Source organism: Eucalyptus grandis, chromosome 8 (genome assembly GCF_016545825.1).
Source record: "Eucalyptus grandis isolate ANBG69807.140 chromosome 8, ASM1654582v1, whole genome shotgun sequence".
Classification (NCBI taxonomy): Eukaryota; Viridiplantae; Streptophyta; class Magnoliopsida; order Myrtales; family Myrtaceae; genus Eucalyptus; species Eucalyptus grandis.
In genome coordinates, this window is record NC_052619.1 from 52,958,387 (window position 1) to 53,100,826 (window position 142,440).

The 142,440-nt window shown below is 39.6% G+C and overlaps 10 protein-coding genes, 1 long non-coding RNA gene and 1 pseudogene across 26 annotated transcripts; 3 read left to right on the forward strand and 9 right to left on the reverse strand.

The window, feature by feature from the left end:
- Positions 1-46,434: 46,434 nt before the first annotated feature.
- Positions 46,435-49,286, reverse strand: LOC104414965 (disease resistance protein RUN1-like). The gene is made up of 3 exons (XM_039299110.1): positions 48,309-49,286; positions 46,850-47,935; positions 46,435-46,688 (listed from the first exon to the last, which is right to left on the reverse strand). The coding sequence occupies exons 1-3, from the start codon at positions 48,333-48,335 to the stop codon at positions 46,644-46,646; spliced, it is 1,158 nt and encodes a 385-aa protein (XP_039155044.1). The 5' UTR covers positions 48,336-49,286; the 3' UTR covers positions 46,435-46,643.
- On the reverse strand, positions 48,340-48,952 carry LOC120287341 (toll/interleukin-1 receptor-like protein). Its single transcript, XM_039300118.1, has 2 exons — positions 48,458-48,952; positions 48,340-48,351 (listed from the first exon to the last, which is right to left on the reverse strand). Exons 1-2 carry the CDS (start codon positions 48,950-48,952, stop codon positions 48,340-48,342), a joined length of 507 nt encoding a protein of 168 aa, XP_039156052.1.
- A 15,683-nt stretch (positions 49,287-64,969) lies between the features above and the next one.
- On the reverse strand, positions 64,970-103,110 carry LOC104415031 (acyl carrier protein 1, chloroplastic). 2 transcript variants are annotated; one of them, XM_039300866.1, is made up of 4 exons: positions 102,831-103,110; positions 65,825-65,926; positions 65,382-65,504; positions 64,970-65,198 (listed from the first exon to the last, which is right to left on the reverse strand). In XM_039300866.1, the coding sequence occupies exons 1-4, from the start codon at positions 102,885-102,887 to the stop codon at positions 65,076-65,078; spliced, it is 405 nt and encodes a 134-aa protein (XP_039156800.1). In that variant the 5' UTR covers positions 102,888-103,110; the 3' UTR covers positions 64,970-65,075. The 2 variants fall into 2 exon arrangements, with proteins under 2 accessions (XP_039156800.1, XP_010024550.2); XM_010026248.3 differs by lacking the exons at positions 64,970-65,198; positions 65,382-65,504; positions 65,825-65,926 and adding exons at positions 100,114-100,399; positions 100,583-100,705; positions 101,026-101,127 and having other exon boundaries at positions 102,831-103,086.
- LOC104436229 lies at positions 66,284-69,380 on the forward strand (annotated as a pseudogene). Its single transcript, XR_005545920.1, has 3 exons — positions 66,284-66,463; positions 66,816-67,992; positions 68,562-69,380. The product of XR_005545920.1 is annotated as a DEAD-box ATP-dependent RNA helicase 35-like (transcript).
- LOC120287679 (cilia- and flagella-associated protein 251-like) lies at positions 70,482-74,656 on the reverse strand. Its single transcript, XM_039300865.1, has 3 exons — positions 73,720-74,656; positions 71,728-72,646; positions 70,482-71,641 (listed from the first exon to the last, which is right to left on the reverse strand). The coding sequence occupies exons 1-2, from the start codon at positions 74,362-74,364 to the stop codon at positions 72,629-72,631; spliced, it is 663 nt and encodes a 220-aa protein (XP_039156799.1). The 5' UTR covers positions 74,365-74,656; the 3' UTR covers positions 70,482-71,641; positions 71,728-72,628.
- On the forward strand, positions 75,964-80,862 carry LOC120287680. Of its 5 annotated transcripts, none has more exons than XR_005545919.1 (10): positions 75,965-76,157; positions 76,844-76,994; positions 77,087-77,146; positions 78,111-78,181; positions 78,274-78,388; positions 78,616-78,750; positions 79,058-79,144; positions 79,533-79,592; positions 80,010-80,114; positions 80,272-80,861. XR_005545919.1 is itself a non-coding variant. In XM_039300868.1 (8 exons), the coding sequence occupies exons 5-8, from the start codon at positions 79,103-79,105 to the stop codon at positions 80,365-80,367; spliced, it is 303 nt and encodes a 100-aa protein (XP_039156802.1). In that variant the 5' UTR covers positions 75,974-76,157; positions 78,111-78,181; positions 78,274-78,388; positions 78,616-78,750; positions 79,058-79,102; the 3' UTR covers positions 80,368-80,855. The 5 variants fall into 5 exon arrangements, 2 of the variants coding, with proteins under 2 accessions (XP_039156802.1, XP_039156801.1); XR_005545918.1 differs by having other exon boundaries at positions 76,844-76,999; positions 80,272-80,860; XR_005545917.1 differs by having other exon boundaries at positions 75,964-76,157; positions 76,844-77,146; positions 80,272-80,862.
- Positions 81,057-84,667, reverse strand: LOC120287681. 2 transcript variants are annotated; one of them, XR_005545922.1, is made up of 4 exons: positions 84,335-84,667; positions 83,788-84,260; positions 81,719-83,281; positions 81,057-81,424 (listed from the first exon to the last, which is right to left on the reverse strand). It is a non-coding gene; the product is annotated as an uncharacterized LOC120287681 (long non-coding RNA). The 2 variants fall into 2 exon arrangements; XR_005545921.1 differs by having other exon boundaries at positions 83,788-84,666.
- Positions 85,504-88,329, reverse strand: LOC120287729 (disease resistance protein RPV1-like). The gene is made up of 3 exons (XM_039301035.1): positions 87,644-88,329; positions 86,486-87,261; positions 85,504-85,511 (listed from the first exon to the last, which is right to left on the reverse strand). The coding sequence occupies exons 1-3, from the start codon at positions 88,327-88,329 to the stop codon at positions 85,504-85,506; spliced, it is 1,470 nt and encodes a 489-aa protein (XP_039156969.1).
- A 674-nt stretch (positions 103,111-103,784) lies between the features above and the next one.
- LOC104415032 (vesicle-associated protein 2-2) lies at positions 103,785-108,750 on the reverse strand. 2 transcript variants are annotated; one of them, XM_039298977.1, is made up of 9 exons: positions 108,436-108,750; positions 107,857-107,921; positions 107,281-107,351; positions 107,007-107,088; positions 106,573-106,688; positions 106,317-106,505; positions 105,925-106,005; positions 104,287-104,364; positions 103,785-104,141 (listed from the first exon to the last, which is right to left on the reverse strand). In XM_039298977.1, exons 2-9 carry the CDS (start codon positions 107,903-107,905, stop codon positions 104,031-104,033), a joined length of 777 nt encoding a protein of 258 aa, XP_039154911.1. In that variant the 5' UTR covers positions 107,906-107,921; positions 108,436-108,750; the 3' UTR covers positions 103,785-104,030. The 2 variants fall into 2 exon arrangements, with proteins under 2 accessions (XP_039154911.1, XP_039154912.1); XM_039298978.1 differs by having other exon boundaries at positions 106,317-106,499; positions 108,436-108,746.
- Positions 108,751-110,252: 1,502 nt separating this feature from the next.
- LOC104415033 (sodium/hydrogen exchanger 2) lies at positions 110,253-115,067 on the reverse strand. Of its 5 annotated transcripts, XM_010026254.3 has the most exons (17): positions 114,877-115,067; positions 114,655-114,734; positions 114,501-114,544; positions 113,837-114,182; positions 113,607-113,725; positions 113,196-113,293; positions 112,854-112,913; positions 112,693-112,739; positions 112,392-112,586; positions 112,249-112,295; positions 112,074-112,140; positions 111,856-111,956; positions 111,668-111,769; positions 111,407-111,545; positions 111,240-111,302; positions 111,045-111,125; positions 110,619-110,939 (listed from the first exon to the last, which is right to left on the reverse strand). In XM_010026254.3, the coding sequence occupies exons 4-17, from the start codon at positions 114,005-114,007 to the stop codon at positions 110,619-110,621; spliced, it is 1,611 nt and encodes a 536-aa protein (XP_010024556.2). In that variant the 5' UTR covers positions 114,008-114,182; positions 114,501-114,544; positions 114,655-114,734; positions 114,877-115,067. The 5 variants fall into 5 exon arrangements, with proteins under 5 accessions (XP_010024554.2, XP_010024556.2, XP_010024555.2 ...); XM_010026253.3 differs by lacking the exon at positions 114,655-114,734 and having other exon boundaries at positions 114,501-114,634; XM_018861899.2 differs by lacking the exon at positions 114,655-114,734 and having other exon boundaries at positions 114,501-114,634; positions 114,762-115,067.
- Positions 115,068-127,781: 12,714 nt separating this feature from the next.
- LOC104415035 (tubby-like F-box protein 3) lies at positions 127,782-131,802 on the forward strand. 2 transcript variants are annotated; one of them, XM_010026257.3, is made up of 6 exons: positions 127,782-128,409; positions 129,441-129,528; positions 129,755-129,884; positions 129,986-130,165; positions 130,518-130,981; positions 131,468-131,802. In XM_010026257.3, exons 1-6 carry the CDS (start codon positions 128,071-128,073, stop codon positions 131,476-131,478), a joined length of 1,212 nt encoding a protein of 403 aa, XP_010024559.2. In that variant the 5' UTR covers positions 127,782-128,070; the 3' UTR covers positions 131,479-131,802. The 2 variants fall into 2 exon arrangements, with proteins under 2 accessions (XP_010024559.2, XP_010024560.2); XM_010026258.3 differs by having other exon boundaries at positions 127,783-128,409; positions 130,518-131,000.
- Positions 131,803-133,016: 1,214 nt separating this feature from the next.
- Positions 133,017-136,354, reverse strand: LOC104415036 (inactive beta-amylase 9). 3 transcript variants are annotated; one of them, XM_010026261.3, is made up of 3 exons: positions 135,847-136,354; positions 134,177-134,656; positions 133,017-134,090 (listed from the first exon to the last, which is right to left on the reverse strand). In XM_010026261.3, exons 1-3 carry the CDS (start codon positions 136,072-136,074, stop codon positions 133,203-133,205), a joined length of 1,596 nt encoding a protein of 531 aa, XP_010024563.2. In that variant the 5' UTR covers positions 136,075-136,354; the 3' UTR covers positions 133,017-133,202. The 3 variants fall into 3 exon arrangements, with proteins under 3 accessions (XP_010024563.2, XP_010024561.2, XP_039154744.1); XM_010026259.3 differs by having other exon boundaries at positions 134,177-134,659; XM_039298810.1 differs by having other exon boundaries at positions 134,177-134,665.
- Between the last annotated feature and the right edge of the window lie 6,086 nt (positions 136,355-142,440).

Genomic DNA, 142,440 nt, shown 5'->3' on the forward strand with positions numbered 1-142,440 from the left:
CAAACACGTAGCTGTCAAAAATTGTTCCCCTAATGTAAACACTTTTTTTATTTCGTTCCCTGGAACAATTTTTAAATGTAAACTTTACCAAACGCGCCTTACTTTTCACTTAATGACAAAACAAAAGAAGAAGGTAGTCTCCAATCTCAAGGAGCGAACGTGCGAGTGTTCGGGTTTGACACTTCATAATGCACGATGCACACTTTGTTTTTTCCCCAGAATGCCGTTATTTGATAGTGATAACATTCAGTTGCTACCTTATAAAAGCATCTAAAATAAGGCTCTCCAAGATTTCACTTTTATTTGTTTTTTCTTTGAAGAGTGGTAGCTAATTCAACTTTTTGTCATATGATTGTATTTCAATGCAACCCAAAACCACATGTATACGGCACTTTCGTACTTTCCATTTAGTTCAATTGGACGGCATCCACTTTTCTATTGATTGATGATATGATTGGCTAGACTATTTACATAACGAAGTATTTCTGAACATGTGGTGTTTGTTTGCAAGTATTTTTTTTATTTTTTAAATCAATTTTGTGGTAATTAAACATTCCATGTTTTACAATAGAACACAACCTCACTAGATCCAGAGGTGTAAAAATGTTCCATTTTGAAATTCATAAGTTCTTAAGTCTTTTCAAGCATAAATCCAAGTGTGACAAAAAAAAATGAAGTTATTACTTATGTTGACTCGATGAGTAAAAAAGAAAAAATCTTGGGAAGTACAAATGGAAGATCAAATTTGTTCTCTAATTATATTCCACCAAACTTTTGTTTAGTAATCAAAAGTCCAAAAGTCTCGTCACAAATTTTCAAATCAAACTCCTTCCATTTGAATCGAAATTGAGCTTCCTCCATTAGCTCAAAAGCTCAGTGAAAAGGAGAATATAGGTAGGATCCCACTGCCTAACTCCTACTCTTTTGAATAGAATAGAAAGACTTTTCATATAGATGCAGGCCTTAACTATCTAGACCTTTGTTCCTTCCCACATAAAAATTAAGGAACTAAAAAGGAAGGTCATTGAACTTAGAAGCAAGGGGGATTGGATGAATATGTAGAGAGAGACGTGGGCCAATTTGCTACAAAATTTGGTCAATAAGGATGGTTCCTCGAAGCATCACTCCGCCATATCAAAGTTGACAAATTATTACATTTCTTAACTCCACCGTATCAAAGTTGATAAATTATTACATTTCTTAACACAAAAAATCAAGGGAATGTGGTGCAGAAATTTTGGGATTAGAATCAACTTTTGTCTCCAAATCAGTGGGCAGATTCATTCAAAGTCAAGTTAACAAAAGCAAACAAACTTCCAAACAAGTTCATTTCCCTTCATCCTAATTTAGGTGAACTCCAAATGGTCTAATTTATTGGGCCGATCGGGCCCAAGCCCAAATTAACTCCGAAGCATAAAGCCTAGTGGAATTATGGAGCTTGATCTTTGTCAAAGGACTCCCCTAGGGATCAATTGAATCAAGAAAATATTACATTTTATTTCAAGGGTGAACCATTCTTCAAATTTAACCTAATGTTAGTGTCAATAAATTGCTCGTCACAAAGCATTGTAGTTGGACATTAAATCCATGCATTGTGCTGATTAATATACAAAACACTGCTAAAATAGAGTATACGAAATCAATGTGTAAGAATAGTCTTGTGTCATATTAAAACTTTTAGCCACTAACAAGTGTGTTAAATAAGCTCACAAACATGATGTGGCCTATTAGATCCCATTTGGATTTTAACTCCATTAGCATTTTCAAATTCCCAATCGAACTTGGAAGCCTCTCCAAAAATTGACAAAATTTCAATGAAACCTTTCCAATGACTATAATGAATAGAAAATGTATATTGACTCCCCCCAATCTCAAGTATGAAATTTTCCTATTTCATGTAATGTTTTTCGGAGGTGTGGCTCTTCATTCTCTCAATTAATACTTGTGGATTATCTAATACAAAAGAAAAAGAAAGAGATGAAAATATAAGAACTTGCAAACAACGTGAGATTATTCCATTTTGAATTTTGAGAATTGGAAAAAAAAAATTTGCCATGCTTCTATTCATTTGAAATTAAACGATTTGGATCATTGTTTCAAATTTATCTCAACATTGGATAATGTCAAACAAAGTCCATTTGCAATTGGAAACATTTTTTAATATAATTAAGAATAGTTATGCCTCCTTTTCAACATCTGTGAATCCAACTTAAGAGCCATGCTTTACCCAAAAACAAATTGAACATGCGTTTATCGATGTAGAGTATCCATCTTCTTCATGTTGCAATTTTGTGTTGGTTATTGTCATAGAGGTGATGCCATTAGTGCTGAGATACCTTCATATACATTGTAACAGCTACTTTGACGTGTACAGTATGATGAACTTAACGTTCTCTATGTGAAGGATGGCATCGACTAATTTCAAAGACAGTAAGACAAAGCAGCAATTTATAAGGTATCTCAGATAATTCACCACATAATAAATTGACAAAATAATGCTCTTGGAATTTATATGAATTGACTTGACCTCACTAGGTAAGTTAATTAGCAATTCAAAGCCGCTGAAACGTCTAAACCAAAACAAAACAAAGAAGATCTGAACAAGGGTACTGGCAGAACTATATCACTAGTCAACATGCAAAGTTCACATGAGAAAAAGATTTACATAAACCTCTTTGTAATTGATATGTATAACAGAGTAGGAAGCACTTCTTATCAGGAAAAAAAACACTCAAGAGAGTAGGTGTCCATTCTTTTTTCTCGTGCAGAAATTTGCCAAGTTTGATAAAACACCTCCATGACGTGCTGAGTTTCCAAATCTCCCGTGGTGAATGCCTACCCGATCTGACCGAATTGAGGTCATACAGCAATCCTTTTTCAAGGCAGGAAGTCCATGTGAGACTTTCCCTTCCATCTTGGTAGCTTGTAGACGTATTCTCCTTTAAGATGGAGATTCTTGATATTTGTCCGTTAAGACCAGCATGCGAATCGAACAAAAGTCAACCCCAAAATCATGCACCGCTTACCATCTAGTCAGGGGTTCACACCAATAACTCTTACAATACTTTCTCTTCATGTGAAGTCCTCGGAGATGTACTGACCGAGATATACTCCTGTCATCGCTTATTCAAATCATTTCACTGTTCCCGCTACTTCATGGTTTATTGCAGCGTCATTATTTGGACTGCCCTTTCCAGTGATCTATCTTGTGCTTGTTAGACTCCTCTGGAAGAAATCTTTGAATGGAACAGCAGAAACAACGATGGCAGCAACTAGGGGTGTAAACGGGTCGGGTCAGGTCTTCATGTTACCCAACCCGACCTGAAACACATTAAACTTGCATAGGAAATTCGGGTCGGGTCAGGTTTCCGGGTCTTCCTTTTTTTTTCTTCTTTTTTCTTTTTTCTTTTGGGTGAGAGTCGAACGGGCATCGGGCCACAAATGAATGTATCTTCTACAAATGAGCACAAGCATATGCATGTGGGGAAAAGAAAGAAGTTAAAATGGGGTCGGAGAGAAGTAAATGTTTAAGAAATACATTCATACAATTGAAAAAGAAGATGCTAGAGAATTGGAAATAAGAAAAGCTGCACTTCTTGCCAATGCCCAAGAATTCATAAGGTATGGTGAGCTCGGTAAATATGCTGAAAAGGGTTTTACACATGGAGAATGGAGCTGTCTAATTTTGTAGTAACTTCTTGTGCAGCAAGAATCTCATGCTATTGCCAAAACTTCTCTGGACAAAAATGAAATCATGCATCATGCAAGATTGACCATTATCTGTCCTATAATTGATCTGACACACACCAAAGATACACAAAAATTAACAAAAACCGCATTCTCCTCCCAATGCAGTCTTTCACGCGAGAATTTTAAGAAGGCAAACAAAATTCACTGCTTGCAAGACCAGAATCTGAACAACACCAAAGAACTCAATGTGTGTGGAGAGTGGGGCTTTTGATGTTCTCTCTATTTGGTTGTCCCTGCATTTTACCATTTGACTGGCCTCACAAGGTTTGACTTGATGTCCTCGAGACTTCCCTGCAGAAAAGGAAAAAGAAATAGAGATGGTGATATGAGAAGCTAAAGGCAAAATCATACTTTTAGTACAATCATCTTTAGTGTATGCAGAAATCTTCAGTTCAAAATAAATAACAGGTCTCTTATCATCACCTCAAAAGTTTTCTATGGTCACATAATTTGTCTAAAAGAAGCAAATTATTTGAACAAATTCACAAATCTAATACATCACAAGGAAACCCAAATCCACGAACTAGCTTAGCAAAGATATACCGCATGTTTTGACTTGCATTCATTGGCTTTAAATAGTTATTGCCAAAATCCGATACATAAAACATGAAGCAGTGAATTGAAAAGCTAAGTGAGCACTTGTATATTTGTAAGCTGATATAACTAAAAGGATGCTGATCTTGTCGTTTTATCCCCGCATTGTGTAAGTTTGACCAGCATGAGGGCATCATCTCCCGCCCGTGAATAATGAACCTGGAAATCAAGCCATTCCATGAAACTATATCATGTGCAGGCATAATGTTAAAGACTTTTTTTAGCAAGATCCATATTCCAACACTTTGAGTACATACTGATCAATGCGTTTGCTACCTCTAAATCTGAAAATAATCCAAATTTAAGAACATGGCAAAGAATCTGCCACCCATCCTATCGACCCTAAAGTTCCACAAACTCCAAGTATTGAAATTGATGCAATTTCATCAAGAATGATGCTCCCTTCTACTTTACAACGGCAAAATAGTGATATTGCCTCATCCGGCAGCCCATTTTGTGCATACCCACATATCATAGAAGTACAAATAATAGAGCTATCCCACTCAAAAGGCCATCGCTTGAACATTTTTCCTGCAGCCACCATCCTCCCACAATGAGTGCACATATCAAGCAAAGCTGCTTCCACACAAGCATTGGCCAGAGACCAAACTTGATAATAAACCCTTGCAACTGCTCACTAAGTTTCCTTCCCCGAGCAACCCACAGCCTTAGCAACAGTAGTTAGTTAAGGTGTAATCGCCTAACTGCTTGGGATTTTTCGAGTTTAACAAACATAGCCAAAAAATGATCTTTCGTAGTCAATTGCTTAGGATTTTTGGACAAAGCAGAACAAGTATGACAAACAAATTCGGGAGAAAAAAAAATCGAATGGCACCTTCCGCATGGAGCCGGACCAAGGAAGACTTCAACCTCCGAACCCATCATGTCCCGTGGATGATCCTCACTTCAGCATGGTTTCACGGAGATGCGAGCAAGCTTCGCGAGATATGCCGACACGGAACCCGCTAACTTAAGTGTCACGATCGCTCAAAACTGTACGCGCAGCTCACTCAGAATTGAAGCAAACACAAGTCCGCACACAACGAGAAAGAACAATCACCTCGCAGCTCGAAAAGAAAAGGAACAATATCCGGTGTCTTAGCTCAAGCCTCAAGCAAATATACATCTAAACTTGGAAACGAGGCGAGAAGCGAGCGCCATGATCGCCGAGCGAACCTGGGCCCCCAAGCCGTCGACGATGGTCGGCCGCACGCGGCGGCAAGGGTTTCGGCGTCGGCGAGGGGTGGCGACGGCGACGGCAAGGCGGAGGCGCATCGATCGGAGGGCGGCAGCGGACTCCACGAGAAGGCGCACTCGTCGGAGAAGAAGGCGGAGCCAACGGGGTATGTGCTTCAGCCTTCAGTGCTTGAGATGAGTTGTGTTCGACTGTTCGTGTTTGCGGCTAAAGCCTAAAGCGTTTGTGTTTTTGGGTTTTGGCGTGTTTGGACTTTAGAAAACTTGTTTCGGGTTGAACAACGTTCGAACCCTAACCCAACCCGAAACACATTTTTTTTTGCTTGTTTTATATTTGATACTAACATGACCCGAATACGAACCATGTATTATACATGTTTTGTGTTCGGGTCGTGTTCGGGTCGGGTCGGGTTTTTTTGACACCCCTAATAGCAACTGTGACCACACGTAGGGCAAGTTGTAGCATCGACACACGATACGACACGAATGTCCGATACGACATTACATGATACGACACATCGACACATCATTTCTAAAAATAGAGAATTCCGACACGTTACGACACGTTGTATATGAAATGAATATTTTTATTTTTAATTAATTTGATTCAAATTCATAAATAATTAATTAATTAAAAAAAGAGCCTATAATAAATTTATACTAATAATATTAACAAATCAATTCATTTGAAATTCAAAAGATATATTCATAGTTAATGCGAAATATTTTTTTAATTTTAACAAAAGTTATCGATAAAATTAAAAATTAATAAGAAATTAAAATCAATTTATTTAAATAAATCCATAATTTTCTATCATAACCAAAATTTATCATTATTCAAAATTTAATATTTTTATTTTTCGAAATCATTTTTTAATTTTATTTATTTATTTTTCCTGTTAAAAAATAAATCCCCAAAATCCAACCCTTCTTTCGTTCGTTCTTTTCCCCCGCCCTACGTTTATTTTAATTTTTCCCTCCCCACACTTGACAGTGACAGGTGAGCTGTCACTTCCCTCCCGAGTTGCCGAGCCCTCCTTTTCCTATCCTCTTTGCCGCGCCGCACGACCCCCTTCCCTCCTCTCCTCTTCCTCTCGTCGCCGATCCATCGCAACAGTGGCGACCCTCACCTCTCTCTGGCCGTCTCTCGCCGTCGCGGTGGTCCGTTCGTGGCTTTGTCTCGTCGGCGGGAGTTTGCCTTCTCTCTTCTTTCTCTCTCGTTCGGCTCTTTCTCTAGCTGTCTCTCGCCGGCGCTCGTGGCCTCTCGCTCTCCGTCTCACCGGCGCTCGTGATCTCTACTCCCTCGTCCTCCCTCGCCTCCACCCTCCATCAGTCTTCCGGACACGCGTCGACACGCATGTCGATAAAAGTTGACCGCGTGTCGACGTGTCCGACACGCTCCGACACATGTTGGACATGACACGGAAGCATGGACAACGTGTCCGTGCAACCTCAAGTGCGTCAATCGTTTTGCGCTAGCACAAGTGATCCACCTCGGTAGAAACAATAGTCATCAAGCCGCTGCTGCTCCCCCTCCTCCTCGGAGGCATCGGATGACGCCTGCTGGTTCGAGGGCTTGGCCATGGCAGTGCTAAGAACCTATTTCGGCGGAGATCGACCGATCGGGGTCATCGCTGCTCGTTCTAGACAGAGAGAGAGGCCGAATCGGAATCCGAAGTGACGATCTGAAATAAAAATGGGAGGAGAAGAGAGTCGGAGGGGGATGGTGGGATATTCGGAGTAGTATCAGAGTCGGTGTTGGAAACTGGTGGAAGCAGAGGAGGGTTCTCTGCGTCTTTTCGTATTTTTGTTTTATTTAGTTTCTCGCTTTTCCTTTTTATCTTTTGGGGTTTGGGTTTTTCCTTTCGGTTGTTCTTTTCATTTTCCGCAACACGCGAGTGGCGTGAAGATTTCCCGCCAGCGAGAGAGGGGGCCAAAATTGTATTTTCGTTTCCCCTGCCGCAGAATTGAGGGCAGCAGCGTCAGCTCCCGCGCGAGATGAGACTTGCGGCTCGAGGAATAGAGGTGGTCTGAACGACCTGCCCTTGCTGCGTGACGCAACTAAGTCTCGATGGTCTGGGATTTTTTCCTCCGTATATTAAGGGTGTGCATAGAAACGTTTCTAAGAAACGTTTCCGGAACACTTCTGTACGGATTTTGTTCTCAGGAACAAAAAAAGAATAGAAACACGTTTGGTTGCGTTTCTGTTCTTTTTTTGTTCTTTTGTTTCGAACAAAATAAGAACAGAAAAGAAACAACAATTTGTTGTTTCTTGTTCCAAAACAAAAATGAAGAAACATTTTCGGCGAGCTTCTTCTCTCTCTTCTTCTTCTCTTCTTCTTCTTTTTTTCTTTTTTTCTTTCGCTGCCGCCGGCTCGGCCATGGCCGGGCGACCGGCCGTTGAGGCTCGGCCTCGCGAGGGCCGCGAGCCTCGCCGTGGCCGGGTGAGGCCCGGCTCCGTCGGCCGGTCACCGGAGGCCGGGGGACCGCCGAAAAAAAGAAAATATAAAAAAGAAAGGAAAAATGAAAATAAAATAAAAAAAGTTTAAAAAATTAAAAGAAACAAATAAAGAATAAAATTTACCAAATGTGTTTCTGTTCATTTTTTATTCCCTGGACCAAACGTTACTAAACGCGTTCTTTTGTTCAAAAATTGTTCCCGGGAACAAAAAAACAAAAAAAGAACAGAAACGTTACCATTCGCACCCTAAGAGGGTAGAGAGGGAAAATAAAACGTAATTTCCCCCTCTGACGTTTTCTCTGTGGAAGATTAAGTTTAAACCAAAACTACTCAATTTACACGTACGTATACAGGCCTGTCATTGCTGCCTTACCGCGTGCTAGAAGCTAGGAAATATCCCCCTATGAGGTAGCAATATATGCAAGATACAAGCTCGCCACGGATTCACTCACAATGTGGTTCGAATTTGTCAACTCAGAAAAAATAGTATGACCAGCCTATCGTTAAGTCATCGTGTTTGAGAGTGGGCTACAATTTTTTCACGTTCATTCTTCTTTCTTTTTCAACTCATTTCAAGTGAATGAGTCGTGTATGAATTTGATAAAAGCATGAGAGGTGTATAAATCTGTTTCGTGCTTATTAGCACCTAAGTTTGATGAGTGATTGATTTATCAACGCTAGCTATAAATGAAGGGATTTGGGGATTGTTCTTTACAAAAAGTTATTGTTACACCCTTCACGCTCTTGAATCACTCCTTGTTCTTCACTTCCGCTTGTTGTTTTGTGTACTAATTTCTTTGTACTTTTTGAATAACACAAATTTTTAGATTAAGCTTGAATATGAAAATATTTGACTCGTGAAGCTTGCCATCGTAATGGAGTACTCAATTGCAATTTCATATGCCTCCACTAATATAAATAAACAAATGGATTATATACATTTTAATTTTAGTGCATAGTAACTAAGTAATTGAACCGTAGAACACCCATTTGTCCAAAAGAATATCTCATTCTCTTGGGCTAAAATACAATAGAAGGCATCCCTATGCGGTCTTTTTGAACGTTTCAATTTTAGCAAAGCTTACTTTAGTGCCCTCACGCACACGACATAAATCACCAAATGTGACGTTAAAAATGCCGCTGACAAAATAAGATCCCGGGGGTAAATCAAGAAAGATCGTGAAGAATATGGAGTGGAACAAATCTCATTTGAGGTTGATGGTTGTTCTGACATGCTTGATTGCCACAAAGTGAGGCAATACTCAATTATGAGTTCTGATAGTTTCAAGTTTGATAGGTCAATCAATGTATGTGTTGATTGGCAATGTCTGATTCATAACGGCGATGAACTTGAGGGAAGCGTTAGGAGGCACCGCAGACATTCATTAGAGAGTTTAAGTCTTTTGAGATGAGAAAGCTGTGCAATATATGGTGATGTGGTGTTGGTCCAGCCTAAGGACCTTAAAGAAAGGCCCAAGTTATTGGGGCCCCCGTTTCGGGTCACGAAAAAGGTAGGGTAAACCGCCGGGGGTTTTCCAAGGTGTTTAACCACACAACCCCCAGGCCTGACAGGGCTCTACTTTCCCACCATTGGGTGGGCGCGCATCCCTGGATGAAGGGACCGTTGTCGAAGAGGACAACTATAAAGACACCGGTTTGTTTAACCTATTGATCCACCGGGCAATAGCATCTTCCACAAGCTTAGACAGGTCTGAGGAGACTTTTGGCATCCCAAAGACAAATCTCTTAGGCTTTTCAAGTTCGAAAGATTGGAAATGGCATCATCAGCTCGGTATGAATATATAGACGGAGAAGAATTTCTAGGAGTCTTGGTACTTGGGGTATTTCAGCACATATTAGTTTTTAAATCTTCCAAGATGAATATCTCCAGATATCATCGGAATTTTTTATTAGCAAAGTTTCACTAAGCTCTGCATCTATTTTTCTAGCTTTTCCTGCTTCCATTTTGCACTAGTTATCGTGCTTATGACAAAGAGCCTCATCTTCAATACTTTCAAATTCTTTTTAGCCTGCTCATATATTGAGTTGGTCATTCACAAGTTTAAAACCTATGTATGGGTTTCGCTCCAAGTAGCTACAAAATTGGCAAGACCAATTCAAGCATTCCCCCATGAAAAAAACAATGATAGGCTTGAATCTGGTATAAGCAAACTCCTGCTCATCCCCTTTCCCCAGAAGCAGCATGTTTCGAGTGACACAATTATAATCACACAGCAAGATCGTTCGACCCAGGACAAACTGACTTCAGATATATGTAAGTTACTTGCAGTCACTTTGCTATGCTTGCTGTTATAGTTGACATGACATGGTGGACCACTTACCGCACATGAAACCTGGAAACGGTGTGCTTTGAGAGATGGGAAACTTCTGCCACCGACAAGGAGGGAGACGCACCTGACATTCGATATCTTGCAGATAGGTACCTGTTAAAAATGTCAAGAACTAGTTTTCAGAGATGCGGTCTCATTCAAAGTGCAGAACCTCAACCGGGTTAGCCAAGCTCTCTGCCTAAATTGCACAGAACATTTGGTAAAATTACATTTTGCACCCAAGTTTTCGGGATAGTGGCAAATTATCCCTGTCGTTTCGATATTTGCAATTTGTTAACTGACTTTTCGAAATTTGGAGGCCATGTGCCCTCAAACGTTGACTTGGGCAAATATTTTTTTTCACATATCTGACAACGTGACTTGCTATGGAAGATTAATTGGACATTTATCATTTATGTATGTGAAAAAAAAAATTATAGGGACTACCTAAAGATATATTTGAGAACTATATACCGATATGCAATTGGTGTTGATTCCGGTCAAATTATTGCCGGAGCTTTGGTCACATGCTCTCACATGTAATATGTTTTTGAATTTAATATTCTACTTTTTCATATCTGTTTACTTGTATGATGAATTTTCCTTTGGTAATCAATCCCGTGCTATCGCGTGGTCGCAGCTCCAAGCAAAATTTCACTAGAGTCAAACACAAGGGGGCACATTGATACGGACTTCTACCTTTCGGGGGCTAGATTGCAAAAATTGAAACGCCATTTGGCAATATGCAACAAACTCAAAAGTTAGAAAATACGTAGTTTGCCCCCAGAGAATTTACTGAGTTTTCGGACCACTAGATCAGTAGCAGGAAGCCAAAACCGAGTATTGCCGGCCTGAACTCATTATTAATCTCACGCAGTTCGTTCTAAGCATCTGAAAAGCTCATTTGGCAGTGCTGTATCTTTTCGATGCCGTTTCGAATGCATGAAAAACTCAGCATTTACCACAACTCAATGGACATAAAAGCCTCCAGCACCAAATCAAAAACAGATTCATCCTAGTCCGGGAATAGTTAACGTCAAGCTGATAATGTGCCTTGAAAATATAAAACTGGAGGAAAACAAAGAGTATGGCACTCGCATCCAATATCGATCATAAAACTATGTCCAGCAGCCACGGTGATCGAGCATCAAAACCCGTCATAAAGAAAACACGAGTCAAGCAATCTTGAACCGACTGATACCCATTTTCGTACTTGTGCTGGCTTCAAAGTGAATGAGGCGCGAGCTGGTGTTGCAGTGAAGGTGGCCATTCCGAGCTGCGATTCAACAGAAAGTGAAGGAAATGAATATGAGAGAGAGAGAGAGAGAGATCACAGAAGGAGAACGCGAGAAGTTTGTGAGAGAGAGGCGATGTATATATAGGGGAGAGGGAGGGAGCGGAAGCTTGTAGGACGGTGTTCGTTTCAAGTTATCTGAAAAGCAGACATTTTAAATGAGCACTTTGCCAACGTTACAAAAAAGAAATTCAAAGCGGAGCAAAAGAACATGAGAGAAATTGGCAATTTGCCACTTTAAGGACGTTTAAGGAATTTAGGTAAGTGCACTTTTAATGGAAAGGCCTAGTCAACTTCTTCCTCAAATTTCACCATTTTATCCTGGTTTTTTCTTTTGCCAATTTTTCATTTTTCTCTCTCTTTAAAGCTAAATTGTATTACAGTATTAACTTAACACGTAGATGAGTGCCAAAATGAGAAATTTAAAAAGCGAGATAAATGGTGGTTTGGCTTTTACATATATAGATAGAAAAGCCGTTTTTTTTTTTTTATCTATAATAATCAAAACTAGAAGAATATTGTACTTCATAATGCCGTGGCTCCACTGTGATGTGTTGAAATACATATGTATGTGTTTGGCAATGCATCTTTTGAAGTTGCCGTGCTATAGACAGCTACGATGATTAATATGTTTGATCGATTAGAATGAGGAAAAGACCTTTTAATATTGTCACAAAGTTTTTACCAACGTTTTTTTTTTTTTTTTTTTTCTGGTAAAGAAGTTTTTACCAACGTTTATATTTGTGTTATTAGAACTTTTGCAGCATTCCATTTTCACCGTATGATGATGATGATGATGATAGTCGAATCCGTAATAGAGATTTTGAGAGGGCTTCATTTCCAACTGAAATACCAAAGCAATCCATGTTTGTACATGAAATTGCAGGAAGAAAATATAAGGCAATGCAATGCTGGACCATAGAAATGCCCAATCTACTACATCCCAATGAGGCGGCAACAATATGTATCCAATTGCAAGGGGCAACGAGAGCGACCATACAAACACCCAGGAAAGGAAATCCTACTCGGAGTTGCTCTCCCCACTTGTCTTCCTCAACATCGTCTCCTGTTGAACACAGTAGCAATCCGTTCCTGGGAGTTTAATTGTTCAGATGTTGAAAGGATGTATTCTGTGCCATGTCTTGGAGATAGAGCAAGATTGGCATGATGCCTGGTGATGAGGGTAAAGATAAAAAGTTCATATTACTCAACATGCAGGTGATGGGGGTAAAGATAAGCGCATATTGTGCAAACTTCTCTCCTTTATTAATTTACTACTGATGACGAAGTTCTGATAAAGTTTTTGCCCTTATCTTTGAAAAATCAAAAAGAAAAAAGCGGGTTGGGGGGGTTGAAGGAAGAACAGCTTGAAGAGAATCGGAAAAGCGCAGACTTGCAACAGAAGGCACGGAAAGCTGTTTGCTTTAAGATGCATGACAACCATGCAGATGGCCAATGTGGCCTTCCCCACCCAAAAAACAATTTTTTCTCATGGCCCGTAATGGAATTTTATATGATTCGCGTCCAAATAGAATAATAATATCTTCCTTTAAGATCCTATAATGCCTGCAAATAGTGAGCATGGTCCGGCTGGTCCGGGTTACCCCTAACCCTAGACCAACCCGTGATGCTGTCGGTCCTCACTTTTTAGGACCGAGACCGACCCTATTGAGCATGGGACCAAGGACCGGACCGACCCAATGGGTTCGGTCCGATTCAAGGGTCAACCCGGGACCGATTGATAGTTTTTTTCTTCTTATTTTTTATACTCCCTAGAAAAGCAAACCTACAAATTCAAATTACATATCCATCGACAATGTAGCATTGCGCAACTAAACTATAAATATCAATACATATTTAGCAAATTTAAGATGACACAATAATAAAAATTTCATACCTGCTAACTGCTCATCAAGATATGGGACAAGATGGAAAGTTCTTGTAATAATCTATCTTTAATATTCATAACACCATATGCAAAAGCGTTTTCCTGCATTTGATCATGTAGAGTCCACTCAACCAAAAAATGAGCTTCACACCACTTGACTAGCAAATCACCATAATAACTACAGTACTACTCTACTTTTCAAAACCTTCTACCATTTGACACAAATTGAAAAGCAAAATGCAGCTGAAATTCATTAGTAAAATACAATTAAACCATTAATACTAAAATACTTAATATAAACCATGAATATATAATTTCACATCTTGTTAATTCACTTGAACTTCTAAACACCTGAAAGCAAAACAAACGACACTTAATTAATACTCAACAAAAGTTTTAAATTGAAATTACTATTAGTGCTAATGATAGAACATCTCAATAAAATATAATATAACAGATAATTTACTTAGGTTTGAATATATAAAAGAATTATAAATAATATAATATAATATAATATACAGGGTTGGTCTAGGGTTGAACCGACTCAAAACTCTTAGGATCGAGGACCAACCCGCACAGTGTTGGTCTTGGAATTTTAGGACTAAGGACCGACCCAGTCCCCTTGGGAACCGGACCAGGACTGGCAGGGTTGGGCCGGTCCAGGGTCGGTCCAAGGTTGACCCTAGACCGCTGCTCACCCCTACCTACAAAGTTGCTGTTATCTTCGTTGAATGAAGAAGGGGGAGAGGTAGAAAGAAAAACAACAAACGAAGAGGAACGGAAAGCGCAAATCTCCATAGAAGGCACAGGAAAGCAGTTTGCTTTAAGATGCATGATAAACTACTAACAAACGATTTCACGTGGTCTCTAATAAAATGTTATAAGATTCTACATCAATGATAATCGTACTTTGTGCTCCATTACTGCCTGCAAAGTTGCTACTATCTTCTTTGAAAACTCAAAAGAAGGGGCAACGTAGAAAGAAAAACCTCACCGAAGAGAAACGAACATTACCAACTCTCAATGGAGGGCACAACAAAGCTGCTTGCTTAAAGATGCATGGTGAACTACTAATGAGCAATCATTTCACGTGGTCTCCGATGAAATTTTATAAGATTTACATTCAAAAACAGGATCGATATCATACTTTATGCTCCACTACTGCCTGCAAAGTTGCTGTTATCTTCTTTGAAAACTCCAAAGAAGGGGGGAGAGGCAGAAAGAAAAACAACATTGAAGAGAAACGAACATCACCAACCCTCAAAGGCACAAGAAAGCTGCTTGCTTTGAGATGCATGATAAACTACTAATAAACAACACTTGGTCTTTGATGAAATTTTATAAGATTTACATCCAAATACAGGATCAATATCGTACTTTACGCCCCACTACTCCCTTCAAAGTTGCTATTATCTTCTTTAAACGCTCAAAAGAATGGGAGAGGCAGAAAGGAAAACAACATCGAAGTGAAACGAACATCAGAAACTCTCAACAGAAGGCATGGATAAGCTGTTTGCTTTAAGATGCATGACATGTTGGAAATTTCTTATAATATGGGCTTACATTAATTAATTGATTTTCTATTTTAAATAATCGGATTAACGGATGATCCAATATTTGTTAAACCCTTAAGTGATCTTATTAAATTGGGTTTTGACATATATTAATAATGGAGCTTAGTTGAGTAATAAAGTATAGGCAATTGTGTTTAACTGAAGCCCGTAATGGGAGGGGCCCAGTTGACAAACTATTGAATAGAGTTTGCTAAGTCTCTTCTCTAGTATATAAAATAGTAGGTTATGCCTATCAGTTGCTTAATCCCATTAAAAGCTGTTATACTGAAATAAGTCATAGAGAGGAAGATTTGACATTTCAATAGATTTTTGATTAAAAACAGACTGATCTATTTTTATTCAAGTGAAGCAATGGCTCAAACAGGTATGTTTTAGTTCTGCTGTGCATATCATTTTTGGTGTTTTACAGTCATATATGGATCTGATTATTCTTGATTAATTAGTTGTTTATGTGGATAATTTTCTATATGTGGTATTGGAGCAAGTCATATATGATTGTAGACCCAAAATTATTTTCTTTTTATGAACAAATTCAAAATTTTTCCTCTTAAACTAAATATTGCCGTTATTTTTTTTATGTGGATTTTTGATTAATTGATCCTAAAACCTTAGGGTTTTTGTTCAGCATGTCAAGATCTTTCCAATCATATATAATTTGTATAATTTCATTGAGAATTGAGTGAGAATTTTGAATTTGAAATTCTAGTGTTTATACCTTGAAAAAGTTCTAGAATTTTAAATTACATGCAATTCATTGATGTTTGCTGTAAATTGTTGCATGTGTATTGTTTATATATGTTTTAGCATCTTTTGGTTGCATTAAGGTAAGTTTTTTGAGCTTACACAAGAGAAAACCGAATTTCGGCCATAGGGGTGTTAGATCTGAAATTTCTTGAAGCTTGAATATGGTTGATTTCTTTGTTTGTTCTTCGATTTATTTCATTCTAATAGATTATATTGATGTTAGAAGCAAGACCCGTGGATAGATTTCATCAAAAATCAATAATTATGTGTTTTTTTGAGGTTCGGGTCGAAAACTGGTCGTGTGACTTGGTTTGTAGGTTTCAGACTCGGCTGGAGGTTGAAGAAGACCTCCTCCAGCCAGGTCAAGCTATATTATGGGCGTAAGCCCATTGTTTCTTTTATTTTTTATTTTTTCCTTTTTGTTGTTGATTCCGGCTCACCCCTAATCCTTCTATTGGGCCTAAAGGTCGCGTGGGCCTGTAGCCCAAGCGGGGTGAAATAGTCTAGTACATCTTGGGTCCCATAGCCTGGTCGTTTCCAAGTAACGAAAAGAACAGCGTGGGTTGGGCGAAGGCTTGGGCCTTGCGAGAGGATCTAGTTTGGGCTGCTCTCATGGGCCCCGCGGGAGGGTTCGATTCGGGCTGCTCGCATGGGCTTCACGGGAGGGTCCGAAACATTTTAAAAAATAAAATAAATAAAATTGTTGTTTGATAAATGCAATATGATCTCCGGAAGCACATGTTGTAAAGTGCTTTATATTGTTAGATGAATTTTGTGCATTAATTAAATGGAACATTATTTATAGATTTTTTGGAGTTCCTTATTGATAAAAATTAGTATATACAATAACTCGCCCAAAGGGAGTTATTGTGTATATTAATTTGGAAAATTGCATGAAGATTAATTCCCAGCTTTAAAAGAGGGGATGTATAATTGAAAAATATTCATCTGCCTAAAAGGGATAAATTTTTTAAAAATTATATGTAACTCGCCTCTATATTGATATAATATAGAGGATTGATGGGGATGTATGACTCAAAAGTTCTATCTTCCTGAAGGGGATAAATTTTAGAGTTATATGTAATTCCCCTCTATATTGTGATAATGGAGATGTATAATTTAGATGTCTTGTTTGCACAAAATGAATAAGCGCTTGATGATTATATGTAATTCTCCTTATCGTCTTTATATATTGATATTATAGAGATGTATAATTTAAATGATTTGTCTACCCAAATGGTATGGATCATTGACAGTTATATGTAATTTTCCTTGTTGTCACTTTATAAACTTCATGCTGTGGAAAATAATAGTGCATTATACACTCTACCCAAATGGGAGTTTATAATGTACTAATTATTTTTGTTGAATTGCTTAATGCCTATAATTGATCTTATTACATTATGTGTGACAAACAGTTACCTTTGCTATAAATAACAATAATGCCATGGTTGAAATGTTAACTGGATCAAACTTCAAGAGATGGAAACAAGATAACTATGGGTATAGACTTGGCTATACGTGAGAATGAACCTTCCAAGCCCAATGATCAAAGTACTGTAGATCAAAAGGCCCATTATGCTAGATGGGAAAAATCTAACCGATTAAGCCTCATTGCTATGAAGATGTCCATTGCTGAGAATCTCATTAGTGATTTGCTGGAAGATATGAATGCGAAACAGTTCCTTGAAGCAGTGGGAGATAGATATAGAGTCTTAGATAAGGCTAAAGCTAGGAATTTGCTAAGTGAGTTAACGAACATGAGGTATGATGCTGCTATGGGTGTTGGAGGATTTATATTGAAGATGGTCCGCATTCAGTCCAAACTTAAGGCTTATGAAATTGTCATTTCTGGAAATTATATTGTGCATCACACCTTAAATGTTCTGTCGGCTTAATTGCCAATGCTAAGTTGAGTTCATCTAGAGGAAAATAGAAGCCTAAAGTGTCAAATGCTCATGGTCCAAAGAAAGACAAAGACTTCAAGAAAAATGGGAATCATGGGAGAAATGGAGATAATGATTTCAAGTATTTTCACTGCAAGAAGTAGGGTCATAAAAGAGCTAATTGCTACAAGTTCCAAGCTTGGCTAAAAGCAAGAAAAGAAAGTCACCAAGGTGAGTTGGTTTATTTTGAATCAAATCTGATTGATGCTCCTTTGGATTCTTGGTGGCTTGATTTTGGTGCTATTGTTCATATGACTACTATCTTATAGGGTTTTACAAATCTAAGGAATCCAAGTTTGAGGGAGTCAAAGCTTAAAGTTGGAAACGATATTGAAATTGATATGGAGCACATAGGGACGGTTGTTTTGAATTTAGATTTTGGTTTTCAGCTTATTTTGAATAATGTCTTTTATGTTCCTAGTATTAGGAGAAACTTGACATCTCTTTCTTTGCTTGACAAAGTTGGATATTGTCTTTATTTTGTGAATAAAAGAGTGGATTTGAGTTATGATTCCAGAATTATTGGGAATTGTATTTTGTCTAATGGATTATATCGATTATCCTCATTTCCTGATAAACCATATTGTTTTTTCAATGTCGAGAATAATGTTGCTAAGAGATCCTTAGTCAAAGAAAAGTCTTCATTGCTATGGCATAAGTGATTAGGGCATATCTCCAAAGAAAGGGTAAAATGACTTATCAAGGATGATATTCTTTCTTCTCTTGACTCAAATGATACTGAGACTTGTATTGATTATGTGAGGGGAAAATTAACTAAAACCAAGAAGAAAGGTGCTACTCGCAGTCTAACTCTATTAAAGATAATTCACACGGATGTTAGTGGGCCATACTCAACCACCTTATGTGGAAATAAGTACTTCATAACATTCATTGATGATTTCTCCTGTTATTGTTATGTTTATCTAATTAAGGAGAAAACTGATGCTCTTGAAATGTTCAAAGTGTTTTGCACTAAATTTTGAAACAATTGGGAAAAATTATGAAGATTGTCAAATCTAATCGTGATGTTGAATATTATGGACGATATACCGAGACTAGACAACAAATAAGACCGTTTGCTAAATATGTGTTGGACTGTGGTATTATTGCTCAATATATAATGCTTGGGAGTCTTGAACAGAATGGTGTAGCTAAACGGCGCAATCGCACACTTATGGAGATGAAATGAAGTATGATGGGTAGTTCTAATTTGCCTGAATACTTATGGGGTGAAGTAATTAAAACAACAACATATATATTGAACCATGTGCCTAGTAAATCAGTGCCGAAAACTCCTTTTGAATTGTTGACGGGGAGGAAACCAAGCTTGAATCACTTTCGAGTTTGGGGGTGTCCTGTAGAGGTGAAAATTTATGATCCTTCTCAAAAGAAGACCGAACCTAGGACTACTAGATGTTACTTTGTTGGATATCTTGACCATTCCAAAGGGTATAGATTTTATTGTCCTACTTGTGGCACTAGAATCATTAGACCCAAACTACCAAATTCTTGGAGTTAGATATTGCTGAAGAGAGTTCTTCTCAATCTTTTGAAAGGGAAGAACCAAACAAAATGGTCTCTATTCCATTGCCCATTTTGAATGAAGATTCTATGTGAGAGCCTTGCAAAGTAAAAATTCATACAAACTTCTTTTACTTCGAATAGAGCCGGAGAAAAAGTCCAATGACTTTTGTTCTCAAAGATTATGGACCTTTTTTCTTGTTTAAATATTTTACACGTAAAGTATAGTATTCAATCTCAATGATTATACAACTCATATATCAATCAAGCAATTATGAGATGACAATGGTGTCATTTTATAAGATAGTGATTAGTCCGATCATATTTGCACTAAATATTTTGTAAATTATAAAATAAAATGACCTAGCTCCAACTATTGCTTATACGTTCATCTAAAAATAAAAACTATCAAATCCACTTCGATATAAATATCAAAGAGTTGAATCAATCTGTCATGGTAAGCTGTGTTCTCAAACTCTCTCTCAAACCGAGAGAAGTGGGCTCCACAATCCAAAATTAAGCTCAACTCACTTGTCTCGCATGTTTAATGACATTCTTTTCAAGTTCAAATATTATCAACAAAGAAAAAAGTTTGAATAATTCGAGTTATTAGATTGGTTCGACCTTGGAATTGAAAATATTTAACTCAAGAAGCTTGTGATCATAATATAGTAATCTGCATTTTTTATATACCTCCATGAATATCAATATATAGATAAGTAATATTAACTCTAATTTTCATGTATTTTTTGACAAATTGTTTTTGAAAGTGATATTTGTAAACAACTTTCGAAGGTCTTTGTTTTATTCTTTATTTGAATCTTGGAAAATCATTTTGAAGACCATTTGAAATTTTGCAACCAAGACCAGACTTGTCATAATAAGGTATTTGAATTGAGAGAATATGTTCTAAGTTTTTCGAACCAATGAAAAATCTTTTTGTAAAATCAGAAACTTCCTTTTTCAAATTCTCATTTTCCTTTAGAACAAGGTCTTGACTCTCTTGAGATTTGGGAAGATTTTTCTCAGGAGTTTCAAACCTTTCTTTAAAAAAAAAAAGATCCTATTGCTTCAATTTCGAATTTTCCTTTTTCAATTTCGGAAATCTTACGGAGTGTAGCTTTGTAATCAGAGCATAACTCATTTGTGTAATTTGAGACTTACCTCGATTTCATCTTTAGATTTTGACTTTGCCATCGTATAGATGTTGGCATATTCTTCACCGCTTTCTTCACATTCTGTATCACTCAAAGTCTCAGCCTTTAGTGCTTTCTTGCATTTTTTTCAAACTTATTTTTCTTTTTTTTTCAAAACGGACAATTCAGTTTGATGTGTCATCTCTTCTTGCAATCAAAGCAAATCACATCTTTGCTATATTCTCTTTCACTGAAGTTCTGAAGGTTATTTTCCCTTTAAATTTTCTTCCTTTTCTTGCCATCTTACAAAATCTCTTCACCATGAGGGCCATCTCTTTTTCATCTTCATCCTCATCATCAGAGTCTATATCATTAGAATCATAGTTAGATTTCAACACGATCATTTTCTTATCTATGGATTCTCCTTCTTCATTAAGATATTCCACTTCATACGATTGAAGAGCTTCCATGAGTTCATTTGAGGAAAGTGGTGAGATCCTTTGAGCTTCCCGAATGGATGTTTTGATGTTGTTCCATTCCTTGGATAACTCCCGAAGGATTTTATTCACTTTCCTAGCGTCAAGTACCGGTTGTCCTTGTTGTGCCAGGTTGTGGACGATGTTGGTAAATCTACTGAACATATCAATCACTGATTCATCCATCTTCATTTTGAAGGATTCATATTGCTTGAGCAAAATGTTTATCTTGGTCTTGATTACTCGATCAGTTCCTTTGCACTTCACTTGCAACCCGTCTCAAATTTCTTTAGTAGATTCACATGAGAATATGCAATTATATTCAATGGGAGATAAAACACAATATAAAAAGTAAAATGCTTTAGCATCTAAAGCTTCTCCCTTGAATAATTATGCATTAGACATGGCTTTGACTTAAGGTTTTTTGTTGTCCATGTCCTTTTTGGAGGAAGAGGCTCCTGGCCTAACACCTTTTAGCTACATCCCGCTCCAAGTTATACTTGGATATGATAAATGCCTTCATCTTGTTCTTCTAGATGTTATAGTCCTTTCCATCGAAGTATGGAGGCCTTGTGTTGCTCTGTCCTTCCATAAGTCTTGGTACAATAATACTAGCCATCAAAATATCGTTAACTCAGAAGTAATAAAGCACTTCGATAAAAAGTAACCGTGCTTTGATACCAATTGTTAAGGTTAGAAGGATCACCTAAAAGGGGTGAATAGGTGATAGTGGGGAATAAAGTAAATTTATAATGATATTGCAACTAAACATTGTCTGACCATAACTCGAATAATTGTCACATCTTACCGGTGTGCAATTAACTCTAACTACTAATAAAATAAATAGAGCAAAGGAAAGAGAATCGCACACAAATTATTATAGTGATTCGGCTTTGGCAAGTCTATGTTCACTCTTTTGTACTAACAACCAATTGGCTAGATTCTACTAGATGAATCTGTCAGAGGTTACAATATATGAGTAATGAATACTCAAGCTCGTATGAATAATTTCTCACACACTCTCAACTTCTAAAAGATTACACAATATAGCTTACAAAAAGGAATGTATATGATTGAAAATCACGAAGGACTTAGGAATTGTAAACTTCAGAATTCGATTTCTTGTTTCCTTTCAGCATCTTGACCTCATTTTATAATCCTCATTATTTGTCACGCCCTGATCCACGAGTGCACACACATCCCTCTGCGGTTGATACAATATGTGACTTCCCAGGACGCATCGTCGACCCATTCATTTTAGTACGCATGCGGAAGCGAACAATTAATACCCCTGATGACAAACGGCATGGAATAGAAAGCAGGACAACAAATTTACAACCAAAACCCTTTTATAAAATAACGGAGTTTACAAACAGAGGTCTATAGCCAAAAGTCTATAAAAGACCGACTCTAAAAAAGGAACTGTCCTACGACCGATTCCTTATGGCTGGTGGACGAGTCGACCGGCGGCTCATTCCGGCAGGCAGTGGGGTCTAGGAGGACAGTTTGGATGTGCTAAGCATGGTGGTGGGTGGCACGGAAGCTGATTCGCACAAGAAGTCAACTTTTAACTCGGATCTTTGGAGAAAGGCCAGCTAGAGTAGAAACAAGTAGAAGAGAAAATAGAGAGGGAAACAACGGGCTCGGCTGGTTCGGCGGGTGTGCAATGGTGGAGGGGCTGCTCAGCATGGTTTTCCTGGTTCTCTTGAGCTCTCCAAGGATCACAACAATGGAGAAAGGAAGGATTCATGGAAGAAGAAGGCTGCTAAAGAGAGGGGGACCCTAAAGGCTTCTAAACCTTCAACACTTATCCAACACACACCTCCCAAGCCCCCACCAGCCATCAGTCTTCATCCTCAGCCATTTTCTCTCCTCAATCTTCCTTAAGAAGTCTCCCAACATGGCTGAAATGTTCTACCCCTCCAAGGCTATGGATTTTGTACCTTTGCCTCTTCAATTCATTCAATTCCTACTCAATTCTCTTTCAATTCAATCCAATTGATGCCCCAAAAATTCATCCGTGGTGTCCTCACTTAAATCAACGTTTTTCCTTGTCCATTGAACTAGTATCCTAAAATTTGATCAAAAGCGGGCCTACAAATTTCCCGATCCAAAATAACCATACTTTGATTTTTCGCCAAAATCTCGGTTTGCAGAAAAATCTTTTGAAAATGAGTTAATGTTCCTAAAATAACTTGTGACATGACAGAACTTTCAATATCTGAAATCAGGTTCAATTTCATGATTAATTTCAATCTAACGCGATTTTAGCACATAATAATTTATGGGGTAGCTTTTAGGAATTTTTGGCGTAGTTGACTATGGTTGATTATTTTCAAGCCACATGTACATCTTTGATACATTAGTGACTCTCGGTTGTTGTGAAAATCTTGAGATTTTAAATATGGACATAAGGTACAGAAACGACAGAAAAATCAGCCTAGAGCCATTCTACAAGAATTTTGTGATTAGGTGAAATCACCCACACACTAATCACATACCTCTGTCGAATCGACCTATCTCCGGTCTCTAGTTGATTTTTACATTGCCATAATGACCCTTACAGATTAGTACGATCGAGCAGTCGATTTTTGGTCGAATTCTCAAGTCAATTGCGTTTATATTCTTTAACGGCTTTACTTGATAAACTAGTTAACTCGTGAATGCCCAACTAAAAAAAAAAGGCCATAGGCGCATCGATGAAAAGCCCGACTCATTCAATTGAAAACAGAATTGGAAAATCAGGATGTCACAATTTTTCTCCTCTTATAAAAATTTCGTCCTCGAAATTTAAACCATTACAATATTTAAGCAAAAAGGTGGTGGTACAATCATCTCATCGATTCTTCACTTTCCTCGGATGCTCCTTTAGTATCGTGGTGTTTACAGACCACTTTGACCAACGGGATGGTCTTGGTGCGTAGAACCGGTTCCTTGCGATCCACAATTTGAATTGGGCTCTCAACGTACGACACTCTGTCGTCCACATCTAATTCTTCAAGATTTAGCATAGGCTCGGGTCAGGCTTATATGTCCTCAATATCGACACGTGAAAGATATCATGCACTTGCACCAACCTTGGCGGTAATGCAAGACGATACGCTAGGATCCTTATTCTTTCTAGAATCTAAAAGGGACCTACGTACCTCGGACTCAGCTTTCCATTCTTGCCAAAGCGCGAAATACCCCTCATTGGTGACACCTTCAGAAAAACGTGATCACCAACTTGGAATTCCAAAGGCCTTCGACACTTATCTGCGTAAATTTTCTGATGGCTTTGAGCGGTCTTTAATCTGTCCCTGCTAAATACAATTGTATCCACTGACTGCTGAACCAACTTTGGGCCTATGATTTTCCGTTCTCCGACCTCATCCAAACAACCGGCGTTCTGCATGATTTGCCATACCACGCCTCAAACAGTGCCATTCGAATACTCTGCTAATAACTGCTATAGTGTGTTTTTGACAAGATCTCTTCCTTAGCTCAGCATCGATGGGTACACATAGTTGTCCACAAAATTTTAGTGTTTCGTCCTCGATAGTTTGAAAATCAGTCTTTCTCTTTTCTGTATCTTCCTGCAGAATCTTCTGAATCTTTGGATCCGTCATCCGAAGCATCTTGATTTTGATATGCACTTCCGTTCAATTCTGAAGGTGGCCATAAGATTTAAAAGGTGATCTACCTCAAATTTGAAAATCGAATCTTGAACTCTATCGAGTAGAATCCATTCCTTAAGTACCATCTGTGAAATTGAAGACTTTCAACTTAGCACATCTGAGACCTTGTTTGCCTTTTCAGGGTGATACAAGATGTCGCAATCATAGTCCTTAAGAAGTTCCATCTAGTGACGCTGTCTCATATTCAACTCTTTATGAGAGAATAGATACTTGAGACTTTGATGGTTAGTAAAGATCTGGAATCTTTCTCCGCACGTATAATGTCTCTAAATCTTCCGAGCGAAAATAATTGCTGCAAGTTCTAAGTCATGCGTCGAGTAATTCAGCTCATAAGATCTCAACTGATGGGACGCGTATGCAACAACCTTGCCATGCTGCATTAGCATGCAACCTAGTCCTCTAAACGACGCATCATTATAGATCTCATATCCTCCAAGACCAGATGGTATGGTTAGCACAGGTGCGGTAGTTAGCTTCTGCTTAAGCTCTTGGAAACTACACTCGCATTTGTCTATCCAGACATTCTCTTCCTTCTTCAGTAGTCGAGTCAACGGTAAAGCTAATGCTGAAAATCCTTCCACAAATTATCTGTAATACCCTACTAAACTCAGAAAACTTCTAATCTCTATCACTGTAATCGGTCTTGGCCAGTTGATCACCGCTTCAATCTTGGCGGGGTCTACGGAGATTCCTTCTCCTGAAATTACATGACCTAACAAAGCCACACGAGTTAGCCAAAACTTGCACTTGCTGAACTTAGCATACAGCTCGTGATTCCTCAAAGTCTGGAGCACTATCCTTAATTGCCTTTCTTGCTCCTCAGGGCTACTAGAGTACACCGGGATGTCATCAATGAAAACAATCACAAACTGATCCAGGTACTCCTTGAACACACGATTCATCAAATCCATAAAAGTAGCTGGGGCGTTCATCAATCCAAACGGCATTACAGTGAACTCATAATGATCGTATCGAGTACGGAATGCTGACTTCGACATGTCCTCCTTGACTTTCGATAAATTCGAAATTTTCATCCGTCAACGGGTCAAACTGTATCACATTGCGACAACATTTCATTACAACAAAAAGCTCATCGAGCCATAACCTTTTCATATATGATATCAAAGTTATACATATGCAAAATCATCAAGTACAACTCTAGTCAACGATTCTCATTTCTATGACTTCATTACAACAACTGAGGTTCTATAAACTTAACCAAAATTCTGATGCGCCACTCTAATAAAATTGTTTTGGGAGCACTGCCCTTCCTATCTGGTGCACAACTTGGTTCATCCCTGAGCTAGCGGCCTGTTCAAACCACCCTGCGGTGCATTTTGCGGCGCGAATCCTCAGTTTTGACCCATCGGTGGCGGTGGCGGCAACTGTTGTAGCGGTCCCATCGGTCTTTGGGGACAATTCCTAACTATGTGACCTTGCTAGCCACATTCATAACATGTACCTATCTTAAAATGACACGGGGCGGATCCGTGTTGTTTTCCGCAGTAGTGACACACGCCATTCTATCTTGGCACTGACTTTCCGATCCCACCCTTTCTGTTGGGCGGAATAGGATACCTTTCTCCGGTCATTGGTCTCTTCCCAAACCAATTTCCATCTCGATTTGAACTGAGCCTTGAACCAGACGCAGCAGTCTGTTCACTCAGGTCTCTCTCTATCAGCTAGGCCTAACCATAAACCTGATTATAATCCTTCAGGTCAAATGGCACAAGTGGACTCCTTAGCTCTGGTCAGAGGCCGTTCCTAAACCTCTGAGCTTTATCTTCTGGGTTTTCCACCAGTCTTGGCGCATACTGAGATAACTTAGCAAACTTAGCCTCATATTCGTCTACGATCATCACCCCTTGACAAAGGCACTAGATTTCCTCCATCTTCTGTTCTCGGGCGCTACTAGAATAATAATTGTCATTGAAGGCTCTAAGGAAAGCGTTCCACATTAGGACTACACCTTTTGGAAAAATTGCACCTCTGGTGGCCCTCCTCCAAGTATTAGCGTTATCCTGTAGCTGGTATACTGCTAGGACAACCTTTTCCCCTTCAGTGCATATCAGAAGTTCAAAGGCTTTCTCCAGATCTTGGATGTAGAGCGACGCAGCTTCAGGATCTCCTACGCCATTGAACCTCAGTGGGTTCAACTTCAGGAATTGTTCGACGAGCTTATGAATCGGTCTCTCTCTCGGTACCACCACATTCTCAGCTAGAACTTTGGTAGGTGTGGTAGCGAGTGCGGCCTCAGCAGCAATGGCAATAGTAGCAATAGTAGCGGCTGTAGCGACGGTGGCTTGATTATGGGCCTGCTGCCCTATCAGTGCTCCGATCGCTTCTAATGCCTACATGATCCTTCGATTCTAGGATCACTAGGGGCTGCTACCCCAGCACCGGTAGGAGGTGGTGCTACTCCACTAGCGTTGACCTTAGCCTGTGCTCTACTCCGAGCACCTCGGGTATCGACTCTTGTCGGCGTCCTATCCTAAGTCGCAGGTCCTATCGACCTCTTCCTAGGAGTCCTTTGCTTCTGGTCACTCATCTTGCAGATTCTTTATAGAAACCTGCTCTCCAATTCCACATAAAATTAGAAATTGAGTGAACACACAAACAAACTACTAATCAGTTATCACTCACATGCATCGGCATATTAAAATGGCATCTCCTATTAACTATCCCATAACCCATCGTACCTTATCACTAACACAGACCTGCTCTGATACCACTTAAACGGGGACGTCACGCCCCAATCCACGAGTGCGCACACATCCGTCTATGGTCAATACAGTATGCGACTTCTCAGGACGCGTCGCCAACCATTCATTTGAGTACGCATGCGGAAGTGAACAATTAATACCCTTGATGACAAACAGCATGTAATAGAAAGCAGGACAACAAATTTACAACCAAAACCCTTTGATAAAACAACTGAGTTTACAAACAGAGGTTTACAGCCAAAAGTCTATAAAAGACCGACTCTAAAAAAGGAACTGTCCTATACCTACTAGTCGGACACGTTCACCAATCCTTCGGACTTCACCTTAGCAACTCCTCAAGGCCAACCAAAATGAAATGGCTGCTATGTCCTTTAAGGACTTGAAAATTTAAGCCCACGACGGGATAAAACAATATCTCAGTAAGTTCACCCCCTAAACCCTTATTAGGAAGATAATACGCCATAGAGCGCTCTAGCCACACAGCCACACAATTAGAACAGAGGATTTACCTTGCCTAAGTTCATTCCTGCACGTCAACACAGTTCATATCATAACCATATGCATATAGCAAATTCACACATCAATTGGAATACCTAAATCAATCACTACTCACACAAGCAAGAATTACCGACACACATCGGTCCATCAATTCAATCAACATGCGTTCCAATTGATTATTACTACTCGCACAGGCAGTTTTACTCAATACACGCCGGGGATAGGTAACGTCTACCGACACACACTAGGGATAGGTAATATCCACCGGCACACATCGGGGATAGGTAATATTCACTGACACGCACTGGGGACAGGTAATATCGACCGACACACACCGAGGATAGGTAACGTCCACCGACACACACCGAGGTCGGCTAACATCCACCGACACACATCGGGGATGGGTTCTCTTAACCCGCACACGATCATTCAATTCCGGCCAGGGATATGTACTTTGCACTCACATGCCTCAATTAAGATAACGATCTTGGCCTATTTTCTTCTTAGTAAAAACATCCGGTGAAAATATCATGTGTGGATACACGGTCAAATCGAACCGAAAAAATTGATATCTTCCTTTTTCAAATCCCACTGTTTTATATAGTATATAAAATCATTTTCGGTGTTAAAACCCGATACCCTAGATTTTCTAATTAAATACCATACTTTTCACAATCATCACTTAATTTCACAATCTAGCATTCAATTGCATAATTTGAACACACCACAAGAGTCAAGACGAAAGTCTCACACCTATTATCCGGTCTAATTTTCTAAATAATAAATAATTAAATTTATTCCGAAAATTAAATTAAATAATATTATATTATATTAATAAAATAATATTTATAATTTCAAAATAATTAAATAATCTAAAATAATTAATTAAGGGCCTAATCAAGATTACACTAATCTAATCACCTAATTAGCCTTAATTATTTATCCACTAAACTAATCACATCCCTTAATCTAATTAATAATTAACTAAGCTAACCACCTAAGCATACTTAACTTAATCTAAACACCATCTAAGCATGATTAACCTCCTAAGCAAGGTTTAGTGAGTAAACTCATAGGATTAGTGTTCCGATGAGTCCACGATGACGGCAACACCAAGGCCGGCGACAATCCTCCTAGCAGCGACACCAACCAAGGCCGAGAAGGGCTCGGAAATGGGCCACGAAGTCCCAAAGCCTTGCTGGTTTTCTAGTTCTTCTCTTGGCTGCATCGAGAAAGAGAACCAGTGGTTGAACCGGAGAGGAAGGGCCGATTAGAGCTTTGGCGACCGGGTGGCTGGCAACCGGCAGCACCTGGGGGTGAAGCGAAACTTGCTGGTGGTTGGAATGGGCAGAGGAAGGGTCGGAATGGGAGAAAAAGCGCAGCAAAGGCGAAACAATGCAGGCGGGTGGGCTCCTAGGTGGTCTGGCGACCGATTCCTTCTGGCCAGCGGCTCGTTCCGGCGAGCGACGAGGTCTAGGAGGACGGTTTGGATGTCTGAGCACAATGGTGGGTGGCACGGAAGCTGATTTGCACGGGAAGTCAACTTTTAACTCGGATCTTTGGACAAAGGTCAGCTACGGCAAAAACAAAGCGAAGAGAAAACATGAGGAAACGGCGGGCTTGGCTAGTTCGGTGGGTGTGCGACGGTGGAGGGGCTGCTCAACTTTGTTTTCCTAGTTCTTTTGAGCTCTTTAAGGATCACAACAATGGAGAAAGGAGGAATTCATGGAAGAAGAAGGTTGCTGAAGAGAGGGGAACCCCAAAGGCTTCTAAACCTTCAACACTTGTCCAACACACACCTCATAAGCCCCCACCAGCCATCAGCCTTTATCCTCAGCCATTCTCTCTCCTCAATCTTCCTTAGGAAGTCTCTCAACATGGCTGAAATGTTTTACCCCTCAAAGGCTACGGATTTTGTATCTTTGCCTCTTCAATTCATTCAATTCCTACTCAATTCTCTTTCAATTCAATCCAATTGATGCCCCAAAAATTCATCCATGGTGTCCTCACTTAAATCAACATTTTTCCTTGTCCATTGAACTAACTCGTATCCCAAAAATGTGATCAAAAGTGGGCCTACGAATTTCCCGATCCACTTTGATTTTTCGCCGAAAATCTCGATTTGCAAAAATCTTTTGAGGATGAGTCGATGTTCCTAAAATGACTTGTGACATGACAGAACTTTCAATTTCTAAAATTAGATTCAATTTTACGATTAATTTCTGGCTCGATTTTAGCGCATCATAATCTATAGGGTAACTTTTAGGAATTTTTGGCGCAATTGACTTGTGGTTGATTCCACCTAATCACAAAATTCTTATCAAATGGCACTAGACCGATTTTGACAATGCCATAATGACCCTTGCAGATTAGTACGGTCGAGCAGTCGGTTTCTGATTGAATTCTCAAGTCAATTGCGTTTATATTCCTTAATGGCTTCAGCTGATAGACTAGTTAACTCGTGAGTGGCCAACTCAGAGAAAAAGGCTATAGGCGCGTTGATGAAAAGCCCGACTCATTCAATTGAAAACATAATTGGAAAATCAGGATGTCACATTATTCAAGCTGACGTTGGACATATCCTTAGAGGATCGCTCATTCAATCTTCCCATTGGACTTGAATATTGTTAGAAAATCTGATAGCTTCAAGGTTGCCGAGATTGAAGTCTCTCGTTGATTCTGCTGCCTATACAGTAGGTAGAGTTTCCATAAGAAGAGTGTCTCCTTTGGAAAAAATGCTTCGTCTCTTGTAGATTAATTTATCCAAGTCTTGCTAAATTCTATTTTGAGATATTGGATTGGATATACTTTCTTTCTTAGATAGATCTTTTAATTACAGTAAAGAATCTACCAAATTTCTTGCCATTTGACAAAGATTCTCTTCTTGATCAATATCCCCAAGTATCAAATATCAAATATATGGATTTCTTCAAGGCTTAGAGTATGATTCTTTAAGTCTAATGAGTAATGTCTTATATTGCTCATCAAAGTTTCCATCGAGAAAATCTTATCATCAGAATCAAAGAACGATTAAAGAAAGTAGTGTTAATCATCAAAACCAACAAGGGATTTTCGTCAACAACCTTAAGGAGGATAAACTCGAGGGAAGCCTCGGGAAGCGACATAGAGTAAGGTACCAGAGGTGAAGTGACTTGACATGAGGAGGGAGGGTAAGGTCTATTGGTGGCATGGAAACTTCCACAAGCCCATTAGACATCCCCTCATGATTAAGTGGGCCAAACCACAGATCCAATACCTTTAAATTAGTGAGATACGAGAGATTTGGAAAAATGTTCATGTCCATGTCCAAACAAGATAGTTTAAATTCGATAAGACTTTTAGGAAGCATCGGCAATGCATTTATTTCCACATTTACCAATTTCAAGATCCTCAAGGATTGATTCCTATATATGCAATCACTGATTTTCACATGGACTCTATGGTATATTGAAAATAGGAATTTTATTTCTTTGAGCTTCTCAATCATCTAGAGTACAATCATAACATCTCAATTCACAGGGTGGTGCATGTATTAATATACATGTCATGGATATTCCAAAGCACTTACAAGAGAAGACAACTCCTAGTAACTACTAGGTACAATGGAAATGAACATTCAAAGCCTAAGATTAATCTTGGGAAAAATGGAAAAGTGTGGAACAACAAACTTTGATTTACATACCATGAAGTAAGAACGACATAATAAATGAATTCAAGCATCATGTGATATTCTATTAGCACTGGTAGCTTCTACCACAACTTTAGTCTTGGAAAACTGCTTGTTAGGTGTCATGTCTTGATCCTTGAGCACGTGACAACCCTTATTCCTCTTTATTCATTTATATACAACATTCCAGGAGGCGTTGCCGACCTATTCATTTTATCTTTTTATTCAACGCAAGTGGAAGCATGTAATAATCACCTAGTCAATCATAACAGCAGTGATAATATAAATATAACAACAATAACACTTCCAAAAGTACTACTATTGTTTATATACTTGTTAGTCCTAGGAAGTTTAATATTTACAAGCTTTTACATGATAGCTTCCTATTAACCATCTCAAAAGCCAGCAGGGGTCAAGGTTAATCTAAACTTTTCTAATGTAAGGGCTAGCCAAAAAGTTATGCATCTCGTGCCCATCACTAACCGTGGCATTTGGGTGGAGTCTCAGGATCTAGGTTGGTCTCTAGATCCTTTACGGCACTATCAGGGGTGTCAAAGTCCATTGGATCCCACATCCACTCCCTAAGACCCCTGCCAGGTGCCATCTAAACCACATATCGGGCCAAAACGCTCCTCTCCACCTCGAATGAACCATGCTTTAAGCCTATGAACAACCTAATGGACTAATCTCTCATCTACCCAAACTATTGTAACAAAAAGTTCGTACATGCGATCGGTCGCCGGGATGGGGTATGGGGTTATGATTGTGTCTTGGTCCATAGGGACCCCAAACCGAACATGGCTGTCACATCTTGATTTTCAGGTTTTGATTTCAATTGAACAAGTTGGGCTTTTTATCGACGCACCTATAGTTCTTTTCTCTGAGGTGGCCACTCACAAGATAACTAGCCTATTAGGTGAAGCCATTAAGGAATATAAACGCAACAGACCTGAGAATTCGACCGACTGCTCGATCGTGCTAGTCTGCAAGGGTTATTACTGCACAATTAAAAATCGATTAGAGATCACAGATAGGTCAGTTCAACTGAGATATGTGATTAAGTATAGGTGATTCCACCTGATTGAAAAAATTTTGTCGATCGGCACTAGATTGATTTTTCTGTTGTTTTGGCGCCCGTATCCATATTTGAACTTGAGATTTTCACGGCAACCGAGACTCACCTATGTGTCGAAGATGTACATCATGGCTTGAAAATAATCGATCATAGATCAATTGTACTAAAAATTCCCAAAAGCTACCCGGTAGATTAGTTCGTGCTAAAATCGTGTCTGGTTTAAATTAACTGTGAATTTGAACTTGATTTCAGAAAATGAAAGTTCTGTCATGTCACGATTTATTTTAGGAAAGTCGACTCATCTTTTGAGGAAATTTCAGCGAGTTTGAGATTTTTACGAAAAATCAATTTGGGCGATTCGGAAATGAAAGGAAATTTGGAGGGGCCAAAGTAAGTGGATTTTTGGATTTCAAAAGGAACTAGTTGGTGAGGCCAAGTGTGGAAAGGGTGTAGGATTGGACATCGAATTGAAGAAATTAAAGTCCAATTGAGTGAAATTCGGAGGCTAGCGCGTGACTGCAACATTTGGCACCAAAATTGAGTTGTTTGTGGGATTTATGTGCAAGAAAGTATATTGAGGGATAAAGGGATGAACATGTGGGCTTGTGGGGATCAAGACATGATTAAAAATGGGATATTTACATTGACTTTGGCCCCCTTTTCTCTACTCTTCCCACACACGATTCAGCAGCCATTCCCGTGCCCCTCCCTCTTTCTCTTTGTCGCACATGCCCAGCAACTTCCTCCATTCAGCCATGTCCCTTTCACCTTTTCTCTCTCTCTCTCTCCCTTTCTCTCAAAGACTCACGCATGAAGTGGCCCCCCACTAGCTGACATCCCACTCTCCCTTATCTCTTTCCCCCCCTCTCTTAGCTGTCTTCTCTTTCATTTCTTTTCCCTTATGTTTTTGCTTTTTCTTTCAATGGTTCTGTCGAAGCTGTTTCTTCTCGATCGCCTGCGAAGTCCGCTCATCGCTGCTACACGTCCGTGAAGGACCCTCCACCAGTCAACTTTGCAATTTCCCCAACCAGTTTGTTGACTCCATCAATCAGCTTCCACTTCCTCCCCTCTGCCCTTGCCGTGTGCCAGTCCTTCACTCACGTCAATCCCACGATCGCCATCTCTCTCTCTCTCTCGGTGTTTGTTGTGACTGATCGCTCCATCTCTCTTCCACTGAAGCCGCTGGCTTCATTCGCTTGTGTCACACCCCGATCTTCCGAGCGCATGCCCATCCCTCTACGGTCGATTAATAGTGACGTCCCCAGATGCATCGCCGACCCATTCATTTTAATGCACATGTGGAAGCAATTAAATAATCCCAGACAACAACAATTTGTGATAGAAAAGTAGGGCCATAATTTTTTAAAACCAAACCACACTTATATATATATAAGTTCTACAGAACAGGGGTGGGGGTTTCATAAAACTACTGATCCTCGCCCTCCTCTCCATCATCCTCCACACTCCAACTAGAGCATTCAGCAGACTGCACCGGGGACTCTAGTACTTCAAATTCGGGTCCACTGCGTCTACGACCGAGCCTTGAGGAGGGGCTGCTATGCCCTTTCCAAAAGCGACCTCCAGAACATACGGAGGTATCTCAGGTTCCAGGATGGGACCCTCTCTCTGTCCATCTTGAGCCTAGCGGTACCATGGCCTGTATTGGTGGGGCACTTTGTGGGTGAGACTCGCATCAACCCAAATTATGAATCTTGCCAGCTCATAGGTATAGCCTCTAAGGCTCTCATGTAACAGAATGTAAGATGTCTATTCTGTAACCTTCTTAGGCCTTCCAAAAAACTCAAGAGGAGTTGCTATCTATGGATCTAAAATGTTTTCCCATAATGGGGTGAGATGACGTCTCAGCAAGTTCTACCCTCTAAGACCTGATTAGGAATAAAATATGCCCTAAGGGCTACCTAAGCACAAACATAGATCGGATGACTTACTTTTGCCTTAGTCCCATCCTGCAAGTCAGTCTATCTCATGGATACACAAATCACATCAACCAATCATTCAAATTCACCAAATCAAATTGAACCGTCGATCAATCGACTCAGTTGATTACATGTCATCACGACCTTCCCTTGGTCAGTCAAATCAACACTATCTAATAAGTCCGATCATATTAGGATTGCTCCCTCTAAGCTGATAATATATAGTATAGCTCGCGCTAAGCTAATAAATAGTATATTGCTCCCTTACTAAGCTAACATATTAGAGCTTATAGGTTGATATAGTATACTAATAATGCTTACTCTAAGCCGATAGTAATATTGCTCGCTCTTAGCTGATAAGGTATATTGCTCCCTTACTAAGCTAACATATCAGAGCCCGTAGGTTGATATGGTATACCACTTGACCATCTATTCAATTTACTATTTTTATCATACGCGATAAAAATACTCGTGTGTGGGTACACAGTCAGCCTTAGCCAAAATATAATATTTTCACTTTTGAACATCCTACCAATTTCAATAGTCCCAAAATAGATTTTTTGCGCTATAAACTGACGCCCAGTAATTTTCTAATATATTACCAAAATTATCAAATTCTGAGATAATTACCCACAATCACAAATCACACTCAATGTCCACAAAATAATAGTCAATTAAATAAGTAGACCACACCATTGTGATCAGCACGAAATTCCAAACCGACTATCCCAATCTAATTTTCGGAAAATAAATAATTAATCAAATATTTACGAAAAATAATAAATAAATGCCAATAAATAGCAAAAATGCAAACTTAGGCCCGTAAAGCCTAATTAAAAGCCAAGACGAGTCTAGAAAATTTCCGAACCACTCTAGATAAATACTAGAGCTTGTCTAGGCTCTAACTACATTACTCTAATCACCTAATATGCAACAACAATTAATTAAATTGATAATCTAATTTAACTATCCACCTAATCCATACTTACTTTAAAATAATCAACCCTTAAGTGCCATTAACCTACTAAATATGCATTAGTGAGTTAAACTCACTTGTTAAGACGCGAGCGGGGCGCGGGGAGGCGCGATGGCAGCGACGGCGACTTTGGCTTCGACGGGCGACGACGATGGTGAGGGGAGATTGCAACTCGATCTTCTCTGGTTTCTAGGCTTCGAATGGCAGCTGATATGAAGGAAATAGGGGAGTCGACGGCTTGAAGGAGGATCGGGGGACAAGATTGGGATGGTGGGACCAGTTTTTGTCTTCATTTATCCTCTCTTGTTCCCTTGATCGGCCCTTCCTTGCTTAGCTAGACTGCATAGTCCAAATTCAGACCAAAACACCCATTCTAGAAGCATTTTAGGTGGTCCAAGGGTTGGGTCCATGGGCACATGAATTTGTATACATTTTCCCTCAATTGGACTTCAATCTCTCCTTAAATCAACACCAATCGGCCCTAAAAATTTCAACCAACATAACAACAATCAAATTGGCATTTTTCCTCGCCAATAGAACCATCTTGCTTCCCGATTTCACGATAAAAATGGTTCTCTGAATTTTCGGGACAAAACGACCCTACCTCGACTTTTTCTAAAAGTCTCGATTTGCAGAAAAATTTTCAGAGACGAGTCGACATTCCTAAAATAACCTATGACATGACAAAACTTTCAAATTCTGAAATCAAATTCAAATTTGCAGTTAATTTCACTTTGGCGCGTTTTTAGCATGACCTAGGCTACTGAGTAGCTTTCAGAAATTTTTCATACAAATGACTTGTGATCGATTTTCTTTGAGCCACAATGAACCTCTTCGACACATTGACGACTTTCGGTTGTTGTGAAAATCTTGAGGACTCAAATACGGACACGGGGTACCAAAACGATAGAAAAATCAATTTAGTGCCTGGTCGATGAGAATTTTGCAATTTAGTGGAATCACCCACGTTTAGCCACACATCTCAGTCGAATTGACCTATCTCTGATTTTTAATTGGTCTTACTATACTGAAATGATCTCTACAGATGAGCATAGTCGAATCCTCAAGTCTATTGCATGAAAATCTCTTAATGACTTCCCCGGATAGTCTAGTTATCTCACAAGTGATCCGCTCTCGAGAATAGCACTATATGCACATTGATGAAATATCCAATTTAACCTAATTGAAAACAGCATTGAAAATTCGAGATGTCACAGGCTCGACCAAGCCGCACTTGCCGCAGCTCTGTTCGGCCTCAAAGTAGCGGAGCCAGCTCACTTGGATCGACCAGCAACCCCCTTCAAGACCAGCAGCAATTGTGAGCCTTGCGGGGCGCTTTTCCCCCGATCCAAGAGTCCCGATTAGTGTCGTCGATTTGGAGTTTGTCGACCGCCGTTGCGTCGCCATCACTATGGACTCATCAGATCTCAAAACCGGTGAGTTTACTCACTGAACTCTACTTAGGAGTTAATTATGCTTAGGGGTTGATTAGTTTAGGTTAAGCTTGGATTAGGTGGTTAGTTAGAACATATTAGCAATTTAATTGTTCGATATTGCATGTTAGGTGGTTAGAGTAGTGTAATTAGCAAGTAGATAGGTCGTATTATTTATTTAGATAGGTTCAGAATTTTTTCGGACCTGTTTCGGTATTTAATTAGGCTTTTCGGCCTAAGTTTGTATTTTTTTGGCATTTATTAGTATTTATTTAATTAATTTCTGTAATTATTTAATTATTTATTTTTTTACCAAAATTAGACTAGGATAGCTGGTGACCGGAATTTCGTGTTGATTGCAATGGTGTGATTGATTTATTTAATTAATTGCTATTTTGTGCTAATTGAGTGGAATTTATAATTTTGGGAATTTATCCCAAATTAAGTATTTTTAGTTTTTAATCGGGAAACACTGGGTATCGGTTTATAATGGCAAAAATATTTTGGTGGACCATATTAAATGGTGGGATTTTGAAAAGGAAAATATTATATTTTGGTTAAGGCCAACCTGTACCCACACACAATTATTTTTATCGGGAATGATTAAAAAAAGTGGCATTCTCAGTTAGTGAGAACAATATATTATATCAGCCTATGAGCTTTGATATATAATTTATTAGCTTAGTGTGAGCATCATCGGTATACTATATCAGCCTGAGGGCTTTGATATATCAACTAAGTGTGAGTAGTATACCTTAGCAGCTTCTGGTGAGCATTGTCAGTATATTATATCAGCTTACGGGCCTTGATATGTCAGCTTTTGGTGAGAAGTATACTCTGTTATCAGCTTTTGGCGAGTTATACTATCTATCTTCAGCTTCGGGTGAGCAGTCCTTGATGTGATTGGACTATATAGATAGTATTGAATGGGTTGACTAAGAGATGGTGTTAATGGTATGTAGTTGATTGGATCGATTGATCGATGACTCAATTTGATTTGATTTGAATTGAAGTGATTCATTGAATACATGAATCGTACTGACTTGCAGGAAGGATTTGAGATAAAGGTAGGTTCTCTAACTTGTGCTTGTGCTTAGGTAGCCCTTGGGGCGTTTTTCCTTCCTAGTCGGGGTTTAGGGGTTGGACTTGTTGAGACGTTGTCTCACCCCATCGTGGGCTAAAATTTTTAGGTCCCTAGGGTGAAAAACTCAGAGCTTGAGGCGGAAGGATCAAGAGCATGGGTAGCTCAAAAGTTCTTTTGGAGATAGACCTCCTGTACTTAGACCCTAGAGTTAGCCTCTGTTTGTAAACCAAATTGTGGTTTTTAATAATGTACTTGATTTGAAATTTATTGTCCTGCTTTTCTATCCCATCTTAGTGTTGTTTGGGGAATTATTATTCTCTTTCGCATGTGCACTAAAATGAATGGGTCGACAACGCATCTTGGAACGTTGCAATTTAAATCGACCACCGAGGGATGGGCAATCGCTCGAAGGATCGGGGTGTGACAATGGTGGTTCTCTATACCATGGGCTTGAAAACAATCAACAACGGGTGAGATAAAATTTCAGTAAGTTAACAATCTAAGCCTCGTTTAGGACACTAACAAGTTTCGGGTGCAACCTACACTTACATCATTATATCAATGGTAAATCAATAGCAAAGCAATCCCTACTTTGCCTTAACTATAATCGTGATCAAGCAATTCAACCCTAGGACAAATATTAAAGCCATCAGATAAACCTGCATACATTCTTACCTCACATTGGCACACCCCTACATATTATTGACTAACACATGCCCATAGCAATACATCAAGCATACATATAATCAGAAAACTTCTCATAATTTTCCATGCATGATGCTTTTGCATGTGTTCCAATTATTACGATCACTCAGGTAGTAGCCAACACACGAGCTGGCAATCTTTTGGCATGATCAGGCATCGTCCTGCCCTAACGGGCACGGCATCTTCTTGGACCCCTACCATAGATGACATTCTATAAGGAATATCGGTCCAACCTCAACCGCAACTCAGCATTCAAACCCCCGTCAGGCATCCGATAAAATCGGGCATCGTCCTCAAACTCTCATTGCGTGACAAGTTTCTTTACATCACCATGCAAGCATGCCATCTACTTGTACCAGTTTCATTTCTCATCAATTAGCTAATGTAGATATGGTTCATGCTCACATAGCAAACTACCACAACTTTCACCTGTAAAAATACAGTAAAATAATCCCACATGATCATGTACATATAATTAACTTGCCAAATTTTTTACATTTTCATTTGAAAGCATCCGTGCCCCATTTGACACATAAAGCATGACATCAAAACACAACTCGTCGTGAATTACCATTTATATGTCCATAAAACCCTTCTTTAAAATAGCAAATAAGATTTCTAAATTGAACAATTATTTTTCACAGCATCACAAGCTTCAAACAACACAAATCTTGTATAAATTCACCCCATAACTCAAGCATAAAACACATATAAATACTACTTATCACTCTATAGCGATAACTTATCAACATAATTTTGATAACTTATTGTCCAATTAGCAATAACTTATCACCTATTCTTCAATAGTTTATCACCCTTTTCGCGATAGCTTATCACCATTGTAATGATAGCTTATCACCTATTTTGTGATAGTTTATCATTTAATTGCTAATAACTTATCACCCATTTGGTGATAGTTTATCATCCTCTTCATAATAGGTTATCACTTTCACTTATCACTTTCCTTGATAACCTATTACCACTACTTATCACATGTGACATCCCGAATTTTCAATGCCGTTTTCAATTAAATTAAATCGGGCCTTTTATCAATGGGCCTATAGTGCTGTTCTCAGAGCTTATCACTCTTGAAATAACTAGATTATCTGGGGAACTCATTAAGGGATTTTAATGCAATAGATTTAAGGATTTGATCATGAATCGACTACTCGACCGTGCTTATCTGCTGAGGTCATTACGGCACAGTTATAAGTCGATTAGAGATCAGAGATAGGTCGGTTCGATTGAGATTTGAGGATTCGACCACAAATCGACTATTCAACCGTCGCTTGCCCACCGTCGCGCCCGTCACGCCTCACGTCAGGCTCGCTCGTGTCTCTGCCTTCCCTGGCTATTTTCCTACTTTAGCCGCGAGCCTAGGCCACCTCCAAAGCTGTTCGAGCTTGCCTCGCCGTCGCCGGAGCCGCTTGGAAGCTCGAAGCCGTCCGCCCAGACCCGGTTCAGCCTCCTCGATCTGTCTCAAATCGTTGTCGCCTCAACCAACTCTTGTTCAACCCTTTTTTGGCCCAGATTAGAGACCGAAGTTAGTGGTCTCTAGGCTACTGTTTGGCTTGTTTTGGAGGCCTCCCTGGCCCCATTTGGCAAGCCCGCTTTGGAGTTTCTTGCCCCTCACCGCATCCCCATCGTTTTGATCCCTACTTAGTAGGTTAATGATGCTTAAGGATTATTTAGGTTAAATTAAGTATGGACTGGGTGAATATTAGATTAGATTAGCAATTTAATTAATGGTTATTGCATGTTAGGTGGTTAAAGTAGTGTAGTTAGAGCCTAAACAAGATCTAGTATTTATCTAGAGTGATTCGGAAATTTTTTAGATCCGTCTCGGCTTTTAATTAGGCTTTATGGGCCTATGTTCTATTTATTTGCATTTAATAATTAATTTCTGTAATTATTTAATTATTTATTTATTTTCCAGAAATTAAACCGGGATAGTCAGTGACCGGAATTTTATGCTGATTGCAGTGGCGTGATATATTTATTTAATTGAACTTTCATTTGTGCAGATTTTGTGTGATTTGTATTTTAGGAATTTATTCCTAAATTTGTTAAATTCTATAATTAATTGGAAATCACCGGGCGTCGGTTTACAGCGCCAAAAATGGATTTGTTGACTGTTGAACTTAGTGGGATTTTCAAAGGTGAAAATATTGTATTTTTGGCTAAGGCCGACCGTGTACCCACACATAATTATTTTTATCGAAAAGGATAAAAAGGGCAATTCGAATAGTAGACTATATTGGTATTGAGGCAGTTTCTGGCAAGCATATTTAGTATACTATATCGGTATTTGAGGTAGCTTCTGGCAAGCATATTTAGTATACAATATTGGTATTTGAAGTAGCTTCTGGCAAGCTATATTATCTATTGCGGCAGTTTCTAGTAAGCATATATAGTATACTATATCAATATTGTGGCAGCTTCTAGTGAGCTATACTATCTACTTTTAGTTTAGAATGAGCAGTCCTGATTATGATCGGACTTTATAGATAGTATTGACTGAGATGACCGGGGAATGGTCTCGATGACATATAATCGACTGAGTCGATTGATCGATGATTTGATCTGTCTTGATGTGTTGAAATGATTGGTTGAAAATGTCAATTATACTGACTTGCAAGAAGGAATAGAGGCAAAGGTAAGACCTCCGACTCATGTTTGTGCTTAGGCAGCCTTAGAGCGTATTTTCTTCCTAGTTAGGTCTTAGGGGATATAACTCGCTAAGACATCATCTTACCTCGTTATGGGATAACATTTCAGATCAATAGATGGCAACTCATGAGTTTTTTGGATGGCTTAAAAAGGTTACAGAGCAGACATCTTATATTCCATTGCATGATAGCCCTAAGGGTTGGATCTATGAGCTGGTGAGGTCCATAGTCTAGGTCGATGCAGGTCTCACCCACAAGGTGCCCCACCAATACAGATCGTGGTACCATCAGGTTTAGGATGGCTAGAGAGAGGGTCCCATACCGGAGTTGAGATTCCTCTGTACATTTTGGAGGTCGCTTTTGGGAAGGGCACATCAGATCCTCCTCGAGGCTCGATCATAGACGCGGTAGACTCGGCTCTTGAAGTACCATAGTCCCCAGTGTAGTCTGCTGAAGGCTCCAGTTGGAGGGTGAAAGAAGGTGAAATCGAGGACGAGGACCCGTAGTTTTGTGAAACCCCCCCTGTTTTGTAGACGTTATAAATAAACCAACTTGTATTATATATGACATGGTTTGCTATGTATGTATGTGTGTGTGTGTGTGTGTGTGTGTGTGTGTGTGTGTGTGTGTGTGGTTGTGTTTTCAGTTTGAAAAATTTGTGGCCCTACTTTTCAATCCCATTATGTTATTGTCTGGATATTATTTATTTGCTTTCGTATGCGTATTAAAATGAATGAGTCGGCAATATGTCCTGGGACGTCGTTATTAATCGACCGGAGAGGGATGGGCATGCGCTCGGAGGATCAGGACATGACATCATGTATCGCGATAACCTATCAATTCTATTTATCACTTATCGAGATAACCTATCAACTAAACCTTCATTAATTAAGACTAACTACAATGAACCATAGTCTAAACTATCCCTAAATGCAATTAACACCCCCATCAAAGATTAGGAAGTTAACTCACCGTTTAATAGTGATGGCGAGCTAACGACGACGATAGTGCGATGGTGATGAGAACATGGTGCTCGCGCTTTGAACGGCAGCACCAATGGCAATGGCTCAACAAGGCTTGAAGGCTTGACTAAGCTTGAGTGGTGGCGGTGACTTGCATATGGTGCCTCCCGATGATGAGCGGCATGATAAACGGCGATGGTTGCATAGACGGACAACGATGGTGGCACAAATGGACGGCAGACAACGGTAGCAAGGGGCGGTGATGGTGGTGGTGCCGAGAAGGAGAAGAAGGAGAAGAAAATGAGACAGATGGCTGGGGAAGGAGGGTTGGCCGAACTAGATAAGAGGAAGGGGGGAGAGAGAGAGAGAGAGAGAGAGAGAGAGAGAGAGTGAGTGATTTGAGCAAGATTTTTCTCTCCAAATCTACTTCACTCAAGTGCAGATCACCAAACTCCCCCTAAAACCCTCTCCTCCAAGTATTTGCCCCTTTTGTCTTTATCTTCTTCAATGCCTGAGATCTTCGGAAAGAGCATTTTGGTCATTTCATCAATCCTTACATAAATTTCCAATTTTGCCCTTAGGTCCAATTGCTTGAAATGGGTTTGGATGGGCTTGGCTTGAACTTGGTGCTGTCATTGGCTCCTCTTGACCACACTTCCTAGGGTGAGGCCCATTGGGCCTTCGCTTGACCCGACTCATTTTTCCAACTTCCAATTCCCAACCTACTAATCCTTATCAAAAAATTTAAAGCTTTTGGTAGGTAAATGAGGCAGGTTGGTCTTGAAATCCTTGAAAGTTCGATACCTGAAATCAAATTAAAATTCATAGTTAAAATCGATTAAATGTAACTATAGTATGACCTAAACTATCAGGTGACTTTTAGGGTTTTTGCGCATTTGACCTGTGGTTGATAAATTTTCAATCCATGTTTGTGTCTCTTCAAATCATGAATAACCCTCGGTTGTCATGTAATCACAAAGAATCAATTACTCGCCTTTAGTACAAGATCAATAAAAAATCGGTTTATTGTCATTCACGGCAAGTATTGTAATTGTGTGAAATTACCCGCAAATCGACTACTTACTTCTGTTGAATCGATCTGCATCCGTTCGCTAATTAACTTGCGATATCATATATTGTCCTTGTCAATCCTTATGATCAAACGATCTATCTATGATTAAATTCTCTAGTCGTATGCATTTTCAATCTTTTATGGCCTCTCTCAATAAATTAATTAACTCATGAATAATCAGTTCAAAGTAAATTTAACTATTGATCTATTGATAAAATAACTATTTCACAAATTCAACTATCGGCAAAAGGGTGCTTCTTCTTTACTGGTACAACAACTGATGCACTCTCTCAGTTACTCCTGTAGGCGATGTTTGCTGCACAGAACGATTTTTATCAGTGCGCCCGTCAAAGATTGCCATGATGGAAGGCATCGTTGTTGAGATAAAATATTCTGGTGCTGCTGCTTTAGCCAGTGCTGCCACACTTTTAATCTTGGAATTGCGGTGGTTCCCTCATTGTGGTTAAATCCATGAAAGATAGTTCCCTCCTGAAAGTTAGCCTTAACTAAGAAGATGATTTATGTAACCTTGGAGAGGCTAGATGGTTTCTCCTGTCCTGTCACGAATGGAAGTTGTGCTGCACGAACTATTGACGCTGCTACTCAAGTGAAATTTGTCTTTCTTCATTTTGACTTCTCCATAACATTTGCAAATCGCAGTAATAAGCGTACCTTTCCTGAAAAATAAACTAAACTTAAGCATAGCAATAGAGAGGGTCTGTCTACTTCAAAGTTACAATAATGAATTAATTATGCTGTAAAGTTCCAGGATGAGAACCATAGTCGTATGACCTTCCAACACACATTCCATCTATTTACGGCATAGCGAAGTTATCTCCAATGCGAAGCGAGGTTATCAATTTCGAAATATTTGTGAAGCAGCAAATCGACAGGGATCTATAATAATTTGTTACATATCAAATAAAAACGATGCAATTGACACGCATACCTCTAGGAGAAACCATCCTAAGAAAATGTAGCTAAAAAAGCCAAACCAAACTAGGAAAAGAACACAAATACTTGTACATAATTAAGAGCTCTCTGGCTGTTCAAAGGTATCATAATTTCAATGCCTTCATCAGATTTTCAGACATGAACCCGCAAAAAGCTTATTAAAAAGTGCATGTGAAACTTCTCCATTCATATTTGTAAAAGAATTTGATTGCCAAAAAAGGAAAACATGTACTTACCTCAATTCGTTTAAGGTTTGAACACAAGGCAATAATTTGTGGTCGCGCATCAAAAAAGCTTCCAAGTACAACGTGCACTTATTCATCGTCTTCTCCCACAAATTTGATTGACTTCTCTGAGCAAAGCTGAGAAATTTCCTCAACCGCTAATTTCCCGCAACGTCTTATTGTAACCTTTCGCAATCCCTTCAAGCTCGACAGATCAGGCAACTTTTGTAAAGATTCACAGGATTCAATCTTCAATTCTTCCAAAGATTGCGGTAGTTTGCCTTGAATCTTAACTAGATTACCACAGTTTTTTACTTGAAGAAATGTTAGTTCATTTGAATTGCTTAGATCAGGTAGGATCTGCATCTGTTTAAAGCCCTGAAGCAGCAACGAGATGTCGATTCATGCGAGCATATTTAAGAACCTGGCCGCAGTTTGTTATTTCAACATCTGTCTTACCCATTAAGTTGAACAGATTGGGCAACTCTTGTGACAAAGGACAGGAAAAAATTCGAAGTGTATCCAAACACTGCGGTAGTTCACCTTGAATCTTAGCCAGGTTATCACAACTCCATACTTGAATACGCCTTAGTTTGTTTAACTTGCTTAGATCAGGTAGCATGGCCAGCTGTTCGAGGCACTTAAGGTTCAAATCTTGTAGTTTCTCCAAACAGCCAAGGCCTCGAATCTCTACAACTGCAGAGTTCCAAATCCAGAGAGACGATAGTTTCCTCAAATTTGATAGATCCATCGAGCAAAGTGAGTCGCAACCGACCACATCTAAGGAGGATAAACTTGAGGGAAGCCATGGGAAGCGACGCGGATGAGGAGGGAGGCTGAGGTCTGTCGATAAGGCGGTCCTCCTAACATAGAAGTCTGTCGACGACGGGATCCTCCTAACATAGAGGTCGGTCGATGAGGCGGTCCTCCTAACAAAGTGCAGAGACTCCAATTTGCTTAAGTTACCAATCCACCGTGGCATCGGTTCTTCCATAAGCCCATCAGATTTCCGACCATAATTGGGTGGGCCAATGATCAGATCCAATACCTTTAAGTCAGAGAGATTCGAGAGATCCGGAAACGTGTCCATGCTTAACTCCTGTAGTTTTAATTCGATAAGACTTTCAGGAAGCCTCGGTAGGGTGGATATTATCAGCCCTGCCAATTTCAAGATCCTTAGAGATTTATTCCCGTAGATGCAATTGCCAATTTTCATGGGCAAACCGCCAACAGCATAATTCCTGCCAATGATTTCTATTTTTTCAAGATTCTCTATCGTCCAAAAGTCATCTGGTATTTTGTATATGCAAATATACTGCATCTTCATTACTTTCAAATTCTTCAACTTTTTGACGGAATCTGGTAGTTCTTTGATGTCCGTATCACTTATGTCCAACTTAGTCAGTGATTCCAAATTCCCAATTGTCTCCGGAAGCCTCCACAAGCGCTTGCAACTTCTTAGAGATAAGTATTTGAGGCTTGCAAGATCTTCACCTAGCTCGTCCGGCAGCCTCTGAAAATTCCGACAATTGCTCACATCTAAGAAAACTAAGCATTTTAACTGACAAATTGATCCATCAATTTCAATTAATGATTCACACGCTGATAGGATCAAACGTTCTAAATTTGAATGAGCAGAGAAGTTGGGGGTTCTCTCCAAGTGTTGGCAATGGGCCAAATCCAGAACTTTCAAATTCTTAATCACCTATAAAAGAAAAATCATGCAAAATTTACTTTTGAATCTAATGAGACGGAAGAATAAGTGTTGTCTAACATAAAACATACCTCCATGTGGCTCCATCCCTTCCAATCATGTGTAATTTCACTGCAAGATAGATCAAGAATAATCACATTCTCCATGAAAAAATTTGTAATCTCAAATGTTGGGTGAATTTTACGCCAAGAAAGCCAGCGTAATTGTGGAAGGAGATTTGAATTCAAAACATCAGTTGGAAGAACATTTGATGGCCCTTTGTGCTGAAGAAGCATCTTTTCTACACAAAAAGTTTGCTCCGAGTCATCAACCTCAAGGAACCTTAGCCTTGGTAGGCTCTTAAAGTCCTTGCAGGTAAAACGGTGCTAATGGTCCAAGCGGAGGCGAAGAGCTTCAACTTTTTTCTTCGTCTGCCCAAAGGAAAATTTTTAAAAACAAGAGAGTTGAAGGGAAACACATTTAGCCAAATTCACTATTTTAAGGGACTGAGTTGAGTACTACCGTTCCATTAATCTTAAAAAAGCAAAAATGTCCATAAGTCACTTGGAAATTAATGCACAGGGGATTTTACCTTAGGGCTCTTCAGCAAATCCAATGCTTTCTCACGATCCCACACCCTAATTTGTTTATTTATATTCGTTTCTTGACAAACTATTTGTCTTCCGAGGTCTCTAAGTTGGTCATGCATCCACACTTTATTATCCTCTCTAATCTTTATCAAAGACATGTTCTCCAAAACATCCATGGCATATTCCGGATGGAATTCAGATTCCCAAAAATGAACTACAATGTCTTTATCATATCCAATTAAGAGACAAGCTATATCAAGGAATATTTGCTTTTCCTTTTCTTCTAATTCATCATAACTTATTTTCAATCTACTTCGGACATCCTTATGAGGATCACTTTCCCACTTACGTAATTTGGAATCCCACTTTTCCTCTTTAGTGTTAGATAAAAGTGAACCCATGATCTCAAGAGCTAACGGAAGACCTCCAGCAATTTTTATCGCCCTCTCGGATTGTTTGATATGCTCATTCAAAGGATGATCTCTTCTAAAAGCATGTTTGCTGAAGAGTTGAAGAGATTGATCGTGATTCATGCCCCAAAGCTCATAATAGCTTTTCACTCCAAGAACATCAAGAACTTCTTTGTTTCTAGTAGTAATAATAAGTTTGCTCCCTTTACCAAACCAATCACACTCACCTGCAAGTGCATCCATATGCTTCTTTTCATGCACATCATCGAGAAGGAGGAGGACTCTTTTATTAGACAATCTGTATTTGATGGTCTTAATCCCATCATCAATGTTCATTATATCTGTGCATTTGTTTTTGAGGATGTTGGAGATGAGCTGATTTTGCAAGAATTCAATGCCCTCACATTTTGACTTTTCACGGATGTCGGGCATAAAGCAACAGCAGTCAAATTTTTCTAAAAGCTGATTATAGATGATTTTGGCAATTGTCGTCTTCCCGATGCCACCCATCCCACAGATTCCTATAATCCGTGTTTCACTTGTATGAGGACCTATCAATTCCATGATTGCATCCACATGGTTGTCGACATTGACCAAGCAATTTGATACTTCCAAATAAGCCGTTTTCAACTCATTGAAAACCTTCGTGTGATTGTTTTTGCAAACTGACCTTCTTGCCTATTGTTTGTTGAAAGTCAAAAGGCAATGAGTTAGAAAATTGAGTTAAGCCAAACTATGCTCTGACAAGACCAAATTGAAAACTACAGACCTATTCTAAATGCGTTCCTCAACGATTTATACCATTTTGATAAACTAGCACTGGAACTTAGGGTAAATGAATGACCTGAACTAACGAAAAATGTTGCTTGCTGGGAATGAAATGGGACAAAAATTGACATGGTGATATTATTTAGCCTGATTTTGCTGCATAATTTCAATTGCATACAATTCAATTTCAACAAGACTAACACAAATTTAGAAAAGAAACCAATTTAAATGCATCGAGTTTAACGATATAAGGCACATGAGATGGAATGCTAAAAGCAGTCACCTGTTGGGCATGCTTTGTAGGTCCCATCCATTTATATCCGCGACTGTAGTGAGAGCATCCTTCCACTCTGCAATAGTCTTTTCGTCATATCGCCTCTTTCTTTTGTGTGAAACAAAAGCATTTTTAAAACTCCCGGTTTGGCGTCGAACCTCCGAAGGTGTCACATCATAAAAAATGGGCATGATCTTTTGTCTTTCATTTTTCTGGCACTTGACCATCTGAACTAGCTCCTTGAGACACCATACGCTAGAGGCATAACCTTTTGAAAAGATAGGTATTGAGATCCTCGACTGATTGATTGCTTCAAGAAGTTCTGGGGCAAATTCTTCTCCAACGTGGAGGTCTTTGTCATCCTTAAATGTGCAGATTCCCGCATTTGTAAGGCTAGTGTAGAGGTAGTCGGTAAAACCTGATCGTGTGTCAGGCCCTCTGAAACTCAAGAATACTTCATAGTCATGTCCGGAAGATGTTGCCGTTTCCTCAACTTGTGGTGTAGTGCAAGTACGAGCAGCCCTCTCTACGGTACCATTCTGTGTAGCTGAATCATTATCTGCACTGCCCTCCACAGCGGTCTGACCTGCTCTTTTCTTCAGGAATTCTTTGAACAGGATGGCAGAGAGAGCTATGGCAGCAACTGTCACCATACAGGGCAACCGCAAGTGCTCAAGCATTTTGTGAGTTAGCAAAGAGAAGGTTTTTAGTTAGAAATACAGGGGAATGGTGGAACAGCAGAGATGAGAGGCGGCACTTAAAGATCAGGATGGAGTAACGAGGAACGGCGAGCCCGCGACGGCGAGAAACCGCCAGAGAAAGAGTAGAGACTGAGGCGAGGGCGGCCACTGATGCTGCGACGGATCGGCGACGAGGCGGAGGAGGAGAAGGATCGAGAGGAAGAGGAGAGGAAGGGGGTCGTGCGGCGAGGAGGCGGAGAAGTATCGAGAGGAAAAGGAGAGGAAGGGGGTCGTGCGGGTGCGGCGAGCGGCGAGAGGAGGAGGAGAAGGGCGCGCTAGCTTGGGTTTTGGAAACTCGAAAAGGATATAAAAAGAGGCTGATGAGGGTGAAGTGACAGCCTGTCACGTGGGTGGGGAGGGGAAAAAGAGTTGAATAAATTTGGGTTGGGGGGAAATGGTCTGACGTGAGGAGAGGAGGGAAAAAAATTGAAATAGGGGGAGGGGGAGGGGGAATGGTCTGACGTGGGGAAGAGTGGGAAAAAAAATTGAAATAAATTTGGGGGAGGGGGAGGGGGAATGGTCTGACGTGGGGAAGAGTGGGAAAAAAAAAATTGAAATAAATTTTGGGGGGGGGGATATACGAAAGAAAGAAAGGAGTGGGGGTTGGCGGTGGACCCCTCAAGGAGATTTTTTTAATAAAAAAAATGAGATTAAAAAATAATTCTAAAATATAAAAGTACTGAATTTTAAATGATAATAAATTTTTATCATTGTAAAAGATTATGGATTTATTTAAATAAGTTGATTCTAATTTATTAGGGAAAAAGCCACGAAAAACCTAAACTTTGCCCAAAGTGACACATTTACTCAAACTTTTTTTGTGACGTGAAAAATCTCAAACTTTGCCAACCATGACATTTTTTTTTTTTTTTGTAACGTGAAAAACCCTGAACTTTCGTTATGTGACATTTACCCCAAAATTAGAAGGCATTTTGGTCTTTTCATTTTTAAATTTTTTAAATTTTTTTAATTCCTTTTTTTCTCTCTACCCTCCACCGGGCCGGCCGGCTAAGGGAAGCCGGCGTCCGAAGAGGCTGCCCTCGCCGGCCTCGGGTTGCCCTCGCCGGCCTTGGGCTAGGCGGCCCTCGGCGGCGTCGAGCGAGGGCGGCCCTCCCGCTGCGTTGGGCGAGGCCGCCCTCGCTGCGTCGGGCGAGGTGCCCTCGCCGGATCGGACAAGGGCCGTCCTCGCCCGACGCCGGCGAGGCTGCGTCGGGCGAGGGTGTCCCTGCCCTCGCCCGTCGCCGGCGAGGGCCGCCCTCGCTGCATCGGGCGAGGTGTCCCCGCCCTCGCTAGATCGGCGAGGGCCATCCTCGCCGTCGCCGCGAGGCCGCCCTCGCCCGTGTCGGGCGAGGGTGTCCCTACCCTCGCCGAGATCCGGCGAGGCCGTCCTCGCCCGACGCCGGTGAGGTTGCCGAACGCCGGCTTCCCTCTGCCCGGCTCCGCCATGGCCGGCGGAGGGAAGAAGAAGAAAAATAATAATAAAAAAAAAAGGAAAAAGAAGAATAAAAAGACAAAAATGCCCTTGATGGGGTAAATGTGTCACGGTTTGGAAAGTTTGGGATTTTTCACGTCACAAAAGAAGTTTGGGGTAAATGTGTCACTTTGGATAAATTTCAGGGTTTTTCGTGGCTTTTTCCCAATTTATTATTAATTATCGATTTCATCAATAATTTTTGTTAAAATTAAAAACATATTTCCAAACATGGATAAATATCGATTTCCAATGAATTGATTCATTAATATTATTAGTGTAAATTCATTGTAGACTCTTTTTAATTAATTATTTATTTATGAATTTGAATCAAATTAGTTAAAAATAAAAATATTTATTTAATATATAACACGTCTTAACGTGTCGAAACTCTTTATTTTTGGGAAATAACATATCGACGTGTCGTGTCGCATGTTGGTACTACTGAGGGAGTAAGTGGCACTTTAAACTCTCAAGGAGCGAATGGGCAAGTGTTGGGATTCACACTCTACAGTGTATGGTGCACACTATTTTTCCCCCCTCTGAATGCCTTCTGAGGAGATAACATTCAACTGCAATTTCATAAAAGGTTCTGAAGGATTATTCTCTACACATCGGAAAAGGCCTCCATCTTTCATCTGGCATTTCCTAAACATTGTTCACACTGCGCTAGCTTTGAGGAAGAAAAAAAAGAATAGTAGCAACAACGTTTCACGTGCTATGATGCATAATAAGTTGGTCTCCAAGACCAACCAAGCACATCCACTTTGATGTAAGTTGTCTCTTCTCATATCTCGGGAACGAAAATTGTCCCTTTCTAAGGTTGATTCTAGAGATTTGGCCCTCCACTCTCCTTTTTGAGTTCATATTTGACCACATCCTTTTATTTGATGAGCAAAACTAAAATACGAATCCTACACTTCGGTGACTGTTTGAATTCTTGCCCAAGGCTTTCATATTACCAAAAAAAAAAAAAATCAATGTATTTAAAAAATACTTCAGCTGTGCTTGCAAACAAGTGTAAGCTGAAGTATTAAAGTGGTGGAATGTCATTGAAAGGTTAAATCAGCCAACAGACCATGGCTAGCGGAGTATCCTTCCAAATGTCACTTCTAGAAATATGGACATAGCACAAAACTTAAATAATTCCGAAGGGTCTTACATCTCAACAAACAACATGATTGCATTTACATTGGACACAGCACAGTGCAAAGTTTTTTTTTTTGGTTAGTGCAAAGTTTTTATTCCCCTTAAAATAAAATTAAAAAAAAAGACAAAAGACAAAAGTTCGAACCTTTTTGAATCTCTATAATATAAATAATTTCTTCCTAATGTCACTTCTAGAAATATGGACATTTAGCCTCTCTAGATCAAATCAAAACATTATCCAACGCAATTCATTTGATGGGATGGTTGTAGTTTGAAATCTTACAAAGTTCTAAAATTTAAAAAATCGAGCAAGTTAATTGAGTCGAGCCCCGATACCGCGGCCACATGCAACCACGGCCGTGCGAGACCAGCAACCTCCGTCTGTCGCGACTTCTATTGGACATAGGCTGTGAGTTCCATGCGGAAAAAAAAAGATACCAAAGGATAGCAAACAAGTCAAATCGGTGAGGAGTTAATGTCGCCGGTGGATTCACACATGAAGGTGAGGGCTTGTGATGGCAATGGGTGGGCGACACGTAAAAATCCTAAACTATATTAACTATGACACTAATTATTCTAACTTTTTTTCATCATAAAAAATCGAAACTTGTATCAGAAATCCAAAAGTACTCTCATCCAAGATGGTCATTAAAAATTTAATGTGCCTGTTCGCGTGGACAACAGTAGACAAATGAAGCAGACGTGACTCTGAAACTCAAGAACAATTCATATTCATATCCTGATGAATTAACCATTCCCCAACCTTCTTTCATAGTGTCAGTAAAAGAAGCGCTCTCTACTATTCCATCATTTTTATAGGTACGTTGTTTTTTTGCACTCCTCTCCATTGATTTCACTTGACGTGATCTTAAAGAGATACCAAACAGCATATCAGCAAAAGCAGGGGCAGCCAGAGATGGAAAATGTTTATAAGCCCCTAACTCACAAATAATGGATATCTTTGTAGGTCATTAAACTTAGTAGCCAGGATTAGTTAGCTAAATATGCAAAGAGTCGTGGGCCAGTATGCTACAATTGTTTAATAAGAATGATTCGTTGCAGCATCACTCCAGCCTGTCAAAGTTGACAATGCACGTGAACATTGGAGTGTTCAATCTCGAGGGAAGTTTAACACCTTAAGGAGTTATATATCTCCTGGGAAGAACGTTAGCATAGCATAGTGCAAAGTTTTCATTTAAAAAAAAAAAAAAAAAACACTTTCTCTTTTTGAATCTCAAGAACATAAATTATTCCCTAGGAGTTTTAAATCTCAATGAGAGAACGATAAATTATTTGTATTGATGGAGTGTTCCAATTTTTAATATAGTCGATCGTGACACACCGACTAGAAGCTCCGAGATGATCAAACACGCCACATGAGATTACACGGTAGTACTGTTTCGATATAATATTGCAACGTGATTGGGCATTGACAAAGTTAACAATATATAAGGTTTGGAACTTATATGATGTACAACCAAATAATAGTTAGGTTCGATGTTATTCAACATCTAACACATAATATAAGGGGCAATAGCAAATTCATGGATGCTTCCGATATAATTTGTTTGTTCAATGATTGAGTCGTGATTGTTGAGATTCTGCTCTATCTAGGGAAGAATGGACATAAGAGTATTAGCTTCCTCTATAATTACCCCATAAAATTAGGATAGGCACATGCCATCATTGTCAGCATTTCAAAATTAAAGATATCTACATTGAATGATTCTTGTATTAGCACTGGGCTCCAACTTCATAGACTACGATTATGAGGGGAAAAAATGATTCCTCTCAGATCTAATCTCGAAAAGCAGTTCTTTTTTATGTTGGTCAAAGAGATGTGCCCCTCCACTTTCCAATATACTAACGGTCTCGAACTTTTCTCCGCCAAGCAGGCATTGTGAGACCATTAGTCTATAGAAGAGATGAGACCTAACGCTCAAGATCTGGATGGAGTAAGTACGAGAAGCCAAGGGAGTCTCCGATCTCAAGGAGCGAACGTGCAGGCATTCGGGGCTCACACTTCACAGTGCACGATGCACACTTTGTTTTTTCCCCAGCTTGCCTTTATTTGATAACATTCAACGGCAACTTCATAAAAGCGTCCGAAAGAATACCCTCTCGAAATCATAAAAGGCCACCATCCTTCATCTGGCATTTCCTAAACAATGTTCACGTTGCACTAGCTTTGAGGAACAAAAAAGAAAATATATATGTCAGAACCACAAGAATTATCTTAGTTTGCTAGACATGGTGATCCGGTAGGGTGCGCAACTTATTTCCTCTGATACTATTTATAGGGTATGTAGAAGCGTTGTGATGGTAACACGAGAGAATTGTAATAGACAATTCAAACACTCTTATTATACTAAACTGCAGTACAAGTATGACATTCAAGATAATTTTTTCTCCCGTCACACTCAAACGGTGGAGGGTTAACCCCACGCACTCTCACAAGGATGATTCATAACCCTTTTATGGAGGGATTCCCCCATAGAAACTTTCCTTCTTGTTCACGTTCAGTCCTTTCTTTCAAAGGTGACAGCCACCGCCCAAGACCTATACAGTTGGCATTTCTTTGCAGGCTGTACACGTTCTTCATCTTTTGTAAAGCCACAATTGTTGACTTCCTCTTGCTTGTTATTTTCTTCTTTCTTCAGAAAATGCTTGAAGAACATCTTGGACTTTTCTCCTCTTTCTTAGCCGACTTCAATTCGTCGACAATTGTGGGTTGCATTAGGTGTTGACTCCAACAGATACTGTCGTTGTCTCAATGTGATATCACAACATACTTCGAATGTGACAAAGTCAAGAATGCAAAGTTGCTATTATCTTCTTTGAAAGCTCAAAAGAAGGGGAGAGGCAGAAAGAAAAACGACAGTGAAGAGAAACGAACATCACAAACTCTCCATGCATATGGTCATTGTTGATTTTCCTTCTAACAAACCAATTTTTGCTCTTAGCCTCTAATGAGATTTTATAATCATTACATCCAAATGGAGGAATAATATGGTACTTTATGCTTCAGTACTATGGTATATCTACATATCTGTTCAACACTACCTAAAGAACCATGTTTCTCACAAATAAATCTCTCCGAAAATAGGACAAGATTTTTGAGCGTCTGAATATAATTACGTTCTTCTAAATGTTATTATTCTTTAGCATGGAAACATTGTCACTCAACATGGGAGAATCGCAAATTCAATTATAAACCTATTGTACAAATTCAAATTCATGCCAAAATATTTTAATTAAATCAATATTGCTTTAAACCTTTGAGTGAAAATGCAATCAAATCCTCCCTGCTCAACTCCACAAGCCGTTGCCCTTTGCCTAGTCCCGCTCTCTCCCAAGTTGACCTCTAACAACGGTCACGGCTCATCTAGACCCGGCGCCTCCAAAAGTGGAGGCTTGACGGTCAGTTTCAGTGGCCATCGGGCTCCATGGCTTTCCATGGCCGCTCAGCTTGAAGCATGGCGTTCAGCTCAACCAAATTTGGCATACCTCCAAATCCGGAGTCGACGAGCTTCTCATGGCCATCGAGCTAGTCTAGGATGGACGGCCTGCCATTGGCATTGGTCCCTCCACACGGTCAAGAGCACCTCGCCTCATCTCCAAAACCCGTCTCTCTATTTTCTCTCTCCGCTAGTCCTCAATGAGCCTTGAGTTCGAGGCTGTCAAGATCTAGCCAAGCTCGACGGCCATGGAAGAGGAGTGGTCGAGCTCATCCATGGCCATTGAGCCTGTGGCCGTCCAAATCTCAGCGAACTTGACGGCCACTGGCCAAGCCTCCATGTCTAAAGGTTTGGTGGCTCGCTGGCAAGCCTAGATTTGGATGGCTGACGAGCCATCTCGCTTAGATCTAGCTTGTCTGTTTATCGAGGATGCTACGCGATGCCACAGCAAAGAATGCCATTAACTGTGGATGGTAAGGCTCGACCTTGGGGGCTATGGAAATGAAGGAAAGGAAAGAAAAAAACGAAAATCTAACGTAGCGGTCTAGTCATGCCATCGTCATTACACGTAAGACGGCCAACGATGACTGGACTGTCACATAAAAATTGTTAGACAAAGTTACCAAAAGGATTTTATTGCATTTTAACTCAAAAGTTTAGGACTACAACTGAAATATATAAAACTGAATTTGGATTCATACAATAAGTTTATGACTGAATTTGCGATTCTGCCAACTCAACACCTATGCTTGTCATAAGTTTTTTCTTTCTTTTAATAGTTCTTCCCCTATTCTGTCTCCTCTCCTCATCTGTGTAAAATGGCAATGAGGGGTGGCTTGTGTAGTGGAAGGAAACCATCTCCCAATGATCTTACTAGAGAAAGTTGACCTAAGTTCAAATCAATCAGGAAGAAAACTAACCTCTTTCAACTTTGAATCGCCATGCTGAGTGAAGATTTTAACTCCTTAAAATCTTCTGTCATGTCCAACCCCTTAGGATCTTGCCATTAAAAGACAATCCTTCCGGATAATAAGAGTGAGAGCATAAGTCATATGCTATGATTTCCAATCTTTCACAAGAGATAGAAACGGATTCACACATGGATAATATGAGAAAATGCTATCCAATACACTCCCATTTAGTTTACAAAAAGGTTGATCAATTTATAGGTGACATGCAGCAACTTGATTTCCATTCACATATAAATAACAAGTAGCCCAGCCAAGGCCGTGTCAACGCCACAGTGCATGTATTAGATGCTATGCCGTCTCAATCCATAAAGCAAATGAAGGGCTATATTAATGTTTTCTGATCATCACACCCTGGGAAAAGGCAATGCATTTTCGACTCCAACAGGTGAGACGTCCTTCGGATAGTAGTCTCGGAAGATGAATCTTGCTTCTAGTCTCCATAATCTGGCAACAATGATGGTGATTGCACTGGAATAGCGAGGACTACTTTCATCTTCCTCTCCTCTATGTAGTTACCACTTTCTTTATCTAATCGAAAATCTAAAAGAAAATTTCTCAAGTTATTTACCCTGAAAAATTAGGGAACATATAGCAGGAAAACCTACCGTGTCAGCAGTAATATCTCCTTCACCTGTATCAAAAACTTGTCTCTGCACTGTAGGACAGGTGGAGCTACCTGCTATGCTTGCATGGTAACTGCATCAAACAGAAGATAGGATGACAAGCCTGCTGCAATTCTTTGTAAGTATCAATACATAGCTTTTGAGGGGGCATGTCATGGTTTTTCTTTATCTCGATGTATATAGGTTACCATGGTAGGCATTCAAAACCATATGTAAAGATGATCCTTGCTGCAACTTGACTGTCTCTACCTTAAGCAGTACATATCCCAGTGGTAATATCTAGTTGACATGTCATGGCAAAGAAATTGCAGATGAATCATTCAGCTGATTCAAGTACTATAAACATAACATGCTAATCAGTCTTATCGCCTAGTGGAATCGAGCATGAGCTTGGTTCACTCAACTGCATAAACACAGAGAAGAGGCTTTAGACAAAAAAACTTAATGAGAAAGGGGGCACGTCATGAGAGCAGGATGTGATGAAATGTGCCACCATACATTTTCTTTGAAGATATCTCATCTTGTGGGTTGGTTTTCTCTACTAATCATTGTCTCAGTCATCTGGTTACAACAACCATTCACCTACTTTATGTCCAGAAAGAAATTCACTCACGAGGCATTTTAAGAGTTTGTGGTGCAAGGATAAGAGCTATGCAAAAAAGAAAAACCTGACCAAATATTCAAAAACAACACGGGGAAACGAATTTGAAAACAGGGTGACCGGTGACTGATTTACACTTGCCACTGAAGCTTACACCTCAAGATATTCCTTCTGCCATTATGTATGATGTTGAAAGGTAAATTTTTAAGAGAATTACTGGAGAACAAAAGGATATCATCCCCTTCACTTATTGCCTAAAAAAAAACAGGAGGCAAGCAACGTAAATTGAATGTAGCTCCAAAATGAAAATGAACCAAATGTGCAGCACTATATACTCACAGAAAAACATGAGATCATGAGGCCAGATTTGCAAGAGCTCTTCAGCCATGATGACGATCATATCACTGATCCACGCGAAACACCGGGTCACATAGCAGTGTAACAACAATCAAGCAAAATGCTTTGCATAAAGCTCAATTCCAGGTACCTCTTTCATATAATCCAGTCATGATGGTTTCAAGCACGTTGTTCATTTCAACAAAACACCAAAATCGCACATGATCACCAAACACTAGACAGGCAAAACTCAGATGGTTCACTCACATGAAGATAACTCAACGCACTAATCACTATTCACTACACAGCCTAAGAGCAGTTCAGGATTCACAGAAAAAAACAGAGCACTACATCCATCCGTTCCTAGACCCTGCATTGCAGACTCAAAAGGCACCCACCGTCATCATGATTATACTATACGCAAAACTCGAGACCAAGGATGATGATCCAATGCTCTGTTATGACAACTCTCTGAAGAGTTACGTTAAGTTGGGGAGTGGCGGTTCACCCGCTATTTATATATTACTCATTTTTCAAAACCTTGTTTTGTTGTATTACCCAAGAAAAGCTTTAAAAATAATAGTCAATTTATTATTGCCAACTTACACAAGCTTCTTGACCAGCCCTTGCGCAAATTGCCTTTTGTGTCATTTTCTGAAAATTTCGTGCTATATATATAAAACCAACTTATCAAGTTTGGTGTCTGCTGTCGATACATCCAATAAGCCCTAGCCATATAATATTCTCTTAATAAACGTGGGAGAGAAAGTTACCAATGGGAACTTGCAATTAACTACTCAATAATATAGAAACAAAAACACGCACGTAAGGCGTGTTTTGTTTTAGTTCAAATAGAAGGAGAACATAGGAAAAAGTACGCTATCAAATGTGAAAGATGAACTAAGTAATTACCGCCAATCCCTCGAAAATTTCGTCAAAATGACCCTGGTTCACAGGGTCAGTCTGGTTTTTTCTTTTCTTTTCGAATTTATTCACCATAACAGCCAATCCATACTTTGCATTTAAAATTCAGGGAGGAGACAATTTCCAGTTTACAGCTCTTCAAGTTGTGAGTCCATCACAGAGGATTCATCCTGGATTCCTGAAAGCTCTGATATATTCATCCGTGGGATTCTGCTTAGTCTGGATGTTCTGTATAAGGGCAGCAAGGATGGTAATGCCAGAGTTAAAGCATAAGCTAGAAGACCTGAAATCCATATCCTAGGTGCAATTTCTCCCTCTTTACCCAACCTCGATGGAGGATGGGGACCAGATACCTATGTGTGCGCAGAAGCTCCTTCTGATGCTCCTAGAGTTCAACCTGACTAAGATTTCTGAGATTCTACTTCCAAAGACGGTCGGCCACTGCTTCAGATTTTCTATGGAAATGTGAATGATGTCAAGCTGTGCGTGGCTCTGGCATCAGCTCCAGAAATGGATCCCAAGTTGCTTTCTCAAGTGAAAGTAGTACGGCGGATTGGAAACCTTTTGGAGTTTGTACATACGAAGGATATGGAAGATTTTCTCGAATCGACGCTTGGCTTGCGCAAAGCTTTCCTTTAATGATCACTAGGTTCCACATGCCCCCGCTTGAGCCGACACTATTTGATGAAAGTTCTTCTGAGGCAGCAAGTAGCGTAAGAGACTGTTGGATCTTTTGATGTCTAAGTGCTGCTGTTTTTTAGACTAAAACTTCTCTGTTCTGTTTTATATTGTTTTAGTTTATTTTCTTACTTAGTCAATTATGTTATGCAGTTGTTGTTGTGTTATTTAGGAAGTTAAGTACTTGTTCAGGTGCGGTTACAAGCTGAACGTGTGTGTGTGTGTGTGCAGTTATTTTTTTTTGGTTTAAGTCGTGTTCTGTACTTGACTTTTTTATCAGAACTGCAGAAGACAGTTTCCATGCTCTGTTTTCTCTGTTTCCTCTGTTTTTTCATCTTTCTTCCTCGATATCTATAGTTCTGGTTTTTCTGCTTCTTTGCTGCTTTAATCAGAATCAACAGTGGTATCAGAGCATCGAATGATCTTGAGGGACTGTGAAGTGAAGCAAGTATTGTATTGCAAAGAGGTTAGAGGGTGATGGAGACAAGTTCAAGTGGTTTTTCTGCGATGGCTTCTCCAGTATTTACTGGAGAGAATTATCAAGCATGGGCTGTTAAAATGAAAGCATTTCTGGAGGGTCATGATCTGTGGGAAGCTGTGGAGGATGATTATGAAGTTGCTCCACTTCCAAATAATCCGACCATGAATCAAATCAAGCTTCATAAAGAGAGAACCACAAGGAAAGCCAAGGCAAAATCTTGCCTGTATGCTGCTGTCTCGCCTACCATCTTCACCAGAATTATGAAGTGTGACTCTGCGAAGGTCATATGGGATTTCTTGAAGGAAGAATATGAAGGAGATGAGAAGATAAGAGGTATGAAAGTGCTGAATCTCTTGAGAGAATTTGAGAGACAGCAGATGAAGGAATCTGAGTCAGTGAAGGAATACTCGAGATAGGCTAGTGGGAATAGCCGATAAAATCGAGTTTTGGGAACCGACTTGAGGGATGATAGGCTTGTTCGGAAGATCCTAGTGTCTCTTCCAGAAAAATTTGAAGCTACTATAGCTTCTCTGGAAAACACAAGGGACTTGGCGATATAAAACTTGCGAGTTGCTGAATGCTTTGCGGGCACGGGAGCACGAAGACTAATGAGGAGAGAAGATTATGTTGAGGGGGCATTGCAAGCCAAAGTAAAGCAAAATGATGGAGGCAAAGGGAAGAAATGGATTCAGTTTAAGGGAAATGTTGCTGATTCGAAATTTTTACCAAAAAGAAGGAAATGCTGGTGGATCTAGCAAATGGAAAAATAATAAAAGGCCATGTCGGTATTGTGGTGGAACCAACCATCGAGTCCTTTAGATGCTGGAAAAGGCCGGATGCGAGGTGCGAGAAGATGCCACAAGTTGGGTCATATGGAAGCTATTTGCAAAGGAAAAGCCTATCGGCAAACGGGAGAAGCACAAGTGGCGGTGAGTGAAGTTGATGAAGAGCACTTATTTGTTGCTTCAGCTGGTGAATATTGATCGAAAATAGTACATGGCTGATAGATAGTGGTTGTACTAATCACATGACTGGCAACTTAGAGCTATTCAAGAGCATAAACAAAACAATAAAGTCCAAAGTCGAATTGGCAATGGACAGCATATTGAAGTTCAGGGTAAAGGTGTAGTTGCTGTTAAAGGAAACCAGGGGGTGAAGTTAATCAAGGATGTCCTCTTTGTGCCAAATATTGACCAGAATCTGTCAAGTGTTGGTCAGTTAGTGGAGAAGGGCTATATAGTGAAGTTCGAAGGAAGGGAATGTCTCATTAAAGATACTGACAGCAATGAAGTCTTGAGAGTTCAAATGAGAGATAAAAGTTTTGTGTTCAAGCCAAATGAGATGCAGCGGATGGCTTTGAAGTGTACAGAAGAGAATATAGAGCTGTGGCACAAAAGATTGGGGCATGTTCATAGGAGGAGTATGCTGGTTATGCAGAAAAATGGCCTGGTAGATGATTTACCAAGCTTGAAGGAAGAGCTTCCACAATGCAAAACCTGCCTTCTTGGCAAACAAACCAGATTTCCCTTCAAAGGAGGAGTCTCGAAGACATATCAAAAGCTGGAATTAGTTCACACCGATGTGTGTGGACCTATGTCGAACCTTCTTTAAATGGAAGCAGGTATTTTATTACTTTTACTGATGATCGACTAGAATGAGCTGGATCTATTTTCTGCAAGCTAAGACCGAAGTAGCTGATGTATTTATGAAGTTTAAAGCATTAGTTGAAAATCAAAGTGGGAAGAGAATCAAAGCTCTCGGAGTCGGACAATGGATCCGAGTATACAGCTAACAAATTCAAACTGATTTGTGAGCAAGCTGGAATTGTACAACAATTTACAGCCCCTTACTCACCTCAACGAGAATGGGGTTAGTGAGAGGAAAAATAGAAGCGTTATGGAGATGGCCGGATGTTTCATGCAAGAAAAGAATTTGCCTAAAAGTTTTTGGGCTGAGGCAGCCAACACTGCTGTATTTCTTTTAAATAGATTACCTACAAAAGCTTTAGAGAAACTAACACCTCTCGAGGGTGGCAAGACACTAAACCTTACATGAAAAATTTGAAGGTTTTGGAAGTTTGTGTTATACTCATATTCCCGATGTCAAAAGGGATAAGCTTGATAAAAAGGCTGAGATTGGAATTTTTGTTGGATATAGCTCTCAATCAAAGGCTTACGAATTTTCTATCCAAAGACAAGGAAGATTACGTGAGCGAGAGATGTTATGTTCTTAGAGGAAGATGAATGGAATTGGTTAAATGGAAGGAACATTGAACTGAAGCACTTTGAAAGACAACCTGAAACTGATGTGGAGACTAATGAAATTACGGGAAATGGAAGAAAGTATAGATGATGAACTCCGTAAGAGGCACAAGGACACTTGCTGAGATCTATGAAAGGAGTAATGTGGGCTGTGCTCGAACCATCAAATTTTGCTGAAGCCAAGGAAGATCGAAGTGGTTTGCAGCAATGCGGAGGAGATGAAAATGATTCAAAAAAATCAGACTTGGGAATTGGTAGACAGGCCATTAAATAAGAATGTAATTGGAGTTAAGTGGGTCTTTAGGAAAAACTCAATCCCGATGGCTCATTAACAAGTATAAAGCAAGGCTGGTTGTTAAAGGCTATGCTCGGTATGGGGAGTAGACTATTCTGAAACTTTTGCTCCGGTTGCAAGGCTGGACACGTAAGACTCTTATTAGGCACATTTGCAGCCGAGAAGGGTTGGACTATTTTTCAGCTTGATGTCAAGTCTGCATTTTTAAATGGTGAGCTTGAAGAGGAAATTTTGTTGAACAACCTGAAGGGTTCTGTGTTAAAGGGCAAGAAGAGAGTGTATACAAATTGCATAAAGCTTTATATGGATGAAGCAAGCTCCAAGAGCCTGGTATGGAAAAATTGATCGATATCTCTTGGATTTAGGTTTTAAAAGAGCTTGAGTGAGTTCACTCTTTATATTAAGAAAGTGAATCATAGTGTGGTAGTTCTATCTCTATATGTGGATGATCTTTTGGTAACGGAAATGATGTTCAGCTGATAGAAAATGTTAAGCAAGGCCTATTTGCTTGTTTTGAGATGACAGACTTAGGAAAAATGGCTTACTTCTTAGGTCTGGAAATCAAGCAAAGTCCTTATGAAATCTTCATTTGTCGGAGGAAGTACTTAAAGGAAATTTTGAAGAAATTTCAGATGGAAGAATGCCGAAGTGTCGGTACACCTATGGCAGCAAAGAGAAATTGCGAAGAATGATGGAACCGAAGGCGTGGATGTTTCGATGTACGAAGTCTAATAGGTTGTCTCATGTATCTCACAAAGAACCGGACCAGGACATTTTATTTGCTGTAAGTGTTACTGTCTAGATTTATGAGTGATCCAAGTCAGCTTCATTTGATTGCAGCTAAGAGGATTTTAAGGTATTTAAAAGGAACCATGCTTTTTGGAGTGAAGTTTCAAAGGAGTCTAGAATTCAATTTACAAGGTTATTCTGATAGTGATTGGGCTGGCTCGATGGATGATATGAAGAGTACATCCGGGTACTGTTTCGGTTTAGGATCAGCTTGTTTCACTTGGTGTTCTAAAAAACAAGAAATTGTAGCTCAATCTACTGAAGCAGAGTTTATAGCTGCTACCGCAGCAGCAAATCAAGCCTTATGGCTGAAGAAGATAATGAAAGATCTTTGGCTGAACTCCAATGAATGTATCAAGATCAATGTGGATAACCAAGCTGCAATTGCAATATCTCAAAACCCAGTTTTTCATGGCAAAACTAAGCATTTCAAGGTCAAGTTCTTCTTTCTACGTTAGGTGCAACAAAATGGTGAGGTCATGCTGGTTTATTGCAGATCTGAAGATCAACTTGCTGATATGTTCACTAAACCACTTCAAGCTGGAAGATTTGAAGCATTGAGAAAGAAAATTGGAGTATGCAGCAGCTACTAATCCAAGGAGGAGTTTGTTGGATCTTTTGATGTCTAAGTGCTGCTGTTTTTTAGACTAAAACTTCTCTGTTCTGTTTTATATTGTTTTAGTTTATTTTCTTACTTAGTCAATTATGTTATGCAGTTGTTGTTGTGTTATTTAGGAAGTTAAGTACTTGTTCAGGTGCGGTTACAAGCTGAACGTGTGTGTGTGTGTGTGCAGTTATTTTTTTTTGGTTTAAGTCGTGTTCTGTACTTGACTTTTTTATCAGAACTGCAGAAGACAGTTTCCATGCTCTGTTTTCTCTGTTTCCTCTGTTTTTTCATCTTTCTTCCTCGATATCTATAGTTCTGGTTTTTCTGCTTCTTTGCTGCTTTAATCAGAATCAACAGAGACATAACCGACTTTGGTAGCAGTGCCAGTGTTTTCCTGGAATTGAGTGGGTCTCATGACAGAAACAATTCCAATATTGCTTCTGAACGCATGGTTCTATTACTGATCTTTTGAAAGTGAGTGCAGTTCTCGAGTCTCTGCAAAAAGGCACCCCTCTACCGGTACAGCAAATGCTGCATTCTCTCTGCTATGCCTGCAGGTGATGTTTGCTGCACAGAATAATTTTCGTCAGTGTGCAAGTCAGAGTTTGCGAAGATTGAAGGCATCGATGCTGAGATAAAATACTCTGGTGCTGCTACTTTGCCAGTGCCGGCACACTGGTAATCTCGGAATTCCGGCAGCTCTCTCATTGTAGTTTAATCCATGAAAGTTGTAGGCCAACTGATTCCTGGCCTGAATCTCCTATACTTCCCCTCAGTGTGGAATCTAGGAAGGTTGCTCAGCTTTCTGGACGAGCATCAAAAGAAGCTGCACGTCTGGTCTGGCTAGCGCCAATTGACGAGATCCAGTCGAAAGTCTTTTTCTCTTTACCAAGACTTCCCTCGGATAATCTTTTTTCTTTACCAAGACTTACCTCGGACATGGGTTGCATATAGTCGTCAAAATGAAAGATGACAAACTTCATTTCCGACTGCTGCAGTTTATTGATTCATAGGTATTCAAATCTGACTATTCATTCCATGGCACCCATGATTATTAGGTGGCGGGTTCATGTGGATTTATGGCAAGCATCACGCAAGAAACTTCGAAACCCTCAACATTGTGATCAAGGCACTTCTGCAATAGCAAATTGCCAGCTCCAGAAGTGGACACGGCAATTTGCTCATTCTAAAAACTTAGAGAGAGAGAGAATGCGAGAACCCAAAGGAAATAGAACAATTGTAAGTTTCTGTCATTATTCTAATAATATAGGGCACAATGACTTTTGAAACAAGATGCAACTAGTACATCAGAAACTAAATTCGGAGTTCCACGACCAATGGGCATCGAGATATGCATAAATTAAGACAAGCTCACAAGGAACTACGTCTTCCTCAGTTCTTCTCAATTAGCTTTTTGATCATGTCCGCAGCTTCCTGGACAGTTGTGATACTTTGAGCACTTTCTTCCTCCACGCTGATCCCAAATTCTTCTTCAAGTCCCATCACAATCTCCACCTAAAATGCAAAAGAGCAGTGGTCTCATCACAATCCTATTTTACCTAATAAAGGAGTAAACTTTAACGTCGGAATCAGATAAGAAGAAAAAACAATTCCAGCTCCGCTTCAGAATGAACGGATAAAGTGAAACCTCGTTAAAGTCTGCAGAAAAGGAAAGAGACTTTTGCATGAACGGCTTACAGTGTCCAGAGAATCAGCTCCCAGGTTAGCGAATTTTGACTCTACAGTCACGCTAGCATCATCTGGTAAAGCCAGCTGCTTCCTTACTATTTGGCACACTTTATCCACTGTCTCCTTTTTAGCCTGCTTGTATCTCAAGTCGATTATTTGCAAGTTCTAAAACCAACTTACGGGCTTCACACTGAGTGGTTAGAAGATTGGCAAGGCCAATCCAAGCATTCCCCCAGAGCAAGCAAAATTGTTGGAACACAGTATCAATAATATTCTGGGCATCCACTTTCCCAGAAGGAGAATATTTCGAATGACTTGATTATAATCACACAGCAAGATCGTTCAACACGAGACAAAAATAATGGCCCAGACTTCAGATATATAATAACTTGTAGTCACTTTGCTACGCTCTAGTTTTGTTGTTATAGTTGGCATGACACAGTAATACATACCGCACATGAAACCTGGAAGCGGCATGCTTTAAGAGAAGGGAAACTTCTGCCACCGATGGGGAGGGAAACAGACCTGACATTAGATATCTTGCTGACAGGTACCTGTCAAAAATGTCAAAAGTGACATTAGATGTCTTGCTGACATGTACTTTAGACCTGACATGGTGCTATAAAAGTCAGGTCTAAAGTACAATGACAAATCTTTACTAATGTTCCAAAGATCCAATCTCAGTTCAAAGTGCAGAACCTCAACCAGGTCAGCCAAGTCATATCCCATTTTTCACAGAAAATTTGGGAGAATTAGGGTTTGTTTGTTTGCACTTCTTTTTCTGTTTTTAAACATTTTTTCTTTTTTTTTTTTTTTTTTTAAAAATAAAAAAAACAGAAATAAGGAAACAACAAATTTGTGTTTTTATTTCTGAAACATATTTGAGGAACAAAAAAGGAACAAAATCGTGTTCCTTTTCTATTTCTTTCTCAGCCCTTCGAACACCGCCTCTCCTCCTGCGACGAGCGTCTCCTCCTGCGAGCGTCTCCACCATCGTCTTCTCCGGCGCCGACAGCCGCCTCTGTCTCGAGACCATCCGGCTTCTCCACCGTCGTCCTCTCCGGCGCCGACAGCCGCTGCTCCTTCACCAGGTAAACCTGCTCACTGCTCCTCCTTCACCGATTGACAAGGCCCTCGCAGATCTAGGCGATGGTTGCTCGGAGCTCGAGCGTGAGGGCTCGCTCGAGCCAGTGCTTGCCCAGATCTGCGAGACGCTTGCTCGAGCGAGTCTCGCAGATCTGGGCGAGGCTCGAGATCTGGACGAGCACGATTGCCCAGATCTGACGAGCAGACGCTGCCCGAGATTTGGACCAGCGCGCTCGCCCAGATGAGCAGCTCGCTCGAGCGTTTGCTTGTAGCGAGCCCTGCTCTGCTCACGGTACGAATCTCCAGTCTCCTGTATCCAATCTCCCTTTCTCATTCTCTCCCCACTTGCTCCAGCAGAGCGTCGCCGCCTTCGCCGGTTCTCTCGCCGCCTTCGCCAGTTCTCTCGCCGCCACCGCCGCCGTTCCGCTCTCCTGCTCGGCCATCGAAGCAATTCGCCGCGCTCCGCCCATCACTCCAGGTACTATCTCCTCGAACCGTTTGATTCTTCAAGGGGCAAGTGCTCAACCGGTTCTATAGCTCCGGACATCGCTGCCCGAGTAACATCAGATTAGGGTTTCACACACTTCTGCGCGGAGAAATTCAACGGTACTTTTAAGCATGTCTGCCGCCGCGGGAGGTTCCACGGTCATGGAGGGGGAGGACGATTACGTCGAGTACGTCCCCGTCGCCAAGCGCAGGGCGATGGAAGCCCAGAAGATCCTCCAGTGCAAGGGCAACGCTTCTTCGCTCGAGGAAGACCACTAGAAGGCGAAGCTGGCTAAAGTCAAGCCTAGCCTCCTGGTGAAGGCGACGCAGCTGAAACGGGATCAACCCGAGATTACCCCCACCGAGCAGATGGTGTAGCATGAGAAGGAGATGCTCGAGAACTTATCCGATCGCAAGACCTTGATGTCGGTCCGCGAGTTGGCGAAGGGAATCATTTACACCGAGCTGCTGCTGACTGGGTGGAAGCCGCTGTTGCCGATTCGCAGGATATCGGGGAAGCAGTGCAATATGATTCGGAAGCAGTGGCATATTATTGTTGATGGAGAGGATATCCTGCCGCCAATAAAGAATTTTAAGGATATGAGGTTTGCAGACCCTATTTTGAAGAAGTTGAAAGCGAAGGGGATTGTGCAGCCGACGCCGATTCAGGTGCAGGGTCTTCCGGTGGTCTTGGCGGGTAGAGATATGATAGGGATTGCATTCACGGGGTCGGGGAAGACTTTGGTTTTCGTGTTGCTGATGATCATGATTGCTCTTCAGGAGGAGATGATGATGCCCATTGCTCACGGTGAAGGACCATTCGGATTGGTTGTCTGCCCTTCAAGAGAGCTCACGAGACAAACGTATGAAGTTGTGGAGCAGTTTTTGGTTCCATTGAGAGAGGCCGGATATCCAGAGTTGAGGGCTCTGCTATGTATTGGCGGAGTGGATATGCGGTCGCAGGTGGAGGTTGTGAGGAAGGGAGTGCACATTGTTGTTGCTACTCCTGGTAGATTGAAGGATATGCTGGCAAAGAAAAAGATGAACCTTGTAATTGCAGGTAAAATCCTTTAATTCATCCTTTTATACCTTTTGAACTTGTACACTGCTTTCCACAACATCTGGCTGTCTCTGAGTAATTCCATCTGTAACTGTTGGCGTATGATCATGCATTGGCAAGTTGATTGGTTTGCTATTGGTAGGAAGTTATTAGTGGACAGTAGACGTGAAACTGCCAAATACTAAATGTTATCCCTACTCTGAAGCAACTACATCGAATCTTCAATAAATCTACATTGAAAAAACTCAATAGTGCTTAAGTCGAGCATATTTGCGTTCTCAGTGCTCTATGTTTTTGCTTGAGTTCTATGTGCACCATTTGGATTCCAATGGTCAATGCTAGCTCAAAGGTTAAATAGCGTGGCATGGGACATTGATTGAGATTGCTTTTTGAGTTCTTATCTTTGCCTCTTTGTCCTGAGGATATGGGATTTCACCGAACCAAGATTCTTCATCTTGCACTCTTTCCTAAATTAGCCTCAATCTTGATTTTCTGTTAATGTACTGCTGTCTTAAATATTCGGACTTGTTATTTGCGGGGACAATTATACTAATCTGTTGCTTTCTGCAGGTTCCTTACTTTAGATGAGGCTGACAGATTGGTGGACTTGGGATTTGAAGATGATATAAGGGAGGTGTTCGACCACTTCAAAGCTCAACGTCAAACGCTCCTCTTTTCTGCCACTATGCCTACTAAAATTCAGAATTTTGCAAGAAGTGCTCTGGTGAAGCCTGTCACGGTCAATGTGGGAAGAGCAGGTGCTGCAAATCTTGATGTCATTCAGGAGGTCGAGTATGTCAAACAGGAGGCAAAAACTGTTTACCTTCTTGAGTGCCTTCAGAAAACTCCACCCCCTATCCTTATATTCTGTGAGAACAAGGCCGATGTGGATGACATTCACGAGTATCTACTTTTGAAAGGAGTTGAAGCAGTGGCTATTCATGGTGGCAAAGACCAGGAAGAGAGAGAATATGCTATTTCATCGTTTAAGGCAGGCATGAAAGATGTCTTGGTTGCCACAGATGTTGCTTCAAAGGGGTTGGACTTTCCTGACATTCAACATGTGATCAACTATGACATGCCTGCAGAAATTGAGAACTATCTTTGCCTCTTTGTCCTGAGGTTGCAGATGATACATATGATGCACCTGGAATAAACATGCTTAGGACAAGGATTGCAAATAAAATGGCGAGGGATCATAATATGCCTGAGATTTCATGATTTTGTGTTTCCGACTTTTGTAATTTTGTTTTTAAGTACTCACTTATCAAATTCAATGTGATGAAGTTGAACAATGAACTATATTACTTCATTATTGTGATGTTATGTATGAAAGGGTCTATGTAGAGATCTATAAGATATTCTTCTTTTAGCTAGCTCTTATTGTACAAATTTTACTTACGAAATTTTGTTCCAAGTATGCACATGACCATGTTCAGAATATTTGTCTTCACCCACTATGAACAAAATTAAATTGATGAGCATTTCATTAGAGTGATAATGCAATACTAAGTTTACACTTTATTGAAAAAAAAGGCACGTGAGAAAAATTTGGTACAAAGTTTATTTATAAAATTTTCTTCAAAGTATGCACTTATAAGTATGTTCAGAATGTTTGACTTTACTTACCATGAACAAAATTAAATTGATGAGCATTTTATGATAATGAGAATTTAAAACCAAGTTTACACTTTATTAAAAAAAAAACAAATGGGAAAATTTTGGTACAAACTTAAAAAAATTTCTTCCAAGTAAGCAAATATAATCAAGTTTAGAATGTTTGTTTTCACTTAATATGAACAAAATTAAATTGATGAGCATTTCATGAGAATGATAATTCAATACCAAGTTTACACTTTATTAAAAAAAAACAATTGAAAAAAAAATTGGAACAGAAATTTTGTACATTACCAAACGTGTTTCTATTGTTTTTTTATTCCGAAATGCAGAAATTTTTACGATTCTGCAAACGTGTTTACATTCTTTTCTATTCCTTAAACAGAAATTTTATACGATTCTGCGCGTTTTTTGTTTAGAAATTGTTCTCCGAAACAAACACTTTTTTCATTTCATTTTCCGAAACAATTTTTAAACAAACGCAAACAAACGCACTCTTACATTTTTCCCCCAAGTTTTTGGCATAGTGGCAAGCTACCCACGATGTTTCAAGTTTTGCAATTTGTCCCCGGACTTTTTGAAATTGGAGGCAATGTGCAGCAAAATGTTCTCATAAATCTGACCATGTGACCGCACGTGACTAGTTATGGAAGGCAAATTGGATTTATATCATCTATATATGTGGAAGAAAAAAATACAGGGACTACCCAAAAACATATTTTAAAACTATATATTGATGTGCATTTCACATTGATCCACTCAAATTCTCGCCAGAATTTTAGTCAAATGCTCTCGTGCAATATTTTTTTAATTATTCTTCTACTTATTATATGTATGTGCTTATATAAAAAATTTCCTCTGTAATCAGTCACATTGTTGGATCTCGAAGTTGAAATTGATTGAAGTCAATCCAGGGAACGAATTGCAATCTATTTCTAAATTCATGGGCCAATTGCAAAAAATGAAACATCACGGGCCAATTTGCAACAACTTTAAAACTTGGGGAGCAATACGTAATTTGCCCCAGAAAATTTACAGAGTTTTCAGACCAGTAGATTACTAGCGATTATTAGACCAACATCAAACCTCAAGAACCTTCAGAAGCTAATGGAGATGCTACTATCAGCATCACCAACCACAACAATGAGACAGCAAAACAAGCTAAAATAAGGTTTTTTTTTTTTTAAATGCATCAACATGCAAAAGCTGCTACCTGAGAGCAACTCAACAACACATTGAAAAAGAGTGAACTAGATTAGGTGTCCACCTAATTAATTCTGGAATATAAAAGCAGCAGGAAGCCAATACCAAGTATTACTAGCCTGAACTCATCATTAACCTCGGACAGGTCATCTAGTCAATCTAGACATTTGAAAATGCTCATTTGGCTGTGCTGTAGCTTCCCAATGTAGTCACAAATGCATGCTTTGGCGATGCTTACCCAGTTCATCTGTCCCCATATCCACCCAGCCTAATGCCACAAACATGGCTGTTTTTTGAAAAACCGCCAGAACATGTACTCATCTCCCAATGAGCCCTATCAAATCCTTAGCCCAGAAACTCACTCTACTTGATCAATCATCACACATATTTTCCGACACAAACATTCTGAACCAGCATCTCCCGTCAGGCATAATTCATAAATCCAGGCACTAAACAAATCGAAAGCAGACCAATTTCTTCCCTTTTTTCCCCTATCAAGTCGAACGAAATGCCACTCCTCGATCAATCCACGGACAAAACTCGACATTTACCACAACCCTGTGGATGAAAAAACACTTCCACCACCAAAAACACGAGCACGTTCCTCCCAGTCTGGGAAAAAGCTAACGTCCAAGCTGATAATATGCCCCAGAAATGCCGCCAGCGATCAAGCGCCAATCAAACAAAACCAAATCATGCAGAATCTGCACTTGCGATCGTCCAAAAAAGCATCAAAGCCTCAAAGCCTCGTTAGTGGCTTAAAGAACAATAATATATCTTCCTTTGACTTGTCGGGTGGGGCAATGGGGTGCATATCCTGAAAAAATATAGCTCAACCAAATGAGTGATGCCGCCTAGCATATGAAAGCCTTTTATTGATCAAGATGCAATGAGAAATTTTACCAGCCCAAATTCTACTTCCAAGAAAAACTTCAATTCGGCATTCGGAACTTTATTTGACACTTCTCTCAGCTGTCTATTTGAGACTTCTCTCGGCTGTCCTACCTACAGTTTATCAAAAAGAAAAACAAATACAGTGGGAAAGAAGTAAAGACCCAAAACAAAAGGCATTGAAACAGCGGATAAAGCACGACGAAATGAACATAAGCAGCACGGAAAATTTAAAAAGAAAAACGAAAGAACAAAAGGGAAAAACCGAAAAAAGGAAGCATCTCTGCCAATAAAATGCATGATCAAAAGATATCCTTCCTATGCAGGTAAGTGAAAATTAAAACCTATCACTCTGAAGAACAATTAACTCCTCCAAGAATAAGCTGAACAAGCATCGTCCTCATTATTTTCCACTCTTACACCAGAATAATCAACTAAGTGATAACAAAAACTCAAGTACCAGATAATAGAAAGCAGGTAGTGCACCACATTAACACAACATTACGCGGACTTAAAAGGCTAAATGATTACCCAACAGAAGCTAAACAGAAATTAAACCAAAAAAGAAAAAAAAAATGTGCATGAGAAACAGTTCTGAGAAATGTGCACCGGAATGCTGAAATCTTTAGCAACCTCCTCCTGAAAAAATACAGCGGTTTGTGTTGTCACTTGGTTTGATTTCTGTTGGAGAAATCCTTGAAACTATCAACAGAGAAGACTATCCCCAGAGATGGCCAAAAGCTAGTTTGCTAGACATGGTGATACTGTTTCGATAGGATATTGCAGCGTAATTTGACTGCGACAAAGTCAACGATGCCTGGTATACACTGTCCATTCGTTTCCAATGTACAGCCAAACAGCAGTGTGGTTTTGTGTTCTTCAGCATCTAATGCATAATATGATATAAGGTTCATCAGCGATCGAGAGTCCGCTGGGGAAGAATGGACAAAAAACATCAGATTCCTATGTAATTAATCTGTCAAAATTAGGACAGGCACATGCCCACATTGTCAGGCATCTCAGAGATAAAGATGTCCACTATTAATGATTGTTCGATATGTATTAGCACTAGGCTCCAAGCTCATCATAGACTGCAATTTAGTAAAAAAGAAATGGCTCCTCATATCTAAGCACGAAAATTGGTCCTTTATGTGCTGCAAGAGTCTCAAAATTTTCCCTGTCAAGGACTTGCAGACATTGGAGACCATTAGTGTATGGGAATTCCAAGTTCAGAATAAAATAACGATACACTGCTATCATTTGATGTGTCAAAACAAAAAAATAAAGTGCCAATATTCTGGTCATTATTTCAAGTTTAGCTCAACTTTTAATTGCATTTGAACAAGTGTATTTGTTTTGAGTCCTTTAAAATCTAACTCCATGACTTTGTCATTATGATTTGATCATGTGATTCAAGGTCCTCTTGTTTTCAACTTTGTCTTCTGATGAGTGTAAAACCACAAGGCGATAGCAACAAGGGGAGTGATGTAGGAACAACAATCATCTCTCCAGCCCCAACGCACACATAACAAATCCTATAAATTCCATCCAGTAGCGACAATTTTTGGTGTTGAGAACCGAACTACATCACTGTAATTCTATGTAACTAAGGTATAAAAGCTGCTTAAGATTAGTTATGGAATTCTTGCGATGCCACTTATTCAATTCAGTTGCTCTTTGCTACTTCTCCAGTTGCTAAATGAGCCACAACTTCCTACAAAGAAACATAGTTCCATTAACTTTGTTAAGAGTTAACCATCTCAATCAGAAAACCAGCTCAAACAGTCCGTCTGAGATGTTTGTACTTCTTGGTCTTCATGTCAATGTTTAATGCGTTGTAAATGTATCAAAATCAATGGAAAAGAATGGGTTGTGTAAATTAGCATGAACATAATCTGTCGAGACAAATGTCTGTGGACCTGTACGCGTGGTCTTATGATCCCAAATACATGTCTCTATTATTCAAACTCTGCAGTTGAATTCTCGGAAGATTCATTCAAGTACCTCATCAGGAGCGGAGTCATCTTCCTTCTTCCTCAATTCCTCTTCCTTTTCCAGTCCAGTTGGATTCTTCTCTTCCACCACCACTTTATCATACTCGCCCTCCTTCACCTGTTCATGCCGAGGCAAGTTGTACTCGGAGGAGAGGCCCTCAGACACGATCCCTTCCGGCACTTCCTCGTCTCTTCTGGGAGAGAAGTAATGATCTGGCGAGTCGTGGGATGTGAACCTCCCTGGCTCTGCCTCTTCCTCTTCTGCTAGCGGTTCTGTCTCAGGCTCTAGCTCCTGCTCCAGCTCAAGCTCAATCTCCTTTTCTTCCTCTACACGCTTCTCTTCCTCTCTGTCTTCATCCTCGGCCTTTGTTTCTTCTTCTTCTTTGTTCTCTTCTTCTTGTTCAGGCTCGGGATGTTCAGTTATGTCCTTAACATCAGCCGCAGTTCCTGTATCCTGGCTCACCGCATTATTGATTCCTTGTTGCACGGGTAATGCCGCGCCGCACGAGTAATGCTGCGCCATTCCCAACTGCTTCCATCTGAGGAAACATTCTGTTCCACTTGTTTGTTCTTCTGGGGATTGGTGCTCGAAACTCCTGTTTTCAGTAATGGTGTTTCCTGTGGCAACAGCATGCTTCGACTCCGCGCAACGCATTTTCGTAAAAAGAAACGTCAATCGAAAGGAATTAGATTGGGGTATTGATTCTCTCTCCCTTTGTGCATCAGATTGAAATGAAGTTTCGGCTTTCGTTTTCTTTGGCTGTTGCAGTTTTGATTTGCTGAGGCGGGTTGTATCCGTGGTTGACAAAAGGAAGGAGTTTTTTCTGTTGTGGATTGAGGGTGGAGAGGAGACAGTTGCAGCTTAAGTTAAAAAGGGGAGTTTCTCCCTCCAATCTAGAAAACGACAATTCGTTTCTTATTATCGGTGGGGTTTTCCTTTCATTTTTTCCGACCCAACCTTAGTTCAATGAAAAAACGTACTTTAGAATTAACATATGCATACATCCAAGCAAAATTCAATATTGAAAAGACCGAATTATTCCTACTCAAAAACTTATTTAAGTCTCTTGCTCCATGTTTGAGCAATTTAATTTTCAATTGGTTTTGAGTACTTTTGATGGTAAGACTTTAGGACTTGTGGATGGACTTTTTTGAGAGAAAATGACAATTCTTTTATACAAAGGAACACAAGGTTAATCGACATAGAAATGCGAAAAGTGAGGTATGTTTTTGATATTTTATAACATCAATCGACCTCATAAATCAAAATTCATATGGTCATGAAACATGAGATTGTTTGCACTTAATTCGATCGAAAATTAAACTTATCTAATTTTCCAAATTCACAAATAAATCATTTCATGAACCATTAAATCAAAATTGACCAAGAGTGGGTATGTCAAAAAGTGAAATATCACAAAAAGATTCATTATAATAATGTTAGCAAACGAATAATCAAAATATTACCAAATAATCCCACAAATGCTTTACTTCCCAAATGGAATTTAAATTTCTCTCAACTTGCTATAATTTTTTTTTTCTTAGGCTAAATAATAAGCATCTCCAAACATATATCCTCTCTATGGCTAAATAATAAGCATCTCCGAACATATATCCTCTCTGTATATAATTACCCTCTCTTTTCTTCCATTTTGAGAGTGTCGTTTGCAAAAGTTTTTAGGGATAAGTGTTCTCTGTCCTAAAACTCGTCACATGAAAATGAATTTCGGTCACAAAAACTAAAAGTTAAATAAGTCCTCAAACTTATCAAAATAGTTTTCTTGACGCCATTTTATTGACGGAAAATCTTGACGTGTTGTAGTATTTTAAATAATTTTTATTTTCCATGCGGTTTTTAATAATTTTTTATTCAAAATTTTTAAAAATATATATTTAAAAACTAAAATTTAATTTTTAAAAACTGTTAAAAATTAAAAAAAAAAAGGGAAGAAGAGGCAGCCGCCCATCGCCGGAGGGGGCCGGCGACGGTCGTCGGCCGCCGCCCGACCAAGGTGAGGCCTCGCCGGCCCCAGGCGAGGGCCGGCGACCCTCGCCTGACGCGAGCGAGGGCGCCCAGATCTGGGCACGCCGGCCCTCGCCTGGGGGCCGGCGACCCTCGCCTGACGCGGGCGAGGGCGCACAGATCTGGGCACGCCGGCCCTCGCCTGGGGGCCGGCGACCCTCGTCAGCCCTGGGCGAGCCCCACCGGCCCCAGCCGAGGGAGAAAATATCAAAAACATACCTCACTTTTCGCATGGACGTGGTTGAGGAAATATCCTTCTTCCTCCTCGTCGGAGCCGTGCACGCCGCCGCGAGCCCGCCCGCAGGCTCTGCCGCATTCTCAAGCCTCCGGTTCATGTCGGCTCGGCTGGATTCGTCCCTCCGAATGACCACCGAGTCGCTGAATGCGCTTGGATCCTCTGCTGCTCAGTCACTCGGTTTTCGCAGGTAGCGTGCTTGTTGTCGTCTGTTAGGCTTTTCTTTTTCGCTGCTGAGGAATCTCGACGTGGATTGTAGATGCCAGACTGATTGGATCTTTGTCAGTAGGGGGCCTTCTTTAGGTTGAGTTTGATGTCTAGATATGGGGCGGCGGGTGGAGAATTTGATGATTGATGAGGAAGTCTGAATAACTTATTCGAGGGATGTGTACCTGGTGGAGCAGTCGAGTTGAAGTGGAGGGATGATTATGCTGTCAAGATCGTGCTTGTTGATTGAGACGCCGTGTTTTTTTATCGTGTTCATCGTGTTTGCTTCGTATATTTGATATTGGAGACATGATTCTGTAATAGAATGAATCGCGTCGAATTGTTTCTTCTAGTCTAGCGCTTCATGTTCTTCAATGTCGGTTCTGGATTGAATTAGTTTGTTGATACAAAACGGAGCTGCATTTCTCTTGGCTGTATGAGGTTTTGATGTGATTGTCGTTGGAATTCCCAGGGCCGGCTCGTGGCAATAGATTGCCTGCTTCCCCTTGTTCGATAATTTCTAGTTTACCGTATTCTTCTGAAGCAAGTGCTGAAATGGAGGAACCCACAGGATATTTTTCTTTTTTCCATCTAATGTGTGTCTTGACACATTGTGGAGTTCTTTCTCCGATATTTGGTTCTTGTAATGGTTCTTGTAATATTATGCAGAGACCGTGAAGGAGAAGTTTGATAAAATTCTTGAATCTGCTAATACGAAAATAGCAATGGCTCCAAACGCATGGACGTGGTTGAGGATTGAAAATTGCAAGAACAGAGAGGATATCAGAGCTTCTCTTTGATGTCTTGCAGAACCGATACAGTTTTGTCAGTTGACTTCTTGCTCCATTTGAGAAGTAAATTTTTAATTTGTGACTAGTTGATAAATCAATCTATTTTTTTCTTTCATTGCAGAGATTGTCAAATCTTCGAATTCATGAGAAGCATGTGTGCATGCAAGGGCTCTTCATTTTGGTGAGCCTTATCTACACAAGTTGTGTGCCAAGTTCAAAAATTTTATATATTGCTAATATGTTCACCCGATTCTTCTTCCGCATTCGATTGTTGCTGCTTACCCTATCATTAGCACGATCATTTTGTTGTATGTTCTTTGTCCTCAAAAAATCTTTTTACCTCAAGCCTCTCATGCTTGGAGAACATATCCAGTTGCTTATGAGAACTTTTGACCTCCCCGCTGGTACTGATAGCTAGTTATGCTTTTGTGTTTTTATTTTTTCCTTGATGCGTCCATTATGGAAACCAGAATTTTGTCCCACACAGATGCCACGCGTCTATTAAGCATGGGTATGGAAATAACATGACACATATAACGTATTCAAGAAATAGTTTTTCATGTTTGAATGTGTAAAAGCACATTCAATTTAAATTACATAGAACATTGTTAAATGTGTATTAACTTTTCTTGTGTGAGTAACATGTTAACCTGCTTGACATGCTTCAATGTGTTTTAAGTGGTTAAAAGTGTCAATTTATTTACATTTACAAACTTGTTAACTCGTTGATGACTCGGACAATTTTAAGCTCAATCCAACTTATTATGTGTCAAACACTTATTCTATAAATAGGTCTTTTCGCACATTGCTGGCTCTGTAAGACTGATTTCTTGAATGACACTTCCACTTCAAGTTATTGAATTCATTATTGAAGCTTAGCAAAGGGTGAACATCAAGCTTCAGTAGTTATCAGTTCGAGCTGTTTCTAGTAATTAAGCTCTTCATAATTTTCAAGCAAAATAAATCAAATCAAACTGCAGTTCCATAGTGTAGCTCATGTTAGGAGATTGCAGCAATTAATTGTCACTGGGAGTACATGATTTGATCAGAACCTATATCTATAAATCCTTATTTAGGCTAAGAAATTAAATTGCATGGTGCACTTAATCCGTGATGATAGAGACTAAGGGTTGACAAAATTGTAGGTAAGAAGGCCTTGTGGGAGCATAATGTCTATGGATTAACCCCTACAATTGGCTCTGCAAACAATCTTTTGGTAATGATGAAGTGTATCAATATCAAGCAATTCCTTTTTCCATTTGTTTTATTTACACTATTCTTCTGCTAACTTGGGGTGGTGCAATGCAGCACAATGCTAAAAAGCACAAAGATGCTACCCTCACGCAGGAAGTTATGAAGCTTTTGAAGAAGAATAACTTGCCATAGCAACCCAGCACGGCCGCACGGCCGATGTTCTTTTCAGGTTCACTTCCGTTCTGTTTTTCCTGAGAAGGATGTTATGATCATGTAGTAAGCCATTATTGCACTTAATTGTGTGAAATGTACTACATAGTTATCAATCAATTTATCCAATTTATAAATGTCTTTTATATATGATTTAACCAACTTTCGTTTATTTTAATCATTTTGTCTGCATTGCTACTCTCAATATGATAGTTTGCTCGTTATTTGACATCTTTTTCTCCATAGAAAAATTTTGCAGCATCTGTGATGATACGGACAATTTGGGGTTGCTCACAAAGTATTTGAAGAGATTTGTCAAAAATGGAGTAAAATTGCATAAAGCTGCATTTGACATCTGGATGGAGTTTGCCGCAAAAGTAGGTGAGAAACACTTGCTTTGTCTCCCTTTGCTGCTCTCAAGCCCTTGTCCCTCAACAATCTTATTTTCCATTTCTTCCCACAAATAGTTTTCTCATCCAGGTCCCACCACTTACTACTAAAGACGGGATGTTTTAGAATATTTTCTTCTGTACAATGATTTCTTTCTCTCCTTAAACAAAAGGGTAGGAATAAGAAATGAAAAGAATTTTCACTGCACTGTGTCTTTCAATGTCTTTGTTTCTTTAATTGTTCTGAGATTATGCTTCTTTATCCTGTTTAGTAGTTTGACGAAAATTACCCTTTTCAGGAGACATTGAATCTCTGGAAAATTGAGGAGTTAAGATGTGAGTCCATGGAGCAGCACACCATAGGCAGTGGGTTCTCATTTGCGAAGGTAGTTTACAAACACAAACTGTTGAAATCACAAATATCAGACCCTGAAAGCACTAGGTCTTCTTGCATTAGAAAATCTGATAATGGGAAAACATAAATATTGCAATGCAGATCAGTACAAAGTTCTTGGTAAACCAGTTGAGAGGTCTATGGCCGAAAAAAGTCAGAGTTAATGCTTGAATAAACCAAACTTTGGCTCACATCCTAGGACACGAAGCACTTATGGGCATGAGAATGCTCACTGTCATCACACGAAGGATATAACCACTTTTTCTGTATTTGGAAGCATTTATTGTGGCTTTTAGCACTCCGGTTTAGGATTAAAATTTAACTGTCATTTACTTGTTTTGTGGTGAATTAAATGGTTTTATAACCAATTTTTTGTGCAGGGATATTTACTCGAAGGCAAACCTGAGGAGGCTGCTACAGTCACTCACGTCTTGAATCAGGTGCTCCTCACTTCTCAGAGCATCTATAGCTATTATTAAATGCTCATCATCACCGTCTGGCATGATTGCAATCCTAAATTACCTCAGCCTCTGAACTAGTCCTTCAATTTTCCATATACTGTCAAGGAATGAAGCAATAAGTGGAAGATATATAGAATTGTCCCCCAAAATATGCTCAGATAAATTTACCATGACAGATCCTCTCCTCGAGGGGGACTGGGTGATTTGGTATCATATTTGGTGCGTGCTATACTGTCAAAATGATACGAGTTAGTTCCATGGATCCTAATAGAGTTCGAAAGATCATCTCAGACTCCTCCTGAATTGAATAAAGTTGGAAATACACCTATGTAGGCTCTGTTTGTTCAGATGTCGCTTCTTAGGTCTCACAATGTGAATGCCTTGGATTGATGCCAGAGTTTACCTAACGCTAAGAGGTCCAGCATCATGGTTGAACTTCAAAAGCTTGTCAGTGAGTGGCCTTTCGAGGTTGTCAAACAGAAGAAAGAAGATAACGGCAAGGTACTTCCTTTGACTAAATATCCATCACTTTGGGTTTGTTTGCAGTCATGTATTGCTCTGGTAATGTTTTCTCAATCATTCCTGTTGCTGGATGTATATATGCTGCATTGAACTATCTCAAAATTTTTAAAACCTCTCATTCTTTTCACTCATGTAGGCATTGGCTGCTTCTCCCAAATCCGACATCCCAGCCATGGTTAGGTCCTTATTAAACACGGGCTTGGAGGTGAAAGTGAAAGGCACCCTTTGTTAAAGTATGACAGAATTGGAGATTGAATGCACTAGCTGCAGATCTGTCTCCTATGTGGACCGCTAAGGTTACCATGTTAGTTTCAACCAAGCGCGGTACTCATATCTCGAGCAACAAGCATCTGAAGTTCTCTTGTGAAGGTCCCTGAACCATGAAAGCATCTGCTTCTTGATTTGAATGTTGTCACTTCTGTACTTTCGGATAATGATCTTTTTTTTCCCCAAAAAATATGAGTGTATTGGAGACGATAGGTGCATCATCAGCAATTGAATTGTGAGAACAACCTCGGATACTAGTTTTTGCAGGGAGGATTCTTTTGGCTTGGGCAGTTCAGAGGCAGACAATAGATAAAATGGTCCTTTCAATTTCAGTCTGGTCGGCAGCCTATTTTGTTATATTTCTGACAGAAGTTCGCTGTCCAAAATTAAGAGAGTGCATTTAATGCTGACTCACTTGATGATGGCATACAGCGACCGCCATTGCTTCCTGATTTAATCGGATTGAACTGTCCAATCGTGGTGCCAAGGTGCATAACATACATTACATCCCTTTTTACATCATGAAAGATATCGAAAAACCCGAACTACCAGAAATGGCTTTGGTACCCACACGTGTGCGTGCATGCATGCAGGCATTTTGTGCATATAAGGCGTAAAAGATGTAACAAACGCAATCTTCTAGAATTACAATATGTGCATTAATCATGCGCAAGTTTTGGGACTGAATTGATACAATTACAATAGATGTATGACTTTTTTGGTAAGTTTCTGTTTTTTCACTCAAAAGTTTGGGATTATAATCGGAATATATAGGACTGAATTTGAATTCATACATTAAGAAGACAAGCAAGCAATACCCAAGGCAGAGGGAACTTATAAATCCAATTGCCCAACAATAACCAAGCTGTGAATATAAGTATCATGTAGAGGTTTCTACCCTCCTTCAGGCTCTCCAACAGCAACCAAATAAGCATTGAACATGGATGACTCACCGGAACAAATAACTTCATCATTCTTCAAAATCCTGCATTCCGACAGCTGCTTGCTCCATCATAGGGCACCTGTCATATATCCGACCATCAATCACGAAGAGCACTACAACCAAAATCACAGAACAGAACAATCCGTGATGATGGAAAAAATGAAATCCTGAGCAGCATTGAGCTACTGCCATTCAGTTCGATCGAGCTAGCAAAATTTGGGGGAAAATGGTAATAAATCGATAGCCACTACAGTTTTGACATAGATTAACCAATCAAACTGAATCATGTCTGAGCCCAATCAAAGGCGACTAAATTGCCAATTGGGTTGAGCTGGACATCAATGGTAGAGATTAGTAGCAAAAGTCAAGGTACCTTGCCGGTAGAGGTGCGCAGAAAGAGGAGGCCGTGGCAATAGACATTGTGCTTCAGCTTCTGCTTCAGGTGCTTCTTGAAGGTGACATTCCAGCACACGCAGTCTCAAGCACATAGCTCATTTCATCGAACGCCAAAATTGCACATGATCACCAAACACTGGACAGGCAAAACTTAGATGGTTCACACTCACACGAAGCATAATTCAGCACACTAATTACAAACACAATCCAAGAGCAGTTCAGGATTGAAAAAGAAAACCAGAGCACAACATCGATCTATTCCAAGAACCTGCATTGCTGAACCAAAATGTAAGCGTTGAGTCCATTACAGAGGAGTCACTAGATTCCCGAAAGCTCTGACATATTCATCCGTGGGATTCTGCTGAGTCTGGATGTTCTGTATAAGGGCAACAAGGATGGTGATGCCTGATTTCTGTGCCTCAAGGTTCCGTTTGACGCTATGTTCGTTTTCCTAATCAAAACTCCAGCGTTAGAGCATAAGTTGGCAGACTTGAAATCCATATCCTAGGTGCAATTTCTCCCTCTTTACCCAACCTTGATTGAGGATGAGGACCCCATTACCAATGTTTGCACAGAAACTCCTCCTGATGCTCAAAGAGTTCAACTTGACTAAATTTCTGAGATTCTACAACCAAAGACAGTCAGCCATTGCTTCAGATTTTCATTTGGTGATTTGTCCTGTGCAAATGTGAATGATGTTGAGCTGCGCATGGCTCTGGCATCGCGCCGGCTATGGATCCCAAGTTGCTTTCTCAGCTGAAAGTAGTACATGCGAAGAATATGGAAGATTTTCCCAAATTGACGCTTGGCTTAGGCAAAGCTCTTCTTTTATGATCATTAGGTTCTACAAAAGGTTCCACGTACATGGAAGAGCCAACACTACTTGATGAAAGTTCTTTTGAGGCGGCAAGTAGCATATGACACATAACCGACTTTGGTGGCAGTGCCAGTGTTTTCTGGAATTGAGTGGGTCTCATGACAGAAACAATGCCGATATTGCTTCCGAATGCACAGTTCTATTACTGAAGGCGGCCCCAGGGGAAGGTGCTCTCTTTTTCTTACCAATCTTTTGTAAGTGAGTGCAATTCTCGAGTCTCAACAAAGGGCGCTCCTTCTCTACTGGTACAGCGAATGCTGCATTTTCTCAATTACTCCCGTAGGCGATGTTTGCTGCACAGAATGATTTTTGTCAGTGTGCCCGTCAAAGATTGCTATGATTGAGGGCATCGTCGCTGAGATAAAATATTCTGGTGCTGCTGCTTTAGCCAGTGCCACGACATTGGTAATCTTGGAATTGCGATGGCTCCCTCATTGTGGTTAAATCCATGAAAGTTAGATAATTCTCCTCTCTTGAAAGTTAGCCTTAACTAGAAGATGATTTATGTAACCTTGGAGAGGCTAAATAGTCTCTCCTCTCCTGTCGTGGATGGAAGTTGTGCTGCGCCAACTATAGACGCCGCAACCTAAGTGAAATTCATGTTTCTTCATTTTATGCACTTCCCCATAACATTTGCAAATCCCACTAAGAAGCACACCTTTCCTGAAAAATAAACTGAACTTGAGCATAACAATACAGAGGGTCCGTCTACTTCAAAGTCGCAATGGTGAGTTCATTATGCTGTAAAGTTCCAGGAGAAGAACCACAGTTGTATGACCTTCCAACACACATTCCATCTATTTGTTTACATCATAGCATCGTTATCTCCAGTACGAAGCAAGGTTATTAATTTCAAAATATATGAAACAGCAAATCGACAGGGATCTCTAATAATTTTTCACATATCAAATAAAAACGATGCAATGGACATGCATACGTCTGGGAGAAACCATCCTAAGAAAATGTAGCTAAAAAAGCCAAACCAAACTAGGAAAAGAACACAAATACTTGTACATAATTAAGAGCCAGAGGTATCATAATTTCGATATCTTCATCAGATTTTCAGACATTAACCCACAAAAAGGTCATTAAAAAGTGCATGCCAGACTTCTCTGTTCATATCTGTGAAAGAATTTTATTGCAAAAAAAAGGAAAACATTGGTACTTACCTCAATTCGTTTAGGGTTTGAACACGAGGGAACAATTTGTGGTCGCGCATCAAAAAGCTTCCAAGTGCAACGTGCACTTATTCATCGTCTTCTCCCACAAATGTAAGTGACTTCTCCGAGCAAAGCCGAGAAATTTCCTCCACCGCTAATTTCCCGCAACGTCTTATTCTAACCTTTTGCAGTCCCTTCAAGCTTGACAAATCAGGCAACTTGTGTAAAGATTCACAGGATTCAATCTCCAATTCTTCCAAAGATTGGGGTAGTTCGCCTTCAATCTCAACCAGATTACCACAGTTTTCTACTCGAAGAATTCTTAGTTCATTCGAATTGCTTAGATTAGGTAGGATCTTTATCTGTTTAAAGCCAGAAAGCACCAACCCACGTCGATTCATGACAGCACGTTCAAGAACCTGATCGCACATAAATATTTCAACATCTGTCTTAACCATTAAGCTGAACAGATCGGGCAACTCCTGTAACGAACGACAGAATTTAATTTCAAGTCGATCCAAAAACCGCGGTAGTTCTTGAATCTGAACTAGATTACCACAATTCGATACTTGAATACACCTTAGCTTGTTTAACTTGCTTAGATCAGGTAGCATCGCCAGCCGTCCGAGGCAACCAAGCTCCAAATCTCGCAGGTTCTCCAAACAACCGAGGCCCTGAATCTCTGCAACTGCAGAGCGCGAAATCTGGAGAGACGATAGTTTCCTCAAATTCGAAAGATCCATCGAGCAAAGTGAGTCGCAACCATACCGTGAGTCGCGACCATACAAAGTCAAGGAGGATAAACTTGAGGGAAGCTTCGGGAGGCGACGCGTATGAGGAGGGAGGCGACGGTCCGTCGATGAGGCTGCCTCCCAATGAGTGCGCGGTCCCTGAAACCTAATATGCATACGAGCAAAGAGGCTAACGTCTTTCGGTGGGCCGGCGGCGGCCTCCCTAAAAAATTTCAGTGTCAGAGACTCCAATTTACTTAAGTTCCCAATCCATTGTGGTATCTGTTCTTCCGTAAGCCCATCAGATTTCCCATCAAGATTAGGTGGGCTAAAGCTCAGATACAATACCTTTAAGTTGGTGAGATTTGAGAGATCCGGAAAAGTGTCCACCATCAACTCCCGCAGCCTTAATTCGATAAGACTTTCAGGAAGCCTCGGTAGGGCGTGTAGTCTTACCCATTCCAATCTCAAGATCCTCAGAAATTTATTCCCGTAGATGCAAGTGCCAATTTCCACTTGGAAATGCTCGAAAGAAGAATTTCTGCTGGTTTCTATTTTTTCAAGCTTCGTCATTGTCCAAAAGACATTGTGGATTTTGCTTATTTCACTACCCCGCATCTTCACTACTTTCAAATTCTTCAAATTTCCGATGGAATCGGGTAGTTCTTTGATGCTCGTGCTACTTATGTCCAACTTAGTCAGCGATTTCAAATTCCCGATTGTCTCCGGAAGACTCTCCAAACCGTAGCAGCTTCTTAGAGAGAGGTATTCGAGTCTTGCAAGTTCTCCACCCAGCTCGTCCGGCAACCTTTGAAGATTCCAACAATTGCTTACATCTAAGGAAACCAAGCATTTCAACTGACAAATTGATCTATCAATTTCGATTAATGATTCACAGCCCGATAGAATCAAACGTTCTAAATTTGAATGAGCAAAGAAGTTGGGCGTTCTCTCCAAGCGTTGGCAATGGGCCAAATCCAAAACTTTCAAATTCTTAATCACCTGTAAAAGAAAAATCATGCAAAGTTTACTTTTGAATCTAGTAAGATAGAAGAATAAGTGTTGTCTGGCATATGACATACCTTTATGTAGCTCCACCCCTTCCAATCATGCGTAATTTCACTCCGAGATAGATCAAGAATAATCACATTCTTCATGGAGAAATTTGTAATATCAAACGTTGGGTGAATATTATGCCAAGAAAACCATTGTAATCGTGGAAGGAGATTTGAATTATTCTGGAAAACATTAATTGGAAGACAATTTGATAGCCATTTGAGCCAAAGAAGTATCTTTTCTTCACAACAATTTTCCTTCAAGTCGTCAACTTCAAGGAATGTTAGATTTGGTAGGCTCTTAAAGTCCTCATAGGCAAGATGGTGCTGATGGTCAAACTTGAGATGAAGAGCTTCAACGTCTTTTTTTTCCTGCCCAAAGGAAAAATCTTAAAACAAAAAAGTCGAAAGGAAACACATTTATTCAAGTTCACTATCTTAAGGGATTGAATTGGGTACTATTGTTCCCTTAATCTTAAAAGAGCAAAAATTTGGTTGAGTAGATCACAATGGTGCTAGAGAACACAAAAAGTAACTGCCTTTTTTTGAAAAGAAAATGTTCATAAGTAACTTGGAGATTTATTGCACTAAGGCATTCTACCTCATGTCTCCTCAACAAATCCAACCCGTCCTTGGAATTCCACACACGACATGGCTTCTCAATTTTCATCTTACTTTCTTCACGGACTATTTCTCTTCCAAGATCTCTGAGTTGATCATGCATCCACAATTTATTATGTTTTCCAATCTTTATCAAAGACATGTTCTGCAAAACATCCAAGGCTACTTCTGAAAAAAGTTCAGATGCATCCCAGAAATTAACCACAATGTCTTTATCATATCCAATGAAATGACAAGCTATATCAAGGTATATATGTTGTTGTCGATTATCTAACGCATCATAACTTATTTTCAGCTTACTTTGAACTTTGTCATCGGGAACACTTTCTAGCTTCTTCAATGTGGCATCCCACATTTTCTTATTTTTGCGAGATAAAAGTGAACCCATGACCTCAAGGGCTAATGGAAGACCTCCGGCAATGTGTATCACCCTATTGGATTCATTGATATACTCGTCTATAGGGGAATCTCTTCTAAAGGCATGTTTGCAAAAAAGTTGAAGAGATAGATCCGGATCCAAGCCCGTAAGCTCATAACGGTCGTCCACTTCAAGAACATCAAGAACTTCTTTGTTTCTAGTAGTAATAATAAGTTTGCTCCCTTTATCAAACCAATCACGCTCGCCTACAAGTGCATCCATATGATTCTTTTCATGCACATCATCGAGAAGGAGGAGGACTCTTTTTTTAGACAACCTAGCTTTGATGATCTTGATCCCATCATCAGCGTTTCTTATATCTACGCATTTTTCTTTTAGGATGTCAGAGATGAGCTGATTCTGCAAGAATTCAATGCCCTTGCGTTCTGACATTTCACGGATGTTGGACAGAAAGCAACAACCCTCAAATTTTTCTAAAAGTTGATTGTAGATGATTTTGGCAGTTGTCGTCTTTCCAATACCACCCATCCCATGGATTCCTATAATCCGTGTTTCACTTGTCTGAGCACCTATCAATTCCATGATTGCATCCACATGGTTGTCGACATTGACCAAGCAATTTGATACTACCAAATAAGCCTTTTTCAACTCAGTGAAAACCTTCTGCGTGATTGTTTTCACAAACTGACCTTCTTGCCTGATGTTTGTTGAAAGTCAAAAGGCAATGAGTTAGAAAACTCAATTGAACCAAACTATGCTCTCATAAGATCAAATTGAAAACTACAGACCAATTCTAAATGCGTTCTTCAACGATTTATACCATTTAGATAAACTAGCGCTGGAACTTAGGTTAAATGTATGACCTGAACTAATGAAAAATGTTGCTAGGAATGAAATGGGATAAATTGGGATTGTGCTATTATTTAGCGTGATTTTACTGCATATTTCAATTGCATACGATTTCAATTGCATACGATTCAATTTCAACAAGACTAACACAAATCTAGAAAAGAAACCAATTGAAATGCATTGAGTTTAACGATACAAGGCACATGAGATGGAATGCTAAAAGAAGTCACCTATTGGGCATGCTTTGCAGGTTCCATCCATTTATATCCGCAACAGCAGTTAAAGCATCCATCCACTCTCCAATAGTCTTTTCCTCATATCGCCTCTTTCTTTTGTGTGAAACAAAAGCCTTTTTATAACTCCCGGTTTGGTGTCGAACCTCTGAAGGTGCCACATCATAAAAAATGGGCATGATTTTTTGTCCCCCAGTTTTTTGGCACTCGACCATCTGGACTAACTCCTTGAGACACCATACACTAGAGGCATAACCTTTTGAAAAGATAGGTATTAAGATCTTCGACTGCTTAATTGCTTGGAGAAGTTCTGGGGCAAACTCTTCCCCAACGCGGAGCTCTTCGTCATCCCTAAATGTGCGGATTCCTGCATCTTTAAGACTAGTGTAAAGGAAGTCGGTGAAACTTGCTCGAGTATCTAGTCCTCTAAAACTCAAGAATACTTCATAGTCAGATCTGGAAGAAGTTTCCATTTCGTTAACTGGTGGCAAAGTGCAAGTACGAGCAGCCCTCTCTACGGTTCCATTCTTTGTAGCTGAATCATTTGTAGCTGAATCATTATCTGTTCCACCCTCTACGGCGATCTGACCTGCTCTTTTCTTCAGGAATTCTTTGATAAGGATAGCATATAGAGCGATGGCAGCAATTGTCACCACACAGGGCAACCACAAGTACTCGAGCATTTTGTGAGTTAGCAGAAGGATTTAAGTTTGAAATACAGGCGAATGGTGGAATAGCAGAGACGAGAGGTAGCACTTGAGATCCGGATGGACTAAGTACAAGAAGCCAAGGCAGTTTCAAATCTCAAGGGGCGAATGGGCAAGCGTTGGGATTCACACTCTACAGGGCACGGTGCACACTATTTTTCCCCCTCTGAATGCCTTTTAAGGAGATAACATTCAACTGCAATTTCATAAGAGATTCTGAAAGAATATTCTCTCGAAATCGGAAAGGCCACTATCTTTGCATTTCCTGAACATTGTTCACACTGCACTAGCTTTGAGGAAAAAAAAAAAGAATAGTAGCAACAACATTTCATGTGTGATGCATAAGTTGGTCTCTAAGACCAACCAAGCACATCCGCTTCGATGAAAGTTGTCTCTTCTCAGATCTCAAGAACGAAATTGTCCCTTTCTAAGGTTGGTTATGGAGATTTGGCCCTCGACTCTCCTTTTTGAGTTCATATTTGAATACTGATGCACATCCTTTTTATATGATGAGCAAAACTAAAATACGAATCCTGCACTTTGGTGGCTGTTTGAATTCTTGCCCGGTTTTCATATTACCAAAAAAATCAATGTATTTAAAAAGTACTTCAGCTGTGTTTGCAAGCAAGCGTAAGTATTAAAGTGGTGGGATGTTATTGGAAGGTTAAACAGCAAACAGACCATGGCTTGCAACGTATCCTTCCAATAAACAGGACCATATTGATTTTTCTCAGCGGGGAACGTGAATTTGTTCACATTTGACATAGCACAATGCAGAGTTTTCTTTGGAAAAGGCAAATCCAACTCTTCTCAAATCTAAAAAACATAAATTATTCACTAGGAGTTTTGTATATCAAGGAGAGAACGTGCATGTGTTCCCATTTTACATAGCACAATGCAGATTTTTCTTGTTAAAAAAAAAAAAATTGACTCAAATCTCACGAACTCAAATAATTCCCTAGGAGTTTTACATCTCAACAGAAAACACAATTGCATTCACATTTGACATAGCACATGCCTAGCTTTTTTTCTCCTTAAAAGAAAAAAAAAAAAAAGATCAAATCTTTTCAATCTCGATAATATAAATAATTTCTTCCTAATGTCAAGAGATATGGACATCCACTCTCTCTAGATTGGATCAAAAAATTATCCAACGCAATTCATTTGATGGGATGGTTGTAGTTTGAAATCTTGCAAAGTTCTAAATTCCGCTTGTCAAAAAGGAGTTTTCATATGTGGGTTGTAAGTTTGAATAATTAAATAATAAATTTCAAATATAGCCAGTAAGTAATAATTACATATGACTTTTTGATTTGTTAATTGTTTGTAGTAATCAATAAAATAACAAATTTTAGGTTGCCAATCCACCATGATTTCGGTTCTTGCAGAAGCCCATCAGATTTCCTACCATAATTAGGTAGGCTAAAGTCACGGATACAATACCTTTAGGTAAGGTTTCATCGTCTAAATTTCTAATTAAGATATTATTTAATAGGATGAGATATGAAGTTTAAGGATTTTATTATATCATATCCATCGTTTGGTGAGTGCAATCAGATATATTTATACCATATTATATACATTGTTTGGTAAAAACGGCATGTTAATATAAATAAACCAAAAATTTTACAAAGGTAGAATCGTAAAAACCTCTCAAGACACTTTTGCTTACTTTATTTTTATTTGCATTTTTTCCTCCCTTTTTAAAATGAATTTCTTTGTTATTTCTTTCTTCCCCTTCTATCATTCTCTAATAAAATTTTATTAAATAGTAAATTATACTAATATACTTGAAATACTAAAATACCTAAAATATGTAATAAATATAAATATATATGTATTTATATATTGAATTTATATTCTAAAATAGAATTAAATTTGAATATATAAGGTATCGAGATCTTCAATTGATCAATTGTTTGGAGAAGTTATGGGCCAAATGTTTCCCCTATGTGGAGCTCTTTGTCATCCTTATAGACACGAATTCCTACATCTATCATAATAGTGCAAAGGAAATTACTGGTAAAACATTTTCGAGTATCTTTTCCTCTGAAACTCAAGAATACTTGATATTCTTATCCTAATGAATTAGCCATTCCCTAACCTTTTGTTGTAGTGTGAGTAAAAGAAGCGCTGCCTACTATTCCATCATTTTTTACATGTGTGTTATTTTTCTGCACTCCCCTCCATTGATTTCATGGTCTGATTTTCAAGAAATACCAAACAGTATATCAGCAAAAGCAGTGGTAGCCAGAGATGGAAGATGTTTAAAAACCTGACTTACAAATGGAGATCCCTATAGGTCATTAAAATTAGTAGCCAGGATTAGCTAAATATGCAGAGTTGTGGGCCAATGTGCTACAATTGTTTAATAAGAATGATTCATTGCAACATCATTCCAGCTTGTCAAAGTTGACAATGCATGTGAACATAGGAGTATTAAATCTCAAGGGCCATTTTAACACCTTAAGGAGTTTTAAATCTCCTGAGGAGAGCGTTGACATAGTACAGTGCAAAGTTTTCATTTTAAGAAAAACGGCTTGCTCTTCTCAAATCTTGAAACATAAATTATTCTCTAGGAGTTTTAAATCTCAAGGGCAGAACATGAACATGTTCCCATTTGACATAACACGATGCAAAGCATTCTTTTTAAAAAGAAAAGTTCCACAATTCTCGAATTTCTTCGACATAAATTATTTCTTCTTAATGTCGCTTCTGCAAATATGACCGCCACTCTCTCTAGAGTGGATCAAAAAATTAACTAGAGCTATTCATGCGGTGGGATAGTTGTAGTTTGAAATCTCACACAATTCTAAAATTCCATTAGCCAAAAATGGAGTTTTGCTTCATGTATGCTAGATTTAAAGAACCAATTATGAACTTGAAGTATCACTGGCAAGTAAAAATTAACCAAATAACTTGTGAGTCTAGTCAATTGTTAGAAAGTTATCAAATTTTTCATCCTCAAACCAAATAGTGGATTACCATTTTTTTTCTTTTAGATTTTACAGATTGGTTAGTATTTTCACTTGTAGATTATGAATGCTCACATACTTTTTATAGTCTCGATTGATGTTCTAACTTACAAACAAAATAACTATTTTACCCCCTCTAAATCCAAATATGGTGTTAAGATTGTTTCAAATTTATGAGTAGCAATGTTCATTTGTAAATACCACGTGAACAGAATAATTGATTTACTTTATGGAAAATACTCTTGTAACTTACAAGCAATCGTGTGCTTATATAAGTGGGCGAGTATTTTTGGGAGTAAACTACGAGTTGCTTACATGCTTTGTTAGTGGTCTTAGTTAATGGTTGTAACTACGAGCAAATAACTATTTTACCAGTATAAATCCTTACTATTTCAATTTTATGAGTTGCAATTTTATTGTTAGTAAATACTAATGAAACAATGGATTTACCTACTTGAAATATTCTTGCAGTTACAAGGCTGTTTGCTTTGCAAGTGGGTGGGTTGTACCTCTAGTAGGTTACGGGCAGTGATGCCAGTTAATGGTTGTAATTTCCCAAAAAAATTACTATTTCATTACCGTAAATTTTTAGCAAATTATTAACATCATTTCGACTTATATTTGTCAGTAACATACAAACATATTTTATGCAACTATATGCATGCCGGTTGATTGTGTGTATTTGTTTACTAGTGATATTGATAAATATTTGTATTGATGGAGTGTTCCAATTTTTAATATAGTCGATCGTGACACACCAACTAGAAGCTCCGAGATGATCAAACTTGCCACATGAGATTACACGGTAGTACTATTTTGATATAATATTGCAACGTGATTGGGCATTGACAAAGTTAACAATATATAAGGTTTGGAACTTATATGATGTACAACCAAATAATAGTTAGGTTCGATGTTATTCAACATCTAATGCAAATATAAGGGGCAATAGCAAATTCGTAGATACTTCCGATATAATTTGTTTGTTCAATAATTGAGTCGTGGTTGTTGAGATTCTGCTCTATCTAGGGAAGAATGGACATAAGAGTATTAGCTTCCTCTCTAATTACCCCATAAAATTAGGACAGGCACATGCCATCATTGTCAGCATTTCAAAATTAAAGATATCTACATTGAATGATTCTTGTATTAGCACTGGGCTCCAACTTCATAGACTACGATTATGAGGGGAAAAAATTGATTCCTCTCAGATCTAAGCTCGAAAAGTGGTTCCTTTTTATGTTGGTCCAAGAGATGTGCCCCTCCACTTTCCAATATACTAACAGTCTCGAACTTTTCTCCGCCAAGCAGGCATTGCGAGACCATTAGTCTATAGAAGAGACCTAACGCTCCAGATCAGGATGGCGTAAGTACAAGAAGCCAAGGGAGTCTCCGATCTCAAGGAGCGAACGTGCAGGCATTCGGGGCTCGCGCTTCACAGTGCACGATGCACAGTTTGTTTTTTCCCCAGCTTACCTTTATTTGATAACGTTCAACGGCAACTTTATAAAAGCGTCCGAAAGAATACCCTCTCGAAATCATAAAAGGCCACCGTCCTTCATCTGGCATTTCCTAAACAATGTTCACGTTGCCCTAGCTTTGAGGAATAAAAAAGAAAAAGTAGAAAAAGATGCTCACTTTGTTTTTTCCCCGGCTTGCCTTTATTTGATAACATTCAACGGCAACTTCATAAAGGCCTCCAAAAGAATACCCTCTCGAAATCATAAAAGGCCACCGTCCTTCATCTGGCATTTCCTAAACAATGTTCACGTTGCACTAGCTTGAGGAATAAAAAAGAAAAAAGTAGAATTATCAACATTTCACGTGCTATGATGGTCTCCCAAGCCCAGCCACGCCGCTCCGATAAAAGGTTGTCCCTTCTTAGATCTCGAGAACGAAAATTGCCCCTTTCTAAGTTTGGTTCTAGAGATTTAGCCCTCCGCTCTCCTTTTTGAGTTCATATTTAATTACTGATGCACACTTATACACAACCTTTTACTTGATGGGCAAAATTTAAATAAGCATCCTGCAGTTTGGTGGCTGTTTGAATTCTTCCCCAAGGTTTTGATATTACCAAAAAATCAATGTTCTTAAGATACTTCAGCTGCGCTTGCTGGCAACTATCTTAGCATCATAAACTCATAATAGATTATAAACATTGTTTCTATTTTACAGGTACCAACATTTTATTTTATTTTTGTCAATGTTGCACCAACATCATTTATCGAACTATCAAGTGTATGCCGATTAATTGTATGTATTTGTATACTAGTGATATTGATAGTTATTTGTATTGATGGAAATGTTAATATGGTTGATCGTGAATCACTTTTTTGGCGCATGTCATATGGAATCCATACCTTCCTCTCTTTTTTCATTTTTAGGGTTTTCCCATATCAACTGGGTTTTGGAGACACTTTGTCCGTCCTTTTTGAAGAAACTTTTGTTTAAGAAAATATATATGTAAGAACCACAAGAACTATCTTAGTTTGCTAGACATGGTGATACGGTAGGGTGTGCAACTTTTTTCCTCCGATACCATTTGTAGGGTATGCAGAAGCGTTTTGGTGTTGACACGAGAGAATTGTAATAGACAATTCAGATGCTTTTGTTATACTAAACTGCGGTACAAGTATGACATTCAAGATAATCTTTCCTCTTATCACACTCAAACGGTGGAGGGTTAACCCCACACACTCTGATTCATAACCCTTTTTATGGAGGGATTGCCCCATAGAAACTTTCAATCTTGTTCGCGTTCAGCCCATTCTTTCAAAGGTGACAGCCACCGCCCAAGACCTATACAGTTGGCGTTTCTTTGCTAGGTGTACACGTACTTCATCTGTTGTAAAGCCACAATTGTTGACTTCCTCTTGCTTGTTATTTTCTTCTTTCTTCAAAAAATGCTTGAAGAACATCTTGGACTTTTCTCCTCTTTCTTTGCCGACTTCAATTCGTCAAAAATTGTGGGTTGCATTAGGTGTTGACTCCAACAGATACTGTCGCTGTCTCAATGTGATATCACAACGTACTTCGAATGTGACAAAGTCAAGAATGCAAAGTTGCTATTATCTTCTTTGACAGCTCAAAAGAAGGAGAGAGGCAGAAAGAAAAACGACAGTGAAGAGAAACAAACATCACAAACTCTCCGTGCATATGGTCATTGTTGATTTTCCTTCTAACAAACCAATTTTTGCTCTTAGCCTCTAATGAGATTTTATAATCATTACATCCAAATGGAGGAATAATATGGTACTTTATGCTTCAGTACTATGGTATATATACATATCTGTTCAACACTACCTAAAGAACCATGTTTCTCACAAAAAATCTCTCCGAAAATAGGACAAGATTTTTGAGCGTCTTAATATAATTACATTCTTCTAAATGTTATTATTCTTTAGCATGGAAACATTGTCACTCAACATGGGAGAATCGCAAATTCAATTATAAACCTATTGTACAAATTCAAATTCATGCCAAAATATTTTAATTAAATCAATATTGCTTTAAACCTTTGAGTGAAAATGCAATCAAATCTTCCCTGCTCAACTCCACAAGCCGTCGCCCTTTGCCTAGTCCCGCTCTCTCCCAAGTTGACCTCTAACAACGGTCATGGCTCATCTAGACCCGGCGCCTCCAAAAGTGGAGGCTTGACGGTCAGTTTCAATGGCCATCGGGCTCCATGGCTTTCCATGGCCGCTCAGCTTGAAGCATGGCGTTCAGCTCAACCAAATTTGGCATACCTCCAAATCCGGAGTCGACGAGCTTCTCATGGCCATCGAGCTAGTCTAGGATGGACGGCCTGCCATTGGCATTGGTCCCTCCACACGGTCAACAGCACCTCGCCTCATCTCCAAAACCCGTCTCTCTATTTTCTCTCTCCGCTAGTCCTCAATGAGCCTCGAGTTCGAGGCTGTCGAGATCTAGCCAAGCTCGACGGCCATGGAAGAGGAGTGGTCGAGCTCATCCATGGCCATTGAGCCTGTGGCCGTCCAAATCTCAGCGAACTTGACGGCCACTGGCCAAGCCTCCATGTCTAAAGGTTTGGTGGCTCGCTGGCAAGCCTAGATTTGGATGGCTGACGAGCCATCTCGCTTAGATCTAGCTTGTCTGTTTATCGAGGATGCTACGCGATGCCACAGCAAAGAATGCCATTAACTGTGGATGGTAAGGCTCGACCTTGGGGGCTATGGAAATGAAGGAAAGGAAAGTAAAAAACGAAAATCTAACGTAGCAGTCTAGTCATGCCATCGTCATTACATGTAAGATAGCCAACGATGACTGGACTGCCACATAAAAATTGTTAGACAAAGTTACCATAAGGACTTTATTGCATTTTTACTCAAAAGTTTAGGACTACAACCGAAATATATAAAACTGAATTTGGATTCATATAATAAGTTTATGACTGAATTTGCGATTCTGCCAACTCAACACCTATGCTTGTCATAAGTTTTTTTTTTTCTTTTAATAGTTCTTCCCCTATTCTGTCTCCTCTCCTCATCTGTGTAAAATGGCAATGAGGGGTGGCTTGTGTAGTGGAAGGGAAACCATCTCCCAATGATCTTACTAGAGAAAGTTGACCTAAGTTCAAATCAATCAGGGAAGAAAACTAACCTCTTTCAACTTTGAATCGCCATGCTGAGTGAAGATTTTAACTCCTTAAAATCTTCTGTCATGTCCAACCCCTTAGGATCTTGCCATTAATAGACAATCCTTCCGGATAATAAGAGTGAGAGCATAAGTCATATGCTATGATTTCCAATCTTTTACAAGAGATAGAAACGGATTCACACATGGATAATATGAGAAAATGCTATCCAATACACTCCCATTTAGTTTACAAAAAGGTTGATCAATTTATAGGTGACATGCAGCAACTTGATTTCCATTCACATATAAATAACAAGTAGCCCAGCCAAGGCTGTGTCAACGCCACAGTGCATGTATTAGATGCTATGCCGTCTCAATCCATAAAGCAAATGAAGGGCTATATTAATGTTTTCTGATCATCACACCCTGGGAAAAGGCAATGCATTTTCGTCTCCAACAGGTGAGACGTCCTTCGGATAGTAGTCTCAGAAGATGAATCTTGCTTCTAGTCTCCATAATCTCGCAGCAATGATGGTGATTGCGCTGGACTAGCGAGGACTACTTTCATCTTCCTCTCCTCTATGTAGTTACCACTTTCTTTATCTAATCGAAAATCTAAAATAAAATTTCTCAAGTTATTTACCCTGAAAAATTAGGGAACATATAGCAGGAAAACCTACCGTGTTAGCAGTAATATCTCCTTCACCTGTATCAAAAACTTGTCTCTGCACTGTAGGACAGGTGGAGCTACCTGCTATGCTTGCATGGTAACTGCATCAAACAGAAGATAGGATGACAACCCTGCTGCAATTCTTTGTAAGTATCAACACATACCTTTTAAGGGGGCATGTCATGGTTTTTCTTTATCTCAATGTATATAGGTTACTATGGTAGGCATTCAAAACCTTATGTAAAGATGATCCTTGCTGCAACGTGACTGTCTCTACCTTAAGCAGTACATATCCCAGTGATAATACAGTCTAATTGACATGTCATGGCAAAGCAATTGCAGAAGAATCATTCAGCTGATTCAAGTACTATAAACATAACATACTAATCAGTCTTATCGCCTAGTGGAATCGAGCATGAGCTTGGTTCACTCAACTGCATAAACACAGAGAAGAGGCTTTAGACAGAAGAACTTAATGAGAAAGGGGGCATGTCATGAGAGCAGGATGTGATGAAATGTGCCATCATACATTTTCTTTGAAGATATCTCATCTTGTGGGTTGGTTTCTCTACTAATCATTGTCTCAGTCATCTGGTTACAACAACCATTCACCTACTTTATGCCCAGAAAGAAATTCACTCACGAGGCATTTTAAGAGTTTGTGGTGCAAGGATAAGAGCTATGCAAAAAAGAAAAACCTGACCAAATATTCAAAAACAACACGAGGAAAAGAATTTGAAAACAGGGTGACCGGTGACTGATTTACACTTGCCACTGAAGCTTACGCCTCAAGATATTCCTTCTGCCATTATGTATGATGTTGAAAGGTAAATTTTTAAGAGAATTACTGGAGAATAAAAGGATATCATCCCCTTCACTTATTGCCTAAAAAAAAACAGGAGGCAAGCAACGTAAATTGAATGTAGCTCCAAAATGAAAATGAATCAAATGTGCAGCACTATATACTCAAAGAAAAACTTGAGATCATGAGGCCTTGCAAGAGCTCTTCAGCCATGATGACGATCATATCACTGATCCACGCGAAACACCGGGTCACATAGCAGTGTAACAACAATCAAGCAAAATGCTTTGCATAAAGCTCAATTCCAAGTACCTATTTCATATAATCCAGTCATGCACGGTTTCAAGCACGTTGTTTTTTTTTTTTTTTTTTGGTAAGAAGTGTCAAGCACGTTGTTCATTTCAACAAAACACCAAAATCGCACATGATCACCAAACACTAGACAGGCAAAACTCAGATGGTTCACTCACATGAAGATAACTCAACGCACTAATCACTATTCACTACACAGCCTAAGAGCAGTTCAGGATTCACAGGAAAAACCAGAGCACGACATCCATCCGTTCCTAGACCCTGCATTGCAGACTCAAAAGGCACCCACCGTCATCATGATTATACTATACGCAAAACTCGAGACCAAGGATGATGATCCGATGCTCTGTTATGACAACTCTCTGAAGAGTTACGTTAAGTTGCAGAGTGGCGGTTCACCCGCTATTTATATATTACTCATTTTTCAAAACCTTGTTTTGTTGTATTACCCAAGAAAAGCTTTAAAAAGAATAGTCAATTTAGTATTGCCAACTTACACAAGCTTCTTTACCAGCCCTTGCGCAAATTGCCTTTTGTGTCATTTTCTGAAAATTTCGTGCTATATATATAAAACCAACTTATCAAGTTTGGTGTCTGCTGTCGATACATCCAATAAGCCCTAGCCATATAATATTCTCTTAATAAACGTGGGAGAGAAAGTTACCAATGGGAACTTGCAATTAACTACTCAATAATATAGAAACAAAAACACGCACGTAAGGCGTGTTTTGTTTTAGTTCAAATAGAAGGAGAACATAGGAAAAAGTACGCTATCAAATGTGAAAGATGAACTAAGTAATTACCGCCAATCCCTCGAAAATTTCGTCAAAATGACCCTGGTTCACAGGGTCAGTCTGGTTTTTATTTTCTTTTATTTTCGAATTTATTCACCATAACAGCCAATCCATACTTTGCATTTAAAATTCAGGGAGGAGACGATTTCCAGTTTACAGCTCTTCAAGTTGTGAGTCCATCACAGAGGATTCATCCTGGATTCCTGAAAGCTCTGATATATTCATCCGTGGGATTCTGCTTAGTCTGGATGTTCTGTATAAGGGCAGCAAGGATGGTAATGCCAGAGTTAAAGCATAAGCTAGAAGACCTGAAATCCATATCCTAGGTGCAATTTCTCCCTCTTTACCCAACCTCGATGGAGGATGAGGACCAGATACCTATGTGTGCGCAGAAGCTCCTTCTGATGCTCCTAGAGTTCAACCTGACTAAGATTTCTGAGATTCTACTTCCAAAGACAGTCGGCCACTGCTTCAGATTTTCTATGGAAATGTGAATGATGTCAAGCTGTGCGTGGCTCGGGCATCGGCTCCAGAAATGGATCCCAAGTTGCTTTCTCAATTGAAAGTAGTACGGCGGATCAGAAACTTTTTGGAGTTTGTCCATATGAAGGATATGGAAGATTTTCTCAAATCGACGCTTGGCTTGCACAAAGCTTTCCTTTAATGATCACTAGGTTCCACATGACCCCGCTTGAGCTGACACTATTTGATGAAAGTTCTTCTGAGGCAGCAAGTAGCGTAAGAGACATAACCGACTTTGGTAGCAGTGCCAGCGTTTTCCTGGAATTGAGTGGGTATCGTGACAGAAACCATGCCAATATTGCTTCTGAATGCATGGTTCTATTACTGATCTTTTGAAAGTGAGTGCAATTCTCGAGTCTCGGCAAAAAGGCGCTCCTTCTCTACCGGTACAGCAAATGCTGCATTCTCTCTGTTATTCCTGCAGGCGATGTTTGCTGCACAGAATGATTTTCGTCAGTGTGCAAGTCGGAGTTTGCGAAGATTGAAGGCATCCATACTGACATAAAATATTCCAGTGCCGTTACTTTGCCAGTGCTGCCACACTGGTAATCTCGGAATTCCGGCAGCTCTCTCATTGTAGTCTAACCCATGAAAGTTGTCGGCCAACTGATTCCTGGCCTGAATCTCCGATACCTCCCCTCGGTGTGGAATCTAGGAAGGTTGCTCGGCTTTCTGGATGAGCATCGAAAGAAGCTGCACGTCTGGTCTGGCTAGCGCCAATTGAGTAGATCGAGTCGAAAATCTCTCTCTTTACCAACACTTCCCTCGGATAATCTTTTTTCTTTACCAAGACTTACCTCCGACATGGTTTGCATACAGTCATCAAAATGAAAGATGACAAATTTCCTTTCCGACTGCCGCAGTTTATTGATTCATAGGTATTCAAATCTGACTATTCATTCCACGGCACCCATGATTATTAGGTGGCGGGTTTCATGTGGATTTATGGCGAGCATCACGCAAGAAACTTCGAAACCCTCGACATTGTGATCAAGGCACTTCTGCAATAGCAAATTGCCAGCTCCAGAAGCGGACACGGCAATTTGCTCATTCTAAAAACTCTGTGAGAGAGAGAGAACCCAAAGGAAATAGAACAATTGTAAGTTTCTGTCATTATTCTAATAAAATAGGGCACAATGACTCTTGAAACAAGATGCAACTAGTACATCAGAAACTAAATTCGGAGTTCCACAACCAATGGGCATCGAGATATGCATAAATTAAGACAAGCTCACAAGGAACTACGTCTTCCTCAGTTCTTCTCAATTAGCTTTTCGATCATGTCCGCAGCTTCCTGGACAGTTGTGATAGTTTGAGCACTTTCTTCCTCCACGCTGATCCCAAATTCTTCTTCAAGTCCCATCACAATCTCCACCTAAAATGCAAAAGAGCAGTGGTCTCATCACAATCCTATTTTACCGAATAAAGGAGTAAACTTTAACGTCGGAATCAGATAAGAAGAAATAACAATTCCAGCTCCGCTTCAGAATGAACGGATAAAGTGAAACCTCATTAAAGTCTGCAGAAAAGGAAAGAGATTTTTGCATGAACGGCTTACAGTGTCCAGAGAATCAGCTCCCAGGTTAGCAAATTTTGACTCTCCAGTCACGCTAGCATCATCTGGTAAAGCCAGCTGCTTCCTTACTATTTGGCACACTTTATCCACTGTCTCTCTTTTAGCCTGCTCGTATCTCAAGTCAATTATTTGCAAGTTCTAAAACCTACTTATGGGCTTCACACTGAGTGGTTAGAATATTGGCAAGGCCAATCCAAGCATTCCCCCAGAGCAAGCAAAATTGTTGGAACACAGTATCAATAATATTCTGGGCATCCACTTTCCCAGAAGGAGAATATTTCGAATGACTTGATTATAATCACACAGCAAGATCGTTCAACACGAGACAAAAATAATGGCCCAGACTTCAGATATATAATAACTTGTAGTCACTTTGCTACGCTCTAGTTTTGTTGTTATAGTTGGCATGACACAGTAATACATACCGCACATGAAACCTGGAAGCGGCGTGCTTTAAGAGAAGGGAAACTTCTGCCACTGATGGGGAGGGAAACAGACCTGACATTAGATATCTTGCTGACAGGTACCTGTTAAAAATGTCAAAAGTGACATTAGATGTCTTGCTGACATGTACTTTAGACCTGAAATGGTGCTATAAAAGTCAGGTCTAAAGTACAATTCCAAATGTTTACTAATGTTTCAAAGATCCAATCTCAGTTCAAAGTGCAGAACCTCAACCAGGTCAGCCAAGCCATATCCCATTTTGCACAGAAAATTTGGGAGAAATACATTTTGCCCCCAAGTTTTTGGCATAGTGGCAAGCTACCCATGATGTTTCAAGTTTTGCAATTTGTCCCCAGACTTTTTGAAATTGGAGGCAATGTGCAGCAAAATGTTCTCATAAATCTGACCACATGACCGCACGTGACTAGTTATGGAAGGCAAATTGGATTTATATCATCTATCTATGTGGAAAGAAAAAAATACAGGGCCTACCCAAAAACATGTTTTAAAACTATATATTGATGTGCATTTTGCATTGATCCACTCAAATTCTCGCCAGAATTTTAGTCACATGCTCTCAAGTGCAATATTTTTTTTAATTATTCTTCTACTTATTATATGTACGTGCTTATATGAAAAATTTCCTCTGTAATCAGTCACATTGTTGGAGCTCCAAGTTGAAATTGATTGAAGTCAATCCAGGGAACGAATTGCAATCTATTTCTAAATTCATGGGCCAATTGAAAAAAATGAAACATCATGGGCCAATTTGCAACAACTTTAAAACTTGGGGGGCACTACGTAATTTGCCCCAGAAAATTTACAGAGTTTTCAGACCAGTAGATTACTAGCAATTATTAGACCAACATCAAACCTCAAGAACCTTCGGAAGCTAATGGAGATACTACTATCAGCATCACCAATTACCACAACAATGAGACAGCAAAAACAAACTAAAATAAGGTTTAAAAAAATGCATCAACATGCAAAAGCTGCTAGCTGAGAGCAACTCAACAACACATTGAAAAAGAGTGAACTAGATTAGGTGTCCACCTAATTAATTCTGGAATATGAAAGCAGCAGGAAGCCAAAACCAAGTATTACTAGCCTGAACTCATCATTAACCTCGGACAGTTCATCTAGTCAATCTAGACATTTGAAAACGCTCATTTGGCAGTGCTGTAGCTTCCCAATGTAGTCACAAATGCATGCTTCGGCAATGTTTACCCAGTTCATCTGTCCCCATATCCACCCAGCCTAATGCCACAAAACATGGCTGTTTTTTGAAAAACCGCCAGAGCATGTACTCATCTCCCAACGAGCCCTATCAAATCCTTAGCCCAGAAACTCACTCTATTTGATCAATCATCACATTTTCCGACACAAACATTCCGAACCAGCATCTCCCGTCAGGAAAAATTCATAAATCCCAGCACTAAACAAATTGAAAATAGAGCAATTTCTTCCCCCTTTCCCCCCTATCAACTCGAACGAAACGCTACTCCTCAATCAATCCACGGAAAAAGACTCAACATTTACCACAACCCAATGGACCAAACAACACCCCCACCACCAAAAACGCGAGCACGTCCGTCCCATTCTAGAAAAACAAAACTAACGTCCGAGCTGACAAATACGCCTCGAAAATACCGCCGGAGATCAAGCGTCAAACAAACAAAACCAATCCCACCCGCGATCACCCAAACAAAAGCACCAACGCCTCGTAACAACGAGAACCCAGATCAAGAAAATCTCGAAACCGACGACCGCAGACCCATCACCGTACCTGCGCCTGCTTCAGACCGAACGAAGCGCGAGCGGGCGTTCCGGCGGCGGCGGCCATTCCGAGCTCCGTTTCGACAGGGGGGAAGAGAGAGATCTGAGATGACAGAGGCAGAGGACGCGACGAGGGCGAGGAGGACAGGCGGAGGCGCGCGTGTATATAAAGAGGCGAGGGTGGGAGGTGGGAGTGGGAGGGAACGGGGAGCGCGTAGGATGCTGTTTGGTTTGTCCGTAGAGCTTTGCAGTTGAGATAGGTGGGGGGAGCGAATTGAAGAAAGAGCGGCGGCTTCGTTTGTATCGAAAATCGTACGAGGTGGGGTAGCGGGGGGGCGTGTTTGGCTACGGGGCTTGTCCTATCCCGTGACCGGATTAACGCCTCCGGTTTCTTTTTCCAAGGAGGTCGTTTTCGTGCGCGTGCGGAGACGCTCGTTTCCCGGCTCCTCGCGTTGCGTGATCGATGTTTCGGTTTAATTTACTTCCGTCGGGACGGCAACATGAGCAGCGATGTTGAATGGGACATCTTGTCATGTTCTTCGCAGAGCGTTTTACTCGAAGTTTGAGGAGAATGAAAATGAGAGGGAAGACGATGTCGGTGGTTGCGCCGCAAGGGGGACAGTTTAGGAGTTTCGCCGGTCACGCTTTGGATGGAAAATGGCTATTTTATGTCGAGGCAATATGTAAATGAGGGCGAAATGAGAATTTGAAAAATGAGACGAAATGATCTACGATAGCTAAAAAGTTTGTTTAAAAGAATCGAAACTAGAAAGAATAATCAATTTGCTACATTACAGCTGTGTTGTGTTGGATCGAAACACATATATTTGGTATCACAATTTTAGATTATTGTTCTTTGGCTAGATGATTAATGTAGTCATCAAAAAGAGGGAAAATGCCTATTGTGATGTTTATGTCTTGTCGTAGTAGAACTTTTGTGATATACCAATAGTGACAACAATAATTGTCCAACTTTTCTTGCTTTTTTTTTTCCCTTTGGAGAACTCAAAATTTTTCCAATTACACCAACCATATGGTCAAACAACGAATATACATTTTAAGAGGACATCATCTCCACAACTGAAATACCAAAGCATCCAGGTTTATACCTGAGACTCCAGTAAGAAAAATATAAGGCAATTCAATGCTTAACCCTAGAGATACACAATCTACTACAGCCCAATGAGGCGGCAACAAAAATCTTCTTTAGCTATGGGTGGACTAGGTATCCAATTGCAAGGGCAACGAGAGCGACCGCACAAACATACAGGAAAGGAAATCCCACTTGAATCGCTCTACCACCTGTCTTCCTCAACATCTCCTGTTGAACAAAGTAACAATCTTTCCCCGTAAGCTTAACAATTCAAATTTTAAACGAAAGTATGCTCCAACCAGATCTTGCGGATAGAGCAAGATTGGCAAGATGCACGTGATAAGGGGTAAACATTAAAGTTCACATTACTCACCAACTCGCGCTTTAGTGCATCTCTCTCTTGATTCTGCGAACTTCTTTCCTCTGTTAATCTACTGATGGTCAGTTCTGCCTGCAAAGTTTAGGTACGTCTTCTGCTGTTATCTTCTTTGAAAACTCAAAAGAAGGGGAGAGGTAGAAAGAAAGCAAAGTTGAAGAAAATGGAAGCACAGACTTGCAACGAGAGGCACGGAAAGCTGTTTGCTTTAAGATGCATGGCAACTATGCATATGGTCATGACTATCTTTACTACTGAAAAGCAATTATTTCTCTGGACCTCTAATGAAGTTTTATGAGATTCACATCCAAATAGAGGAATAATTTTGTACTTTAAGCTCCAGTAGTTCCTGCAAAGTTGCTATTATCTTCTTTGAAAACTCAAAAGAAAAGGGGAGAGGTAGAAAACCAACATTGCAGAGAAATGGAAAGTACAAACTTGCAATGAAAGGCACAGGAAGCTATTTGCTTTGAGATCCATGACAGACCATGCATATGGTCACTGTGGTCTTCATTACTAGAACACAATAATTTTTCTGGGCCTCTAATAAGATCCTATAAGATTTACATCCAAATACAGAAATAATATCGTACTTTATGCTCCACTACAGCCTGCAGTTGGTGCGTATCTTGCTAGAATCTTCTTTGGAAGCTCGAAAAAAGATAGGTGGAAAGAAGAACAACATCAAACAGAAATGGAAAGCACAAACTTGCAACAGAGTGCACCAAAATCTATTTGCTTTAAGATGCAGTACAACTATGCATTTGGTCATTGTTGTCTTCACTAGTAAAAAAACAATTATTTCCCTAGGCCTCATATAAAGTTTCACAATATTTACATCCAAATAGAGGAATAATAATGTATTTTATGCTCCGCTGTTGTGTCATATGTACATATCTACTAAAGGCAACCAAAAGAATCATTTTTCTCACATATAACTCCCAAAATAGGACAAATTTTTGAGTGTCTGAAATCTAGGTCTAGTTGCAGCTAATAGAATCCACACACTATACATTTTCACAGATAAATTTGACAGTGAAAACCAAAATGTGAAAGTTCAGGGGAGTAAAGTATAAGGATTTAGAGTTTAGGGCTCAAAGTGTGAGAGTCCAGAAAAGTAAATTAAAGACTTAAAAGTTCGTGGGTTTAATGAGTAAGAATGTGGGAGTTAGGGAAAGTAAAGTGAAAGGATTGAAGGTTTAAGGTTAACGTGTAAGAGGGTAATAGTTTAGAAAAATAAAGGGATAATTTCCCTAGTTCCTATACAAAAGAGATCCGCAGTCATTTCGCTCAATTAATCTAAATTCAGTGAAAACCGGAATTTATTTTCTGTACTGAAAGTTCTGCCTTCAAGATAATAGAGTCTGTTAATATTCTTTTTGATATATATGATTTTATTCATAGCCATCCATAATTGCATGTTCATGTGAAAAATTATATATTATTCTTTTCAAGCAGAAAAACAGTTTTGTAAATATAGCCAAACGGCCACTTAGCAAGCATCACCCTCCAGAATTCAGAAGAAACAGCAGCTTATTTCTGCATGCACGTGTAGTGAAAGTGAAACAGTACTCCCACTGATCTCACAGGCAAAAGTTGACTTAAGTTCAAATCAAGCAGTGGTAGAAAACTAACCTCTTTTAACTTTGAATCCACCAAGCTGAGTTTTGATCTTAACTCCTTAAAATCCTCTGACATGTCCAACCCCTCAGGATCCTGGCATCAAAAGACAATCCTTCTAGATTATAAGAGTGAGAGAAGATCCCACAATTTCCATGTTTCACAAAAAGTAGAAACGTATTAAAAGCGGTCAAGACGTGGAAAAGGAGAAAAAAAAAAAAAAAAAAGCAACTTCATACGATCGCATTTAGTTGGTATATGCTGCAACTTGATTCAATTCACATACCAATGACATGCAACCCAGTCATGGCTGTGTCAAAGCCCTAATACACATATGATTAGATATGATGTCATCTCAATCCAGAAAGGCAATAAAGTGACAAATTAATGTTTTCTGGTAGTCATACCCTGAGAGGAGGTGATGCATTTTCAACTCCAGCAGACGAGACATCCTTTGGGACAATAGTTTCGAAAAACGAATCTTGCTTCCGTTCTCCATTAACTGGCAGCAGCGATGGTGATTCCACTGGACTGGTGAGGACTACTTTTAGTTTCCTCTCCTCTATGTATTTACCACTGTCTTTATCAAACTGCAACTTGTAAAGAAAATTACTCAAGTTACTTAACCTGAAAGATTAGGGAACTTATAGCAGCAAAACCTACCATGTCAGCAGTAACGTCCTCTTCACTTGTCCCAAAAGGGATAACAGTGCCCTGTATCAAAAACTTGTCTCTGCACTGCAGGACAGGTGGAGCAACCATCTGTGCTTGCATGGTAACTGCATCAAACAGAAGATAGGATGAAAGCCTCCTCCAATTCTTTAAAAATTATCATGGTTTTCCAATATCTCAATGTACTTAGCTACTATAATAGGCATTTAAAATCTATTCAAAAATTATCCTTGCTGTAAAGTGACTGACTCTAATTTAAGAAGTTCATATCCAAGGAATAATACATTCTTCTTGACAAGTCATGGCAAAGAAACTGAAGAATAATCATTCAGCTGATTCAAGTACTGTGGGTGTGTCCCCTCACAATACGTGGGTGGCTATAATGAATATGTAAATATGATGTTCCTCAGACTTGAGTGGCATACCTGTGAAATCTGATGCTCCATTTGGCTTGATGATGCCTATGTTTGGCCGCACACAGTATTTCTTCGGAGATGTAGTCTTAACCTGGGAAGATTTCAAACATCCAGTACAGAGTTCATAACAAATCTCCAAGATCAAGAGTTCTTAATGCACTGTTAAGTACTCTGAAAATTAAATTACATCAGGACAGTACAGGAAAGGAAAATGTTCACCAGCCATAACCTAAAAGAAGTAAAGCATGAGGATGTCGAAAGAAAAGTTTCAAAAAATTCTCACCTTGAAAGCAACATACTGATCAGTTTTATTGCGTAGTTGAATCGAGCAGGAGCTTTGTTTCCTCAACTCAACTGCATAAACACAGAGAAGAGGCTTCGGATTAAAAGACTTAACAAGAAGGGGGCCCATCAGCAGAACAGGATTTGACGAAACGCATCTAAAAAATATAATGCAATAACAAAATCTCATTTTACATTTTTCCTAAACTAATCATTCTCAGTTATTTTATTACACTAACCATTCACCTACATTAAATCCAGAAACGTAATCACTCTCACAGGGCATTTTAAGAATTTGTGGTGTGAGGATAGAAACTATGCAAAAGAGAAAAGAATTTGGAAACAGGTCGACTGGTTGCTATTTCACAAATGCCACTGAAGGTCATGCCTTAAAGACATTCCTTCGTCCGTTATTTATAATATCGATCCACAAATTCTCAAGCAAATTATCGTCGAGCAAAAGGATAATTCTCACCTTCAGTCATTGCCTAATAAAAGAGAAGCAAAGCAAAGCAAAGCAAATTCAATCAAACTCCAAATTGAAAACGAACCGAACTCGCAGCGCCAATGTACTCACAGATAAACTTGAGTTCATGAGGCCGGATCTCCAACAGCTCTTCCGCCATGACAACGACCCCACCGCTGATCCACACGAAACGCCGCGTCACAACCAACAATCGAGCAAAAAAAGCTTTGCAGTTAGACAAGCAACGCGTAAAGCTCGATCCCAAGCACCCATTCACATGACCCCCCGCACGTGCAGTCTCGAGCACATTGCTCGTTTCACGAAAACACCAGAATCGCACATCATCACCACCCAACGCCAGACAGGCAAAAAAAAAGAACTCAAGACGATTCCCACTCACGCGAAGCGGAATTCAGCACGTGAATTTCCCCATACATTCCAAAAGCGGTTCAGGACTCACGAAAAAAAAAAAAAAAAAGCAAACAGATCACCACATCGACCCGTTCCCGGACCTGCACTGACGACTGAAAAAAAAAAAAAAAAACCGCAAGCGCCGCGATCACGATTACGTTCCGAAGCGAAAATCCGAGACCGACGACGACGATCCGACGACGCTCTGCGATCGCGACCGCTCCGAACACCGTTCCGAATCTGATGAGGAAGCGCTCGAAAACAGGGAACAGCACTTACAGTTCCGCGCGGAGAAGAGCGACAGCGACGGCGACAGCGACGGCGACGGCGAACGGGCCTGCGAGCGAGCGATCGATCAAGCGCGCGAGCCAGAGCGAGAGCGAGAGGGAGAAGCGAAGGGACGATGATGGCGGAGGAGGAGGAGGAAGTGGTGGTGGTGGACCGGTGGTGGTGGTGGTGGTTTGCGGGGTGGCGGTTGCGCCCGCTATTTATAAAGCAAGGCAGTTTTTTTAAAAAGTTTTTGCCTTTGAGGAGTTACTGCCCCCTTTTCTCCAGAGCGAGATTCCTTAGAAATCGGCCGCTAAAAAGTCTCGCTTTTTACATTTTAGTCCTTCGAATCTCTCCCCCCCTCTCTCTCTCTCTCTCTCTCTCCAGCCTTTTCGTGCTTGGGTATATACTAAATGGAGATGTGGGTGTGGGTGTGGGGGTTGGATTTGAAAATGAATTGAAAAGGCGGGGGGCAATGTTGGTTTTTGGCTAAGATAGTGGAAGATATATTGGATATGACAAAAAGCAATCCATTCATTCCTTATAGATGTTTAATCACGGGGGAAATTAACGGCAAGAATTTTGAGCCATAATTTGGAGCAAAGTGAATGATTACTTTCCCTTGGAGCGATAGCAACTTTCTTGTAGGCTGGGATAAAGATAAGTAGTAGAAATATCAGAACGTAAAACAGATCTGATTTATATATATGTCGTGAATAAAGTCGAATTTTAAAATTGGTGTCAACTTTAATTAATATCCAACACGCTCTTATCTCATCGCCGCATATAAATATATAAGGAGAACATCGGATATTGTGTACTATAAAATTCCAATTTATTGGATAATTACTTGACAAATCTTCTACTGGTTCATGATGTATCTTTACTTTTGAAATTTATGTTCGTATTCTTTGACTAGAAATCATCCAAATCCATCTTAAATTTGGGGCGCAGACAGCATGTTTGATGTCTTTGTAGAAACTAATTTAGCTAAAAGAATACTATCCATGCCTCATCCTAAACCATTCAAGAGAGGAAATGTGTTATAAAAAGTGGCCGACAAAATCCTAACAATCAAGTGACTATAATGAAAATTATTTCAAAAGTCTCAAATCTATACCATAGTCAATCTAATCATAAATCTTTTTATTGTGCTAATTTAATTTTAAACCTTTTGACGATTTACTAATTTTGGCTACTACTGACAGGAATGATTTTTTGAACTTTTTGAATATTTATCTTTTTCTCTCTCTAGCCATTGGCTAAAAAAAGGGGGAAAAGTGAAAGGAAAAATGAAAAATACAAAAATTTCAGAAAATTATCCATGCTAGTGCCAATAATGTCACGTAGGCCAAACAAATTTCGAGCTAAAAATTGATTGAAATGACTAAATTTATACATTGTTAAAAGTTTAGAGATAAATAGCACAATTAAAAGGTAAAAAATAGAATTGGCAAATAATAAATTTAGGATTTTTTGAACAATTATCTCTAAGAAAATCTATTACTTTCTCTAAGCACAATATCTCAATCTAAATGCGAATGTTTGTTCTCTCGTTTATCATAATGTTAGCCAATAGCCACTACATATAACAAAAGTTGAAAAAGATGAAACGTTAATGTCTCATCAAAGCTTTAGACAATAGATTGGTTGCAAGTCGTATTTGCAAACCTAACTACCGATACTCGACCACTCTTTTCTAGGGGTCAGTTTGGTGATAATAAATCAAATGAGTTTGCAAGTCATTGTAACCGCTCTAGAAATTTAAAATAAATTACCAATAACGCAACTATGTTAATTTCATAATAGCATTAATAAAAAAGCATAAACAATAACAATAATGACAACTCAAGAATTTTTGGGAATGAAACTTTGGTGTATGACTAGAATGGCACTCGAACCAGAAAATTTACAGGCAAAAACCAGCGACGATATTACAAAAAGCATGCACGAAACCTTTTTCACAAGATTTCTAAAAGCAAATAGCTACAAATGCTTGAACTACAAAAAAATCACTCGCTTGCACCACCATATCAGACACAAAATTTTAAGGGTACCCCCTCTAGGATCACAATTCAAGCACCCCCCATGCTCATTAAACTGCTCTCGATCCGCCATGCGCGCTTCTGGAGATGAGCGTACGGCTTTTTCCAACCCAATTTACATCAGAAACCAGCTGTTTCATCAGTCTGGCCTTATTGCCATTGATGATTGCTGCGATCAGTCGGTGATCCGGGGACAAAGGGCACGAAACCTCGCCCTCCAAACACGGGGCGCATGAACCCGTTGTCGAACTTCCGCCAGTAGTAGTGCACGGTGTTAGTAGGGGTCGTTAGAAGCATGCGTAAGCTCGATGGCCGTGGGACGCTTTGGTTGCTCTCTGTGGCCTGGCCATTGCCGAGGAGTGGCACGATGAACGACTTGGGGCTAGTTGGCTCGGAGGAAGCCATGCGGACTAGGTGCTTAGGTGAAGGAAGCAAGAGCCGGATGAGAGGTTTGGTCATCAGCCCGAACACCTGGAGAGAGAGAAAGAGAGAGAAGTGATCCGGCAGGTTGAATTTGATTAGAGCAGTATGCATCTCTTTCGCATCACCTACAAAACATATGAGCCAGTGACTTACCACCGTGCTGAATAGAACGACCGTGATAGTACTGGTGATCATAAACGCATTCTTCCTATCTTTTGTCTCGGACAGCGCGAACTGCATCAACATGCCATAAGGGGTTTGCAAAAGCATGTTCATGACTAATAGAAAAACCTACGAGATCAAACTGACTGAATAAAGTTTCGTGTAGCGAATTTGTCTGCCTTTTACCTTATTGTAAGCAAGAGCCATGGACACAGCACCGCGCATAAGACCCGCCCACCATATTATAACCTGCAGAGTTTCTTATTCAGAGACAGATTCTACTGACATATTCTGAGTAATTAACAAGAACACTGCAGGCCCTGTGTGTGCATGTAGAGAGAGAGAGAGATCACCTGTTGCCTGATGTTAACTTTCTCGTGCGTTGATTTCTTAGTCAAGTTGGATAAAAATGACAGGAGGAAAACAAAGGCCGCTCTTCCAATCAGAACCAGTCCCAACAATATGGAGCTAAACTGGAGTGATATTTTGGGACTGAAAGCAAACAATGAAAGAAAGAAATGTGTTCAGTACATATGAAGTGCTATTTACTGCATTTTTGTTCTCGGCTGAACATGTGTGTGATATAAAAAGCCAGTTACATATATATAACTGACCTATTGCTGACAACTCTCCATCTCTCGATGTCCAAGGCATCCATGCCAACATAAAGGAAGATAAAAATCTCAGCAACAAATGACAATGTTGCAAAAGTGTGCCTGTGTTATTTGCAAAAGAGCAATTAGTTTTGTAGTAGAGAATGCAAACCATTTCAACTGAGCGAAAGGGGAAACGATCGACGTACTTGGTGGTTACCCTTGAACTTTCAGTGACATTATGCCATGTGTAGTGTGACATGACGATTCCACAAAAGAATACGGTGAGGATGCCACTTAAGTAAAAGAGCTGCATGTATAAATTTAGATCTTAACACCATCATCAGTGTATGACAAGCTACCAGTCATGTGTTAAAGAAGAACAACAGAAAATAATGAGAGGGGAGATAATTGAAGAAAATCATACTTCAGCCAGCATATATGACATGTATGCCATGAGAATCATGAGAGCAACTTCACGGTCAGTTGAGTGCCTGATTTGAAAGACAACAAATTATATGAGCAGGAATAGGGGCTGCAGCTTCTATTTTCCATACAAGTTGTTTGTAGCAATACTGTATACTCATGTGACTGATGCATACCTGCCAAAGTAGAGTTTTCTGATGATATAAGCACTAAGCAATCCAGTCTGCAGGGGACAATACATGTTGCAAAGGATAATGTTATGGTTGTTATCATTCTCTCAAAAGGGTCAGCGTACATGAGAGAGGAGAGCAAATCTCACCAAAACTCCCAGCAATGTACTCAGGATAAATAAGTACAAAAAATTGCCAGCAAACTGCAATGCTATGCTTGAGTTGATGTGGGATAGATCAAAATTTTGAATCGCATTGAAAAGAACCACTGAAGTAGCATCGTTTACAACACCTTCTCCGAACACTAGACTATACAACAAGGGAGTTTCATCCTGATTAAGGACCTGCAGGAATAAGTCAAATAAACAGTATCAGCAGTAAGTCAGACAAACAGTGTCCAGAGATGGCAATCCTCTGAAAACTAGGTAATGATTCCAAAGACTATCTTACTTGCAAGGTACAGACAGAATCTGTAGCAGAGAATATTGCTCCAATTGCTGCAATCAACGGAGAAAGTCAAGGGAAACAAAGAAAATAATGATGAACTGCTTCAGAAGGGGAAGAAAATGAGATATCAGGTTAGAGAGAAGATAAAGATAGTTTTCAATTACCAAGATAATCTCCTATATCCAGTTGATGGAAATTCAATACCTCAAAAATGTATTTGGCACCTGGGACCAAAGATAGCAAACATGATTAGATTGTAAGATACATCAACAGATAAAACCATGTCAAGATTTTTGGAAAAAGAGAGGGAAGGAAAGAAAAAGAGAAGAAGAAACCGGCACACTGGAACATTTCAACCATCAGATCATAGAGCATGTGAAAAGAGGAGAATGAAATAATGAAGTAAAAAAAAAAAAAAAAAAAAAAGCAATTGTGATTCTTGTGCAGGACTTGGGTGGTTGAGAATCACTTGGGATGGTTTCACTCAAACAAGGTATTAAACATACCTGACGAAATGATGCCAAAGGATATCAGAGTTCCAACTGCACCAAAGAGCATGATTGTCATAAAATTGCGGAAAAACTGCTTCTTCTTCACCTGGAAGCTGGTATAGGAAGGAAAGGAAGTTCACAATTATGCATGACCATGTCTATATATTAGCACACCCACTAGAAAGTTAATGCTTCCCCTTTTGATTCTTGTTAAACTTCATGTTTGTGCATGTGCATGTAATGTAATCGAAAGTTGCAACCACATTCATAAAATTAAGCCAAGTGGACTTTAGGTAAATTGGACACAATGAAAAAACCATAAAGTTGTAAACCAAGTTGATCACAAAAAGAACATGTTAATTCTTTATGATTGAAACAGCATTAATTGACAAACAGAAACAGGATGCTGCAGAAGCTCAAACTTACCCGGCATTAAATATGATGGGTGGAAGAAGATAGATAAAGAAAAGATCTTCACTGAATACTAGAAGATGGGAACTCTTTCCTCCAGTAGTAAGCAGAATAACAACTCCAGTGCAAAGACCCTGCAATATAAAACTCAAACTGAATCAAAAATGAGCCTATGAGAAACCCCAACTCAACCCTCACAAACATTTAAAAAATCAAATTCAGAAATTCCATTGTATAAATCTTACAATTGCGAGGGCTGTGATTGATTCGTTCATCCATCGGTTCTCCTCCAACAGGTGACCAATCACAATACAAGCACAAAGCAGTGCAACAAAGAGGTTCATCGACACAACTGAATCGTGGTCGGATGTGAATGCTCCCAATTTGCTAAAGATGGAGCCAGGGTCGATCGCCATGGTTGCAGCAGCAGTGGATCAAGCCCACAAAACACAACTGCGGAATTCCCAATTCACCGTATATCTCTTACAAAAAGCCAAAATGTTCCAAGGTGCCTTCTAATCTTGAAACTTGGATCCGGAATCTAGAGATTCGTGAACACCTAACTCCAATTTCCTCAGTCAACGAAAATATCTGCAATGTGAAGGTGCATACACTTAGAGCTATGGGTACAAGAAAAACACAGGTTACTTTACGAGAACAGGGAAACCTAGTGGAATATTGGCAGAAAGTAAGTCACCAAAAGCTCCCACCTTCCCTAATGGAGGGACCACCAAAAAAAAAAAAAGCACCGAACTTTAACTTTGTAAAAAAAGGAGTGATTGTCTGAAAGCAAAGCAAAAACAACAAAAACATCTGAGTTCAAAACCTATAATTCAATCTTCCGCTACCATGCATCAAATTTGCTCGCGATACCAACCACAATTTGGAGCTCAAGAAAGAAACACCAACCTATCAGAGCATCACCGACTCATGAACGAGCTTCGACCCTGCACCTTCACAAGCATAAATGAAACGTGTTCGGTGATCCAAGCACGGTCTTGTTGTCGAATGAAGCTTGAACTTGATGAATCCACAGAGAAGATCTAAAGAGAGAGATGCCAACCGTAAGAACCGCCAAAAGCAGTGGCTGAATGGAGTTTTGCTTCTCACAAACCCACAAACACACGGACAAAATTTTAAAACCTGAAGAAAAGGGAAAAGGTGACCGACCGCCGATTACGCATCAAGATTCGATATTGATGATATTGTAGTGCTGGGCGCAGGCTAAAAAATGGTGGGTTTCTCGTTTCTTGGAAATTAATGGACGAGAGAGAGAGGACTACACCTGTACAAGAATCTCAAATCAAGTGCGGAAGCTATTCTTGGTCACGACAGAGACGACGATTAAAGAAAGAGGAACAGTTCTTGGAACGGTCTTGGCACAGGTTGAATGGAGTTAAGAGAATACAGCCACGGACAGTGATGGAGATATAAACAAATGAGGAGGGGCTTTCTCAAGTTGCATCATTCACGCCACTGCTTTCCTCCCTCAGTGGAAGACAACTGAGACACGGGGGCGATTTTGGTTGGTCATTTGGCGAATCGAGAGGGAGGGAAGAAAATCGAATATGGAAATGGAATTCGTCATAAATTGGAGATTCATTAAAGTTGTTGCCATTTCCTTAGGAATTTTTCCAAGTATGGGAAAAAAAAAATCGGATGGCTTTTTTATGGTATGTATGGAAATGTAGTCAACACCAAGCCATGGGACCATATAACGTGCAATGCAAACGCGAATCGTACTTAAGTTGAACGATATGTGTGCGGTTTGGATTTCAAGAATTTGGAACGAGAGTAAGGATCTTTTGAACACGTTTTTGTTTTTGTTTTTATTTTTCGAAAATTTATGATAGAGAATATATTCTAGATTAAAAATTGTGAAAATCATTAATCAATTTGATAGAATTATATTTGTATATATTAGAATGATTTCAAATGTCTACCTTTGATTATGAATGAGCTTTGAATTTCAAACTTTATAAAAGAAAGGTAAAGAAAAGGAAAAGGACAATTTGATTAGAATACAAATCTTTCTGAGTTTAAATTAATTATTGGTTTGAATATATTAAGAAAAAGCACCTTTAATTTTGATGGAAAATAGGTGTCCCTTAGATTTTGGACAAGATTTCGAAAGTCTTGGGAATCATTTGAATTATCGAACAACCGTGGAAAAGAAATGGTAAAGAAAAGGAAGAACAGGTTGTGGATCTCAAAACGATTCCAAAGTCACTTTCTTATTAGTCCTCAATTTTAATTTCGTCACGTAAATAAATTATTAATTTCTTTTTATAAATATTTTAAGTTATTGCAGTCAATGTCGAAGAGGTCCCATGTTATGAGCATGCACCCATTTTAACGTAAGCGCAGGCGTAGCAGTTGGGTTGGGGCCGCATGCTCGGGCGGTGATTATTCTTTCCGATTTTCTACGCCGCGGACAGCCCGCAAACCCTTAAAAAAATCTACTTTGTAATGAGCTTAAGACATGTTCGACCCAAAATAAATAAATAAATAAAAAAAATGAGCTTAAGACGCACGTACGTATGTACGTACATATATGTGGTTCTTTATTTGAATGTTCCAATAAGCATAATGATTCCTCTTTGTTGTGGATTGATGATTTGTGAAATTCTCATCATAGTTCTCTTCATTTTTTTTTTTATATCGAATACTTTGTTTTCGTTTTATAATGATTTTCCTTGATCTTATTGTGATAGCTTATCGAGTTTTTTTTTTTTTTTTTGGGTTGAGGGAGGGAGGTAATGTATTACAAATCTATCGACACGTAAAATTGTTAGTCAACACCAATCAAGTGGTTGATTGAGTGGTCGAAAACTCTTGATTTGCAAGTCGAAGATCATAGGCTCTATTCTTCAGTCTATTCTTGGTCTTAGGAAACCTTTATCAATCTATGAATGGGATATTGATATATACATGTATTGTCGGTCTTGTGCTTTCCACTTGCACTCCAAAGGATTGTGATGATGAGCTTGTCTAGTGGCCATTTGTGTTTCGCCGACCCCTCAAATCGAACCTTCTAACAGCTGGTGGTGTATGTCTCGACCCCGTCCAGACTCCTTTTTTCTTTTTTTTCAATAGACAAAGGGTGATAATTGATTATCCATATTTTTCACTGCTAACCATTTTTTGACGAGCACCATCATTTCCTTGAACCTGCCCCAGGATTGGTTACCTGGGATCGGCTTCACGAGGATCAGGCGTGCTGGCCGTCTTTTCTTAAAGAGAAGTTTGTGGCCGGTCCAGCAATGGGGTTAGAATCTTTTTCAAGGCCTAACCCTGCCCTTACGAAAGACAGACGGGAAGGGACTCCCTTTGCTATGCAAGGGCCATTAAAGGTTCCATTGAGCAACAATAATGAAATTAGGGTCCCTCAAAATAAACCTACCTTCCCCGATTAGTTCCCATAAACATTACTTTAAGGTTTCTCATATATTCTTTCACCATTAATCTTATTTTGTTGAGTATAATACAGTTTAAAGACCTAAGGGAAAAATGATTACACTTAGGAAAATAATTGCTAATAGAATGGCAAGGGATAATAATATGCAAATTTCAAAAAAACTAGGGATAATCAATTATTTCACCCTTCAATTTCTATGTCTGTTCAAAAAAAAAAAAAAAAAAATTATCACCCTTTGGTCTTAAAAAAAAGAAAAATGGTTAGCTAAAAATAGTAATCCATTCAAAAAAATTATCATATAATGTCCAGGACAAGGATAAAAACAAAGAGAAGCCCAATCACATAGGCCATGGGCTGGTCCATTGGGCTCTACAGTGTATAGCCACTTCCTCGAAGCCTATCCAGTCCGTGCAAATATTATTTACCATGTTCGACCCAAAAAAATTAATCACCATGTATTAATTTGGAAGACGCAGGGATTTATACCAAGTAAAACACAGTATATTTAGACCGGATAATTGCTCGAACTCAGCACGTTGAATACAGCTAATTAGGGTGGCTCGCTTCTCGTCCTGAAACTGGGAATTGACCAATCACATCGGACAGGGTCGGTTTCCAGTCTATGGAACCGAAAACCCAACCTAACATGATTGGGTTCCTAGATTTTCCTAGGAATTGGTGGTATTATTTTTATGGCAGAGCCATAAAAAAAAAAAAATGAAACAAACTCAAAAGGAACCAGGAACATACTATTCGGTCAACGTTCAATACTTTGTCTTCAATTTTGTATATGGTTTCTATATAAAAATTAAAGATAAATACACTAGACATGTTTCGATGATCCGGTCCAATCGGTATTATTCATTTTCAGGAATCTAAAACCAATCCAATTATTCCTAGTTCCAATTTGGAATCGAGAACCAGACCGATTTCGTGGGAACACCTAGAACTAGCCGATTTAGTCCAATTCTTGAATTAAATGCACACCCTTATTGCTAATTGTCACACTTCAATTTTACTTAGTTGAGTTGGTGTATATATAATTGAATTAGGCTTAAAATGTGTTGTTTTCCAAATTGTGATGAAAATGGTGAGTCACAGAGAATTTTCTACAGATGGAAAAACATTAAATATGAAAAGAGGTAATGCAACTTTGGAAGAGAGAAATCAATGAATTGATTGTTCAGAAGGAGGGGGGACCTGAGTTTTGCCTTTTCGCTATCACTTAAAGCAGTAATTCGGGAAGAAGTGGGCAGGACCACTCCTCTTTTGGTCCCTGCTCTCATTGGATCTTGTTGCCTGTGTGATAAAATACACACGACACTATCATCAAAGCCCTCATCTCACCCATCAATATCACCTTATTCTCTTCTGTTCAAATCAAAAAAAGGATGGATATTAGGGCATGAGGTGGTGGCACGATTGGTTTAAGCTTTAATCGACTCTTTATCGGAGTCTCGAGATCAATTGCTTAATCAATTCATCCATCATCTCAAGATTCGAGCTCAACAACGTAACATCACCAACTCACCGGAAATCTTTTCCCACGAAATAGCAAACACCAGAGTCACAAGCTGGCTTCTAAATCTGACTCGCGACATTGGCTCAAATGTGTAACTCCACATCAGACGGTCGATGTACTATCAAGCTATCATGCCCGGTGATGCACCAAGCCAAACCGTACGCAAGCGAGGCGCGCACTCAAAAACCCATTTCAAGCGCAAGCCAACGTAGCAAAAAGGAAGTACAAAACATTTAGGGACGAGGACGAACTTCAGCCTCCTTCAAGGAAATTGCTCTAGAAAAAGTCCAGACGACAGCCAGGGCATTTGGGAACTTCGCTTTTGGCGACAAAATCTGCATATCCTCGCGACCTAAGTACTGCGTTCTCCAGTTGGATTCAAAAGTGGAAGGGCCCATTTCTGTATATGTTTTTCAGATGCTCCTAGCCGTCTCCATCATTCTCACCACTTGACAAGTCCTTTCGCATGTGTTTTTCTCTCTGGTTTTTTTTTTTTTTTTTTTTTTTTTTGGAGAATGAAAATTGCAGGAACGGTTTTCTAACATTTTGCAAAACACACGTATGCAATGGAATTTTTACTTTTGAATTCGGTGCAATGAAATCCTTTCGCAACGGTTCGATCCGATATGCTACGATGGATTCTGACGTTTTTTTTTTTTTATCAATATGTTAGTTTATGTGTGCTGGCGTGGCATCACGTCTCAAAATATTTCAAGAAATGGAATATGCCAAAGCCAGATTTTATAAAAAATGAAACAAAGAAAAGCCAACAAAAAAAAATGTAAAGAAATTAGAAAAATCACGTAAATTAAGAGATAGTGGGACCCTGGGGTGGGGGGTTTACCGTTGGCGCCGCCCCCCGTCTTCAGGCTCACGGTGCTTCTGTTCTGTCCGCATCAGACTATAAATTTTTTTATCTTTATTTTTAAAAATTTTGGCTTTTCTTTGGTATTTCAGATAGTACATATATATATATATATATATATATATATATTTTATATCTCTTTTAGGAAAACGGGTCATGTCGGATCCATGACATATCACATTCGCCAAATTGGTTGAACAGTTGAACAGTCACCGGTAGGACTTAAAATTCAGTGATTTCGATAACTTGATTGCACTATATCAAATATTAATAGCTTAACTTACATTCCACAAAACATTTAAGATTATCATCGCAAATTTCTATTCTTCACTAAAAAACCTCTATATAATAATTGTGATAACATTGGCATTCAAACTTTATGACTACTAATTTGTACGAATACACTTATGTTGTCACTATAGGTCCAAGTCCATTTGAGCTTGATCAACCCAAAGGATAGATGGAAGAACCATGCAAGCAATTTCTTTTGTGAAATTTTTCAGCATTGCTCCTTGGGGCTTGGCCTCTGATCAAATCTAGTTGTTACATTCACGGTTCTTGAAATAAGAATTCACTCGATCAGTGCATTACATCTATGTACATTAAGTAAAACCCTGTTAAGAAAGTGACGAATGTAATCGAATGTAATATTAAATGCCTCTTTATGGAAAAATCGAGGGTCTACACCGTTGATGCATTTCATTACTTTAAAATAAGAAATATGCTTTCGTGCTTTTGCTCCTAGTGACAAATCCCTCCACCCCGCCATGTTCTTTGGCAAAAATGAAAAAATGAAGAAAAGTCCACATATTTGGGATAACATATGAGCATCTAAACCTTTATTTTGATTAATTCGTGAAAATGCACCGATAACAGTAGAGGCAATTAGAGGACAAGGTCTATTTAGGCATAACTAATTTTTCGTTCATTTCACAAAAAATAAATAATTTACAAAATAGTTTCCTGAAATGATTACTTTTATTGCTTGAAATAATTAGTTAATGAAATTTTTTATTATTATTAATTTTGATTTGTAGCTAAATATTTTCGTAGACGGTTAAAATATTTCTCATTTATTTATTATTGTAAGCGATATAATGAATCATTTTTTAGAAAATATTTTTCAAATCCTTTATTTTCTGTAAAACAAATGGAACCAAAGTTGAATAAATGGATAAACTCAAGATAAGCAATTCCTTTCTTTTTGAGATTTTTAGCTTAGCTCATCCAGGCCTGCCACTTGATCAAGTCAATTGTTGCAGCTAGGTTGATAGAATATTTTGGATGAGAGATGTGAGAACAGTTGAATCTAGATTAGTCTTTTGCTTATGTTATATGGATGCTCTATCTTTTGAATTGTTTGAATTGGTTAGTCATTTGTTTTCATCTTTTTTTAATCAACCTAATGCATTTTACCTACTAAAGATGGGAGGGTATTTTCCAAAATACCCCTAGAATTCAGGTGCGACCATGGGCTGGTCCATTGGGCTCTAGGTGGGTTAACCGCTTCCTCCAAGCTTTACTTGTGAGTTGTGACTGACCAAGCCTAGCCATTTTCATGCAAATTATTTTTACCATGTATTAATTTAACGTGGAAGACACTAGGATTTATACCAAGTAAAGACAGTGTATTTACACCGGAAAAGTGTTCGAATTTGCATATTGAACATCTCAAATTGTCAAGCTTCGATTTTACTCAGTTGAGTTTGTGTAAATAAAATCAAATTGGGCTAAAACTGTATCAATTTCCCCTCCTCTAATCAAAACCAAAATAGTTGTTCTATATCTCTCCCTATTTGTATTGAGAATAAGCATTTCTAAACACCATAGAGATATTCAACTTGAAACAATGCCTATTATACCATCATTAAGTTTTGCATGTAATGAAAATGGTGAGTCACAAAGACTTTTTTACTGTAAAAAAGTAAATAAATGGATTTTGCTAGCATAAGTTATTAAGCTACTATGAGAATAATAATTTATTGTCAATCATAAATTCCTGAATGAGTGGACCCTATAACAATTTATAATACTTGCTATTTAATTTTCCATGGTAAAAAATAAACTATTATTCTTATATTAAATTAAAATTGTTACCCAATAATTTCTCTAAATAAATATGAAGGAAAGGAATGCCACTATGGAAGAGAGAAACCGATTGATCGATGACAGGGCCCTGAGTTTTGCCTTTCCGGTACCACTTATAGAGCACAAATTATGAAGGAAGAAGAAGTGGACAGGACCACTCCTTTCCATCAATATCACCTAATCTTCCTCTGTTCACATCAAAATGATAGAAAGATTAGGGCACGAGGTGGTGGTTTGGTTAAAGCTTTCCCACAACATCTTTATCGAAGTCTTTGCGATATTCATATACTGAGCTATCTTGCTCAGTAGCACAAGTCGAGCCATCCTCGAGCGAAGCACACGGTCGAAAACCCATTTCAAGCACAAACTAACCTAGCAAAACGAAGCACAAAACATTTCGGATCAGGCAGAGTCAAGTGGGGTCGTGTAGGGTCGGGCCTTTTTGACAGCCCTATAGCGACTAGGACCAACCTCCAGCCTCCTTCGAGGAAATCGCTTTGAAAAGCCGGACGACAGGCGAAAGGGATTTGGACATCACTTTTGTCGACAGAGAATTCGCATAGCTTCGCAAGCAAAGTATCGTATCCTTCAAGACAACACAACACATTGGACATGAAGATCACAGCATGGCGACAATTCTAGGAATAAACAAAAGATTCTTCGTCTGGTTTCTGTCCTATTAAAAAACGCGACTAGAAAAAAAGAACATGGTATGACCTTTTTCTTCGCCGAAATTGCATTCTGATCTAGCATGAGAGAATCGAAGACGCGAAAGGCGACGACGGCATCTGATGCATCGTGCTCGTGACAAATAACGAGCACCTCCCAAGTTGGATTCAAAGTGCAAGAGGGCCGGAATCTGCACATTTCGCACTCTCCCATCGTCCCCCATCGTTCTCAGCACTTGACGAGTCGTTTTGCATGTTTTCTAGAGTGAAAATTGCAGCCGTGGTGTCCCACATTTGGCGAAATGCATAATATGATTTTAGAAAGAGATGAGCGGTTTTAGGATTGGTCTAAATTCTATATAGAATCTAGAACTTATTTTATCGAAACCGATTCTTGATTTTTAATATTTAATACCCATTCTATGTACCTTAGAACTTAAAACTTATCATGTCAATCATTTTTAGAAACTTATCATGTCAATCATTTTTAGGATCTATTTGGGAACCGATCAATTTTTTCTTTCATTACCCTTTTGGTAAATTAAACGATGAGAAAGAGTCGCCCTCGTTTTCCACCTGAGCTTCCCTAAAGTATGTCGGGGCCCCACATTGTTATTCTTCCAATTGAAAGACGATGCTTTTTCGCAAAAGTGATGCAAATTATTGACGAAACAAGATAAAATATTCAATGTGGGGGAATATCTCCTCCACTATTCCTTAAGAAATCATAAGGCACAACTAAATTTATTTATGGGTTACCATGCAATAATTTTTATGGACATGATGAGATACCTTAAATAAGCATTCTCATGTCATTGTTCGAATCTATGTTTGCTAGCTGTGACGAATACACCTCAAATATTATTCTATAATCGAAGAGCGACAATCACTAGAAGTGCCTTCCATGTTGAAATTCACATATATATATATATATATATATATTAGCCATTGTTAAATATCGAATTTGAGAAAAAGTCAACAATGAAAAAGGTAAAATGTAAAGTGGATTTATACCTCGCTTTGGGCCCTCTCTCTCTTTTTCTTTGTTTAAGCACGTGGCTTAATTGGGAGATATTTAGGGCATCGCATATACCATCTCGTGTCGTGTATTGGGAATCGTGCCCGCACGAGCATGTGTTTCATTTGTAGATTTTTTCTGGTTCGTTCCCTCTATTACGGACACGTTTCACTCTCGCTGGAAATTTTGTTCTTTTTATTTCCCTTATCGAGAGTAACGTTGTGATAAGTTTTTGAATTTTTATTCCATATTTAATATCCCCATGAATTATTCTTATTTAAATTAGTCTATAAACTTTCGAAATTTCGTCAAATGAAAGTTTTCTATTCAGTGATGCACTGTGTACATATTTCTCGATCGGTATAGAGTACCAAATTAACTATAAAATTGGCAATGCGTCATGTCGTTTTAATTGAAATAAGATTTTCTTTAAGCCGAAAATCTTTCTTCTTTTCCCTTTCCCTTTTCCTTTTCCTCCTTTCTTAGGCTTCATCTTCTTCTTCCGTTTGCTCCCTCGCAAAGACCTACTTGCAGTCACCCTTATCAACGCTAGCTCGCCACGCCAACCAGTTATGCGCCGCCCTCATTATCATCGTGCCAACTCTCGCCTCCCATGCTCAACCTCAAATGCTCTCTCTCTCTCTCTCCAGGCCGACCTTTAATGGAGTTTGCCACAATGGGGCCTCTCAACCTCAAGACCTTTGTTCTCGTATAACACCTTGTCCTAATTGGTCCCCCCTTGTTCTCTCTGCGATCGTCTCTCAATGGTAGGATTGGTTGATAAAATTTCGGTCTCGTTTGACTAAATATTGCAACCACTACGTTGCATGTCACATCGAAATCACCTAATTATTGAATAGAAGCCAAATCGAACTGGGTATGGTTGACTCATCAGCTTATATAGCTCAGCACACATTAATTGCTAAAAAGGACCACGCGGCGTTGACATAGACAATCCGCAATAATATTTTAATGTTTTGATATTAATTTTTTCTTATCTTTGTTTACAACTTTGGTGGGCAAGGGCCGGCACTAGGTGAGGGTGTTGCGGCCCTTGCCTAGACCAAGCGAGGGTGTTCAACAAGCAAGGATGTAGCCCTTGCCCATGGCCAATGAGTGCTATGACACCCTTGCCTAGGCCAAGCGAGGGTCGTTTGTCAAGCATTGTCGACCAGAGTTGTAAAAAAAATTAATAAAAAATATATACAAATTATTAAATATTATCCACATTAATGCCGACCGGTGTTCATGTTGATGATTCTACCAGAATTAGCTATATTGACTTAATTGATAAAATATGAAAAGATTTAAAACTCAATTGGCATAATTAAAATGTTTATGACTAAATTGGTAAATATATAATATTTTTAATGTTTTTTTTAACACTTCTCTTGTGCATAAATCTTTGCCTTTTGTTTTTCCCCACTTTCTCTTTGCAAAAACACAAGCAAAGTGTTTCTGCTTTTATTCTATTACGAAAAAGAATCTACTCGCGAGCCACTAAAATGCACCCCACTCATCTCATAATTCAAGTAGGGCACTAGCACAAATTATGAGGATAAGCCCCAAATATGAGATTCTTTGCACTAGTTGATGAAGGAAAGGAAACGTGTGAGTAATGCGTTTACTCCACATGCAATTATTAAAGTCCTAACCATTGAATAGTGTCTGACTATTTTCTTGTGCTAGTCTTATATTAGTGAAGGTGATGTAATAGGGAATGGGTTGACCCCAAATAGAAGAGCCCCATCAAAATTTCTTAACACGCAAAAACTGATAAATTCTCAATCGTCAATTGAAATCTTTAATAGCTTCGTGATGTAACAACTATTGACTTTAGGAAAAGAAGCACACAGCACATAAAGTAGGGTATCTTCCAATCAATCATAGTTTTGTTGAATGAAGATAATATATTATAACACTTGGCGGGCCATTCAATGGCTGAATCTTCATATAATACATGGCAATTTTGACTTTGCTATACTTTATTATTGTTGTTATTATTATTATTATTATTTTGGTAAAAGGTAAGAAACTATACTTTATTTTTTGTACTAATTGTACTAAGTAATTGGAACAACAAACGATACCAAAACGAAAGGTGATGCCAAATGAGAATATTGTTTTGTCACTTTGGATTCATAAATAATCCTGTGTCGTGTAGCCGTCAACGAGGTCAAAATCTTGTGGCTGCTAGTCATGGAATCCGACCGATGCTTATGACAAGCATCCGGACGGAAAGGGGGCTCTTGGAATTGTAGTTATGCCCTTTTCTTTTTTTAATCTTTTCATGTAAAGATTAGGAATTCAATTCTCCACAATAAAAAAAATACAAAAAATCCACAGAGCATCATCTATCCAGGGTTTATCATTTCATATCTTACCATGTTTTGACATCAATGGAATAGTCCATCGGTCCATGACTTATCTATTTAAAGCTAGTTTTCTTGTCATAAAAATATTCGAGATCTTTTTATTTGAGATTTTGTACTACCTTCGAGGAACCATTCACCGGAAGATTGATAACCCCGGGCACAAACAAGCACATGTATTGCTCCATTGATCTGACATGTTCTTTCATTTCTTTTTATTTCTTTTTTTTTTTTTCTTTTTTTCGTTTTGGTTTTTAAGTTATTGTTAGGTGAAGGACAATAATCACATGCCCAACAAAAGCAATCTATATTGAAATCAGGAGATTCATAAGAAATTACTTTCTAATCGAAAATGACTAAGTACGAAAAGAAGAAGAAGAAACTTATTAAAATTCATGCTTTTGAAAATCTTAATATCTATTTGGGTAACTTTTCATCGCTTCTACTTCTTAATGATTGTTTTTCCTCTAAAATCTTGAAAATGGAAAAATGAAAAGACATCGTCAATACAAAAGTCGTATACTATGCTATTGCATACTAACAACCACACCTATTGAAAGATCTTAAAAAAAAAAAAAATCTCAAGACATGCCCTCATGAAACTTCCAAGCAGGAAGATACAATCAAGAAATGGAATTAAAAAAAAAAAACCCATTGGTGGGCCTGACTTTGGTTGATATGAAGATAAGGATATGACCAATATGGGGAGTAGGAAGAGGGGGAGGAGTTGCGGGGAAGATATCATGTGAGTGGGTCCAAGAATCCTAATTAACTCACACCAACTCAATCTGATTGCTTTCTTTGGCCAAGACCAAACTAAAAACTTTAATAATTGGCATAAACATAAGCTTAAACAACATTATTTGGAGGCTTAGTCACACCCGTCATCAATTGAGATGATGGGCAATGATCTCCTGATCCTTGGCTTCTCTTGAAGCACAAGCCATTGACCTTTCAAATTAGGACAAGATAGCCCTACGACAGTTGTTGTAGGTAGACTATATATACATATATATACAGCATTTGCCGGCTTATAGTTTATTATGGATTTTGGGGTACTTAAGTAAAGCAAATTCTGATGTGCGGAGGGAATTTTCGGTTCTCAACTCTTGGGTAACTAGGAGATGACTCCTCAAAGAAAAGTATCTATTAATAGTGCGGTCTTTCTAATGGCAATAAGAAGAGATTCTGAAATTATAAGCAGCATTTATGTAAATTCAATCATCTAGAAGATAGACGGACAAAGAAGCAAATCATTGATTGAAAAATCCTCACTCACTAAGACCAGATTGCATATCAATGTCTATCTAGGCTGAATTTTAATTATTTGTCATTAGCGATCTACATCATGGTTCATCTTTGGAAGCACACATAATGCTTACTGAATAGGAAGTAATATCTTTGTTTTTGTTATTTTTCCTTAACTGGGCAAGAACTTCCCATACTTGTTTTCTCAGCATTTTTGGCCCAAACAAAATGCTTAATTAGCATTTCTGCTGATTCATCCCTTTCCGACATGGACTCATCAAGAATTCTATGCAAGGAAAGTCAGCAATCGACAAGATATGGATATTTCCTTTTACTTCCATAAATAGCATGTGAAGTCTTTGCCTAGAGAGCAAATAAGACGTATCGAGATCGTGACCCAACTTGAAATAGTTGTCCTGAGCACGAACCAAACATGACATCTCATTTTTCTTGAAACGGATCATATCGGTCCATCGGGTCAACCCCTCAAAATCATACTATTTTCGTTAGAGTTCATGTGACATACTAACTCACATTTTTGGTGTGCTATGAAGTCCACATCCTCCATCTCAATCAAAGGTGAACTTCAGTGTTGGCATCAATGAATCTGCCCACAATTGCTTCCCACCAATATATCTCAATGGGGTCATGTGGATGGATGCTAGAAAGAAACACACAACCCTCACAATTTCATAGCACAAAAAATTTGCCATACACAAATTGGGCCAGTTAATTCATCTTTCACGAGCAATTAGCGACAATAATATTTAGTAATTTCAATTTTGAACGGGAGCAATAAATCCATTAATTTTTTTAATTGCAAATAAAGTGAAAAATCAATTGACTTCTTTTGTTTTCCTTGGCTGGCCGATTATTCATTCTAAAAACAATATCCATGCAAAATTTGCTAATTTCATCAGAATGGCAAAATGGTGAGACTTCAAAAGGGATTTTACTTATAAGAAATGGCACAACCCTCCCTCCTTCTCTCTCTCTCTCTCACCTAAATAATTCTGCTAACTCCATTTCACATCATCTTCGTCCTCGTCGTTATCATCTTGATGCTGTTATCTCTCTATCCCTCTCTCTCCCCGTGACAGCAAGAACCCAAGAACCCAAGAATCCCCACCGCCATCTCCCTCTCCCTCTCAAGGAGCCACCTTTCTGCCTGGAACTGCAACATGCTCCACTGCAGCACTTAACCCATCTTCCGTTTCTCTCTCCTCTTTCCGTGTGAAGACGAAGGAGGCCAAACGATCTTCTTCCGACGGCGAGCACACATGCCGATCAAGAGCCTCATCCACGACATGCGCTCGCGCTCGAGCCGCGCGGTCCACGACGGCTCGGCGGCTGCGGCGGCGTCGGCGGCGGCGGAGGAGGCAGCGGCGCGGGCGGCGGCGGAGGCAGACGGCTTGAGCCTGAGCTGCTGGGCCAACATGCCGCAGGAGCTGCTGCGGGAGGTGCTGGTGAAGATCGAGGCGTCGGAGGGGTCGTGGCCGTCGCGGAAGAGCGTGGTGGCCTGCGCCGGGGTGTGCCGGAGCTGGAGGCACCTGGTGAAGGAGATCGTGAAGGTCCCTGAAGTCTCCGGAATCTTGACGTTCCCCATCTCGGTTAAACAGGTGAGAGGAAAAAGGGAAAACCCATGGGAATGGTTTGAACTGTTGAAGTTAGGAATTGGCGAGACAGCGATGTTTTGATGTTTCGATATCGTTCGGGCTTTAAATTTCTGTCTTTTTCCCTCTCTTTTAGTTAAATTCCATTTTTTCCTTGCCCTGTTTGCCGTCGTCGCTCTGCATGTGTTTGTTAGTGAAGTCTGTGATGTGAGAATTGAAGTGGAGTTTGATTCTGGGGAGGAAATTTTGGCATCTCTGGTGGTAGTGCGCCAGTTAATTGATTGCGGGGGGAAAATTCATAAGGATTTTGGCTTCCCTTGTTGCTTTGAATTTGGTGGTTATTGATGCAGAAATGAAGTTCTTGTGCTTGGTAATGAGTTGGAGAGTTCATTCTTGCTGCTTTAATTGCAAGCATGATCGTGCTGATTGTCAAGGCACAAGTAGAGACTATTCAATTTATAAGGTTGTTGGTAAAAACATCACAAGTGGGTGATTATTTCGAGATTCTACCCGTTTTTCCAAGGAGCGTCAGTAATTTTCATTGGATTATGAGCTCGATAAGATTCTGTTGAGATGAAACCTACGACTTGAAATTTGTGATGTTTCTAATATCTAAGGCTTATCGTCCTTTGCAAGCAACCAATTCGAAACTTGTGGCTCAATCTCTTTGAACAGTTCACTCATGTTCCAATAATTGTAAGCTGTCAATGAATGTCTCGGAAATGGCACTTAAAGTCGATCCATGCTTTGTCTGGGACCACCCTTAGGCTTAACAGGGAAGGGACAGTTTGTGATGATTGCTTCCTACCTTTTTCCCAGTCGTTCCACCTTGGGACAATATACTGGTCCTAACGGTCCAGAACTCTTGATAATGATTTGTCCTTGAGATGCTGCATGATCAATGTGAATCTTTATCACTGTCTTCTGGATTTTTAGTTATGCTTACAAGTTGCATAATTTGCTAAGTGCAATGACCTGGTGATACTCTAAGAATCATATTTTCTCTATCAAGACGATTTCGTGTTTAATTTTTTCAGCCTGGGCCTAGGGAATCTCTGCTGCAGTGCTTTATCAAACGAAACAGGTCCAATCAGACGTATCATCTCTATGTCGGTTTGACTAATGGTGAGTACCTGCTTTCATATGCATTAGGAATTAGTGTTTGACTTGTTTAGAAATGCATCATTTGTTTGCAGTTATATTCTTGCTTATGCAAGATTCTGCAGTTGCTATGGTTCTATTCCATTTTCCTTTTTTGAGTTTATGGTAGATTAGGATATGAATTGTTTCATCATATTTTGTTTAAGCCATCATGATTTTACTTTTAATGTCTTCCTGGCCTCCATGGCAGCACTTAGCGATGACGGGAAGTTTCTTCTCGCTGCACGCAAGTGTAGACGCCCCACCTGCACAGATTATGTGATCTCCCTGCATGCTGATGATGTCTCTAAGGGTAGCTGCACCTATGTTGGAAAACTAAGGTTTGTCATTTTGCCTCTTATAATGCTGGTCAGACTGACTGTTTGTTGAAGCATTAATGAGTTATTATTGAAAGTTGTCTCATTATCTTCTCTCTCTTTAGGTCTAATTTTCTTGGAACCAAGTTCACAATCTCTGATGGGCAACCACCTCATCCAGGAGCAAAGATGCCAAAAAGTCGCTCAACCAGGCTAGTCAGTTCAAAACAGGTTTCACCTAGGGCTCCAGCGGGAAACTATCCGGTGGCCCACATTTCTTATGAACTGAATGTGTTAGGTTCAAGGTGAGTATTACATCCATGGAGAAGTTAATTGCCTCTTTTTTTTCTTTTTTTTTGAACGACTTGGGTTATGAAAATTACCATGCTCCACCTCTGTATAATCAGATTATGCAGATACTCCTTTGCAAAATGAGCATAAGCATTGGCAATAAGAATATATTTCACAAGTGGTTCCTGTAAACGTGTTAAGTGAGCTAAGAATATATGTCACAAGCGGTTCTGCTAAAAATTCTGCATGGAATTGGCATCCAAAAAATAGGATGCAATGAATATGACAGTGAGAGTAGGTTTTTATGAGTGTTAGTTTTGCCTTTCATGAACCAACCAACATCTTTTTTTTTTCTCACGCTCTTAGAGGACCAAGGAGAATGCACTGTACTATGGATGCCATCCCTGCCTCAGCAATTGAAGCTGGGGGAGTTGCCCCAACGCAGACAGAGTTGCCTCTTAGCAGTGTCGAGTTCTTTCCCTCACTTCCTTTTTTCCGAACAAAATCAAATCGCGCGGAGAGTGTTAGTTCAGGACCTCTGGTTAGTCAGAAAGATGGAGCCTTGGTGTTGAGAAATAAGGCTCCTAGGTGGCACGAACAACTTCAGTGTTGGTGCTTGAATTTTCATGGACGAGTAACAGTTGCCTCGGTCAAGAACTTTCAGCTGGTTGCTTCTCCAGAAAATGAACCTGCTGGGCCCCAACATGAGAAGATCATCCTCCAGTTTGGGAAGGTGGGGAAGGATTTATTTACGATGGATTATCGGTATCCCATCTCAGCATTCCAGGCTTTTGCAATCTGTCTCAGCAGCTTTGACACAAAGATTGCGTGTGAGTGAATAGTGAACAGGTTTGCCTCTAAAATCTTGATTCCTGTTGATCTGATTGTTAGCTTCGAGTAATATGGAGTGTGATTTGAACCTCAAGTACAAAAATCTTCAAAGGTACAAGCTGGCTGCATGCCACTTATTGCCAGAACTTTAGTCGGCTGATTTAGCAATTTGATAATTCCCTAAGCACCCAGTTAGTGGGTGTTCCACTACTGGGATGTCTAGTTGGAAGATCATCCGCACTTCAAAATAGTTTGTGATCATTAGTCTGTGACGTGCCATATTAAATGTGCGACCATTCAAGTCAGTGCTATATCTTTTATTGACCCACAGTGTCCCACTAGATACTTTTGTTTTGGTGTGACAGCACCTTTTCCCTCCAAACGAGAATATCTCTCCCCTTTCACCTTCTGTGTGACTGACTATTTGCTCAGTTTATCGTTTGAAGTAATACAGTACATTAAACCAAAGTCTCCTTCTGGTGCAGGGGATGCCTAGTCTGTCGCAAGGTAAAACTCTTCTGAGCAGGCAATGACAGTTTCTGGATGATGGTGCACTCGTGGGATGCAGAAGCTGCTTGCGATGAAGTGTGAAATTATTTAGTCATTTAGCTCGGTCCTTGAGTTAGTGAATAATTGGAGAGATTTTGGCATTTGAGCTTAGGCGAGAACATTGTAGCCCATTGTCCACTGTCCATGTCCTATTTTGTTTCTGTACATAAGTTTCTCGTGTACATGAAGTTGTTGGTGCTTCTGTGTATGTTATACGCTAATCGATCTTTGAATGGGAAGGTATCCCTTTGATGGTAAGCGTGGCAATCAAGGAACTGTGCAACCGTTGATTGAATCGTTGAATTATCAAGGAACTCTACTTTTCTTGTTTATAGAATAGTATGATGCATTTTCTCAGTAACCCACCTAAAACTCAGGGTTTAAGTTCAGATGGCGGGAGATCTGAAAACCTGTCATGCATAACCGCGGGTACTTTCTGATTAATAAAGCATATCTAGAGCCAAAGGTAAAGCAGATTACCCCGTAAATAACTCTACTTTCATTTGCTCTTTTGACTTGGCAAGTGACTCGGGTTTTGCCCTTGATTGATGGATCCTCACTTGTTAAGAAAGAGCTTTCAAGACTTTCGAAAAAGGTACTTGCTTAATTCAAAGGGATGACTTGAAAGTTAAGGATTGTCTCTTGCAACCATTGGATAGGTAGGAAGACTTAATAAAAAGGAGGGCCAGCATTCTTTCGGTGATTACAAAATTATCATTTTTAAAAGTGCTTGCTGAATCAAAGTATATATGGAAGCTAATGGGATTATTGTAACTGGCTCTTGGCCGAGTATTATGTTGTCTTGGCAAGGGGCCACCCTATGATGGTATCCTCAGGATGCTGCCCTGATTGGTTTGCGCTCAATCCTACTGCGAACCAATCACGCCGATTCACATTTCTAAGAGAAGCAAAAACGCGCAGATGAGATATTAACTTCGCCATGGGGTCGATGGGTATCTCGGCTATCTGTGTGAAGATGCACCAATTAATCCTTTCATTCGGTCTGCAAATAAATCTGCCGCGATAGAATCAAGACTAGCAATGTTCAAATGGCAAGACACGTAACAAGAGAATCAAATTACAATGGGCTGTCACTGCCGGCTTGGCTGCTAGCTGTGTTATTGTAGGATGGTAACCGTAAGAGCAATGGAGGAATGTGTCTTTGAATCTCAGTCCCTAAGCTGATATTCTGAGCATCCTCGTTCATTAAGAGGTGGCTTCGCTGTTTCAAGACGACAAAAGCGTGCCAAGCCGGTGAGCGGAAAGATCTGGAGGCGTCCCTGAACCAAGTCCAACTCACAAGATCATATATTCGTCGAAAGGCTCAAATGCAAATTCCATCCGAATTTAGAATAACCAATTCACCATTCTCCACTAAGGTGGAGGTTAAGAGGGTAGTACTTGCTTCATTTTGCAATAGGTGAATAAATGGACAGACGATGCAAATGATGCAAAACCGTGCGTAATATTAAGCAGCCATTCTCATGATTTTCTACTCCTTTCAAAATACCCATATCATCTACTCAAATTATCTGGAAAAATAAAATTATTCCCAGAGTGAACTTGGAAAACAGGCTTTCTCAATAGCTTCATGGTATACCACGGTATTATAATACATCTGTACATCTTCTCTAGCTGAATACATGTTGCTATACTTCAAAAAGACTAACTCTAAGCTGTTTGCATCTGGATTCCGGATTCAGATGTCGCAGCCACAGGCTCCTTGGCTTTTTCCTCCTCACTGAGGAGATCATCAGTGTGCATCTGCGGCTGTTTCATGTTCCGAACCAACTGAGTAAACGAGGGAAAATGCTCGGGCGAGAAGAAATACGCCCCCATTCTTTGGTAAAAGAACGAGTGTGCCGCATCTTCACCCGACAAATGCTTCCTAATCTGTTCAAATCCCCCATGAGCAACAGCATCTGAAGAGTTCTCTCCAGAAACCTCAACCCCATGCTTTTTGCAAGCCGACCATATCTGTCCTAGCAATTGCTCTGGACTCGAGAGGCCCTCCTGTAGCTGGCCTTCATCTGAAAGGTCCATTCCCGGCAAGATCATCTTGCAAGAATGCTGTGCAAACATCTCAGTGATCACTTCGTAACCGTCCCTGTTTTGCGTGTTGTAGAATCCGGCTGTTAACTCAGCAGGGTGGGAGCGAGTCTTGTACCACTGATGCACCAATGGCACTTTACCGTAGATTGCTACCTCTGAATCCCCAAAAGCTGAAGATGCAAGCGAGAGAAGGCGGTCTGCGTGACGTACTAACAGGCTTGAGTACCAGGAAAGGAAAAAGTCACCATACGGAGATTCCCACGACCCTCCATCATCCTTGAAAAAACTGTTTGAGCTCGGAGATGCATCATAAGCAGGGGCATCATGCGGTCCACCAAGTCCCCACAAAGGATTTCCTGTTGTTTCCCCGTGTTCCTTGAGAAGCGCAAGCATGCTTTTGTCATAGCACTGGAATTCTCCCACTCCAGGGACTTTGCTACTTCTGGATAGGCCCTGGTGAGAAGGATATCTGAGCTCACCATCTGGTCCGAGACCCATCGAGATACCCTAAAAAATTCCATGTTATGTCAGTGAATGATGAAGGTGAATACTATTGCGGCAAAATCATGCAATAGTGAAGAATACACTCTTACATCGATTGTGGAACCAATGAATGAAGAAAATGACGACTTGAAGCTTTCACAGAAGTCATTATAGACTTCAACAGGAGTCTTCCCCTCTAGGACTGGGACTTCATCGACCGCTAGTGATAGGCACTCTTTGTATTGCTGACCGGTGCGATCTGTGAAGAAAATGCTGGGGTTTTGTTCTCCTATTTTTATCACCCACTCGGGAAGGGGTATTTTCGCATGTTTAGATCCGTGGAAGCAGAGCGACACATGAAGTTTGAGACCCACTTTATGGACCATCTCTACCAGAGCAAGATAGCCAGACCAATCGTACTTGCCCATGGCTTCCTTCTCGACTACGCCCCACCAGATTGGGAGCTCCACACCTTCAACACCAAGAAGTTTCAGTGCTTTCAAGCCGGCTGCTATCGCTTTTGCATGGTTTACCGCATTACAATAGGAAACCGCATCTAATGGCAAGCCCACATATAACCTCACGCCATGCTGCTGCAAATAAAACCACGTATTAATATGTCACAATCCGCAGATCAACTAATACAAGACAAATAGAAGAGAATGAGGCTGGAGACTCAGAATAGGGACAAAGAAGAAAGGTCAACATGGGCTCATGATAAGGTAGAATTGACAGTTCCTTACAGTTATAAAGCAAACAACTTTTGTTCTCACTCATTCAATTTTCAGTAGTTCATATCAAACACCATCTATGGAAAATCGATTTCCACAACTAATGTCGTTCTAAGTTTCTAAAAAACAGCTCATAGGTATATTAAGGATATCGTGTCACATTCTACAAAACAAATGATACATTTTTACTCATTGCTTTGTGAGCACCGTCTCTAAAGACAAGTTTTTCTACGTTGAAGGAACCGGGATACAACAAGAATCCCTAAACATTTCTTGTCTTAGAATACAATACATCTCGCTCAGTATTACTTACTCTCAAAGAAAGAGAAGAAAAATCCTTAAAATCTTTCTTTGATTAGATTCCCGATGCACCCCATAAGTAATCCGCCAACACAATACAGGAACAACACTCAAGTTTCTCCCAACTTATTTTACAAAATCAGATAGAACACAAGCTGAGGCAAACGCTTCTTTGGTCAACAACAATAACTCAGCAGATATCAGACAACAAGGGGTTCTCCGACAACGGTAGATTATCAATTGTTCCGGGGCCGAACTGGAGATCAATTGCTACATAAAAACATCGAACCCAGTGTACGAAATCCTCAAAAGAAAAGCCATCTAACTTGGCTCTTAAGCCTGATTTAAAAGTGTCAAAGCAGCATGCTTGGAGAGAGAAAGAAACAGGGAAAAAGGAACAGAAGCATAGAAACAATCTATAGTTACCATATATAGCCATCAACCTGAAAGCTCGATGAGTTTTGAATTAAATCTAATTGCAATTTTTACCCCCACGACATGTCATTCAAAACCCAATTCTACAAGCTCGACAAAATTCACCTTTTGCAGCAATACCCTTCTCATCTCTGTTCTTCTAACATCTATCCAGCTAACAATCTCATCAACCAAGCATATACAAAAAATTTACCACAAACAAAACCCCAAAAAGAACGTGCTTTTGAATAAAAATTCTTCGACAAGCATACCAATCAGAGACCCACTGACGAAAATTAACCAAAAAATTAGGGAAAATAAAGGAGAACGCTTACAGATTGAGGTCTTGAAATTTTCTGGGGCCGGATCGCTTCAGTCTGCACAGCTTTCAACGTCAACCTCACCCCGGAATTCCTCAACCCACAGCTCCGACCGAACGAAATCTGGGACTTCCCCCAGGAAACGCGGCCGCCGTTCTTGAAACTCAACAGCCCGAGCTCTCTGCACGCCAAGTCCGTCTTCAAAATCTTGGCTTGAGAGCTTCCGATCACCGAAACCTCCATAGCTTCCCAACCCAAAATCCAAAATACAAAAATTTTCAAACTTTCCCACAAATCAGCCCCAAAAACCCAAGAACCCGGGTCAAGAACCAGCCGAAAACTTATCAAGAACGAGATTTTGAAGCAGGAAAAGAACCCAGTATCTGCTCAAAACAGGGGAGAGATGAAATGGGATTTTGCAGGGATACAGGGAAGAAGGTCTGCTGGGGATTCTTGCTTGAAGGAGAGACTTCTTCTTAGCGGAGAACTGAGGGGGAATGGATTTTGATGAGGTCCCATCGCCCGCCGAGGACGCCATATATAGAGGAGGGAGAGCCGCTTGAGGAGGATGCCTTACTCATTTTCCATTTTTGTGGGACCAGCCCGAGGACGATGCCAAAAGGGCTGACACGTGTCGGCAGCGCGTTGCGCCAATGTTTTGGCCGCATAAAATTCACATTTTGGGAACTGCTTTTTGTTTCCTTGTAGTTTGTGAGGAAATAAAAATGAGTTTTAAGAAATAATTTGACTTGATTTATCGAAATTATTGAAGGTAGAAGGAAAGCGGCTTTTGGTTTTACGGTGTGATTGTCTCAAGAAAAAAATGAATAATTTTAAAAATATTTTATTAAAAATAATAATTTAAAATAATTAATTGATGAAGAATATTTTTGTTATCAATAAAATTTATGATTAAATATTTTCATGAATGATTAAAATATTTTTCATCCATACAATACAATTGATCTTTATGAGAAAAAAATGTTATCTAAATTAATCATTTTTTCAAAGTAAATAGAACTGGAATGATTAATTTTCATTAGTTTTTATGGAGCCATTTATATTTACTTTCTTTCAAAATTTTCCTACATGTTATTTAGGCGAAAATCATGAAAAGGAATTATCTTCTCATAAAATGCCATCAACGTGATTATAAACTGACCTGTTCCTCCACACACACCTCATGATTTGTCACCATTTAGAAGAATCTTATCCATAAACGTCCAATAGTGTTACCTCTCGAGGGGGCACTATCCTAAAGTAAAGATAGCGAGATAAAGAATTTTTTATAAAATCTTTAACTCTAGGAGAATAAATAGAAAAATTACAAAAAATTTCAAAAGGTACAATGAGAAAATTGCACCGAGTACCAAGCGATCAAAAAGAATGGCCTTACCCGCTGAACATTTTTTATGAGGTTTTTTTAATTTTTTTCTATAGATAATATTTGAAGCATTAAAATTATGAATCTTTCCGGTTGCCTTTCATCGTGTTCTATACCAATTGTTTTAAATGCAAATGAGGCCCATTTTCCCTTTCGGATTTTAAATTCATAGTCTATAGTCGATAAAGATATTTGAAAGAGGTCATGTAACACGTGCCTAGCATGAGGCTCCAACTATCAACTGCTCAATATTTAACACATTTTAAAGTTAAATCCAAAATTTCAAAAGTTGGATACCACGAATCACAATGCTAGCGGACCAACATAGCACTTACCTTGCCAAATGGTCAAAAAGGAGACAACAGTAAATCGCATTTCACTTGTGATATATTTTGTCATGTCAATTAATCATAAAATAAATGACGATGATTGTATTATTTACGTCGTTTCCAACACATGACAAGAACTATTTATGATTTTGTTGCATATGTGATCTGTCGAGGAAAAAACTACCACAATAATTGAGGATCGATAGCATGATACATGTGAAGTAATACTTTGTAGTTAAGTTATTGCATCAATCACAAAAATAAGAGATTTGTCTAGTCTGAAAAATCACTAACATGTTTGGTTTACAGAAAGAATTATTCCATTCTCCGCTATCTCTCTATTAATCAATTGATCGTTTCAATATGAATAAGTATTTATGGGCGGACCCGAAATTACATAATTAGTAGTTTTCATAGTTTTTATATTTTTCATGAGTAAAAAGGGGTGGGGAGGGGTGATCACCGTTAACAACTCTTCATGAGTGTTTTATAAAAATCAGGCGTCTACTATTAAATGTTCAATTTGAGCAATAGTTACTTTGCATCATCCACGACTTGAAGGCCCAAAATTGGTCTGACTCATCACCATAAACCTATCAAGATGTTTGCTGCCGCCGGGAAATTTCTTCAAGTAAATCATGTCATAGTTAGCCAACGCAGCACGACCGAGAGGAAGAGGATGCATCGTGGACAAGGAGAGTTGTGGCCACTCCTAGTGACGTGGAAAGTGAGGAGGCCACCGCCCTCCCCCTCACGGTCAGCCTCAGCCACCATTGACCCGTGACCTTTTGTATTCAAATTTGTAACCTTCAAAAGTGCAATCATAGACCAACGTGGATCGGCCCGACACGTGTTGTCCGCCCACAGGGGCGATGCCTGCGTGCTGACACATATCCGAGCAAGCCGTTTGGATTATGTGCTCTCTTCGACGAGTTTTGGTTTTGAGATCTATGGCCATTGATCTGCTGACTCCCCAGCCCACAAGTTTTTGGGAAACGTTGGAAAGTAGCGAGGCACGCATTTGTGGGTCAAAAACTCTCGTGCCAAATATATCCATACACACAGACACACATTCATATATGTGGAATTTATATGGATATGGATTTTTATTATGTGTATCTTATCCAACTTTTGATATGAAAATATTTTGCTTGATGCCCCTTTCGGATCATGACAACTAATCCATCGTGGTGGTGGCAATTTTTAGGTTCACAATTATGACAATCCATTATTGAGTAAATTTATCAGCATAGACAGAGAGGCATTTAGTCGGTCAAAGTCAAAATTAAAGTGATATTTTAAAGATGATTTGAACAATAGATTGAATAGCATTCAATACATTGAATTATGTTTACGACAAGTCCGTTAAATTGATATTGATTGCTTACATCGATGTTGACAATACTGCGACATTTAAGGAATTCATAAAATTGACAGATGATGAACTGATATTATCTAGGATAATATAATATCAATAATTGATTGTCTTTGACTCCACCTATGCGTCTAATCTAAGTTGGCATCGAGATTTCTAGCATTAATACCCATAACAAATGTCGGGACCATTTGATCAAGAGATCCTATGATACTTGTGATACTATATTTTTCTAAGAAATGGATGGAATATAATATGACTAGGTCCCTCCAAGACTTATGCATCATGAATGTGTGGAAAGAAAGCAATTTCGCATCAATTAGTGGGGGAGCGAGCCCAATATTCTATAAGTACGGTCCAATGATGGTGCACCAAGTTGGCCTTCCTCCATGGGATCGCGTGTGTTGATCCATGATTAATTGGTGAAGTGACTCAATCAAGCAACGTCTAAACCCACAATCAGCGGGACAAAACATGATCAGACGCTGATAATCATTCCTTCTCCTTACTTAGGATTTCGATTACTTCAAAGGAATGATGCGGCCGCGACAAGAATTCTTCAAGGTTTTCCACTAATGTCATTTTTGTCTTCTGCTTGGAATGACCTTCTTCGTTTTCTTTCCTTGGTACCCACTTTTCCTTGTAGGGTTTTGGCAATGAGTTGGCGACCACGTGGAATCGGTTTTTGTGGACCTAATGTTGTAGCAAAAAGGGGACCATCTTTTAAATGTGTAAATGGAAAGAGCTCATACGTAAAGTCCAACACGGAATATTGAGTAGACCTAACTTTTTAAAAATTGGATCTTCATCAAAAGTTTAACATCATGCGTCACATCATAGATTACTCGCAATCTTATGATATAACCCTACTTCAATTTGCCTGGTCTTTCAGCCATCGTAGCCGTTGATTCTGTATTATTGTTTTGTTTGGGCAGGGAAAGGAGTGATGGAACAAGAGAGATAAAGGTGGTTGTTCCAATATGTTCCTATCACTAGGTAGATTACCAAGCGGCGTGATTCTAATCGGGGGCTGACCCTTAATAGGGCAAGCTCAAACCTGCCCAACTTTTTGCCGAAGATCCAAACTTTAGATGGTGGTCAATAATAATTCTATTAGAGGAGGATACATGATCGATCGTGACCAAATGCTTATTTCGCTCACACCATATCATATGCATCCAGTCGTATCGAGATCTTCAATGAGCCATTAGTATCGCATTTGACAAGACTCCCTTAAAATTGCATGATCAATCCCTACATATACAACACCAAAAAAGTCTTAAGGTGGATGAGATTGGCCCTTTTTTTGAATTACTCACAAGTAAGACTCTTCCAATGGTTTTCATCTCAAATATTCCTTTCAGAGGCTTAGACCTGCATGTACTGGACATTATCGTTTCACATCTGCATAACACCCTAGTGTACATGGTTATCTCAGGTAAAACACTTGATCTTGAAACTGTAAAACATGTACGAGAGGTTGCTAAAGGTCATTTTGGTAGCGAGTGATGACTACGCATTTTGCACGGACGTTTCGAACATTTCCTTCCCGATAGACCTTTCATCTCAACTCGTTCAAAACAATCCAAAATTACTACGTCAGACCGTTTAAGATTGGGATCGGAAGGGAATCATTCCAGCAAAACGTCAGACTAGCAATCAAACATCTAATAATAGTAGCTGAGACTCCGCCGTTCCATCATTCGATTCAAATAGGTAGGCAGGGCAAAGAGCTGAATGGATGGGGAGGGTGACGGGGCAATAAAATGACGACTCGTGCCATACCATGGATTGGTTCGCGATCCCATCTGTGACGCAACATATTGCGATGTGTCCATTGATTTTGGGGTCCATTTCAAGGAGAAAAATAGAACATGTCGAGGGGGACCGGCCCCGGACACGATTGACTGATGGGCAATTACGCTTTCGCTGGACAAAGCTTTTGGGAGGTGAGGAAAGCGAAAGTGAAGATAAGAGGTGAAGAAATTAGATCTCGCTGATGAAATTACACAAGGTGTCTTGAGTGGGCCTAGAAGAGAAGGGCGATGTGTTAAAACTTGTATGGGGACTTGTAGATTTCCTTAGCTTTTCTTCTCGAATTTGAAGAGAACCTTATGCTGGCGGCGGCCATTGAAACAAAATTCTACTCGAGTCCTCACCTACCTCTCCGCCTCTGCTTCCAAACGATGGATTTTGTTTCCTTCATCTTCCTCCCTTCCACCACCTTTCTTCACTTCCATTTCCTTCCACTACCTTTCTTCACTTCCAAATAGAGAGCGGTGTGACTGACCAATTACCCCCATAATGTAACACTTGTATTTAATTGACTTATTACACCATGCGATGTCACTATGTGATGTAATTGTTGCATGAAGTACCTTTTCCAAGCCGAGGTACTCAAACCCTCAATTTGATAAAACTTTGCTTGATTTGATGTCTTTAGCTCTGGTATATTCGACGTGTTTAACTTCCCTATTCGACATGCTTGATTTAAAAATGTTTGTGTTTTGTATCAAAAGCTTGAGTCAATACTTCTCTTTATGCCATTTCTAAGAACCCGACCGTGTATAATGCGATATTTACATCAGGGAGCCACACCCAACATAGATCACCGGGTGCTTGCACCACATTAAATGCATCTAGTCGAATCTCCATATTGGCATCTTCAATAAGCTGTGAGTGTCCCATTTGAGAACATTAGATCATTCTTAAACCGAGACTCCTTCAAAATTGTGTGATCAATTCCTGCATATACAACACCAAAAAGTCCTGTATTGGCTGAGGTTGAACCTTTTTAATTTAAAATAACTCATAAGTAAGACTTGCTCTGAATGGTTATCGCCTTTGAGTATTCCTTCGGAGGCTTGACCGGCATGAGCTGGACATTATCATTTCACATCTGCATAACAACCCAGTGCACATGGTTATCCCAGGTAAAACACTTCGATCTTGAACTGCAAAACATGTATGAGATGTTTGCTAAACGTTACTTGGGTAGGGATGACTATGCATATTGCACGGAGGTTGACATTTCTTTGTGGATCAACTCGTTCAGAACAATCCAAAATCATAACATCGGACCGTTCAAGATTGGGATCGGAAGGGAATAATTCCAGCAAAACATCAGACTAGCAATCAACCACTCAATAATAGTAGCTGAGATTCCACCGTTCCATCATTCAAATTCGTATGAGTATGTCGGGGCAAGGAGCTGAATGGGGATGACGGGGCAATGAAACGATGATGACTCGTGCCATACCATGGATTGGGGCCCATGATCCCATCTTTGATCCAACTTGCTATGTCGGGTCCATTCATTTTGGCGTCCATTTCAAAGGAAAGAAAAACATGTCTGGGGGGACCGTGGCTGATGGCCCCTTGCGCTTCGTTTGGAAATGCTTTTGGGAGGTGAGGAAAGTGAAAGTGAAGATAAAGAAAAGAGAGGTGAAGAAGGAAATTTTTTTTTTTTTTTTTTTGGTGGCCAGTGAAATCACGTAAATATCTAAGTGGGTCTTGAAGAA

Coding starts and splice junctions, on each gene's coding strand:
- LOC104414965 (XM_039299110.1), bottom strand. CDS start 48,335: ATGGGACCTACAAAGCATGCCCAACAG. Junction 47,936..48,308: donor CTACAAAGCATGCCCAACAG/GTGACTGCTTTT, acceptor AACAAACAATAG/GCAAGAAGGTCAGTTTGCAA. Junction 46,689..46,849: donor ATTTGCTGAAGAGCCCTAAG/GTAAAATCCCCT, acceptor TCCTTTGGGCAG/ACGAAGAAAAAAGTTGAAGC.
- LOC120287341 (XM_039300118.1), bottom strand. CDS start 48,952: ATGGTGACAGTTGCTGCCATAGCTCTCTCTGCCATCCTGTTCAAAGAA.
- LOC120287679 (XM_039300865.1), bottom strand. CDS start 74,364: ATGCGTTGCGCGGAGTCGAAGCATGCTGTTGCCACAGGAAACACCATT.
- LOC120287680 (XM_039300868.1), top strand. CDS start 79,103: ATGGAGCAGCACACCATAGGCAGTGGGTTCTCATTTGCGAAG. Junction 79,145..79,532: donor GTGGGTTCTCATTTGCGAAG/GTAGTTTACAAA, acceptor TTTTTTGTGCAG/GGATATTTACTCGAAGGCAA. Junction 79,593..80,009: donor TCACTCACGTCTTGAATCAG/GTGCTCCTCACT, acceptor GATTGATGCCAG/AGTTTACCTAACGCTAAGAG.
- LOC120287729 (XM_039301035.1), bottom strand. CDS start 88,329: ATGCTCGAGTACTTGTGGTTGCCCTGTGTGGTGACAATTGCTGCCATC. Junction 87,262..87,643: donor CTGCAAAGCATGCCCAATAG/GTGACTTCTTTT, acceptor AACAAACATCAG/GCAAGAAGGTCAGTTTGTGA.
- LOC104415031 (XM_039300866.1), bottom strand. CDS start 102,887: ATGGCCGCCGCCGCCGGAACGCCCGCTCGCGCTTCGTTCGGTCTGAAG. Junction 65,505..65,824: donor GCTTCCAGGTTTCATGTGCG/GTATGTATTACT, acceptor AGATACAAGCAG/GCTAAAAAGGAGACAGTGGA. Junction 65,199..65,381: donor GAGCTGATTCTCTGGACACT/GTAAGCCGTTCA, acceptor TTTGCATTTTAG/GTGGAGATTGTGATGGGACT.
- LOC104415032 (XM_039298977.1), bottom strand. CDS start 107,905: ATGGCGGAAGAGCTGTTGGAGATCCGGCCTCATGAACTCAAGTTTATC. Junction 106,689..107,006: donor TGGAGCATCAGATTTCACAG/GTATGCCACTCA, acceptor TGTTTGATGCAG/TTACCATGCAAGCACAGATG. Junction 104,142..104,286: donor ATGCACTAAAGCGCGAGTTG/GTGAGTAATGTG, acceptor TTTGTTCAACAG/GAGATGTTGAGGAAGACAGG.
- LOC104415033 (XM_010026252.3), bottom strand. CDS start 114,007: ATGGCGATCGACCCTGGCTCCATCTTTAGCAAATTGGGAGCATTCACA. Junction 111,303..111,406: donor AAGTTAACATCAGGCAACAG/GTGATCTCTCTC, acceptor GAAACTCTGCAG/GTTATAATATGGTGGGCGGG. Junction 110,940..111,044: donor TCGTTCTATTCAGCACGGTG/GTAAGTCACTGG, acceptor CTCTCTCTCCAG/GTGTTCGGGCTGATGACCAA.
- LOC104415035 (XM_010026257.3), top strand. CDS start 128,071: ATGCCGATCAAGAGCCTCATCCACGACATGCGCTCGCGCTCGAGCCGC. Junction 128,410..129,440: donor TCCCCATCTCGGTTAAACAG/GTGAGAGGAAAA, acceptor TAATTTTTTCAG/CCTGGGCCTAGGGAATCTCT. Junction 130,166..130,517: donor CTGAATGTGTTAGGTTCAAG/GTGAGTATTACA, acceptor TCACGCTCTTAG/AGGACCAAGGAGAATGCACT.
- LOC104415036 (XM_039298810.1), bottom strand. CDS start 136,074: ATGGAGGTTTCGGTGATCGGAAGCTCTCAAGCCAAGATTTTGAAGACG. Junction 134,666..135,846: donor AAATTTCAAGACCTCAATCT/GTAAGCGTTCTC, acceptor ACGTGGTTTTAT/TTGCAGCAGCATGGCGTGAG. Junction 134,091..134,176: donor TCATTGGTTCCACAATCGAT/GTAAGAGTGTAT, acceptor GGAATTTTTTAG/GGTATCTCGATGGGTCTCGG.